At 50.5% G+C, this 116341-nt stretch overlaps 1 protein-coding gene, 1 non-coding gene and 1 pseudogene across 2 annotated transcripts; 2 read left to right on the plus strand and 1 right to left on the minus strand.

Annotated features, from left to right (window-relative positions):
- The first annotated feature begins 11635 nt into the window (after window positions 1–11635).
- On the plus strand, window positions 11636–11707 carry TRNAE-UUC (transfer RNA glutamic acid (anticodon UUC)). Its single transcript has one exon. It is a non-coding gene; the product is annotated as a tRNA-Glu (tRNA).
- A 2560-nt stretch (window positions 11708–14267) lies between these two features.
- SLC9A1 (solute carrier family 9 member A1) lies at window positions 14268–66555 on the plus strand. Its single transcript, XM_061391871.1, has 12 exons — window positions 14268–15441; window positions 52740–53200; window positions 56468–56718; window positions 57646–57863; window positions 59005–59207; window positions 61117–61206; window positions 61663–61733; window positions 61858–62031; window positions 62250–62364; window positions 62528–62629; window positions 64037–64109; window positions 64697–66555. Exons 1-12 carry the CDS (start codon window positions 15090–15092, stop codon window positions 65041–65043), a joined length of 2457 nt encoding a protein of 818 aa, XP_061247855.1. The 5' UTR covers window positions 14268–15089; the 3' UTR covers window positions 65044–66555.
- A 5196-nt stretch (window positions 66556–71751) lies between these two features.
- On the minus strand, window positions 71752–72227 carry LOC133232502 (small ribosomal subunit protein eS10-like; annotated as a pseudogene).
- Between the last annotated feature and the right edge of the window lie 44114 nt (window positions 72228–116341).

The following is a 116341-nucleotide window of genomic DNA, read 5'->3' on the forward strand; positions in this document are numbered from 1 at the left end:
GACTTTCTACTTTTGCATTCCAGTCCCCTATAATGAAAAGGACATCTTTTTTGGGTGTTAGTTCTAAAATGTCTTGTAGGTCTTCATAGAACCATTCAACTTCAGCTTCTTCAGCATTTCTGGTTGGGGCATAGACTTGGAATACTGTGATATCGAATGGTTTGCCTTGGAAATGAACAGAGATCATTCTGTCGTTTTTGAGATTGCATCCAAGTACTGCATTTCGGACTCTTTTGTTGACCATGATGGCTACTCCATTTCTTCTGAGGGATTCCTGACCACAGTAGTAGATATAATGGTCATCTGAGTTAAATTCACCCATTCCAGTCCATTTTAGTTTGCTGATTCCTAGAATGTCGACATTCACTCTTGCCATCTCTTGTTTGACCACTTCCAATTTGCCTTGATTCACAGACCTGACATTCCAGGTTCCTATGCAATATTGCTCTTTACAGCATCGGACCTTGCTTCTATCACCAGTCACATCCACAGCTGGGTATTCTTTTTGCTTTGGCTCCATCCCTTCATTCTTTCTGGAGTTATTTCTCCACTGATCTCCAGTAGCATGTTGGGCATCTACTGACCTGGGGAGTTCCTCTTTCAGTATCCTATCATTTTGCCTTTTCATACTGTTCATGGGGTTCTCAAGGCAAGAGTACTGAAGTGGTTTGCCATTCCCTTCTCCAGTGGACCACATTCTGTCAGATCTCTCCACCATGACCCACTCATCTTGGGTTGCCCCATGGGCATGGCTTAGTTTCATTGAGTTAGACAAGGCTGTGGTCCTAGTGTGATTAGATTGACTAGTTTTCTGTGAGTATGGTTTCAGTGTGTCTGCCCTCTGATGCCCTCTTGTAACACCTACCGTCTCACTTGGGTTTCTCTTACCTTGGGCGTGGGGTATCTCTTCATGGCTGCTCCAGCAAAGCGCAGCCACTGCTCCTTACCTTGGACGAGGGGTATCTCCTCACCGCCACCCTCCTGACCTTCAGTGTGGGATAGCTCCTCTAGGCCCTCCTGCGCCCGCGCAGCCACGGCTCCTTGGACATGACTAAAGTCACTTTAGTGATGTCCAACTCTGTGCAACCCTATGCACGCCAGGCTCCTCTGTCCATGGGATTCTTCAGACAAGAATACCAGAGATAGTCCTCCCACTCATTTGCATATGAAATTGCCCAGCCTATAAAAACTAACCACTCTACATTTCTAGGCGGCACTCACCCTCTGTGATGGCCCACATATTGTCTGTGAAGTGTGCTTCTCTCTGAATCTGAATAAATCCACTTCTTACCTATCACTCTGTCTCTCACTGAATTCTTTCTGTGATGAGACATCAAGAACCTGAGCCCTGAAACCAGGTACCGTGGGTTTGGGCTGGGTTCGAGTCCCAACCATGTGGGTTCAAGTCCCAGGTAGAGTTTTGGCTGGGTTTGAGTTCCAGTCACCTGGGTTTAAGTCCCAAGCAGGGTTTTGACTGGGTTCAAGTCCCAAGCTGGGTTTGGCTGGGTTCTAATCCCAGGTCATGGGTTCAAGTCCCAATCTGAGGTAAATGGTTTCACAACCAGAGATTGAGCCAGTGTTCCCTGCGTTGTCAGGCATTTTCTTAACCACTGGACCACCAGCGAAGTCCCAACAATGTGTTTTTAATACCATGAGCTGTCCACTTAAAGATGGCTAAGGTGGTAAATGTTGCATATATTTCAACACAATAAAAAAAAGAAAGGTGAACTACATGGGGTTCCACTCCTCATGTAATAATTTAGTGTGAGAGAAGACATACAATTAAGCAAAGAGCAATAAAACAATATAATTTGTATTTTATTTATTTACTTATTCATTTTTTATTTGGCTGCACCAACTCTTAGTTGCAGCGTGAGGGATCTTTAGTTACAGCACGTGACATCTAGTTTTCTGACTAGGGATCAAACCCCAGCCCTCTGCACCAAGAGCCTGGAGTCTTAGCCATTGGACCACGGGGGGACCCCCGAGATATGTACTTTAGTAAAGATATGGACACATTGTGAGAGGACTGTGGAGAGAGCAACTAATTCTACCTGGGGGAATTGGGAGGGGCTTCCCATAGAGGTTTTATTTGGTTTATGGCATTGAAGATAAGTAAGAGCTTGCTTGGCAGTAGGAAGGAGAAAGGACATTTGAGGCAAAGGGGCAACATCAATCAAATCAAGAAAAGCAAAGATTGCTAAGGGATTGGTGAGTCATGGATGGGTGTTCAAAGGTAGTTCAGAACATACGAAGAATAAAGGAAAGCATTTGCATATATGATTAAATTAAGATTAAAAACGTAAATGGCAAAAGACATTATGAACAAAGTTAAAATACTAAAGGACTCCCTGGGAGAAGATAATTGCAATTTATATATAAATAACACCTTAAAGTCAGTAAGAACCAGAAACAAGCAAACAAGTTGAAACATAAGCAAAGGACAAAGTGGCAATTCCCACAAGAACTCCTGATTGCAGAGGGAAGTGCAAATTAAAGTGAGTAGATACCATAGAGTATGGAAAGAGGGAAATAGTAACTTTACAGTGAAAGAAACATGGGAACACCACCTTAACCAAGTCAAGAAAGGTAATAACATCACCAGTAATCAGGCATGTGGGTAGCATGTGACCTCCAGTAGGGTGTGATGAGAAAGGTAGTTCATCTCTTCCCCCAAATCTATGACCTCTGGAAAGCCATGAATAAAACATCAGATTAGCTCCAATTGAAGGACATTCTGCAAAATGGATTAGGTTTGTGGTTTGTGCAGGTAAAGAATCTGCCTGCAATGCAGGAGACACGCGTTCAATCCCTGGGTTGGGAAGGTCCCCTGGAGAAGGGAAAGGCAACCCACTTCAGGATTCTTGCCTGGAGAATTCCACGGACAGAGGAGGTGGGCAAGCTATAGTCCATGGGATCCCTGAGAGTTGGACCTGGCTGAGCAAGTAACACTTGCACTTTCTTCTGCAAAATACCTGACCAGTATTCCTCAGGACTATCAAGGTTATAGGAATAAGGAAAGACTGAGAAATGGTCACAGACCAGAAGAAACTAAAGAAACAGGACAATGTAGTATTCTGGGTGGGATCCTGGAACAGAAAAAGGACATTACTGAAATCTGAATAAAGTCTGGATTTTAGTTAACAGTAATAAGCCAGTGTTGACTTCTTAGATTTGACAAATCTGCCATGGTAATGTAAAATGCTAATATTAGGGGAGATTGACTGAAGGGTATTTGGGAACTCTCTTGACTATCTTTGTAACTTTTCTATAGATCTAAAGATACTGGTGGCTCAGTGGTAAAGAATCCACCTGCAACGCAGGAGATGTTGTTTCGACCCCCGGGTTGGGAAGATTACCTGTAGAAAGAAATGGCAACTCACTCCAGTATTCTTGTGTGGGAAATCTCATGGTTAGAGGAGCCTGGCAGGCTAAGTCCATAGAGTTGCAAAAAAGTCCATGGGATTTTCCAGGCAAGAGTACTGGAGTGGGGTGCCATTGCCTTCTCCGTACCAGCAGACAGGACTTAGCGACTAAACGGCAACAACAAAGGTATTCCAAAGTAAAACGTTTATTTAAAAAAATGATGAGATACTGGGACTTCCTTGGTGGTCCAGTGGCTAAGACTCTGCTACCAATGCAGGGAGCCCACATTTGCTCCCTGGTCAGGGAACTAGATCCCACATGTCACAACTAAGAGTTCGTATTGTTGTTGCTGTTGTTTAGTTGCTAAGTTGTTGTTTAGTTGCTAAGTCGTGTTCAACTCTTTTGCAACCCCATGGACTGTAGCCCTGCAGGCTTCTCTGTCCATGGGATTTTCCAGGCAGGAATATTTGAGTGGGTTGTCATTTTTTTTCTCCAGGGGATCTTTCTGACCCAGGGGCCGAACTTATGTCTCCTGCATTGGAAAGGGGATTCTTTACCACTGAGCCACCAGGGAAACCCAGAGAGTTTGTATGCCACAACTAAAGCCCATGCAGGCTGTAACTAAAGACTGTGTATGTGGCAGGGAAGACTGAGGATGCTGTGTGCCACACCTAAGACCTGGCACAGTCAGATAAACATTTTTTTTTGAATGATGAGATATTATTCCTACTCATGAAATTAACAAAGAATAAAAAGTCTGACTCAAAGAAGTATTGAGGAGGATATGGGAAAAATAATTCTCTCATATTTGCAGGTGGAAGGGTCAAAGGTATTGTAGGAAGCAATGTAGTCTAGGAAAGCAGAAAATATACAAACCCTGGAATCCAGAATTCCATTTGGACACCAAGAGATATTTATAAAGGCTTTGATACAAATTGTCCACAATAACATAAAACTGAAACAACTTGAATGTCTATCAACAGGGGGACAGACATACAAATTATATACAGGTTACAAATATGGTGGAATATTTACTACATAGCAGCTAAAAGGAAAGAATGAAATTTCTATATATCAATATGGCTAGATGTTAAAAATGCAATACTGAATGAAAAAGTAAAGGTGAAGAGGGGTGTATGTGGTGTGTGTGTGTGTGTGTGTGCTCAGTTGTGTCCGGCTCTTTGCGACCCCATGGATTGTAGCGAGCTCCTCTGTCCATGGAATTTTCCAGGCAAGAATACTGGGTTGCCATTTTCTCCTCCAGGGAATCTTCCTGATCCAGGGATAGGACCTGTGTCTCTTACATCTACCTGCATTGGCAGACGTGTTCTTTACCATTAGCACCGCGTGGGAAGCCCAGCATTTACTATCCTATAAATGTTGTGACACAGGCTCTGTTATTAACCCCAACATACTGATGACGACACCAAGCGGCAATGGAGTTCAGTAACTTGTCTTGGGTACCACACTTGGACAGTGGTAGAGACAGCAACCACATCCTGGAAGCCTGGCTTCAAGTCTGTCCTACCAACCATTATACTCTCTGCCTCGAATTCCCCCTCCTCATGCAGCTCCATTCTAGGGAAGGTAAGTAAGTTAGACAGTGAACGAGCTGTGGAGAAAAACAAAGAAGGGAAGGGAAAAGGGAGTATTACCCTTCAAAGAGGGAGTGTGGGGGTCATGGATGGCCTCACTGAGAGATAACATCTGAGCAAAGACTCTAAGGAAGTGAAAGAGGAAACCATGCCTGTATCTGGGGGTACCCGCATTTCAGCCTTGACAACAAGATCACAGGCTCTGGGGAGTGGTAAACCTGGAGTGTTTGAAAAATAAATAGCAAGGAAGCCAGGGTCACTAAAGCAGAGGGAATAAAGAAATGAGAATAAAAGAAATGAGCCCAGAGAGAGATGGAGGCTAGATTGGGTGGGGCCTTATCCGTCATGAGGACCTTGGAGGGGTCTGAGCAGGGGGTGACAATATCTGACTTGGGCTTAAGAGGGATCCCTCTTTGTTGAGGTGAGATTGCTCAGAGGTTCGGGTGGTAGCTTGCATTGGAGTGGTAGCAGTAGGTGGTGGTAAGAAGTGATTGGATTTTGGATATATTTTGAAGATCAAGTTGACGGTATTTGATGAGGATTGACATGACAGAGGGAAAGGAGTCAAGGATGACTCAGGTTTTTGGCCTACGTAAATGGGAAGATAGAGCGATTGTTTCCTGAATGGAGAAGACAATAGGAGAAGCAGGTTTGAGGAGGGGGTGGGAAGGCCTGGAGTTTCGTTTTGGACATGCTGAGTTTGAGATTTCTACTGGACAACCACCTGGACACGTTGAGCGTTCAGTTGGACATAATAGTCTGGAGTTTTGAGCAGAGGAGATAAAAATCTATGCCTCATCTGCATATAGATTTTATTTGAAACCACAAGAAAGGATGAGATCATCCAAGAAATGAAAATAGATATAGAGCAGTGAAAATGTGAGAACTGAACCCTGGCGCCCCAGCACTCAGAGTTTGCAGCTGAGGAGGAGGAAAGGGAGAAAGGGGAGAATTCAGCAACAGGAAACTGAGAAGGAACAGCCAGAGAGGCGGGAGGAAAACCAGGAGAAAAGCCAGGAAAGGGAGCCAGCCAGTTGAGAAGAGAGAGCCAGCTAGTTGAAGAAAGCGTTCCAAGAAGGATCAAGTGATCAAATGTGTTGAAGGCTGCCGATAGGGAAAGAAAGATGAGCATTGAGAAATGACCATTTGATCAAGCATCATGGAGGTGCTGGGTGGCAGAATGTGCCATCCTCAAATATGCCACTTTGGCACAAGGATTGTTTTGAGCTAAAGGCAATTGAGAAGAAGCAGATAGAAGAAAGGCTCTCTGCCCTATACCCTCATTTGCATAAAAGCAGGACACACATTCATAAAGTTGTCCCAACTCCTGTCTCTACCAGGAGGGACAGAAAATCATCAGAAACAAGTTTTACTGACTATCCTTTATCTACCATCATTTTCTTTGATTTGCCTTTCCACAATTTGCTGCCCCTAGTGAAAGTGAAAGTCGCTCAGTTGTGTCCGACTCTTTGCGACCCCATGGACTATACAGTCCATGGAATTCTCCAGGCCAGAATACTGCAGTGGGTAGCCTTTCCCTTCTCCAGGGGATCTTACCAACCCAGAGATCGAACCCCAGTTTCCCTCATTGCAGGCAGATTCTTTACCTGCCCCTAGAGTCAGATCTTTTTCTTTCTCTTGTCATATCTCTAAAAATTTCATTCTTCTGCTAAGATGTTATATCAGCCCAAGCTCTAACTAAATCTTTGAGTTATTCATCTCTGGGTATATGCTGCACATGTTTATGAACTTCTATTTGCTTTTCTCTTGTTGGTCTGTCTTTGGACAGTCTAATTTATGCAGCCCCAGCTGCATGGGTATAGGAAGAGATCTGGGGGCAGAAGAAGAGATTTTTCTTGTCCTACAGTGGTCATTAGTGACACTGACAAGAGTGGCTTTAGGTAGAGTATGTAGAGGTTAAAATCTAATTGGATCAGATTTGAGAGTCAGAGAGAAGAGAAATGATACAGGCAGTACAGATAATTCTCTCAAGTGTTTGACCACAGCTGGAAGGAAGTGTGGGTGAACAGCAGTGTGTTAAAGTGTCAAAATAGTGCATCACATTCATGATAAAGTTTCCTGTCATTGGTAGAGGTTGATGTACATTAACTGTGTTTTATTTTTCCAAGTGTCCTGTGGGGTCTTAGTTCCCCTACCAGGGATCAAACCCATACCCTTTGCATTGGAAGCACTGAGATTTAATCACCAGGAAATCCTACATTACATTCTTTTTTTTTTTACTTATTCATTTATTTGGTTATGCCCGTTGTGGCATGTGGGGTCTTTTAATTGTGGCATGTGGGATCTAGTTTCCTGAGCAAGGATGGAACCTGGGCCCTGTGCACTGGGAGCATAGTTTTAGCCACTGGACCACCAGGGAAGTCCCCCATACTACATTCTTATAATATAACCTTGTCTATAACCTTGTCAGTGAAGGTTCAAAGAGACTTTAAAATCTGATGAAATAATACAGATATATCTTTTAAAAAATGAAGGCAAACAGAACAAACTGTAACACCCAATAATTCAGAAAGGTGAACATTTTGATGTTTGCTATATTATCTTTACACTTTCAAATTTCCAAGGAATCTTAACCACAGGACCGCCAGGAAAGTCCCCCTTAAAGATAATTAGAAGGGACTTCCCTGGTGGCTCAGATGGTAAAGAATCTGCCTGCCAATGCAGGAGACCCAGGTTTGATTCCTGAGTCAAGACGATCCCCTGGAGGAGGGCATGGCAACCCACTCCAGCATTCTTGCCTGGAGAATTGCACGGACAGAGGAGCCTGGCGGGCTACAGTACAGTCACTGGAGTTGCAAAGAATCGGACATGACTGAGCAACTAACACACACACACTCCTCGGTGCTCCAGTGGTTAAGAATCCACCTGCCAATGAGGGCACATGGCTTTGATCCCTGGTCTGGGAAGATTCCACATGCTGCAGAGCAACTAAGCCCGTGTGCCACAGCTACTGAAGCCCGCGTGCCTGGAGCCCATGCTTTGGCAACAAGAGAAGCCACCGCAATAGAAGCCCGTGCACTGCAAACAGAGAATAGCCCCCGGCTCACCACAACTAGACAAAGCCTACGTGCAGCCACAAAAACCCTCTGCAGTCCAACGTATAAATTAATTAACTACAATATATAAATAATTAGAGCAGGGAAAAATGTTTGTGGGCCTGAAGGTGTGAAGGCCTTTGAGTGCCATGTCAAGAATGCGGTGGGGGGAGGGGCATGGCTCAGAACGTTCTCCCTGAAAACTGTGGAGGGTGTGGGAACAATAAAAAATGTCCTTTAACCATTCAGGCTAGAGTTTTCTGAAGTGTGGACAGGACCACCTGCATCAAAATCTTCCAAGGGCTCATAAAATTCAAACCCTGTGCCTTTCTCCTCTGGCTTACTAAATCCTAACGTCTCCAGCAAGGCTAAGCAATCTGTACCTGAGAAGGTGGAGTGGTAGCAAGTTCAGGGAAAGGTTGGGGCTGTGATTAGTACCTGTGGAGATGGAAGTGCCCATAGGACTTCTGGTCTGTGAGTGGATATGAGAGTCTCAGGTTCACGGATGGGTGTTAACCAGATTCATTGTCCAGTCTCCCACAGCAGGAAGCACAAGGACTTGCACATAGTAGGTGCTAAAAGTTTATTGAGTGAATTAAGAATTTAGCTTAAGGGACTGCCCTGGTGGCCCAGTAGCTAAGACTTCGAGCTCCCAATGCAGGGAGCCTGGGTTTAATCCCTGGTCCAGGAACTAGATCCCACATGCTACAATTAAAGATCTCATGTCCCGCAACTAAGACCTGGAGTGGTCAAATAAATAAATAAATATCTGAAGAAAAGAATTTAGCTTCAAAGCCAATCACTCAGTCACAAATTCTACCTTCTTACCAGTAACTCTCTCCTGGTTGCCTAGCATGCAACGTATCTTCATGGTGGCCAACAGCCCAAAGAAGTTGGAAAAACTTGGACTTCAGAGTCAGACAGACCTGAATTCACACCTGGTTCCCCTTATTCCCAGCTCTGTGGCCACAAGTGAGTCTCCCCTTGGAACTTGGTTTTCTCAGGTGCAAATAATGTCATTCGCTCATTCATTCATTCAGCCTCTTTTGCCCTCCTGGAGTTTGCAACCTAAGGAGGTAATGGTAGTAAACAACAAATATAGTAAGTAGGTTTATTATACCATATGTGAGTGAAAATTGCTATGGAAAAAAAAAAAGCAGCAGAGTGAGGGCTGGGCCTGAGTGGGAGTGGCAGCAGTGATCAGGCTGGGGAAACGTCATTATTAGTTAGCATTATCATGTAGTAGGCCACATTGACTCAGACAGTAAAAAATCCACCTGCCATGGAGACCCAGGTTCGATCCCTGGGTTGGGAAGATTTCCTGGAGAAGAGGATGGCAACTCACTCCAGTATTTTTGCCTGGAGAATTCCAAGGACAGAGGAGCCTGGCGGGCTAAGTCCATGGGCTGGGAAGGAATCAGACATGACTGAGTGACTAACACATTTGCAGGCCACACTGAGGAGGATTTGCAGAAGTGATGGGATGTGGAGGGTTTTGTGGAGGGATGTGATGGAGTGGACCAAGTGGATAGCTAGAGAAGAGTATTCCAGGCAGAAGGGACAGCAAGCACTAAGGCACTGACAGAAGTGTGCTTGGCACTGTGTGAGAAATAGCAAGGAGGCCGCATGGTTGGAGTGGAGTCCGTGATGGAAGAAGAGGGCCTTGCAGGGCTGTGATGTCAAATAACAAAGCAAAGAAGGAGGTGAAATCAGTTACTGAGTACCAACAATATGCAATAAACTGAGCTTTGTGTAATAATATATCAGCTACTTAATATTTGCACTAACCTTCAAGGCATATATTCAGTCCTCACCCCCCTTTTATATACATGAATAAACTGAATGACAGAGACAAAACCTTACTTCCTCATGATGCACAGCTAGTAAGTGGCTCAGAGGATCTTTTCCAAGTATGACACGTTGTTTGCTACTTATCTGTCATAGCTATAGCAATTCCATAAAATCCCCACTACTCAAAATTTATTTGGCTTTGCTGGATCTTAATTTGGGCACGTGGGATCTTAGTTCCTGGATCAGGGATTGACCCTATGTCCCCTAGGGTCAAGGTAGACTGGACAACCAGAAGGGGGATTTGCATAAAGGCTTGAGGGATGTGATGGAGTAGGCCCAAGTTCCCATTACTTTTACCAAAATGATTGAAGGAGGAGCACAGAGGGACAGACATGGCCTAAACAAGGGGAGATGCTGCCCAGGGCCAGGCATCTAGAGATGGTTCTGGATCTGCAGGAGAGGAGTCTGCAGAGACACAGCCCCTGTGAGTCAAGAGAACGTGTAACAGTAACACAATAGGACTTGCCAAAATGGGGTTACAAGTATTGCAGCATATATTAACTGATGACCTTTAACAAGATAGACTTCCTTGGTGCTCAGACAGTAAGGAGTCTGTCTGCAATGCGGGAGACCTGAGTTTGATCCCTGGGTTGGGAAGATCCCCTGGAGAAAGAAATGGCAACGCGCTCCAGTGTTCTTGCCTGGAAAATCCCATGGACAGAGAAGCCTGGCAGGCTACAGTTCGTGGGGTCACAAAGGGTCAGGCACAACTGAGCAGCTTCACTTTCTTTCTTTCTTTTAACAAGATCATGCTTTTAACATGCAGAATACACAATATAATTTATCTAAAATTATTAAATTCAAAATATAATTTTAAGAAATTATTAAACTCATAGCATGCCACAGGGGTTGTGGTCTGATGATCAGTTTCTCAGATGTGAGGGATTTTTTTCTAGCCAGCATTTCTGTGTCTGAATGTGGCCCTAACACCAAAAGTCTACATTTGAGGCCCTCAGTGCATGTAAATGAAGATACAGACGGTAAATATAAGTGGTACTGTTGTGTGCTGCCCTGAGTTCCACATGTACATTGGCTAAGATCTTATAACAGCCCCATGAGACTGGCATTGTTGTTGCCCGCACGTGATGGAGGAAGAAACTGTGAAACAGGGAGGTCGACTGACTTACCCAAGGTCTTCTAACTACTGAGTGGTGATGTGGGGATCTGAACCTAGACTCTGGCTAGACTCTTTTTTTTTTTTTTATGATTTATGTATTTTATTTTTGCCCGTGCTGGGTCTTGGTTGCTGTTCTCCGGCTTTCTCTAGTTGTGGCGAGCAGGGGCTACTCGTCATTGCTGTGCATGGGCTCCTCACTGTGGTGGCTTCTCTTGTTGCAGAGCATAGAGTCTAGGCCTACGAGCTTCAGTAGCTGTGGCACAAGGGCTTAGTTGCCCCTCGGCATGTAGGATCTTTCCAGACCAGGCTTGGAACCGGTGTCCCCTGCACTGGCAGGCAGATTTTAACCACCAGAGCACCAGGGAAGCCCACAGTCTGGCTAGATTCGTAACCTTAACTTTTCTGTTCTACTGTGTGGTCCAGGCTGGGCCTTGGTTGTCCCAGGTGGTTTTTCCCAAGGGCTCTTTCTTGGCACTGCCATGTTGGTGCAACCTTCTCCAGGCTGCAGAGGATCTCAGGGCTGGTATTTCCTGGTCCTCACGGGATCTGCTACTTCCCAGGCTGGTACCCAAGGACTGACTGAAGACTGGAGTGATGAGTCAGAGAGTGAGGAGGGAATGTTGCCCTCAAGACTGGAAAGAACTGGGAGCTCCCTGATGGTCTAGTGGTTAGGATTCGGCACTTTCACTGTCGCAGCCCAGGTTCAAGCCCTGGTCAGGGAACTGAGATCCTGCAAGCTGTGTGGCATGGGGAAAAAAAAGCTGGAAAGGTCTCAGGGTTCCCTCTCCATGTCACCTGCATAAAGTCCCTCCACTAACCCCACATTTGCCCTTCTTTTTGCTGTATTGAACCTGTGGTGTTTTGCAAGAGCTCTGGATTAAGATGTAAGAAAACTAACTTAAATCCTGGATCTATTATCTAACAGCTGTGTTATCTTGGCCAAATGGCTTTATGTTTAAATCTTCACTTTTTCTCCATCTGTAAAATGGAAATGAGAGTAATGGCTACCGTTGAGCAACAGGACTCGGTACACTGATAAACCTGGAGAACTTGGGTGTAAACTGTTTAGGACTGAACCGCTGTGAGGCATAATGCCATCGTTCTCATTCTTGCCCCACACGCTTTTCTTCTCTTCGGTTATTTCCATTATAGCTGATGTTATCCTTTCATCTGCTGTCAGGTGACACAAGGCCCTTGGCTTTCTCTGAAGGCTCTTCTGGGCTCTTCTGTCATCTCGCAAGTAGCTGGACCTGTGCCAGGAGAATGTGAAGTGCAGAGAATCGGTTTAACGTTGGCACCTTCAGTCACAATCACATCACTCTCGTATCATTGGAATATACCTTCTTGTGAAAGGAGAGCATATCTTATGAAAAGTGCACAGATCATGAGCACTCGGTGGGTTATCACAGTATAACCTTTGTATCCACCACCCAAGAAAGAAAGGGAACAGTATCAGCCCCTAGAAGCCCTTGTTGTACCTACTTTGTGCCCCCTCCCAATCACTGCCGCCTCCTTCCTCCCCATTATGTCTGTGTTGCCAAAGCCTAACATGAAATCCTTGTCAAGAAGCCCATAAGCAGTTGCTAAACTGAACCGAGCCCCTTTGAAATCATTTTGTGATCTCAAGGTAATCACTTCAACTTCCTTGGCCTTGATTTACTCTTCTGAAAAACAGGGTTGGCATTTCAGTATTTTCAATAGTTTTCAATCCTAGCTGTACACTAGAATCACCTGGGGAATCTTTTGAAAAACTGTCCACCACTCTTGGGCTCTGGCTACGAACCTCTGAAGGTCCCAGGCAGTGGTAGTTTTTCATAGCTTTCCAAGGATTCCAGTGTACAACCATGATCACTTGAATCTTACCAATTCCAATCAATACACAATCACATATACATTCAAATCTCAGTTCCACCCCTGCCGTGGGTTGAATTGTGTCCTCTGCAAAGATGTTGTTTCTAACCCCGAGCACCTGCGAATATGGACTTATTTGAAAACAGGGTTATTGAAGATGAGCAAACTAAGATGAAGTCGTTAGTGTGTGTGTGTGTGTGTGTGTTAGTCACTCAATTGTGTTCGACTCTTTTGTAGCCCGCCAGGCTCCTCTGTCCATGGTATTCTCCAGGCAAGAATATTAGAGTGGGTAGCCATGCCCTTCTCCAGGGGGTTTTCCCAACCCAGGGATCGACCTGGGGGCTTCTACATTGCAGGCAGATTCTTTACCATCTGAGCCACCAGGGAAGCCCAATAGGTCTTTAGGGTGGGTCCCTAATCCAGTGTGACAGGAACCCTTGTAAAAAGAGGAAATCCTGGACCCAGAGACAGAGGCCCAGGGAGATCACCAAGTGAAGATTGGCGTTACCATGGAGCATCAAAGATTGCTGCAAACCACCAGAAGCTAGGAGAGAGACCTGGAAGAGATTCTTCCTCAGAACCCTCAGAAGTCCTCTGCTGACCCCTTGACTTCAGACTCTAAACTCCAGTATATGAGACAATAAGTTTCTATTCTTTAAGCCACTCAGTTTGTGGAACTTTGTTACAGCGGTCCTAGAAAATCAACATAACTATTTTCATACTAGCCAAGGAACTCTCTTGACCTGTTTCTTCATCTGCAAAGCTGGAGGCATAATCATGGTTTCACATCCTGGGCTCCATTCTAAACACTTCGCATAGATTATCTCATTTAGTCATCACATATACTTTACTACTGACTTCCCTGGTAGCTCAGTTGGTAGACTCTGTCTGTAGTGTGGGAGACCAGGGCTCGATCCCTGGGTTGGGAAGATCCTCTGGAGAAGGAAATGGCAACCGACTACAGTATCCTTGCCTGGAAAATCCCATGGACAGAGGAGCCTGGTGGGCTGCAGTCCATGGAGTTGTGAAGAGTCGGGCACGACTAAACCACTAACACAACATACTTGACTACAACAGGTATAGGTACTCCTGTTATCTTCACTTTTTCAGATGAGATAGCTGTGGAACAGAGGTTAAGTAATTTGCTCAAGGTCACATGGTAACTAAATGTCTAAGACAATAAAACATCATTCACGTTTCCTGGGAAGTCTCCATGAGACTGCGAAGGTGGATGTGAACAGCGCTTTGTAATTAGCAGAGCATTTTACCCTTTTTAAAGTTAGAATCTCTGTAGATGCTGGACTTTGGCTATCTCTGACTCTTCCCTTCTCTTTCGACGCGATACTTTCTTTCCTCGGCGACAGGGGTCGCTGCATCGCGCGGGCACTGACAGGTCCTTCTAGCCCGCAGCGCCGGCTGCTCGCTGGTGCCTATAAGTGGCAGTACAGCGCTCAGTAGACAGCAGTCAGCCGCCGCCGGTGCCAGGGCCGGGGCTGCAACTGGAAGCGGAGCTGGATGCGGAGAAACTGAAGCTGGGCCGGGGCGCAGCGCAGCACCGCGCCGGGGCCGCAAGGAGGGGCGTTTCGCTGCTGGCCCACCGCGAGCCGCCCCCAGCCCGCGCCAAGGCGCCCTTTCTCCAGGCCGCCTGCCTCCGCCTTCCGCCTCCCTCCATTTCCCCGGAATCTCAGCCCGGCGCGCCTGCACCCGGGTTCTTCTTTGGGTGGGGAAGCTCCCGGCCGCTCTCTGGTTTCACTCCTTCCTCGCAGCCTGGGCTCTCAGCTCCCTTTCTTCTTTTCCTGGACTGGGTCCCACCCCCTTCGATCCCCTTCTTTTAGCTCAGGCTCTCTGCTCCTTCCCTTAGCAAGAGTCCCAGCAGCTCAGCCACTTTTCTCAGCAGAGGGTCCCCGCCTTCCCTTTTCCTTGCCTGGGGTACCCCCCATTCTATTCCTTCCTCTGTCCCTAGGGTGCCGCCTCTCCCCTCCCCCACCCTCTTTCCCAGGCCTGGAGTTCCAAACCTTTTGGTCTCTTCTTATGGTCCTAAATAGGTCCTGGTCCCTCTTCCCCAGTTTGGCGTTCTAGATCAGGAACCCAGCCTTCTTTCCACCTCCAGAGGACTGCTTCCACAAAAACACATCTCTCAAACATGAACTTTGTCTAGAGTCTCTCCTGCCCCCTCCTGCTGACCCTTGCTACCTATGTCCCAGGTCTTACTCTCATTTTGCTAAGGGTCGGGGGGGGTGGGTAAGCAGCGGGATGCTTCTGTGGCCTGGCGCCAGTGGCCTCCCTCCGCCTCGAATCTTCTCTTCGTTGCTTGTGGTGGTAGCCTTGGTGGGGCTGCTACCCGTTCTCAGAAGCTATGGCCTCCAGATCAGCCCTACCGCCAGCACCATCAGAGGCTCAGAGCCGCCCCGGGAACGCTCAATTGGGGATGTCACCACCGCCCCACCGGAGCTCGCCCCCGAGAGCCGCCCTGTTAACCATTCCTTCGCTGAACATAGCCCAAAGGCTCGAAAGGCCTTTCCAGTCCTGGGCATCGACTACCAACACGTGCGCATACCCTTCGAAATCGCCCTCTGGATCCTACTGGCCTGCCTCATGAAGATAGGTAAGTCCACCTCGCCCCCGATGCTTCCGCTGTCACCTAACTGATGAGCCTGTTGCCCATCCTTACCACTTGAAGCTGCCCAGGAATGAGGGTCTGGACTGCTCCTGTATAGTAGGCAGCCTCCATCCGGCCATCCTGATGCTTCTCAAACTTGAGCTCTGCGGCCTCCTCACATGGGAGCAGGGTATTGTTCACGGGAGAGAGCAGGACTGGAGGATGCTTCTGGTCCTAGGTACTTTCAGCGAGGCTTCCAGGCCTGGCAGGTCTCCTCTGGAGCCAGGTGCCCAGCTGTGTGTGTGTGTGAGACAGGCGTGTCTTCAGCAAGTGACACAGTCTGCTCTGTCACCAGCCACCATTGTAATTACATGCTTCATGGAAGGCTGTTTCAGGACGGAGGATCTTTCTACTTGGTTTGCCTAAGGAGTTTGAGTAGAGTGGGCAACGTGTGTGCTGGAGACTTACAGGTGTGGTGGAAGATGAGGCATCACTGTATTCTCACCTTCCTTCCTTCATCCCGGGAGTGTTATCCGTCAGCTCTGCCTGCCCAGGCTGGTCAGGAGCCCCTGAGTCAGTTTCCTGCCCGGGAATGCCATTCTTTATACAGTTTATGGGACAGGGGGCCTTGGGAATTCCTGAAGTCTGGTTTGAGGCGGGGGAGGGGGAGTGGAGCACGGTCAGGCTCACCTCCAGGTTGCACCCTGCAGTGTCTCAAAGTGCTGTCCAGCCGGGCCAGTCATGGTGGCCTGCCTGCTACTCAGCCAAGTGGGAGAGGGACGGGTGGAGAAGCTCAGGATGTTCTGATATGAAGAGACTTTGAAATGTTCTTTTTGGAAGAAGGAAACAGAAAAGTGGTTCCCCTCCAGAGGCTGTCTCCCCGCTAGGTCTGGGCACTCTGTTCTGCTGGGTGATAGATGCTGGAGATGCTCCAGCTAATAGATGCTCCAGATGCTGCTGGAGCTCACCAGAGCCTGTCCAACCCAGAAGTCCCTGGAAGTGGTGTCCTGGGGGGCTTTGACATCCGCCTTTACCTTTTTAGCCCCCAGCCAGCTGTGGAAGGCACGAGGGCCTCGGACTCTGCTGGTTTGGGTTTGGAGAGTTTGTGATTCTTGGCAGGATCCTTGCAGCTCTCCCAAGGACACGCGGGAGCTGAGGGCGATGCCAGGCTGGTATGAGGCAGGCTCCGGAACATGCTGCAGGAGGGCTCGGGTGCTTCTGTCGTTACAGATCTAGGAGCTGGCTTCCTGATTCAGGGCTTTGGTGCTGTGACTGTGGCAGGCCTGTACATGGGGCTGGGCCACCAGCACCTATCCCCTGATGGCAGCCGGGAAAAAAAAATCAAGGCCGGGGCGAGGGGAGTCGTGTGTACTGATTCTGACAAACACATGACCTTGAACAAACTGAGCTTTTTTCTGCAAGTCTCGCCCACCTGTGAAACTGGCAAGAATCTCTAAATTTGACCATATCCATTGAATCCTGAAGCCCCTGTGTCCTATTTTGCTGTAAGAACCTGAAGTGACTGATGTGTCATTTGCCTGTGTGAGACCGGGAAGAGGCCTCACAGGCACTATTTATAAATTGCCCTCCTCCTCTCTCCAACCCCGTCACCTCCCAGCCGCACCTGGCATTGTGTTAGGGCATGGGGCGGGGGGCTGGGGGACTAGTGCATGCGCGGTGGGTCTCAGTGACTTCTGGTAGGTCGACAGCATGACCACTAAGCTCCTACTCTGGACAGTCAGGAGTTTGTCTGTGCAGGCCTAACTCCAGTCCCAATGGGACCAGGTTTGGCCTGATTTGTCCCCGCCAAAACTGTGCCGAGGCCCCGGGCAGTTGGCAGAGGCGGTGCCATGACACGGGTATCAGCCTAGAAGTTAGGAAACTTGGCCTTATGTCCCGTCTCCCTTGTGACCTTGGGCCAGTGACGCCTCTCCACTTGTCAGTTGATCTTTGTGGCTTCTTCCAGGTCTGACATTTCTGCCATTCCACTGACTTGGGTAACCCTGGCAAGTCATTCAGCCTTGGGCCATAGTTTTCCCATTGTAAAAGTGAGGATGCTGGATATGATCTCTGAGGGCCTTTGCAGTTGCGAGAGACTGTGTGTCTGCTTTGACAGGACGTTTTTCTGCCTCTGGAAACAGAGGTGCCCTCACACCTGGCCATCCTGGGGAAGAGAGTAGAGAGAAAGGTGATCTTAAGGGTCCCTGTTCAGGTGGCCAAAAGCGAAAGCCCATTTCCCCCTCTTTGTTTGGCTGTTTGTTTTTTGGCCACACAGCTTGAGGGATCTCAGTTCCCCACCCAGGGACTGAACCGAGGCTGCAGCAGTCAGCCTGGAGTCCTAACCCCTCGGCCACCAGGGAACTCCCCCGCCCCTTTGCAGTGTTGAACTGAGGTTGGCACCCCTCTGCCCCTTACCCTCTCTGACCCTCAGTTTTCTCAAGTATAAAAAGGGGGAAATACTAGTATCTAGTTATGGTGCTGCTGACGTGGTGAGGACAGAAATTAACACGCCTGAAGCTGCCTTTGTGCTCACAGGAAGCACTCAGTGAGGCGCAGCCACCCCTGTTTGTAGTTCAACCACCTCAGGTAAACGCCTCCCCACCTCAGCCTCCTAGAGCCTTCCTCGGAGGCTGGAGGATTACGGATCTCTCGGCCTAGGCTGCCGCCAGGAGCCCCTCCTTCAGGTTTCAGGAAGGACTGAAAGTCAGTCCCACCGACTTTATTCTTCCTTTCGCTTAAGCAGGTCCTGTGGGGAAGGAACATGGTGCCAGCTGACTCCGGGGGTGGGCTGGGCGGCCGAGGCCATGCTCCCTCTCTACTACGCTCTGGAGCCTTGGAGTTCATCTTGGGGTCTTGCCCCTTCTCTCAGCGCTCCAGCGTAGGTAGGCGCCCTGTTGGAGGCCTCATTCTGTCATCTGTGACAGCTGCTTCCCTTGCACGTCACCTCTCCTTTAAGAACAGAAGGTTCTGTGTGCAGTTCTACGCTTGTCCTGGTCGTGGAGCTGAGCCTCAGGTAGACACTGGCCGAGGGCGGATGGCGTTAGAGCCTAAGATTAAAAAACAATTCTTCACCTGTACACCCATGGCTGATTCGTGTCAATGTATGGCAAAAACCACTACAATATTGTAAAGTAATTAGCCTCCAATTAAAATAAATAAATAAATTTAAAAATAATAATAAAGTGATGCTATTAAAAAAGTTATTTTGGCCGCACAGGTGTGGCACGTGGAATCTTAGTTCCTAGCCAGGAATTGAACCGGTGCCCCCTGCAGTGGAAGCACAGAGTCAACCCCTGGACCTCCTGGGGAAGGCCCTAGAGCTGAAGTTCTAGAGGAGATGCTTCTGGGTTCTTTCTGAGTGACTCAGTGGGTGACATGGGGCAAGTCTCTTCCCTTCTTGGGCCTTTCCTGTCTCTCTGACAGTCTCCTTCTCCAGGGGATCTTCCCAATCCAGGGATTGAGCCCAGGTCTCCCGCATTGCAGGCGGATTCTTTACCAGCTGAGGCACAAGGGAAGCCCGACAGTCAGAGATTCTTGCCTTTTTCCTCGTGGGGAGCGCCTAGTGATGTGAGTGGGGGGTGAGCCCACTGGGAGAACTGTGAGAACGACTCCAAGCCCTGGGTAGGACCACTCCGCATCCCACCCCACCCCACACTGGGGTTTGGACCCTGCATGAATCCCGCTTTGTCTCTCTCTTTACCTGGCTCCCAGTCCTGTGTGTGTTTCAAGGGAGCGCCTCGCTGTAACCCAGCTCTCCACTGGCACCCCATACAGTTGTTCACCCACGTCCAGCTCCTGGCAGCCTGTGAAGCAGGGATTCAACTCGTCTCCTGACCGCAGACAAAAAAAAAAAAGCCTTCCTTTGTCCCTTCACAGCTTATAGCTTTTCTTGGTTTTGGTCTTTGCAAGGTGCGTCCTGACGTGTCCTCCTCAGAACAGGTCTGTGAGGAGGGGAGATGGGAGTCGTTGTTGCCCAGTTCACACATGTGGATATCAGACCCAACGGCTGGTTTCCTGTGTAAGACTAGAACTCGCTTCTCTCACTTCTCAGAAGGAGAGAGGAACAACTTAAAGGTCACCTTGAAACTGTCCCTAGAAGCCCAGGTGGAACTCTCCAAAAAGGAAAAGGTGACCTTTTTCTCTTTGGGAAGAAACAGCAGAATACCCGCGGGACAGTGTGGGGAGGTCAGCTGGGGCCTAGGAGGGAGTTCAGGTAGGAGCCCTGGGTCCCGGGGCTCCAGGACACTTGGAGGGCCTCTGCTGGTCGTGTGGCTTGGGCTTCACTCAGCTGAGCCCCCATGAGATGCCCCTCTCCTCTCTGTCCTGCCCCTTGCGGCCGCTCCCCCTCTAGTTCTGGTGGGAAGGACAGACAAGGTCACAAAGTCGAGGCTCTGTCCCTGGTACCTGCGTGACCAGGCACCTGGTGTCTCTGAACCTGACTTGCCTCATCCGGAGGGTGAGGATGCCTTCTCTTTCTTCCAGCATTGAGACAGAGGCCAAATGTGGGATGCCCAGCACAGAGTCCAGCGCTGTGGCGGCTTTTCAGGGCCTGTTCAGGTTCCTCCCCTTTGGGCGGTCTTCCCAGGCCACTCCAGCCCACAGCCATTGCTTTCATTTCTCCCCCAAAGCCGTATCCCGTATTGTTTATCCACAACTTTGGCGTCCGGCCTAGCCTGCCCTGTGACATCTCTTCTGCTGGGGGGGCTGTGTGTTTTAAAAAGAATTACCATTTATTGAGTATATGCAGAGTAGTGTCAGGCAGAAGTAATCTCGTTTAATTCTTACTAAAATTGGATGAGATAAAGGCTATCTCTGTTTCGCAGATGAGGAAACAGCTCAGAGGGCTTATCCTCTGTGATGTGGAGCTGCCGTTGTCTACTTGAGTCATGGTACAGCTTCCTCTCAGGGTACAGCTGCATCTCCCACCCTCACGTTCCCCTCAGCAGATGCCTGGCCTCTGCAGGGAGTAGCTGCCCAGCTCACCACACCTGCTAGCGGGGATTTTAGTACTCCCTGTCGGAGCTGGCGGCTTCCCAGGTGGCTCAATGGTAAAGAATCTGCCTGCCAGTGCAGGAGACGCGGGTTCGATCCTTGGGTCAGGAAGATCCCCTGGAGAAGGAAATGGCAACCTACTCCAGTATTCTTGCCTGGGAAATCCCAAGGACAGAGGAGCCTGGCGGGCTACAGTTCATGGGATTGCAAAGAGTCGGACATGACTTAGTGACTGAGCACTCACCCCTTAGGGGCTGGCACTTGTTGATGGCAGGAGCTCTCTCCCTCCACTCAGAGAGCCATCGGGGTTCTGTGCCGGCATCCTCTGTCCCCATGAGCCTGCATGTGTGCACCTGAATCCCGCAGGGCTGGGCCTATCCCTTGTCCTCTGCTAGCGACCCTGCCTGCCGTCTATTTGTTCTCTCAGTGGTCTGATCCAGAGTGCTTCTTCCCTGCTTGGACGGGGGAGGACCAATTAGAGGGTCATTTCCTTTTGCCAGCAGGGGTGGCTAACCTTGTGATTACCGTCTCCTGCCTCTGGGTGGGAAGGGTGCTGGGCTGCTTTGGGTTACCCTTGGGGCCCAGCAGGGTCCCCAGAGAGGCAGGCTCTGTGTTGAGAGCAGGTGGCACAATTGTCTTTAGCCCTTTAAGGCATGTGGAGTTTAGTACTGATTCTCATTAGTATTGTAACTTGTTTCCAAAGCACTTGCATATACACTGTTTAATTCTGATCTTCTCAGTGGTCCTGTGGGCTAGAATAGCAGGTGGTGCTTTTGTTTTCGTTAATATTTATTTATTTGGCTGCACTGGGTCTTAGTTGCAGCACACAGGGAGCTTCAGTTTTCGTTGTGGAATGAAAATTCTTACTTGCGACATGCGAGATCTCGTACCCTGACCAGGGATCGAACCCAGACCCCTTGCATTGGGAGCATGGAGTCCTAGCCACTGGATCACCAGGGAAGTCCCTCGCAAGTGGTATTGATGTACCACTAATGACATCTGATGTACCAGATGTCATTTTACATCTAAGGAAACCTCAAGCAGGTCACTTAACAAGTAAGGACTCAGTCCCCAGACTTATAACCCAAAACCCTGTCCTCTTTCCTGCCTGGTCAGGTCATTGTGAAGACAAAGGGAGACCGGAGGTCCCAAGAGGCTTTAGCTAGAGTAAATGACCAGACGCATCCCTGTTGGTAACCTGAACGGTTGACAGGAGGGACAGTTTCCTCTTGGAGGAAGGAAGGGCGAAAGGAGCATGGTGGTTTGGGTTGCTCTGGAGCCCAGGCCACCTCAACTCCAAGTCCTTGACCCCTCACACACGCCTAGTATTTGTATGAAGAAAGAGCGTGAGCGTGTGAAGGCTGACTCAGCTTTGGAGTCTGTCCTTCTCCTAGTCTGTGGAGCAGCAAGCTTTTGAAATGGAGAGCTTTCCCTTTCCCTTGATGTGTTGTAGGCCCTCTGGGAGGAGAAAGGAGAGGCAGAGGAGTGAATTATAGCAGAAAACACGTGGGATGGGGCAGAAGAGGGAAAGTCGAGAGACCTGAGATCTGGTTCCAGCTTTTTGCCGCTTGTGTGACCTTTTAGGCAAGGTGCTCTTCTCTGAGCCCTCATTGCCTCATTCGCAGTATTTATGTTAAATACTTGTTAATTATGTGAGCCGTCACATATCAAGCTCCTGTTGGAGACACTGTGTCAGATATTGCCCAGCTGGAAAGCACTGGGGTTGAAGCTCAGATCTGTGTAACTTTGGAGCTTGTGTTCTTTCCATCATCATGCCCTGATTCCCTTTCAGTTCAAAAGTTTTCTTTTTCCCATGATCATTTTAAAATAGGGAGGGAATGAAGGCATTGCAAGTCTTGGCTGCTCTCTGTGGATCATTTCTTGGGTTGAGGGGGTGGTAAAACTGTGCGCCCCCGTTCCCTGCAAAGCCTCGCTGTGAAGCAAAGAGGCCTTCTCGGAAGTGGTGGCATTCGGAAACACGGGAGGGACCTGGGCTCCCTTCGGAATGCCAGCCTGTGTGCAGCTGGCTGGCAGGCCTGCCTCTCTCCCTCCCTCCTCCTGTCTCCCTGCCCTCCCCCACCTCCCCCCTTTCCTTCCGTGGTGGGGAGAGAAGGCTCACTCAGCAAACCCAGGACCTGGGTTATCCCTGAGTCATCCATCGCCTGTGTGGGCCTCCTTCTGCAGCGCTCACTGCCCCTGCAAACGTCTGAGTCAGACACGTCTCCCCAAGGTTGTCTGCACACACCGCGCTGGGCCCGACCATCTCTTTAGATGCCGACAAACATCAACTGGTACTTTAAGGCAGCCCGTGATTACATGTGGGTATTTTTAATCTTATAGGCTAATCTAATTTTAACTGAACTAGGTTTTGAATTGGGCTCGGATCAGTGGGCTGCCCCCACCCCCTTCCCTGAGATCGTGCTGACTTCATTTCCTTACCCCCTAAAGTTCTATCAACATATGAGGCCAGTTTGGGGGTCTGTTAGGTCAGACATGACCCCTGAGTTCTGACACTGACTTGATGAGAGCCTGGAGTTTCCCCAAATTACCCAGTCAAGAGCTTTCCTGAAAAGATAGCATCCTTAAGCAGCTCTGAGCGAGATTCAGAAGAAGTCCTATTCCTTCCCTAGTCCCCTTCCCAGTCCCTTGTGGGGGACACTTGCCCCTAAGCCCAGACTGGCCCTTCCACAGCGCTGGGCCTATTTGAGACCAGGTCACAGAAGGCAAAGAGACAAACTCACAGAGGCTCTGGCTTTGGGCTGGCCAGCCAGGACTGAGGGCAGCTAATTAATTCGTCTGTTCCAGCTGAGGTCGTAGAGGGAAATGAGCCGAAACCCACCAGCAGGCTCTGAGCTTGGTGGCCCATCCGGAACCAGGAAGAGTGAGAGACCCAGGCCTGGCTCACCGGGACCTTCCAGTCTGCTTGGAGAAAATGGACTCTGTGTGCTGAGGGCTGGGTGGACTCCCGGCAGAGGCAAAGTTCAGAGGGAAGAGGCAGTCCCCCGAGGGCACAGATGGTTAGGGAAGGCATCTCAGAGGAGGGGAACTTGAGCCAGTCTTGAAGATGGAGAGGAATTCGGGAAGCAGGCAGGACAGAGATCTATTCTTAGTACGCGATTCCTACGAGAATGTCAGCCCATTGAGGGCAGAGCCTTCGTTTGCTTTCTCCTCTGTGCCTGGCATGGAAGAAGGGCTCTGAAAGATCTGAGGGGACAAGTGAGCGTATGACTGACTTCCATGCAGAGACAGTGTCCATGGGAAGCGTTTGAGGCAGCCAGGACACCCGCCTGACACAGGGATGTCGGGCGTCAGCCAGCCCACGTGTAAGTGCCTCCCGCCTCTGCCTCTCCCATCTCCCTCCACTTCGCGCTAATGGAGGGTCTGCAAGGGCATCCTCTCTGAGCTGGGTGGGGTCTCTTTGGGAGAGTCTGGATCCATTTGGTTTGCCCTCAATTTGTGTAAGTAAAAGCAAGATACCAGAGCTTCCTCAGGGAGCTGCCAAGAGCCCTAATTGAATTTAGCTTTTCCCAGTAAGATTCCTCAAGTCATCACCCGCACGATGACTGTGAATTAATGAGACCAGTGGCCATAAACTATGCAAAAAGGCAGTCTCGCTAATTTATAGTTTACCCGGACAGGAGGACTTAAGGCTTCTCTTTGTTTCTATTTATGTGTTGGGGGTGGGCTGGGGCCAGAATCTCCATTCGGTGGCAGATTTATTTTTATAATTTGAATACGTAAAACACATTCATGGTAAAACAAAACAAACAAAAATAAAATCCAGCAGTAGAGAAAGGTATTAAGGTAAATATTAGCCTCCTCACTTCTCTGACCACCTCCACTATCACACTCCCCAGAGGTTACCCCTGTTAACTTTCTTGTGCACCTTTTCAGAAACTCTCATGCATGTACGAGTGTGGGAGGACAAATTTAGCTTTTTTTTTAAGTGTATTTTTAAAATTTTGTTATTTATTTCTGGCTGTGCTGGGTCTTCATTGCTGTGCAGGCTTTTCGTTGCAGCCAGTGGGGCTACACTCCGGTTGCAGTGCACAGGCTTCTGATTGCTGTGGCTTTTCTTGTGCGGAGCACAGGCTCTTGAGCAGGCGGACTTCAGTGGTTGCATCATGTGGGCTCAGTAGTTGTGGTTCCTGGGCTCTAGAGACTAGGCTCATGGGCTTAGTTGCTCCATGGCATGTGGGATCTTCCCAGACCAGGGATCAAAGCCATGTCTCCTGCATTGGCAGGCGGATTCTTTACCACTGAGCCACCAGGGAAGCCCCCAGATTTAGTTTTTATCAAGCCACCTGTGTAAGGTAAAGAGCTCTAGGCTTGGACTCAGGGACTGGGTCTAGTCCTAGCTCCGCCTCTTTCTATGAATATTGATCTGTGGCACGTCATTTTGCTCCCCTGGGCCTTAGTTTCCCTGTCTGCCGGTTTCAGTTGCTGAAAGGCTCTCTGGGACATTCCAGTAGGAAAGGCAGTCATCCCAGGGGAGCTCCTGCTCTTGTGAGGCCTGCGCAGACAGGCTCTTGGAGGGAGATTTCCGCAGCCCCACTGTTCTGGGGAATGCGCCACTGCTGTCATGAACCTTGGCTTCAAAGCACAGAGTTCTCATGTTCATGACCATGGTCATCTCCGACTCTGGTTCAGGGTTATGGGGTTAAATAAGTGGGTCCACAGAGAGCCAGCTCTCTTGCTTGGGAACAAAATACAGGTGGGAACTTGTGTGGCTCTGACTGAGATGCTGAGGGGCTCAGAGAGGAGGAGAAGAGATGAGGGAAGGCTCCCTGGAGGAGGTGATCTTGAGCAGTGGGCCAGATGAAGAAGAGGAACATCACTTGATGGAGGTGGGAGGCTTGCTGTTCTGTCAAAAGAGCTGTTCCTGGCCAGGAAGCCATTTGGCTTTGTCCAGACAGGTCCATGCAGGAGAACCAAGTGCAAGCCTTGCAACCCAGAAGCTGCTGCTCTCACCCATCAGATTCTTCAGGCCTTTGACTCTTTTACAAACCAGCAAAGAGCCTGAGAGCTCTGCTTTTTATTGGATCTTTGCCATCAGTCCAGGGGATGAGATCTTATCTCCTGGGGCCAGGGCCCACAGGAATCAGGATGTCATACCATGTAGGCAGGATGCCAGCATGGAGGTAGGGCCAGCTCACCCCACTGAGCCCAGCCCAAGGCTCTGAGTACAGCTCAGGGCAGGAGAGGAGCCGGCACCCTACCACAACCCTCTGGGCCTGCCTGACTGGTGGAGCTAATAAAGACGCACAAGAGCTGCTTCTCTCAAGGAGCTTAAGGACTCGTCTGAGGAATTCAGTGTAGATGCAGAAGAGTCAGGCAGTAGAAACTGGGTGTGAGTCGAGGTGCAGATAGAATTCTTTGAGGGTAGAGAGGAGGCAGAAAGACCTTCCTGGGACTTGCCCAGTGGTCCAGTGGCCAGGACCCCATGCTCCCAACGCAGGGGGCCTGGTTTTGATCCCTGGTCAGGACTCTAGATCCCACAAGCCACAACTCAGACCCAGCACAACCAAAATTAAATAAGTAAATATTAGAAAAAGAAAAAAAGAAAGACCTTCCTACCTCGGAGGACCAAGGAGGCTTCGTGGAGATGACTGGTGAGCTAGGCCTTGAAGAACAGGTAGGATTTAGATGAGACGCTTGAGTGAAACGGGGCTTACTGGGCACAGCCCAAAGCTTTGACTCGGGGCAGGACTTTCGGACTGCAGAGAGTGGCCCAGAGCAGTTTCCTCAGGAAACATGGTAGTTAGGAACAGAGGCTTTGCAGCTTGACAGACCTGGGTTGAAATCTTAGTTCAAATCTTAGCTCAATTCTGTAGTGACTCAGGCAAGTCACTTTCCCTGTTTGAGTCTCAATCTGATGATTCCCGACATGGGGATCTTCCCAGGTGGCGTGAGTGATTAAAGAACCTGCCTATCAGTGCAGGAGATATAAGAGATGGAGGTTTGATCCCTAGGTCAGGTAGATGCCCTGGAGAAGAAAATGGTAACCCACTCCAGTATTCTTGCCTGGAGAATCCCATGGACAGAAGAGCCTGGCAGGCTACTGTCCATGGGGTCACCAAGAGTCAGACTCAACTTAGCATGCACGTGTGCAAGCATGGGGTAACGGGAGGATTCAGGGAGAGTGCCCTTGTAAGATGCGTGGCATAGAGTTTGACACATTCTGAACATAATGATCAGTGATGGCACTTAGGAGTCCTTCTAGGATCAGGAGGAGGAGAAATAGTGGCTTATTTTCTGTGACTCCTGAATCTCCAGCAACTGAAAAATCACTCAGCAAGACTTCCTGATCCCTGCTGGGCATCCAGTGCTGTGCTAAACGCAGGGGTGAGGTGGCTGCGGATAAATAAAATTTATTATTTCAGTGAAGTGGGTGGAGTGCTTTTGAGCATGCATCAGAAAACCTTTTGGAGAGATACTGTCATTCTCCTTTATACAAACGAGCAAAAGAAGGCCCAGAGCACTTGGGTGACTTGCCTAGGATCACATAGCCTGACTGTGGCACAGCTGAAGCCAGACCCAGGGCTTCCCATTCCAAGTGCTGCTGTATCTCCTACATAACAGTCCTTTCCCCACCTCGCTGGAGTAGCAAGACTTATCACTTGAAGCACTGAATAAGCAAAGCGAGATTTTGTATGACAATTTGATATGTAACTATAAAAGCACTGAATTTTGCAGAACAGAGGATGATTTTTAAAATAGACTCAGCCCTGATGAGGTGCCAGGTGGTCTGTGCCAGTGTTAAGGGCAGAAGATTCTGCCAGTTCATAACTGCATCACCTTGTCTGAGCCTCAGTCCCCACAAGCAAGTGGGATAATGTCTGTAAAGCCCCGAGCACGTCATGAGCTCAGAAACGGGAGTTACCACCATCCTGTGTCATTACAGGAAGAGGAGGGATTCCCTGGTAGTCCAGTGGCTAGGACTCCGTGCTCTCACGGCTGAGGGTGTGGCTTCAGTTCCTGGAAGGGAACTAAGATCCCACAAGCTACAAAGTGTGACCGGAAAAAAAAAAAGAAAAGAAATTGTTTTAAAAGAAGAGGAGAGGGTGCAGTCTAGCAGTGGAGGATGATTTTAGGTAAGGGGGCTGGAGGATGTTGGGGTAGGGCTGACTGTCATTGTGACTGGGATGAGCATAGAATGAGACCATGAGCTGAAATGTCTGAGTTTGATTGTCAGTTGGGAATCAGTCCACCCTAAAGGGAATCAGTCCTGAATGTTCATTGGAAGGACTGATGTTGAAGCTGAGACTCCAGTACTTTGGCCATGTGATGCAAAGAACTGACTCATTTGAAAAGACCCTGAGGCTGGGAAAGATTGAAGGCGGGAGGAGAAGGGGACGACAGAGGATGAGATGGTTGGATGGCATCACCAACTCGATTGACGTGAGTTGCGTAAACTGTGGGAGTTAGTGATGGACAGGGAAGCCTGGTGTGCTGCAGTCCATGGGGTCGCAAAGAGTCGGACACAACTGAGCATCTGAACTGAACTGAACTGGGAATGGGGAGAGACACACTCAGTTAACACTGATTCATGCCTGATAAATGCTGTGCTAAAGATGGAAAGATGAATAAATATAATCCTAGCCTCACGGGAGAGGCTGGTGTATAAACAGGCACTTGCCCTGTGCTGTGAAGTGCCGCAGCAGGGCCCCCAGAACTGTGGGCGCGTGGGGGGAGTTGGGCCGTGGGCGATGGATCAGGAAGGCTTCCCGGAGCTTGACGGTTAAGCAGGAGTTTGCTCATCTCGCATGGAGGGGGTGCTGGGGCAAGGTAAGATGTGGGTGATGCGGAGCATAGATGATGCAGAGTCACCGACTTGTGCTTTTGAAATGCACGGCGCATCCTTCATTCCCTCCATGTCACCCCCAAACGTGCTTCATCCCCCTGCCTGGCTGGGCAGAGAAGCCGAGCCTCCCTGCGGAGTAGTGAGCACCCGGGATGGGTGTCCTCAGACACAGGTGGTCAGGGAGGAGCTGCCCTTGAGTGAGACCTCCGGGTGCCTGGCCTTGTGCTGAGGGCTTCACGCAGCCTGTCATGGTCTGAGTGTCCCCACAACCCTGAAGGGTTCGAGTCTGGTGTCTGCCTTTATCCAGCTTACAGCTGCCTTGGGAAAGTGAAAAAAGGGAATAATGACATGCTCCCTGATAGCTGCTGTGGTGGTGGCGGTTTAGTCACTAAGTCGTGTCCCACTCTTGCAACCCCATGGACTGTATCCTGCCAGACTCCTCTGTCCATGTGATTTCCCAGGCAAGAATACTGGAGTGGGTTGCTGTTTCCTTCTCCAGGGCACCTTCCTGACCCAGGGATCGAACCCAGGTCTCCTGCATTGCAGGCAGATTCTTTACCAACTGAGCTGTGCCGCTGCCTGAAGCCCAGAAAGACTTCAGGGAGGGGAGAAATGAGGCTGAAATGAGCAGGGGTCTTTGTGCCGGTGTCTTAACCCTCACATGGTGGTGGTAGGGAGTGGCAGGTCAGGTGAGGGTCGCAGCATGTGCTGTGGGCATGGGTGGGCATGGGTGGGCAGCTGAGAGGAGGCCGAGTCAGCTAGGGGGAAAGCCTGGGCTAGGGGTCGCTGAGAAATAAGATTGGGTAGGTGGGCTGGGATGGATTGCGAGCATCTAGAACTCCAGCCAGGGGGCTGCTGACTCACAGGCCTCTCTGGCTGGTAGGACAGACGGCTCCATGGGTCGAATGGAGCCCCTTCCTTGTGTTTCCACCTCTGACTAAGCCACGACAAGCATCTCTAACCCGGTGACTCCAGCAGTCTCCTGGCCCACTCCCCTCCACAGAACAGCCAGTGCAGTTCATTTAGAAATGTAACCCGCAACATGGTGTTCCTGTGTTTGCTGACAAGTGCTCAGTCGTGTCCGACTCTTTGCGAGTCCATGGACTGTAGCCCGCCAGGCTCCTCTGTCCATGGGATTTTGCCAGGCAAGAATACTGGAGTGGGTTGCCATTTCCTTCTCCAGTTCCTATGTTTAAAATCTTTCAATTGCTTCCTGATGAACTTGGGATAAAATCCAGGAGAGGTGTAGCCCATCTACCCCTCTCTCCCTCACTCTCTGCTTTTCTTTCCCCTGCTTCACTCACACCAAGGAAGCTTCTTGGGTTCCTCAAACCAACCAAGCCTTCCTTACCAGACCTCCATGGGGCCACGGCTCTTGCTTTCCCTCTCCTGGAAGACTGATTGGAGACGGCCACAGGCTGGCTGCCTCATTCAGGCTCTAAATCAGATGTCACCTCTTCAGATAGGCCTTCCTGGCCACCTAGTCTAGCATGTAGCACCCCTCACCACCCCCCACCCCGGCCCACATGCTTCTGGGTGCTGAGGTCACAGCTGGGAGCAAACTGAGGAGGCTCCTGACATCAGGGGGCTCACAGGCCAGTGCGGGGCGTTGGACAGTGGACACAATGGCAGGTGGTGATAAATGGCCTGAAGGAAATAGATAGGAGAAAGATGTGCTGCTTTGGATGGTCAGCAAAGCCCTCTCTAGGGAGCTGGCTTTTGAGCTGACCACATGACAAGAAGGAGCCTGTCTTTCAAAGATCAGGGCCCCTGAAGAGAGCATGTTTGAGGAACCTGGGGTAGAGTAAGAGAGAGGGGGTGGTGTGAGGACAGAGAGGAAGGTGGGAGCCAGACAGAGGCTGCTCGGCCCGTGGGCCTTGCGTTAGGCATCGGACTGGGTTCTGGATGTGCTGCCGCTAAGCCGGGCCGGTGTGCAGATCACTGGTCTGACCCGGGGAGGGATAGGGCTAGCATCCTAGGGGTCAGAGATGGCTCCCAGAGCTGGCCGGGGCTCTGGGCTGGCCACAGCGAGCCGAGCAAAGCAGGACACTGGCCCAGGGCTATTCTGCCAGGTCTGCGAGAACAGGAGCAGAGCTTGGGAACAGTTACCTCTGGCCAAGCCAGAAGCAGGAAGGAGAGCCCTGTTCAGAGAGGAGTGGACCGGGAGTGGGAGGGGGGCGAGAGCTCTTGGGGTGGGGAGGGGCCAAGTGAGGTGCCAGGCTCTGCTGGACTCCTGGCCCAGCCCTGCACCCCCCCGCCCCGGGCAGGATGTCACCAGACCTGTCGTGTGGGAGGCGTGGCACTGCTGAGCCCCAGGACCCTGACATGCCTGTTCCCGGCTGAACCCTGGGCCCACGTGGCCTGGGGAGTTATCAGGCCCAGAAAGGGCCGGCCTGGAATCAGAGAATTAGCCTCGATTGTTGACAGGGATCCTAGAGACAGAGTCAGGAGTTCAGGGGGTGTAATGGAAAAAGATAAGGGCGGTGGGGTTTAAGAGGCCTGGACTCGAATCCTGGCTCCTGGTCACCCAGCTGTGCGGTGACTGATGGGCGGCGTTGGGAGGTTCGGTGACGGTGCTGTGGGGAGCACGCAGCAGCGAGGGCTCATCCGTGTCTGGCCCAGCCCCCTGTGTCACAGAGGAGGAAGCAGAAGGCCAGGGAGGAAATGGCTTGCCCACAGGCCACAGTGGGCGGTGGCAGAGCTGGGTTAGTTCAGGTCTCAAGCCCTGGTCTTGAGCTCTTCGGCGGTGGTAGGAGTGGGCCTTCGCTCCTGCTGGGTTCCAAGGGGTGAGCCCGCTGCCCCCGGCGCCCCACCTTCTCCCCGACTCGCCTCTGAGCACCTACTACGTACACATCTGCAGGGCTGTGTGGGAGGCGGCTGACAGTTCTGTGTGGGAGATAGACATGCAAACAGCTTAAATACAAGGCAGGCCGGAGGGACACCGGCAGGAGGCGCGATGCCGCGTGGGCCCTGGTGGCAGACGGGCTCCGTTCTGGCGCCGTCTCTTAGAACGGAGTGGTGCTGGGGCCCGGACCGGAGTCGGGCCCCCGTGGAAAGGCCTCTGGTCCGCGGCCGAGCAGTGAGGATAACAGTACAGTGGCAGCAATTGCGGAGGTTTGGGAGCGAGGCGTGACTCCCTTCAGGCCGTGGCTGAATGGCTTGTGTTTAGGGCGAAGGCCCTCCTGGCGGGTGGAGAATGAACTCGGTGACGTTTTCCCCCATGTTCTTGGCTCAGGGAATGTTCCGCCTCCTCCCTCCACGGATGATCATCCTTCCTAAGAAACTGATCAGATGGGAAGCTGCAGGAAGTGGTTTGGGACAAGGACTGTGTAGGAGTTGGGGGGAGAGCAGAAAGGATGTCGCAGAAGGGGGATCAGTGCCAAGCAGCAGGAGGTGACTGTCTTTGGAGGGGGTGGGGGAGCCTGGGCAGGCTGGAAATTTAAAGCACAGGGCGGTGGTTCTGGGGAATCCAGCTTCCTCAAAGCTCCTCTGCACCTGGTCCCTGGTGGGGAAGAAGGTGAGATCAACTGGCAGGGTCTGGCTTTTCTGAGTCAACGGGAGCTGGGGTCCTAATGGGCTTCCTGGGTGGCACTAGTGGTAAAGGACCCGCCTGTCAGTGCAGGAGACATAGGAGGCGCAGGTTCAATCCCTGGGTGGGGAAGATGCGCCGGAGAAGGAAATGGCAACCCACTCCAGTGTTCTTGCCTGGGAAATCCCATGGACAGAGGAGCCTGGCGGGCTACGTTCCATAGAGTTGCAGAGTTGGACATAACTGAAGCGACTTAGCACTGAGAACAGGGTCCTAATGGGAGAATGTGAGACAGCAAAGTCAGATGGCTGGAGCACTGGGCCAGGGGTTTGAGCTAATCCCAAGCCCACCTCTGCTGCTTAGCTGTCCGTCCACATTTGAAATTCCATCGTTGTGGCCCAGGGCCTATTATGGCAGGTGGGTGGGTGTGTGCAAGGCTTCCTCTCCCTGCACGGAGCACTCCAGCCATCCCAGCTCCCAGTAGGCTCAAGACTTTAGTTTTGGGCCTGGCCTCTGCTCCCTTTTGGCCTGGCGGGTTAAACTGCAGCCCTCAGTGTGCTGAGCCTTCCGGCTCCACCCACTTGATGTGAGCAGGTGACTGAACCACAGTGACTGGTGGTTAATATTGAGGAGCAAGCCAATCTTGAAGCCAGGGGCAAGGCTGCTTCTGCAGAGAGACACAGGTACTCTTTGGGGAGATTCGGGGCATCCTTTGGACAGTCAGGGTTCATTGTGGCCTGGCGGCTTAAGGTCTTCAGAATCTAACAGACCTGGTTTTGAACCTCAGCTCTGTTCCCTTCAAGCTGTATAGCCTTGGGCTAAGGACCTGTGTGACCTGTGAGCATTATTTTTTTCTGGAAATAATTCTCACCTGCATTTTTTGTCTTTTTTTTTTTTTCTTTTTTCTTTCTCTTTTTTTTTTGTTTTTTTTTTCTTTTCTTTACACCTGCATTTTTTAAAAAACCTTTCCCCCTCTGTTTATTTAATGGAGGAGTAATATACATCCATGGGGCTTCCCTGGTGGCTCAGGGGTAAAGAATCTGCCTGAGGTGCAGGAGATGCAGGAGACACTGGTTCGATCTCTGGGTTGCGAAAATCCCCTGGAGGAAGGCATGGCAACCCACTCCAGTATTCTTGCCTGGAGAATCCCCATGGACAGAGGAGCCTGGCAGGCTACAGCCCATGGGGTGCAAAGAGTCGGACACGACTGAAGCGACTGAGCACGCCTGCACCTACATACGTACATACAGTAGATTACACTGATCTTAACGTATACATACAGCTTGCTGATTATTTACAAATATTTGCACCCAGACGGAGATAGAGGACGTCTGTGTACCCCGCCAAGTCCCCTCTGCCTTCCCCAGTTTGTACCCCGACGTGCCGCCGAGAGAGCCACCGTTTTGACTTCCGTCATTGTCACTTGGTTGTACCTGTTCTTCGACTCTATATACCTACAGCCAGACACAGGGACTCTTTGTATCTGGCTTCTCTTGCTCAGTGTTTCCTGGAGGTTCCCCTTTATCCTCGCCTGTCCCAGCGGTTTGTTCTCTCTGTAGCTGTGTATGGTATCGCCTTGTGTGAGTAAGCCATAGTTGATTCATTGTGCTGTTAATGGGCATTTGGGTTGGTTCCCTTTTTTGACAATTATGAATAAAGCTGCTATGAATATTCTTATTCGCCATAGGGTCTTTGTGAAAATTGAGATAAACAATTACAGCAACATGTTTAATACTGAGATTTTTTTAAAAATCATTTATTTATTTAAAAAAAAATTTTTTTTTTTTTGGCTACACCATGCAGCATCCAGGGTCTAGTTCCCCAGCCGTGGATCAAACCCACACCCCCACTTTGGACCACCAGGAAAGTCCCCCTAATACTGAGTTTTGACCTAGATCTGGTGCTCAGAAAATTCTGCCCAGATTTTTGTTGTTGTTGTTTGTAAAAAGGAAAATAACAAAAACAAACCAACAAACACTACATGAGTATTTAAAGAAAAATATTCAGGTCATATCCTTTTCACTCCACCTCTCCTTACCCGCCCTGCTCCCCAGAGTCACCCCCCCAAAAACCCCCGCTTAGAACCGATCACTCTTCACAGTTCAGTGTGTCTGCCTGGACTTTTCCCTACAGTTGTGTGATGTTCTTTTTAATAAAAATAGTTTCACGATAATAATCATGCTGTCCATAATATTTTGTGACTTCACTTTCGTCATTAAATCTGCTCTTTTAAGAGTCCCCTTATCCGCCTCAGTGGAGCAGTTGCGAGAGAGACAGGCTAGGTGAACTCTTGAACTGGTCTCTCGGGCCTTCCACTCTAGCCTGGCCTGACTGCCCTCGACTTTCCTCTGTGTGGAGCCCAGGGTGCAAGGTCTGGCTCAGTTGTGCCCTATCTGAGTATGTTCTTGGGCACAAGTGCCTTGAGCTTTGTTTTTTTTTCTTTTTTTTCCTATCTTTGACTTGGGAGAATCCATACTTGCCTCAGAAGGACGCCGTGATGTTCACATGAGACCGAGTATGGGGAAAGGACAAAGCAAGATGGAAAGTGACGCATGTGTGCTGTTTATCATGTAAAATCAGGGGCTGTCAGAGGTAGAGGAGGCCTCTGAGAAGCTCACTCAGCCCATCATCCGGCACGCTGAGGAAACAGTGGCCTGGGGAAGGTCACAGAGCCAGCAAGTGATGGAGCCAGACCCGAACCGAGGGAGGTGTTGGAGCTACAGCGTCCCAGGGGACCTCCCCCAACCTCCGTTCCACTCTCTCTGGACCAGAGCTTGGTCCACTTCCTATCTGAGGGGACTCCCTGCTAGGGAAGAAGGGTGGTCTAGAAAATTTCCCAGGCTCAGTCTCTCCCCTGGTTCCTGGCTGAGGCCACTGGGTGCTAGAAATTCCAGGCAGTGGTCTGGTTCCCACCCTTCCCTGGTTCAAGAGTGCAGAGATGCAGGAGGGTGGGGGACAGAGGAGCCTTGGATGGGAAGGAGACGCAGCCCTGGTCTGGGACCTGAAGACCCGGGGGCTCTGTAGCTCCCAGGGCTCTCCATGGGGCTCTGCCCCATGGAGCTCACTTCTTCCCCCTTAGAAGCCAAGCTAGCACCCCTGCCCCTGTCCTCTCAGACAGACAAGGCCTGGATCTGAGTAGTCAGCTTGTAGCTCATTGTCCAGGTCTCCTGAACCTTCATCCTCACAGCTTCTACAGGAGAGTTGTAGGAGGTCTCCCAGGCTGGGGAGATTACAGCCTAGGCTGAGGTCAAGAATCTGGAAGCAAAGGCCTGACCAGCGTGGGCTGGGCCTCTGCCTCACCACCCGGCTCCTTCCCAGGAAGCATTTAGTGTGATAAGATACGGGCCCAGGTGGGCTGCACTTTGCTTGGTGTTACCGCCTGCAGTGCCAGGCACACAGTGGCGCAAGTGCCTCCTGTGCTCTGGCTCCTGCCTGTCTAGGAGGCACGGCTCATTGTGAAAGCACCCCGGGCGGTGATATCAGGGAGCCGGGCAGGCCCTTCCTTGGGAGTGCCCTGTTGGTCCAGGGTGGAGCCTGGGGACAGCCTCTGAGCCCTGGTATCTGCCTTCAGGGCGAGGTCGTGGAGTGCCACGTCTTCTAGTGGCAGTGACTGGTGGCGTCACAGGAGTCCGGCCCAAAGAGTAGGGGGCACCTCCACCTGGTGCCCGAGCCTTGCCCTCCAAGGCCCTCTCTGCCTTCCTCAACTCAGTGGGCCTCACCTGACCCTGTGAGGTGGTGGAGGTGTCCCCATTTGTAAAGGAGGACCCTGCGGTCTGGAGAGGTTAACTACTTACCCAGGGTCACACGCACCAGAAAGCGGAGGAACTGAGTTACTTTGAAGTGTAGGAAACCAGAGTGAAAGAGCCCCTGAAGTTCCCTGGTCCTTTTCCTCCACAGGGGAGCAAACCAAGGCCCTTAGTTCAGGCCGTGTGGGGCCTGGCATTCAGGGACAGTTTTCTGTCTTTTCCACTGGTAACAACAATAGTTATTCCATTCCAAGGCCCCCAGCCTGCTCCTTGGAACATTCTGAGATTGTTCCTGGAGAAGGAAATGGCAACCCACTCTAGTATTCTTGCCTGGAGAATCCCAGGGACAGAGGAGCCTGGTGGGCTGCCGTCTATGGGGTCGCACAGAATTGGACACGACTGAGGCGACTTAGCAGCAGCAGAGATGGTTCCAGTGAGGTCCATTCTTCAGAGAATTGAGAAAACAGTATCCAGATCATTTTCTCTGTGGCTCAGATGAGGAACCTGGCTAAGAGCCACCCTGGAGGATGAGCCGCCGTCAGCTCCGGAGTCAACCTCCTGGGCTGGAGTCCTGTTTGACCTTGCCACTCACCAGCGAGGAGGCCTTGGGCAAGTAACCTAGCCTGTCCGAGCCTCAGGTTCCACATCTGGGAATGGATATGACAGGGCCTCCCTCACAGGGTAGCTGTGAAGGCTAAGGAGCCCTCAGTGAGGCTGTCATCATGAGCATCCCCGTCTCCTGGGGAAGCTGGGCCGCTGAGCTCGTTAGAAAACCAGGGCTCCACCTGGAGTTCCAGGCCTTTTGTCGCCCAGGCATGCCCACTTACGTCCCGTGTGAAGGGTCATCTGATTGGCCCTGCCCACGGGGAGGCAGGTGCTATGGAGCCTTTCTCTGCGCCTTCCTGGGTGCGGTGGGCTGCCTTCTATGGGACGAGCCGGCGGCAATTAGACAGCTCGGCAGCCTCTCAGTCTGCCTGGGCCCTTGCCCCTCCATGCCTGGCTTCTCACCGAAGGACTCCCGGCCTCCAGCCAACCGCATCTGAGGATGTGCACAACCTGTGCCCTGAGGACCAGAATGACAGCAGGAAGCCGTTATGCGTCCTTTCCTATCCAGCAGCCTGGCTTGAGGGCAGAGCTCAGCTTCCAGGGTCCGGCAATCCTGGAATCAAACGCCAGTTGTCTTGCTGGCTGGCTGTGTGCCGCCTGGGCAAGTTCTTTAGGCGCTGAGCCTCAGTTTCTCCCCCTCAAAAATGGGAACAGTACCTGTCTCGGGTATTGCTGAGGTGAAATGAGAACGCACAGGGCTTGGTGTGAGTCTCCCTTCCTGTGCTGGTCGCAGCTGGAGGGCTGCAGCACACCCCTCCGAGGCAGTGCGCACAGGTCCACCCCAGGACTGAAGGTGCCTCTGCAAGGGTCCTATTCCTCTTCACCAGGGTACCAGACAGCTCCTGGTTCTCCCGCAAGCACAGCAGATGCAGAACAAGGGCATGTGAGTGCCGCCAGGGGTCCTGGAGGGAACCAGAGGTCTAGAGTGGGTGGGTGGCTCCCCCCCATAAGGAGTGACAGAGCTGGCTGTGAACTGAGGCTTCTGCTCCCAGCACAGGGGGACAGAAAGCCAGGGCTCGGAGATGGAGGCAGCCTGGTTGAGCCATGGCTCAGGAGTCAGAAAAGACTAGCTCTGGGGCCCTGGGTTAGGTCCCTTCACCTCTCTCTGCCTCCATTTCCTTTGCAGAAGGAGGATGGCAGTACCTGTGTAGAGAACTTTCAGGAGGATCAGGCAGTTAATGTGGACAAAGCATCACAACGGAGCACTAGGAAAGGGTAGTTAAAAGAAAAAAGGTGGGAGTCATGTGAGGGGTGGTACCATGTTCCGGTGAGGACTGGATTTGGGATGTTGAGTCCTGGGTGTGGAGTCTGGCACTGCCATCACGTTGCAGTATGACCTTGGCCAAGTCCCTGCCCGTCTCTGGGCTCTCTTCTTGGCATCTGTGAAGTGGAGGGGTCAGATTGAGATGGTCTGGGGAGATTCTGCCTCCTGTGACCTCCCTGGCTTTTTTGCTGCCCCTCTTCTTCCCCAGGAGAGGCCCGAGTCACTTTGCTGTTTCTGGAGCCCTGGGCCTTCCTGGCACCAGGACGGAGGCCTGCAGCCGGCCGTGTCCTCATCTCTGCAGTGTCCTCTAAAGGGCAGCCTCCTCTGAGCATGCTTGGCTCTGTGTGTCTCCGGGCTCCTGGAGGCCTGGGGCGGCACACTGTCCCCGGTGGAATGGGGAGGAGGCTGGGAGAGGCCCACCCGCACGCCCTCTGTGTCCCCCTCCTTGCTGACAGTCAGCCAGCTGGGATGTTTTCAGGAGAAGCGTGTGGACACTTTCAGGGCAGACCCTAGACCGGTCCTCGGGCATCTTAGGGGGGACCTCTGGCCTCCCCACCCCAGCAGCCTACCTCAGGGATACCGCTGCTGAGGGTCCAGGGAGCCCGGGTCTGCACGCCCCAGCCACATCCCCAGCGCCCCAGATCTGTGTTCAGGTAGCCTGGCAGGACATTCTGTGGATCTTATAGGGAATGAGAAGTAAACCCAGTGGGGGCTCTAGAGGGCCTCTCTTCAGCCTCCCCTCAGCACCTCCAGAAACTCCTGCCAGCCGGGCTCAGCCTGAAATTGATGCTGACAGGGACAGGGCACCCTGCTGTGCTTCGGAGGGGCTGCCCCAGGATGTGGCCCCGTCTCCTGGGCGGCTGTGCTCTGGTGCCAGCAGGCCCTCTCCAGCCTGGGACTGGGGCGCAGCGTGGGGACCGGGCCCTCCGCTGAGCTCTTTCTTTGGCAGTCCCTGGTTCAAGATGTATCATCGCCTCGGACCCTCAGAACAGCTCTTTGACATAGACATGATTGTGAACCTCGCTTTTCAGATGAGGAGATAGAGACTCAGAGGGGCGAGTGCCTGCAAGTAGGTGGCAAACCAGGAAACAGATTACTGGGTTCTCAGGACCAGGTGCCCCGCCTCCCTGATTTGTGTTGAAACTCGAGACAGAACCCGGGTGTGACACCCCTGTTTGTTTTTCCAGCGTCTCCCTCCCAGCCCACTAGCTCCCAGCCCACACCTGAACCACCTCCCCTGGCCCAGCCCTGCTTGGAGCCCAGGACCAATCCCTCTGCTTCAGTCTCCCAGGGAGCTGGCTGCTAGGGCCCCCGGGAGAAGCCGCCTCTGGCGCAGACCCGCTGCCCGACCAGGGTGGGTCCTGCTCCCACCAGGGCCTGACTATGAGGCTGGGCAGTGATGACCGCAGCTCCCTGGGAGTTTATTAATGCCTCTTTTACTTCCTTTTCTCACGGCCACCCTGTGCCACAGTGCTGTTGCTAGAGAGGCAGGAAGCGGGGTTCAGGGCAGTACCATGGTTTGCCAGAGATCACAGAGGAGTTCAGGTTTAGAGCTGGGACAGAAGCCAGCACCCTGGTTGGCAGCCAGGACTCTTCATGCTGCCCCGTGCCGCCTCGTGCAGTCTTGATCAGCATGAAGGCTGCTCTGGCCCAGACATCATGCTTGTTGGCATGGGCAGAGATGGTGAGCGTTGCAGAGCCCTGGCTTTGTCCATCAGCAGGGCTCACCGGTCAGACGTCAGAACTGGAAAGGCTCTAGTTATGCCTCTGAGGAAGGGGGAAACTGAGGCCAGAGAAAGGCCAGGGCTTGTTCAAAGCACCTAGTGAGGTGGTGGCAGGGTCTCGACTGGAGCCCAGGTCTGCTGATCCCCGGCCTGGCTTTGGCTCAGGTGCTTCTCCTCTCAGTGTAGCTTTCTGGTCTCTGCAGGCATTTGGAGATGAGATGGGGGCTAGGGCTCATCCATCTGTCGGAATCTTCCAGAAGTGGAGCCAGCTGCCCCCAGAGCCTAGACTTGCTTGCTAGGCAGTTGGAGAGCTCTGCTCCACCCCAGGGTGCTGAGCCTGGGGGCAGTACCATCTCCCGCCTCCCTCCCCGAGGGGCTTGTAGGCAGGACTGTCAAAGCCCTCCGGTAGCTCTGCCTGGTCCACCGGGTTGACCCAGAGTTCCCTCTCCAAGGTATTTAAGGCCTTTCACAGTCTGGCCCTGTGTGAGCACTGGACTGGGAGTCAGCGGTGTCAGCTTTGTGACCTGGCTTGGCTGCTACCCATGTGATCTTGGGTCAATGTCTGGACCTCTCTGAACTTGTTTCCTCATCTGTTGTCTGTGTGCCCTGGGTTTTAGCGAGGACCAGAGGAGAGGCTGCTTTATGACCACTTCTTCAGATGATTATTTCCTCCTCGGCCTTCACTCTCATTTGTGCCCAGTAGAAGCCCTCTACCCACACACTCGTTCCGTCTGTTCCGCCTTTCTGGACACTGGGGGCTTTGCCTGGAAGGCCTTCCCTGTGCCTCCCTAACCCCAGCCCTTCCTTCAGGCTCAGGCCAGTTCAGCTAGTGCTTAGTGCTCACGCGCTTAGAGCCAAAATTGAAGATTAGGTTCAATTAGGACAGGAATCGTGCCCTTGGATAGTCATGCAGACTCAACAAGGAAGTTTGATGCTTGCCCGGTGCCAGGCTCTGTACTGTGTGGGAGTCAGCAGTGAGTAGGACAGGGTCCCTGCCCTTGAAGAGCAATCTGGAGGAGAGACGGCCAACCAGCCCCATGGTGTGAGCAGACTCTCTCGGTCTGCTCCGGGCTCCTGTGTCTGGGTCTCATGCGGTCCTCGCATCAACCTTGTCAGGTCACGAGGCAGAAGACCATCATCCGTTGAGCAGATACTGATGGCGAGCCTATAGCCTGCCAGGCACAACTCTAGCCGCCAGGGACACAACAGAGATTGCGGCAGTCTGCCCTGACGGAGCTCACGTTCTGGGTCACGGGGACGTCAGTGAGTGCATACAGACGGTCAGGAAATGCCAAGTGCTCTAAGAACCATAAAGCAGGTTAAGCAGAGAGAAGGGAGGGTAGGGGACCTGGTAGAAAGGAGGACCTGCCATTCACCTATTCAGTTTCAGGCAGAGGAGCTAACAGGTGCAAAGGGCCTGGGGTGGAATCATGCTTGCACTCAAGAAAAAGCAAGGAGGCCAGTAGAGCCAGAAGGGAGTGAGGGTTTGCCACTGGATTGGATGTGGGTTGTGAGAGGAAGAAAGGAGTCAGGATGATTCTGACGGATTCTGATTCAGGGTCTGGGCCTGAGCAACTGAGTGATGCTGGGGAGGTGGGAACCACTGCAGGAACAGGTTTTGGGGTCAGTGCAGCTCCCGTGTCCTTGTCACCCTGCAGGTCCACCCCATGCACACCCAGGCACACTGGTCTCAGGGTTCCCCCATTCCCCCGCCACCCGCCTTCTGGACTCCTCCCCATCTTCTCAGGCCTGCTCCAAGCTCTGAGAGGTCACCAAAACACTCTAGTTGAGGGGTACCTGGTCTCCCTTCTTCATCACTACCCCAGACGCCATGAAGCACAAGTGGACTCTAGCCAATCGAGCTAGGAGGGGTGGAAGGGGCCCAGATGCCCCCCCCTCGCCAGCCTGCCCCACCGGAGTCCTGGTCTCCCTTTGCAGCTCCCCCTCTCCCCTGCGGCCGCTGAAAATGGGGCGCCCGGACTTGCTTTTGCACGGCTATTGTCCTGGAAATGGTAGAATTTCTCTTTGTGTTGCTGTCCTGCCACCATCTCTCTGTACTCCCCCTCTCTCTGAGTGTGGTGACATCGTGAGCAAGTTCAAGTTATATATAAAGGATTGAATTCATTATTAGGCTTCTAAGCGGAGTGACTTGCAACTGGGACTCTTAAGAACAACAGGTATTTGGTATCCTCAATTTCAGTTTTCTCTTAAGCTTGCATTTGGCAAACTACGCCCTACCTCCACCAAAAGGAACAGGAAAGAAAAATGCAGCTTTCTCAAGGCTCTAAGGTTTCTGGAAATAGAACTTCTCTCACCAAGCCTCCTGTTTTCTTCCCCACCCCAGGTGTGGGGCAGACTGGTGCTTGGAGCTCCTGCTGCTGTCTTGAAGTCCTGAGAGCATCTGGCAGGAGTCATGACAGGTCCCGGGCATGGGGATGGGTGGGAAGGGCAGAGCCCCAGCTGGGGAGCTGCATACCTGGGGCATCAGGAGACGAAGGGGATGGTAGCTTGAAACTAGACTAACCCCTGGTTCTTTTCGAGCTCGAGCATCCTGTGCTTTCCTCTCCTCCACACTCCTTAGTTGAAATCCGGGGAGCCCAGAAGGGTCTCCTTTGCCAGGGGTGTGACTCAGATTTTTCTGATGCCTGTGGTACCAGGGGGTCAGGAGAAAGCAGAAACTGAGGCCCTCTGGTCTCCTTGCCAGCACAGAGGCACGGCCTGCCTGGGGCTCTTGGTGAAGGATCTCGGAGTGTAAGAAAGCAGGCTTCAGCCCGATGCCGTTGGTGCGGTACATCCAGTACATGATGGCACAGGCAGGGCCATACTCACAGGGAGGTTGATCCACGGGCCGGGGGGCGGGGCGGCCAAGGGATGGGACCTGGAGGGTGGGGTCAACCTGGGTCTGAAACGCTGCTCTGTAGCCCTGGCTCTCTGACCTTGGGGCATATTAGTGGTCATCCCTCTGACCTTCTCTTTACTTACCTTGAAATGGGGACTGTAATAATGCCTGTTGCCGGAGGGTTGTTGAGAGAATTAAACAGGAAGCTGCAGCGTTTAGTGCAGTCTCTGCTCCATAGAAGCCAGTATAGCACTGTGTAGAATATACCATTTACACAAACATTTTTCTAAATGTTTATCTAGTCAGGCTGCCTTGGCCCTAGCTGCCGCACACGGGATCTTCGTTGAGTCATGTGAGACCTTTCGTTACCTCGTGCAGGCTCTCTAGTTGTGGCATGCGGGGTTAGTTGCCCTGTGGCGTGTGGGATCTTAGTTCCCCAGACGGGGATCAAACCTGTGTCCCCTGCATTGCAGAACAGATTGTTAACCACTGGACCGCCAGGGAAGTCTCTACACAAAAATTTAAAACTTAAGAAATACAGAAGAGTTTTGAAGTTTATGTCTCTGTTTCTGGGGTTAGGGGATTGTGGATTGGGTATTGAAAGAGGAGGATCAATGGCAGATAATTCCCCTTTGACTTAATGCACTTATATAGTTTTGGGGAAAAAAAAAGTTTTAAAGGACCATGGGTTTCATTTAAAATCACCAAAGTAATATATTTCTATTTTGAAAAAAATCAAAAGTAGCTGGTGTGTATCACATGGTCCCCCATCAGGGACCCAAACCAGCCTCTAGAGTCTTTGGAGCCTGAGGTCCTACCCCACCCCCTCCGACCGGCTGCCTGGAGGCCTCTCCTTCGCCAGGCCCTCCGGCTGCCCGCTGGAGCTCTGTGTCTTGTCAACACACGCAGGCTGTTTACTGCCAGTCCCCAGCCCGTGTCCCTACCTCCCCTGCCCCGTGTGAGTCATCATCCACCTCCCTGTGTGGGGACACTCCATCCAGCACCTTTCCTGTGGGGGTGGGGAAAAGCTGCCGGAGGGAAATTCGTTCAGCACATGTTTATGAGGGGCTTCGGTGACTGGGGAGACTGGACTAGGTCCCTGGAGGTGCTGCCCCAGTGCAGGGTGAGGGGGGTGGGGTGGAGGTGGGTCCCAAAATGGGTCTTGAGACCCGCAGAGAAGTCTGGTGGAGTAAAAGGCAGGGCACGAGTAGAACCTGGGTCAAGGCCAGGTCCAGGGCTGAGGGTTAGGGGTCCCTCTGAGCCCTGCGGTGTCAGCTCCAGTCCCTTGACTCAGGTCCTGGCACTCCTGCCTCCTCCAGCTGTGCCAGTGCCTCCCTCACTTCGAGTCTCATTTCCAGGCTGGTTGGAGGCTTCAGAGTCCTTGGAAGGCTTTGCAGATGCCGCCCTCTCTATTCCTTTGTTCACTGTTCCCCCATCAGCCTGCTGCCCTCCAGACCCAACTTCAATCCCACATCCTTTAGGAAGCTTCCATCATCCCCTTAACTCACTTATCCCAAGCATCACTTTTGTGGGGCCCAGGGCCTTGTGCTGGGCTGCCAGGGGGACGAGAACACCAGCTGCAGAGCTCCCACCCCTTAGCTTGCAGGAGCGCCTGACTCAGCCTGGGCTTTCAGGGAAGGCTTCCCGGAGGAGGTGACACCTGCACTAGGTTTGGAAAGGTGGGTAGGAGTTCAGAGTGAAGGATTGCCCTCTGTGTGTGCAGAGCTGGGATTTGGGCACTTCCAGCAACTGGAGTACAGGGGTTGATAGGTACGGGAGGTTAAGGGCTAAGGATTAACCGACCCAGAATCCTGATCACAGCCTCTCTTGTCAGGTCTCCAGGTGGGCCCGGCAGTCACAGCATCTCTCTGCTTATTGCTTTCAAGTCTCCTTGACCCCCCGCCCCCTCTGTCCCATTTCTGTCCTTCAGTTCAATTCAGTCGCTCAGTCGTGTCCGACTCTTTGCGACCCCATGAATAGCAGCACGCCAGGCCTCCCTGTCCATCACCATCTCCCGGAGTTCACTCAGACTGACAGCCATTGAGTCGGTAATGCCATCCAGCCATCTCATCCTCTGTCGTCCCCTTCTCCTCCTGCCCCCAATCCCTCCCAGCATCAGAGTCTTTTCCAATGAGTCAGTTCTTCGCATGAGGTAGCCAAAGTACTGGAGTTTCAGCTTTAGCATCATTCCTTCCAAAGAACACCCAGGGCTGATCTCCTTTAGAATGGACTGGTTGGATCTCCTTGCAGTCCAAGGGACTCTCAAGAGTCTTCTCCAACACCACAGTTCAAAAGCATCAATTCTTCGGTGCTCAGCTTTCTTCACAGTCCAACTCTCGCATCCATACATGACCACTGGAAAAACCATAGCCTTGACTAGACGGACCTTTGTTGGCAAAGTAATGTCTTTGCTTTTCAGTATGCTATCTAGGTTGGTCATAACTTTTCTTCCAAGGAGTAAGCGTCTTTTAATTTCATGACTGCAATCACCATCTGCAGTGACTTTGGAGCCCCCAAAAACTAAAGTCTGACACTGTTTCCACATCTATTTCCCATGAAGTGAGGGGACCAGATGCCATGATCTTCGTTTTCTGAATGTTGAGCTTTAAGCCAACTTTTTCACTCTCCTCTTTCACTTTCATCAAGAGGCTTTTTAGTTCCTCTTCACTTTCTGCCATAAGGGTGGTGTCATCTGCATATCTGAGGTTATTGATATTTCTCCCAGCAATCTTGATTCCAGCTTGTGCTTCTTCCAGCCCAGCGTTTCTCATAATGTGCTCTGCATATAAGTTAAATAAGCAGGGTGACAATATACAGCCTTGACGTACTCCTTTTCCTATGTGGAACCAGTCTGTTGTTCCATGTCCAGTTCTAACTGTTGCTTCCTGACCTGTATACAGGTTTCTCAAGAGGCAGGTCAGGTGGTCTGGTATTCCCATCTCTTTCAGAATTTCCCACAGTTTATTGTGATCCACACAGTCAAAGGCTTTGGCATAGTCAATAAAGCAGAAATAGATGTTTTTCTGGAACTCTCTTGCTTTTTTGATGATCCAGCGAATGTTGGCAAATTTGATCTCTGGTTCCTCTGCCTTTTCTAAAACCAGCTTGAACATCAGGAAGTTCACGGTTCACGTATTGCTGAAGCCTGGCTTGGAGAATTTTGAGCATTACTTTACTAGCATGTGAGATGAGTGCAATTGTGTGGTAGTTTGAGCATTCTTTGGCATTGCCTTTGAGCTATTTGAAATAGCTCAACTGGAATTCCATCATCTCCACTAGCTTTGTTCTTAGTGATGCTTTCTAAGGCCCATTTGACTTCACATTCCAGGATGTCTGGCTCTAGGTGAGTGATCATACCATCGTGATTATCTTGGTCGTGAAGATCTTTTTCAGTTCTGTGAAGACCTACAAGACCTTTTAGAACTAACACCCAAAAAAGATGTCCCTTTCGTTATAGGGGACTGGAATTCTGTCCTTACTTCTCATGTGTTGATCATCTCCGAAGTTTCTTTGCCACATCACAAGGTACAAGGTGCTTCTGTGTCCAGTCCCTTGATTCTCACTTGTCTGCACACGAGGAAACCGAGGCCCGTCTGTGATTTCATGATTTGTCCAAGCCTCCTGGTTACTAAAGGGCAGAGCCGGGCCTGAAACCCACGTTTTGATCTGACCAAGTCCTCTTTTCCCTATGCCTCAGGGAGCCCAGCATATGCTGCTGTATTCTCCGCTGATTTATTAGCTAATTTCCCACCCAGACTGGATGTTCCCAGAGGGTGGGACCCTGTCTCCCTGAGACGGGGACTGAAACAGGCCAGAGATAGAGGTGCCGTTTGGAAGAATGATGGGGGAAGGCACAGACAGAGACTGACTCCCCCGGTGTGGGGGACGATTCCTCTCCAGGTACTTGGAACACATTTATTTTTGGCTGTTTTGCAGGGGAGGCACATTGCAGACTTGACTTCTCTTTCCTCTGATGCTCACAGGCTTAGTTTTCATTGATGCAGCCTGCCACAAAGACTAGAGATGGGGAGACCTGGGTTCTGATTCTGACTCTGCCACTTCCCGGCTCTGCAGCCTTGGGGAAGTCACTTCACCTCTCTGAGCCTCGGTTTCTTCATCTATTAAATGGGGGTCAAGATATGAGATAAAATGAGAGGAGATGTGAAAGTCTTGCATCCAACCCTCTTAAGTGTCCAGTGTTTTTCTCCTTCTCTGTGCTAGAGATTATATCTTAAAGTGAATTATGATCTTACTGGGTGGGCATATTTTTAAAAAATTGTCTTCACAGTTACCCTGCTCACTGGGTTCTCAGGTTACTCATCATCACCCCAGTGACAGGAGGGACCAAGACTCAAAGACATGTGTAACAGGTACTGTGCCAAGTGATTTATATACACCATCTCATTTAATCTTGGCAACTCTCCTGTTTGGGTATTGGCAAAGGCTTGGTGAATTCAGCCTTGCTATTTGTCTTTTTCTTTCCTTATTTTTCATTCATCCCATTATCCATACATCCATTTGCGGAGTACTTGTAATACAGACCCTGCTGCTGCTGCTAAGTTGCTTCAGTCGTGTCCGACTCTGTGCGACCCCATAGACGGCAGCCCACCAGGCTCCCCCGTCCCTGGGATTCTCCAGGCAAGAACACTGGAGTGGGTTGCCTTTGCCTTCTCCAATGCATGAAAATGAAAAGTGAAGTCGCTCAGTCGTGTCCGACTCTTAGCGACCCCATGGACTGCAGCCTACCAGGCTCCTCCACCCATGGGATTTTCCAGGCGAGAGTACTGGAGTGGGGTGCCATTGCCTTCTCCAATACAGACCCTAGAATGGCTTTTTTCTTCCTTCTCTCTCTGGCAAACTTCTCTTGATCCTTCAAAGCCTAATTCAGATGATCCCTGCTCTGGGAGCATCACCTACTCTTGAAATCTCAGAGTCTCTTCCATCTCCTTCCTCTTTCCCACACTTCACATCTGAAAGTCAGTTTTGTCTCAGTTCATAAATAGTTAATGCCCACTCTATGCTGACAGCTGGAGACCCAGATGACTTAAAAAGTTCGCACCATTGCAGAGCTTAAAGTGATGTCCATCCTAAATGATGGACAAGTGTAACAGGTCGTAATAACATAGTGTGATTCACATTAAACCTGGTTTAAGCCTGGTTTTGAAGATTATAACAATAATAGAACCACTTTTTGCCAACATTGAAGGTAGCAGTGTTTGCCATTCTTTACCCTTATTAGGTCCTCTTAGGTTCCAGAAACCTTCTGAAACAGGCTTTTACATGGACGGGGAAACTGAGGGTAGGAGATGTAACTTGCCCAAAGTCACCAAACTAGTCAGTGACTACATCTGGCTTGTAACCCAGGGCAGAGTGGCGAGTGCCACACGTCTTTGTCTCTGCCGGTCTGGCTGCAAGCCTACTGAGGCAGCAGCTGCATCTGGACCTCAGAGCTGACTTGATGGTGGGAAGACTCAACACTGAGAAGAGTCAGAGCCCCTCTGATTCTCCTGCCCTAGGAGTTTAGGAGAAGACTGACCCCTTCCGGCTGAGAGGGGGCAGCCTTAAAAGATGGAAGGGTTCCCTAAGGTCTTTCCTTGAGCAGAACAGCTGCGGCAAGACTTCCCTGGAGAAGAGCTCATGGAAAGAAATACCACCTCCGGTCCCCTGGGAACTGCTTTGGGGCTCTTCAGTCCTGAGTTCTGAGGCGCCCCTTAGAAACAAAATAAGAATAAAACCAGGGATAATGTGGCAAGTGGCTGAGAACCCAGAGTGGCGCCAGACTGCCTGGATTTGAATTGGTTGCCAGCCACTGGACTTCGAGCAAGTTGCTTCGCCTTTCTGTGCCTCAGTTTCCTCACTGCGGGGCTGATGGCTGTGACGGCCAGAGCCTGGTGAGGTGCAGGTGAGTTAGACATAGGAGAGCAAGCTGCTGTGAACTGTCGAGCGCCAGGCTCTCCTTGGGAGGGATCAGCTTTCATTACTGTAGCGGAGCCTGGTTGCTGGGGCAGTTGAAAAGGGAGTTAAAGACATGGAGTCGTTGTGCAACCAGGAATCCCTTGGGACCTGGCCGAGTTGCAGCCCCAGAGCAGTCCTCAGGCCAGGAACTAGGGCAGTAGAGCCCCTCATGTGCCCCTGGGTCCCTGCTGACCCAGCTCTAGGGGGCCAAGGAGGCCCCTCTTCCTGGCACACCCCTCTGACTGCCAGGCCCGGGGAGAGATGCGGCCAGTGGGGTTGAGCTATCCCTTCACCCTGGCAACCAAGGGTGACGTGGGACAGTCTTGCCTGCTTGCTGCACGGCGCCCAGTCTCAGCAGGTGGGGACGGTCTGGGATGTAAATAAACCGTCCTCACAGTGAAGTACAGAGAGGCTGCTGGGGACCAAGAGCCCCTCATCAGTCTGCAGCTAAGTCGCATGCCGGTTCAGTTTACCTGTGTGTGTCAGAGAAAGAGTATGTGTGTGTGTCTGTAAGACAGAGAGGGCAGGTGAGCATGAATGTCTCAGAGAGTGCGTGTCAGAGACAGCAAGAATGTAGGTAATTGTGTGCATGGGTGTGTAAGAGAACGAGTGTGTTGTCAGAGTCTGTGTGTGAGAGCATGTCAGAGAGTGAAAGCCGGGGGAATGTGCGTGAGAGAGTGTGTGTGTCAGACAGTGGGCAGAGTGAGTGTGTGTCAGAGCTAGAGTGAGTGTGCATGTGTGTGTGCCCCCCATTGCCCAGCTGTCACCCACTCCGGGCAGAGTGAGAAACACCACTCCCCTGCCCCCACCTCTTCACCTAAAAAGGGAAGCCAGCCCCAAAGTCGGAGGTTTCGCCCCGTGGCCGGGAGATGTTGAATTCCGGACCTCCTCCTCCCGTCCTTGCTCTGGGAGGTCTCGGGGCTCCAGCAGGAGGCCGTGTGGCTCGAGCGATCCCTGGACTTTAGCTTCACGGGTCCTCATGGGGGGACCGGCCGTGACCTGACAGATCGCCACCCCTCTCTGCATCTCAGTTTCCCCAACCATGTGATGGAGGATCTAGGTGGCTTCTGAGGTCCGCGTTGGCTCTCACGGCTTGGGTCTGAGTCTTGTGGCCTCTGCCCCACCCCTGATTCCATCCTGGTGACATCACCACTGTCACAAGTTCAGGCCCAGAAGTTTTGCCTCATTTCGTGGCATCTTGAGGTCCTGTCTCAATGCTGGGTCTTGGTCAAGGGCCCAGAGGCCCAACTGTCCCCCTTTCACTTCACTCAGTTTCCGGGGTACAGGGTGGGGACAGCAGGTGGAGGCAGGGCCTCTGGAGAGGGACAAGTCAGAACAGGCCATCAGGCCCCCTTCCGCTTTGCCTGATGACAGAATCCGCCCCTCCCCCAGAAGCTATTTTCCAGTAATGTGCAGCCTACCCACAGGCCAGGAGCCAGGGTGGATCCCGGACTTTCCTCCCCTCCCATTCCCTTGCCCATCAGGGCTCGGGATTCTGCTCCCCGAAAGGCAGGGCTGACACAGGAAGACCTGGGTGTTTCTGCTCTGGGGACAGGGCACCAGCCCCAGGTACTGTGAGGACCGACTCACTTGAAGTGAGATGCTCTGAGCTAGAGTCGAACTCCTCCCCTGCACTCTGGGAAGGCTACTGAACCTTGCCAAACCTCAACTGTCTCTTCTTCAAAATGGGGACAATACCTATCCCACAGGGCTAGGTATTGTGAGGACTAAAGATGTGACATATGCCTGGCTCCTGGTGCACCTTTAGGAGTAATGAATGTTCTTCATGTTATTGCTCTTGGAGTGTTACGCACACACACAATCATCCCTCTGCTCCCCCAGTGGGCTGAGGCTTACTGGTCTCTGGTGCATTGCCTGGCACTTCCTGCAGCCAGGAAAGCTCTGTGGATTGGATGGATGGCATAGAGGGTGGTGAGGCAATTTCAAAGCCTAGCAGTCTGGGTGGAGGTGAACACTGTCCTCCACTTGCCCTGAGCTGCCTCTTTAGACTCTGTTTACTCCTGTGGCAGCTCTTGTTGCTCAGCTTCTGGGGTGGCAGTGGGGCGTTGAGGAAGTCAGCTGGCTGTCTGACTACTGATCAGCATGGGGGTTTCTACTGATCGGAAAATGCAAAGGGCTTGGCCAGGACCCACGTGAATCTCTATAACCTGTCTAGGGAGGGATGTTCCTCTTCCTTCCCAAGCTTCCCAAACCCCCATGCTGTCCGTCTTCCCTCAGGGCAGATACAGGTCCCAGGTGTGGTGCCATTGTCCTGTTTCACTGCGTCTGCCTGCGTTGTCTGACCTCATTGGGTGTTGGGGAGAAAGAGGAATCCAGGTCATGACTGTGGGTCAAAGGTTATGATGGGGGACATACCAGAGGACTCCTGCTCTAGCCCAGGCAGGCAGGGATGGTCAGGGAATGCTTCCTGGGAGAGGAGGAACCAGAAGGATATGGTGTCAGCCACATACAGTGTGGGTAGAGGAGCAGTGTTCTGGGCAGGCAGACTGGACTGGGCAAAGTTCTGCAGGCCAAAGAGGGTGTACCTCACTTGAGCGAATTGAAAGGAGTTTGTCAAGGTTGAAACATAAGAATACGCAGTCGGGGGAATTCCCCGGTGGACCAGTTGTTAGGATTCAGTGCTTTCACTGTGAGGGCCTGGGTTCGATCCCCGGTCAGGGAACTAAGATCCTACAAGATGCATGGCGAGGTCAAAAAAAAAAAAAAAAGAAAGTAGGGAGCATGAGACATGAGCAAGACCTGATGATGAAGGGCGTGCTGAAAGTTTGGACTTTAATCTTTAGAGCAAGGGAGACTTGGACTCAACCTGACTTAGCCCTTCGCAGTGTACCAGCCACACGAACCCTGAGGGTTACTGACAGACAAAGACGGATGGGTATGGCAGGGTAAGAGGAGTGGACTTTTCCACAAAAGTGGTGACTTTCTATTTTGGCCTTACTACCCGGCATGTGAAATCTTAGTTCACTGACCAGAGATTGAACCCACATCCCCTGGCACTGGAAGCCAGAGTCTTAACCACTGGACCACCAGGGAAGGCCTAAAAGCTGTGACTTTGGGTCAGGTCTGTTTTGAAGTGTCCTGGCCTAGAATGGGGATGTGTTTGTTTTTTTTTTCCAACATGATTCGATTGTATCTTCTGGGTGCTTGGCCCTGTCACATCCAGGCCCTGGGTGCTTGGCTCTGGGCCTGGATGGTATACTGAGTCCTGACTTGTAGCTGGCACCACCCCGATCAGTACCTGAGAGCAGGAGGGCTCTGGGCCTGGGGAGCGATGTTCCTCTTCCTTCCCAGGCTTCTCCAGGGGTAAAGAGAGAAGAGGCCTGGCCAGACAGGTTATAGAGATTCACGTGGGTCCTGGCCAAGCCCTTTGCATTTTCCGATCAGTAGATACTTGTTGAGCGCCTCCTGTATCCCCGACCCTGGGGACATAATCATAAACAGAGATGGAATCTGCCTGCAGAGAGTTTACAAGCTAAGGAGGGGAGGAGAGCGAGAGCTTCCACCTCGAGCAAAGTGGCAAGCGGACCATCCTAACCAGGCGGACCTTGGGGGTTATGTCCCAGGTCTTCTCCACCCACCTCCTCACCCAAAACAAACCAGAGACCCATGAGCAGCTTGGGGGCGGAGCTGGCATTGAGAGGGGCCCTCTCTGACAGGGATTTTTGCCACTTCCCTGCTTGGTGTTTGGAACCAAGGGGGCCGGCTGCAGAGGGTGGCCTACCGCTGCTGCTGGCCAGGACCTGGCTTGGGGAGACAGCTGGTGGGTCTCAGGCAGAGGGGCATTTTCACCTTAATGGGGAGAAAGGAGGGAGTGACTTAAAGAAGGGGGCATTTGATAGAAGCTGGTGGGGTTAGACCTGGGTTCTGTCCTGGTTCTACTATTGATGAGCTGTGTGACCTTGGGTGAGTCCCTTCCCCTCCCTGAGCTTCAGTTGCCCCTTCTTTAAAGTGGGTGGAATTGGGTGAGAAACAGGACGGCAAACAGGTTTTGTCTCACGCGCAGAACCCATTGATTGCTGTCGGCTTCCTGAGCATCTCTCTGGGCTCAGCGGGAAAGCACGCGAAGCTGGGATTGGAAGTCGCTGCGTGCGTGCTGCACGTTTGCAGGCCCCGGGCAGTATGATCCCCCGGTTCCTTCCTGCGCTGATAGTCTTTGATTCCTCTGTGCTCCTTCCTGTCTCCTGTGTCACTTCTCCACCGACCATTGTCTGCCTTTTGCTTCTACGCCTCCGTGATGGGGAACTTGATGTCCTCCCTTAAACAGAATTCTTCAATTGTTATGCCTGGTCTTGAGCTTACATCCATCTCCGTGAACTTGTGCCTGGACAGATGACTTGGGTTCAGGTGTTAGGTAATGCCCTCAGGATTGCAGATGGAAGTTGTGAGAGGGGAAGGCACCAGAGAAGGACCCCTACCCTAACCTGGGCAGACGGGGCAGTCAGGGAACTGGGTGGTACTTGGAGCCTTGGTAATCGGTGTATAATTTCTGCTTTCTGGAGGCATACAGACCTGCTTCTTTCTCCTACTTTATGACAGTGACAGGGAGCCTCTGTATGTCCTTTGAAAAAAGCACTTCAACAACATCATCATGTAGTTTACACATCAGTTACGTATAAACATAACCCATAACTGCATTATATTAGCCTGTGAGGCTGGTGTTATCAGCTCTAGGTGAGGAGGCTGAGGCTCAGAGAGTAACAGAGTGGCCCCCTGAGACCAAGCCTGAGCCCCTCTTGGTCCTACCCCTAGCCTTCAGCCCCAGCCGTATTCTGTTCTCCTGGCTCCCCTCAAGCCCACGGCCTTCCGTTATCTCACCCTCTGCAGGTTTCCACGTGATCCCCACCATCTCGAGCATCGTCCCGGAGAGCTGCCTGCTGATTGTGGTGGGGCTGCTGGTGGGGGGTCTGATCAAGGGCGTGGGCGAGACGCCCCCCATCCTGCAGTCGGAAGTCTTCTTCCTCTTCCTGCTGCCGCCCATCATCCTGGATGCCGGCTACTTCCTGCCGCTGCGGCAGTTCACGGAGAACCTGGGCACCATCCTGATCTTCGCCGTGGTGGGCACGCTGTGGAACGCCTTCTTCCTGGGTGGCCTCATGTACGCCGTGTGCCTGGTGGGTGGCGAGCAGATCAACAACATCGGCCTCCTGGAGAACCTGCTGTTCGGCAGCATCATCTCGGCCGTGGACCCCGTGGCCGTGCTGGCCGTCTTCGAGGAGATTCACATCAACGAGCTGCTCCACATCCTTGTGTTTGGGGAGTCCCTGCTCAACGACGCCGTCACTGTGGTGAGAGGCAGGGGCCACGCCCCGGGGCGTGCAAGACCCAGACCCAAGCCCAGGTCCAGAGTGAATCCCACATCCCCCGGCTCACGATAGTAAGACAGCAAGTGTCCAGCCCTGCCTGCTATGTGTGGCCATCGTGCTGGGCACCGGCAAGGATTATCTCAGTTATCCTCCTGACTACGTTAAGAGGTGCTTCTTAGTCTCACTTTGCAGAGAAGGAGTCAAGCTTAATGAGGTTAAATAACTCAGTAGAATAGATAGAACTGAAATTAGAAGCCAGGTCTATCTGACTGCAGGGCCTGAGCTCGGCCTGACCAGGTCGTATGCTCTGTCCCTGATGCACTCTGATATGATCTTGGTTAAATGACTGATCCTCTTTGTACCTCAGTTTACCCTTTATAGACCAGTTAGTCTCTGAGGGGCATTTTAGCTTTCTTGGTAGCTGTATCTTAAGCTAGGGCTTCCCAGGTGGCTCAGTGGTAAAGAACCCACCTGCCAATGCAGGAAATGCAGGTTCAATCCCTGGGTTGAGAAGATCCCCCAGAGGAGGAACCCACACCAGTATTCTTGCCTGGGAAATCCCATGGACAGAGAAGCCTGGTAGGCTGCAGCTAGAGTTGGACATGACTGAGCATGCATGCGTACACACACACATACACACACACACACACACACACACACACACACGTCTTAAGTTAGAATTTAATTTGTGCAGAGTTTGGGGGCAGCATTCATGGAAAGGAACCTTGTCTCTAAAACCTCCAGAAGGTGGCAAGTAAAGTGGGTCAGTCTGGGTTGGCCACTTGCTTACTGTGTGACCTTAGGCATGTGACTGTACCTCTCTGGGCTTCACCTTTGACAGCTGGGATGTGGCAGAGTAGTCAGTGCATTCCTGCCAGGTCTAGCGAGGACAGACACCCCCACCGCAGGGTCTGCACGTGGCAAGGCTGTGTATGTTTCCACATACCCTTCCTCCCAGCTGGCTTCCTCAGGAAGCAGGTACGTGTATGTGCACACCCGTGTTGTGTTGTGCAAACACCTACATCCCCCTCCTGGCTGGACCCCTCAGGGAGCAGCTGCCCGCACAGGAAAACTCACGGACCCATGTGCACGCCCTGTGCACGCTCACACACGCACTCCCGCCTCACTCCCAGCCGCTCAGGAAGCTGCACCTCAAAGAAGCCACCGACAGTAGTGGTCGCCTGCCAACAGCCTCGGCTTCCTCTCCCGCTTCTTCCCCTGGCGCCCCGTCAGCTCCTTGTGAAGCCAGGGGAGCCGCGGGCTGGCCCATCTGTCCTGTCTCCTCGGGCACCCACCCTTGCCCACAGCTGCCACGCAGGCCTGTTTCCTCCTCTGGAGCAGGGACCGTTGTCCTGAGCCTGCCGTCCTCCCGGGGCTCTGACGGGAGTCACACTCACTCATACCTGCAAAAGCAGTGGGTGCCAGAGATGAAGCCCTCCCCAGAAGATCTGGGTGTATGTTGGGGTTCAGGCTGGCACTCTTGGGGAACAGTGGGGCATGGCTGCAAGAGTGGATGCCCCCATCTGGCCACCGTGGGTCCATGGCCGTGCCTCCCCGAGACAGGGGCAGTGGTGGGAGTCATTGCTCGTGTTCTGTCTGATCATGTATTGTCTCAGCTAATCTACGCAGACTCCATGAAGTTAGCACGGTGATTTTTCCCAGTTTTTTGGGTGAGGGAACTGGGGCACTGGAAGATTAAGGAACTCGTCCAAGATCATAGTAGCTGATAAATGATATACCTGGGGTTCAGATGTACACAGTCTTGAGTCCAGAGTCCAGATGCTTAGCACTATGCTACTCTGTCTCTGTAGTCCCAATGACAGTGGTGCCGGGCCAGAAGTGAGGACCTTGCCCTCTGCACCTGCCCCATTGGCCCAGGCAGTGCACCTTAGGGACCTGAGCATTTCCTCAGGCCAGGAGTAGGTTTAGGTAGCCCAGGGCTGAGAACGCACTGCCAGAGCCCTGCCCCGTCTCCCAGACGGCTGTGTCCAGGCACACGGGGGACTGGCCAGTGCTTGGCATCTCCCTTCCCTGCCTGGCCCAAGTCGGGCCCTTTCTAGAGCTCTGGGCGTGGGTGTGAATGCCCCATTACCCAGATGGTAGGGCTGAAGGCTGCCCCAAGCTGTGTGGCCTCAGGCCTTGGCCCTGGAGCAAAGGTGCCCTGCTTCCACATGTGGCCCAGGTACTGGGGGCTTTGGAGGGTTTGTTTCGGGGATCCCCAGGTCTTCTTCCCCACTCCCTCTCCATTCCTTCAGCCTGGACACTCCCCGGCTGGTTTCTGGGCAGAGCTGTCTGGGAGAAGGCCAGGCAGACAGCACCTAAGAGGAGGTAGATAGAAACTCAAAGCTGGATCCCCAGGGAGGCCATCCACTGCTGGCAGGGACCAAGCTCTGGGCCCAGTTCTGTTGCTCCCAGGCGGGGGTTGGGGGGTCCTCTGGCACATCACTTCACCATTCTGAGCTTTAGTTTAGCAAGGGAACAAGCATCTTTAGCCTGCCTACCTCATGAGGCTGTTGTGTGGCAAACAGGATGACCATAATCAAAGGGCTTTACAGTGTATGAAGTGCCACTTAAAGTCTGATGGTGGTGTTACAATGACCATTTATTTCCCCAGCCCAGAGGTGGGGAAGCCGTGGAGAGCCTCTGGTTCCATAGTGCCTGAACTCGGTGGTTCATTGCAACCCCCTGGGGGCCTTGTTGAACAGAGATTTCTGGGTCCCACTTCCAGACAATCCAAGTAGAGTATGGGCTGGCCGAGTGTATTTTTAGAAAGCTTCAGCAGTTAAGAAGTCCTATTCTAGTTCATTATCTGAATTTCCCAGCTTTGTGCTAAAGGAAAGACCGAAATCCAGGCAGGGACGTGCACGATGAGCTTGGTGAATAGCAGCTAATGCTGTGATAGGCAATTTGCCCTCATTAACTAATTGAATCTCACAGTAGCCCTGTGAGGTTGGTACTATTGCCCCCATTTTCTGGACAGGAAAACTGAAGCGCAGGGAGATTGAGTCATTTGCCCCATGTGTACAGCTGGGGAGCAGCAGTCAGAATTTCAACCCAGGTGGTTTGGCTGCAGAGCCGGTTCTTTCTCTGCACAGCCCACTGCAGGCCCAAAGACCCTCTGGGCCCCAGACCCCTCTGCCACCTCTTGGCTGTGGTCAACAGAGGGGACAGAATCACCCTGGGTGACCCCCAGGAGCCATGGGGCAGGGTGCCCACCCCCCTGCCGACCAGCCTGCACACCCTTCCCAGGTCCTGTATCACCTCTTTGAGGAGTTTGCCAACTACGACCGTGTGGGCATCGTGGACATCATCCTCGGCTTCCTGAGCTTCTTCGTGGTGTCCCTGGGTGGGGTGTTCGTGGGCGTGGTCTACGGGGTCATTGCAGCCTTCACCTCCCGCTTCACCTCCCACATCCGCGTCATCGAGCCGCTCTTCGTCTTCCTCTACAGCTACATGGCCTACCTGTCGGCCGAGCTCTTCCACCTGTCAGGCATCATGGCGTGAGTCTGGGCGTGGCGTGGAGGCGGGGCCCCAACTCAGATCCCCCCGGGCTTGGAAGGTCAAAGGGAGCTCCCCAGGGCCCAGCCCCCCAGATCCAGGCTTCAGGTCTCAGGGCTGCCCGGAAGCACAGAGTGAGGCTTCTGGAAAGCCTCACCCCAGCCATTTCTTCTTTTCTTTTGTTACAAAGGGAGGCCCTTGGCAGTCTCCGGACGCAGGCACTCGCGCCCACTACTCCTCTCAGCAGCTCTAGTGAGGGGACGCGAGGCTTCCCTTGCTTTGGGGGTCCTGAGGCCCCAGCTGCATCTTGCAGTTGGGGTTGGGGGGGCGGCGGGGAAGTTGTGCTAAGGTGCTCCCGCTAGGAGAAGTCACTGGAAGTGTCAAGGCTGGATTGGGGGATGGGGATGGAGGGTGACAATGAGGAGGCTGGGCCAGCGGGAGTGAACCCCAAGTGTGGGTGCCAGGCTCAGAAGGGCTTGGGCTGCCGCCCGGAAGACAGCTCTCTGTGGGGACCCCCGGGTGTTAAGGGGACCCCACACTCTGGAGGATAAACCTGTGGCCAAAGACGTGACCCCTGTCAGGTGGAGAGGCTGTGTGGCCTCGGGGAAAAGGCCCAGGCTTAGGAGCCGGGCAGAACTTCTTTTGTTCGTGTCTTAGCTCTGCCACTCCCTGGCAGTGTGACCGTGGGCAGGTGACTTTATTTCTGCATGTCTCAGATCTCTCGTCTGGAAAATGCCAGAATATACCAGTGTCTGCAGGGTTGGCTGAGAGTATTGAGAACAGGGGTTGGAAGCCGGCAGAGGTGTCTGACCCATGAGAGGAGCTCAGGTGCCCGGCCCCTGCCTGCCTCTCTGGTGCTGGAGGCGCCCTGGGAGGGTGTGGCTCGACTTTGAACCCCGCTCCCCGCTCTTTCCTCCCCTGACCCCCAGACTCATTGCCTCGGGCGTGGTGATGCGCCCCTACGTGGAGGCCAACATCTCCCACAAGTCCCACACGACCATCAAGTATTTCCTCAAAATGTGGAGCAGCGTCAGTGAAACCCTCATCTTCATCTTCCTGGGCGTCTCCACTGTGGCTGGCTCCCACCACTGGAACTGGACGTTTGTCATCAGCACCCTGCTCTTCTGCCTCATCGCCCGAGTGCTGGGTGAGTGGCCGGGCCCGGGGAGGGGTGTGTGTGCACGTGACAGGGGGTGCGTGCACGTGGCAGCCGGGTGCATGCTATGTGTGGAGGTGGTGGGCTTGGCTCCAGGCTGCTCCTGGTGCCCCCGTGGGATGGGGGGCTTCCCCATTCCCGCTCCCTGCAGCACTGAGGCCCTTATGGGCCCTGGAGGGGACAGAGGGCCACGCTCCTGGGGTAACAGTCATGATGTGCGGGTGGAAGAGGCATCAGCGACCCTGGGACTCTGAGCCAGTCAGTATCTGAGGAGAGGACTGAGGCCCCCAGGGCCAGATCTGTGTTCAGGTCTGTGGTCTTTGCACCTCCTCTTCCCATGCGTGACTTTGGCACTTGCGGAGTCTTCTGCAGAGCCTCCCAACTGCTGCTGCCAGCCCCAGGGCACCCCTGGGCGCCAGGCCTCAGGCCCTTGGGCAGCTAGCTGCTTCACCTTCTGGATACATTGGATACCTCAGTGACCATGTGGCTTCTGCCCGTGGATCTCACCTCCTCTCTGAGGTTAGGTCTGGGCATGGCACTTAACTTGCTGTACTGTCTTAAAAACCCTTTCATCCTGGGCCTCATCCTCTGGAGATTCTGGGGCTATGGGGTTGAGATTGGACTCCATCCTCCCTCTGCAGTTTTTTTTTTCTGGCCATGCTGCACATGCGCTCTTAGTTCCTCAACCAAGAATCGAACCCGTGCTCCCTGCAGTGCAAGCATGAAGTCTTAACCACCGGACTGCCAGGGAAGCCCTAGCATTTTTAAACAACTTTTTATTACAGAAAATATCAAACACATAGAAAAGTAGGCCCCGTGTACCTATCATATTTAATAGGTATCAACTTGTAGCCAGTCTTGTCTCATCTCTTTTCCTGGTGCCCTTCTGCCCTCCAGCTCCTGGAGGCCTCTATAATGTCTCTAAAGTGTACACAGGTTGAGGGACCTCCCTTAAAGATCCACCCAACTCTTGGATTGAGGGATTAGGAGCACCTTGGACTGAGGGACCTGAGATATGAGTTAGCTGGGTGGGTTTACCAGTGGAGGCTTCCTCCAGACAGAGAAAATCTCCCAGCTGCAGAAGCCATGAGGGGCCGGGACAACCTGACCCCTCGCTTCCCCTCCCTGGCAGGCGTGCTGGGCCTGACCTGGTTCATCAACAAGTTCCGCATCGTGAAGTTGACCCCCAAGGACCAGTTCATCATTGCCTACGGGGGCCTGCGAGGGGCCATCGCCTTCTCCCTGGGCTACCTCCTGGACAAGAAGCACTTCCCTATGTGTGACCTGTTCCTCACGGCCATCATCACCGTCATCTTTTTCACCGTCTTTGTGCAGGTGCTGGACAGGGCGGAGCAGCCCTGCCCGGGGGCCCTGACTCTGCCAGGAAAGAGGAAGCACATGACCGAGCGGGGCGGGGGGGTGGGGGTGGCGGGGAACATGGGTTGTAGTTCCAGCTCCATCAATACCTCGTGTAGCCCTGGACAAGCCAGTCCACCTTTCTGGGCCTCAGTTTGCTCAATTGTAAAGGGAAAGTTTGGTCATGCGTCATTGTGGAGTGATCCTGCCCAGCTCAGTTAGGAGCCCAGGTAGCATTGAGAGGGATAGGTGCAGTCAGCAGGACCATGAAGTTCATGGTAGGGATTTAGGGAAGTGGTTTAATATCTTAGGGTCTCAGTTTCTACATCAATCAAATGGGGACAGTAGCACAACATGGCATTCCAGGACTCTTGCCTGGAAAATCCCATGGACGGAGGAGCCTGGTGGGCTGCAGTCCATGGGGTCGCTAAGAGTGAGTGACTTCACTTTCACTTTTCACTTTCATGCATTGGAGAAGGCAGTGGCACCCCACTCCAGTACTCTTGCCTGGAGAATCCCAGGGACGGAGGAGCCCGGTGGGCTGCAGTCCATGGGGTCGCTAAGAGTCAGACACGACTGAGTGACTTCACTTTCACTTTTCACTTTCATGCATTGGAGAAGGCAGTGGCACCCCACTCCAGTGTTCTTGCCTGGAGAATCCCAGGGACGGGGAGCCTGGTGGGCTGCCGTCTATGGGGTCGCACAGAGTCGGACACGACTGACGCGACTTAGCAGCAGCAGCAGCAGCCGCACAACATGAGGACTGGAAAGGTGAAACGACCCCCGAGCTGCGCCGTAGGAAGTCGTTAGCCAGAGCTCTGCTGCTGTCAGTGTGACCCTGGAAAGATGCTCCTCCCATCTCTGGGTCTCAGATCCCCATCTGTGAGGTGGGGGGACTGGACCAGATGATCCTGAAGAATCCTTGCAGCTGCTGGCCGTGATTTCCGTACATTTGAACAACCAGGCTTCGCTGAAACCTCACCCACCCCTTGAGTCCCTGAGGGAGCCCAGCCTGAGATGATGTAAATCATTTCTCGTTGTCTGACCCGTGACTTTGGGCAAGTGAGAAACACTTCATCTGTGTGCTTGTCCGTGTGTTTCTCTACCACCTGCTCCGTCTGTCCTGGATAATAACCCTGGACAAGCCCTCAATGGGAAACATCATTGCCTTCTCCAGAGAACACAGCGTAGAGCAAACTTCTGGGGCTGGACTTGTCTTCTGTCTTTTAAAAGGAGAAGAGGCTGCCTCTTTGATCATCTTGCCCTGCCTCCATCTTCAAAAATACTTTACCACCTTGATTTTGCAGTTGGTTTACTGAGCCAGTTTTTAATGAATGCAGCATTGAGGTAGGGACCTCCCTGCCTGAGTTTGAATCCAGTTTTACTACTTCTGTGAGACCTTAGGGAGTTACTTGACCTCTCTCGGTCTTAGTTTCCTCATCTGTACAATGGGGACAAGGAAGGGGTCATCGTAGGTATTGAAATGCTAATTCCAGTAAAAACACCACTGGCCCTGGCACTCGACAAGCGTGCAGTTAGATGAGCTACTGCTGTCCTTACTGGGTCCTTCTGGGTCAAAAATGTGCAAGGGGGCCAGAGCAGAGGTGGTCCTCCCTGTTAGGTGACAGAGCACATTTGTGGTGGAACTCACACTTGAACTCTGGCCCGGGCTAGCTGACCTGTGTGTGAGTCCCTTGGCTGGATATGAACCCCCTGGCTATGTCTTCAGGAATAAGTGGGCTTAATATAACCACAGCTTGGATGTTGGGAGATTGGGGACGTCAGAGCAAAGGGCATCCCAGGCTCAGGGACCTTAGGGTGGGGGACCTCTGTGGCCTCCCTGCCAGGGTGGCAGGACTGGAGTGCCTGACACCCACCCGCCCCCCAGGGCATGACCATTCGGCCCCTGGTAGACCTGCTGGCTGTGAAGAAAAAGCAAGAAACGAAGCGTTCTATCAACGAGGAGATCCACACGCAGGTACCGGCAGCTGGGCCTGGGCCCTGTGTTGCAGGAGGAGGCTTAGGGAGCTAGGGGTCGGCTAGGCCTTGCATCCACGTCCTCAGTCAGCCCTCCTCCCTCATCCAATGCCTCCTGAGGTCACCGGGTCACCCCATAGGGAGGGGTGGTGTGAGCAGCCAGGAACCTGAGGAGGGGGCGTCATGCCGCCTCTGCCTCTGCAGGAACCTGGCCCAGGTGCTGGGCACAAGTGAGTTCAGAGAAGAGGGTTCAGCTGGGCCCCACAGGCAGAGGGCTGGAGGGGTCCACAGAGATTCAGGATGAGTGGGGTGTGGGCGCCACCTCCTGGCTGCTTCTGGAACTACAGGGCTGGGTTGAGCAGAGCAGTGCTGGGGTGGAAGGTGGGGGCCCACTCAGGAGTCTTGGTCCGGGAGGAGCCCAGTAGTGAGGCTTGACCTGGCCCTGGGCACGTTTCAGTTCCTGGACCACCTTCTGACAGGCATCGAGGACATCTGTGGTCATTACGGCCACCACCACTGGAAAGACAAGTAGGTGGCAGGCCTGGTGGGCAGGAGGGCGGGGAGGGGCCGGTAAGGGTCTCCCCCGCCGGGGGCCTGGGCATCTTCCCATTGCAGGAGCCAGCTTCACCCATCTCCTCCTGCCTCCCACCAGGCTCAACCGGTTTAATAAGAAGTACGTGAAGAAGTGTCTGATAGCCGGTGAGCGCTCCAAGGAGCCCCAGCTCATCGCTTTCTACCACAAGATGGAGATGAAGCAAGCTATCGAGCTGGTGGAAAGTGGAGGCATGGGCAAGATCCCCTCGGCCGTCTCCACCGTCTCCATGCAGTGAGTGCTAATGGCCAACCCCGGCCGCGTCTGCAAGCCACACGCTGAGCCCTCAATACCCACCTGGAGCGGGTCCCTAGGTCACTCCACCGGGCGGGCGGATCATACTGAGGACCCAGGCTTGGTGCACCCAACCGGATCATCCCCAGGGGACCCTTCTGGCCCGGCCCAGCCCCCAGAGTCCCAGGAATTGTCTCATCTGTGCCCCGTTATCCCAGGAACATCCACCCCAAGTCCCTGCCGGCCGAGCGCATCCTGCCAGCACTGTCCAAAGACAAGGAAGAGGAGATCCGCAAAATCCTGAGGAACAACTTGCAGAAGACCAGGCAGCGGGTGAGGGGCTGCCCCTGCCGGCCCGCTTCACTTACCGCAGAGGAGGCCCCGCCCCCACCCCGCCCCGCCCGCCTCCGCTCCGCACGCCCGGAGCCACCCCAGCCCCTCCAGGCCCAGCTTCTGGGGCCTGGCCGGGCCTGCCTGACAGCTGTTCCTCCCACAGCTGCGGTCCTACAACAGACACACGCTGGTGGCCGACCCCTACGAGGAGGCCTGGAACCAGATGCTGCTCCGGAGACAGAAGGCCAGGCAACTGGAGCAGAAGGTGTGTCCGAAGCTGGAGCCGGCTCCTGCCTTTCTCTGGGAACCTGGGCTCTTCCTCTGCCTGCATCACCCCCAGCCAGCCCTCTGGGAGACAGAGCCACTCCCATCTGGTGTTTTGGCCTCCCCCAGTGTTCTCGCCTGGAAAATTCCATGGACTGCAGCCCTCCAGGCTCCCCAGTCCATGGGGTTGCAGAGTCAGACACAACTTGGCAACCGAACACACACACATACCCCCCATGTGTTTCAAAGGCTGAGCCCCAGGGAAAGTTCCAGAAAGCTGCTTTCTCCACCTCTTCTCCACTCAGAGCAGCAAAGAGGCCCCCCTTCCCCACTGTGTCCTTGGGTATCAGATCTAGAAGAGTCTGTCCATGTGCTCTAACCTCTCATTTTCTAGTGAGAAAACTAAGGCTCAGAATCAGAAGGCAAAGACACGCATGCCTCCATTCATTCGTTCAGGAGAATATTTGCGGAGCTTTCCCTAAGTGCCACGCGGCAGAACTGCCTCCGTGAATCGGGTGGTGAATCAGCCCAGTCCCTCCCTTATGTAGCACACAGTGGCCCCGGGCAGAACCGGAAGTGCAAGGGGCTCTGAGCACCTCAAACAAGGAAGTGGTCAGAGTGCGCTTAGGAATGAGAGTCACAGGCGAGGGAGTGTGGTCAGGGGAAGGGCCAGGCAGAAGGGAAGAAACTGCATAAGTTCCTGACCACACACAGGGGGCTCAGCTTTCAAGGAAGCTCGTTAATGGCGTTAAGGGTTTGGGCTTCCTTCCAAAGCATGGAGAAGTCATGAAGGGTTCTCAGCAAGGGAAGCACATGGGAAGGGGTGCGGGTGGATTAGTGGGGTGGCAGGGGGAGGGGAGGAGCAGGCAGAATTCAAGGGACATTTAGGAGGTTGGAGTGGCAAGACTTGGTTACCAGTTTGAGGTGGGACCGAGGGAAGGGGAAAAGGAGGCAGGGGTTACGTCTGGCCTTTGATTGGGGTAGGCGGGTGGGGTGGTTGACGGGACACGGAGGAAGGAGCAGGTTTTGAAAGAAAAGAAGTAGCTGAATTCAGTCATAGCATGTTGCACTGAGAATCCCGGGGGTCATCCAGGGCCCAGGTGACATTCCTGAGTTGACAGTGGGTCTGTCCTTAGGGGCAGATGAGGGCTGGAGCTAGAGGCTGGGCTGGTGTCCCCACGGGAGAGGTGGGACAGTGTGGGGGTGTCCAAGGTCATCCCAGAGCTCGACAAGAGGCTGGGCCAAGCTCTCAGGACCCAGCACTGGCCCAGGCTCCACGGGCATGGGCAGAGTAGGTGTGGGCACCCCGGGCACCCAAAGGAAGGGTGTGCGGCCACCGGCCTGGGGCGCCATCCAGAGGAGCCGCCTCTGCTCACCCCACTGCCCCCATCTGCTCTTCCTCTGTCAGATCAGCAACTACCTGACCGTGCCGGCCCACAAGCTGGACTCGCCCACCATGTCTCGGGCCCGCATCGGCTCAGGTGAGGCAGGCCGTGGGAGCCCGGGGAGGGGCCTCAAGGCTGGGCACGGGCCTCAGAGAGCCTGCAGGGAGGACGGGCTTCTCACGGGCCAAGCCGTGAGCTCCTCCTATGTCAGGTGGAGTTGGGGGTTCACCAGAGGGGGGCCCCCCAGAAGAGTAGCCCTGCCGTCCTCCCCAGGGAAAGAGTGCTCCACGAGGGGGCTCACGCTGAGGAGCTGGGTGCCCACGGGGAGGCCAGAGGGGGCTGCACTGTTGGGCTTTCTGACATGTGGGGGACCAAGGCAGGCCTTCCAGGACGGGGGACTCAGGAGGGAGCCTAAACTCTTTGTTGGAGCAGGGACTCCTATGGGAGCCCCAGGGCTGAGCAGGGGCGCACAGTCCTACCTTGGAGAGCAGTCCGAGGGGAGGAGGAACTATTGGCCAGGTGACAGGATTCATAAAAGGCCCATTTGGAGTGATTTGAAGCATACCAGGATGACTGCACTCACAGGCAGTCTCTTTGGGAGCCACTGGCGTGGGCAGAGGTGGGCCACACACTGGGAGGACCCAGGGCCGGAAGCCAGCATGCTCCTTGCTCTTGGTTTGCAGACCCGCTGGCCTATGAGCCCAAGGCCGACTTGCCTGTGATCACCATCGACCCGGCCTCCCCGCAGTCGCCTGAGTCTGTGGACCTGGTGAACGAGGAGCTGAAGGGCAAGGTCCTGGGGCTGAGCCGGGATCCGGGAAGGCTGGCTGAGGAGGAGGAGGACGACGAGGACCCCGATGGGGGCCTTACGATGCGGACCAAGGAGCCCTCATCCCCGGGCACCGACGATGTTTTCACCCCGGCACCGAGCGACAGCCCCAGCTCTCAGAGGATACAGCGCTGCCTCAGTGACCCAGGCCCCCACCCCGAGCCTGGGGAGGGAGAGCCTTTCATCCCCAAGGGCCAGTAGCACGGGGGGCCAGCGGGCGGTGCCCTCCCACCACGGACTCTCCCACCAGAGCTAGGGCTGCTGGCGGGGGGCGAGGGCGGGGTTCCCCTCCTCCTTCCCGACCTGAACTGGCCCCGGCCCTCCCCCACCGCATGGCAGCTGGGCCCACAGCCCCCACCGCAGCACGGCTTCCCCTTGCCTCCTGGGAAGCGCCCTCCCTCCCGCCAGAACTGCCTTCCAGATCCATCCATTGGAGGTGGACCTGCCTGGCTGTGAGGCAAACCCTGCCCCCTCCCAAGCCAAGCTCTCTCCCTACCTGGACCAGGGCCTCTGAGTCCCCTAGACCTCTGCGGGGCCCCTCCCATTCCGTCACCCTACTCATTCAAGTCAATCTTAGTTTCTAACCAAAGAGCCTCTGGCTCAGCCTTGGTCCCTCCTGGGAAGGGAAGGAGCCGGGGCCTCCATTAACAGGGAAGAGACTAGGGGACCAGGCGTTGGACTTGGGGAGAGGTTGGGGACTGTGGCCATGCTGTCCCCCTGCCGGCTCTCACTCTGGCCACCTCACCTGACCTGTCCTTACTCAGAGCTGCAGGCTGAGGGCACCTCTGAGCTCTGTCTGGAGCTGGGACTCAGCTTCTCCAAACTGGGCTCCAGCGGGGACCACTGGGCCCTTCAGGGGCTGCTGATCGGAGTTCCAGAGAGTGCTGCCTTTTTATCTGTTTTGTTTGTTCACACTTCCATGTACGATTCTATTTGCACAGAGGGCATTCCTGTTTTTAAAACATTTTGAAACCTCTGCCTGAACAGAACTCCTGCCATCCTAACTCCAGAGCACCACACATCCGCATACGTGCCTGTCTGCCCAACACTTCCCCAAATCAGTCCTTTGTACACAGGGCTCTGATTTCAGAAATGACCTCACCACCCCCCATGCCCAACACACACACACACACACACACACACACACACACGGACACCCCATCGTGACTTTCTCTAACTCATAGATGCTGGGCCTCTTGGGACCTTCTTCTGGGCCTGGTCCTCAGCTCCTGCTGGCCTGTTCTCTCTCCTCCCCCTCCCCGCCCCCATTGGCCCCTGGAACCTCTCTTGTAAGCACTGCTGTAGAGCCCTGTCCTCGGGGGGCGGGGGTGTCCCCTGAGCATCTCCCACTGGCCAGGGCTGGTGGGTGAGCGGAGCCCTGGCCCCAGAGGCCTTTGCTCTCAGAAATACATGCCTACTCCCATGGCCACCATGGGCCCGGCCCAGGCCTAGTGATCTCTCTTCTTCTCTCTAGGGTACTCCTTTCCCCAGGATCGTGCAATAGTCAGAGCATCCCCTCCCCAGTGGCCTGGGCAGAGGGTGCTCACCTCCCCCTCCTCTCCATGAAAGTGCTGTTTTGGGCAGGAGTCACCATGCAAGGGTGACGTTGACAACCATGTTCAAAGCCACCACAGCTGCTGCCGCTCTGCCGCCTGTACAGAAGAAACCGAATCTTTTTCATATTCTAATAAATCCGTGTGAGTTTTTGATAGAGTTGAGGGCTGCTTCCTGGGAACCAGGGACTTGGGGGAGGAAGGTGGCCCAAGCACCCGAAGGACTTGGCTCAGTGGCCGGCACAGAGAGACACTTAGTCCATGTCAGGCGCTGGTGTGCCGATTCCCGTGGCCCCAGCACCAGGGGCACAGGCGCGAGCAGAGCAGAGCAGGAGGCTCCCAGCCCTCGGCTCCTTCTGACGCAGAGCAGCGCTCACCAGTCCTGCCAGGAAAGCCATGTGTGCGTGTCTCTGTGCGTGTGTCTGTGTGTCACTCTATGTGTCTCTGGGTGTGTCTCTGTGTGTGTCTGTGTGTCTCTGTGCGTGTGTCTGTGTGTATCTATGTGTCTCTGTGTGTCTCTGTGTGTCTGTTTCTGTGTGTCTCTGTGTGTGTGTCTGTATGTCTCTGTGTGTCTGTCTCTGTATGTGTGTCTGTGTACCTGTCTGTGTGTGTCTGTGTGTGTGTGTGTGTATCTACGTGTCTGTGTGTCTCTGCATCTGTGTATCTGTGTGTCTGTCTGTGCGTCTGTGTGTGTGTGTCTCTGTGTCTCTGTCTGTGTGTGTGTCTGTGTGTCTCTGTGTGTGTGTCTCCGTGTGTCTCTCTCTGTGTGTATGTGTGCGTGTCTGTGTGTCTCTCTGGGTATGTGTTTATGTGTCTCTGTGTATCTCCATGTGTCTGTCTGTGTGTGTGTGTCTGTGTGTATTTATGTGCCTGTGTGTGTGTCTCTGTGTGTGTCTGTGTGTATCTATGTGTCTGTGTGTCTCTGCATCTATGTATCTGTGTGCTGTGTGTGCGTCTGTGTGTGTGTCTCTCTCTGTATGTGTCTCTGTGTGTGTCTCCGTGTGTCTGTGTGTATCTATGTGTCTGTGTCTCTGTGTGTGTGTGTGTGTATATGTCTCTGTGTGTGTCTCCGTGTGTCTGTCTCTGTGTGCGTGTCTGTGTGTATCTGTGTGCCTGTCTGTGTGTGTCTGTGTCTGTGTGTGTGTCTGTGTCTGTGTGTGTATCTATGTGCCTGTCTGTGTGTGTCTGTCTGTGTGTGTGTCTGTGTGTCTCTCTGTGTCTGTCTGTGTGTATCTATGTGCCTGTATGTGTGTGTCTGTGTGTGTGTGTCTGTGTGTATCTATGTCTGTCTGTGTGTGTGTGTGTCTCTGTCTCTCTCTCTGTGTGACAAGGGAAGGAGGGGTGTTGAGCAGGACTTTTCCTACGTGATACCCTAGGAGAGAACTATAGGATGAGCTGAGGTTAGCCCGGTGAAGAGCTTCAGTGAGTTCCCAAGTATTCTAACTGGGAGCTGCACATGGGAACACCCTAGGAGCTGAAGAAAGGCTGGTGTGGCTGGGTCAGAGAGTGACAGGCAGGGAGGTGAAGGTGGGACCTTGCAGCCCACGGTCAAGATTTTGGTTTATGCTACAGGCAAGGGAGAGGCTCTCCATTGTAAAGTGGGGACAATAACCCCTGGATGGAACATGCTCAGGAGTGTAATGGTCTCAGCACAGTGCCTGGTGGGCTTAGTTCAGCTGAAGTTGGGTCCATGAGGTGCACTTTCTGGAGCTGACCACCAGAGGGCAGTGAGGCCTTGGCACACACCCCAGGCACCCCTGGGACCTGCTTTATGGAGGATAGCATCTCCTTTGCCCAGACTTGGGACCTGTGAATGGAGCTGGTTTGATCCATAAAATCTGAAGTGATGGGTATCAAAAAGACCATAGGGAGGGACCACAGCATCCATTCCTGTAACAGTGTCCCAGCAAGAAATGGATGGAACACTCAAAGGGTTACTAAAGAACCTTCAACTAAGGAATTCTTTACAGAGGTGTGGGCAGGGTTAAGGGAACTTAGCAGGGATGGGGCTCAAGGGGATCACACTACAGGAAGCTGAAGGGCAAGAGGAAGAAGTTGTTACTTCGGTGGGGGGGGGTGGGGGGGGTGGGCTGCCTTGCTGGAGCTGCAGCTGCAGGGATCAGAACACAGCCCCTGCCAGGCAGGGAGCCAGAGGAGAAATGCTCTGACTTGGATCCTGCTGGCGCCTCCCCTTGGTCAGACCCATGGGGAAGGGAAGGGAGGCAGCGGCTTCACTGAGCACAGTTCACACGGGTGAGCCTTCAGTAGGGGGACAAGGGGAGAGTGGATTTAGAGGAGGCAGAGCCGTTCCCTTTCCTCCCCCTCACCGTTCACTGTCGTCCTTCGGATGAAAAATGGGTGTCCCTATTGCGTAACGGCTACAGAACTTCTGTTTAGAGTAATGAGAGAGCTTTGAAAATAGATCATGGTGATGGTTGCACAGATGCCACTGATTGTCCACTTTAAAATGGCTTGTTTTACGTTATGTGAATTTCACCTCAATTCTTAAAATTAAGGGTTTATTAAAGAAAGCTCATCCCTAACAGGAGAAAAAAAAAAACCAGACTCATCAGCTCACCATATCCTTGTCTTACCACAGCATTGTTATCCTTCAGTCACACTCACCGGGAACCTAACTCAGTCATCATCAAGGCTCTTTCAGCAAGACAGCAGAGGAGGGATAACAGCAGAAACCCGCTCCAGACCCCCTTTGGGAGCTGGTCACGAGACCTGTGTTAGCAGTCATGCCTTCCTCCTCCCGCCCCTCCCGTGGTCCTCTCACCAGCTGCCAGCACTTTGGCTGCTCTGGGCCTTTACTGTGTGTGTGTGTGTGTGTATCTGGGTCTTTACTGTGTGTGTGTGTGTGTGTGTGTGTGTGTGTGTGTACCTGGGTCTTTACAATGTGTGTGTGTGTGTGTATCTGGGTCTTTACAATGTGTGTGTGTGTGTGTATGAGTGTGTACCTGGGTCTTTACAATGTGTGTGTGTGTGTGTATGAGTGTGTACCTGGGTCTTTACAATGTGTGTGTGTGTGTGTGTGTGTGTGTGTATCTGGGTTTTTACAGTGTGTGTGTGTGTCTATATCTGGGTCTTTAGAATGTGTGTGTGTGTATATCTGGGTCTTTAGAATGTGTGTGTGTGTGTGTATCTGGGTCTTTACAGTGTGTGTGTATCTGGGTCTTTACAGAGTGTGTGTGTGTCCTAAGTCTTTATTCCTATGGAATTCAGGTTCGTATTGGTCTTCAGTTTGTTGCCATTTCTCACTGTCACTATTAGACGTGGGAGATCTGAGAGGCGCTCAATCAGCCCTCTGGATTCTAGGCATGGCCTTCTTGCCCACCCTCCCTTTTCTAGATTCATCACCCTACCTGGTACACTTGATCCCCTCTCTACATTTGAGTTAAGCAATACACGGAGCTCAAAATGACCAGAAGGAAGACTACTTGTGACTTCAAGGAACCACATCTGTGTTCCCTCCAGGCCCACTGAACACAAAGTCGAGAGAGGGAAAGCAAAAATTCCTCCAGGAGGTTATTTGGAATCACAGAAGAGCCACCCTCATTTCCACTGCTTGGTCCCCAGGCCTCTGCATCCAGGCTGTGAGAGAGGCGGAGCCACTGATTTTAAACTTACACTGCATCCCGCATGTCAGTAACCCAAGTCGCGGTCTCCCAGCTGGCACTGGAGGTCTCTATCGACTCATCTGCTTCTGAGCGATGGGACTCACTGTGTGTCCAGTGCTTCCATGGGCGAGACCACTGCTCTGCGCCTTTCACCAAAAAAGGAAAATAGGCTATGTGGGGGATAGCAGAGTGATGAACAAGCAAGTACAAAAATGACGAGGCTGGCAGAAGCACTACAGGCGGGGAAGGCAAGTCCATAGCAGGAATGCACATTTATTACCAAGAGGCAATAGATAACTGATCCTTTATGAAGCAAGGGGACAGGGCACTCAACCTGCCAATAGATAGCTAGCTGGCCCCTGAAGGGTGGTGGTTCTCAAATTTTTTGATGTCAGGATCTTTTTACACTCTAAGATTATTGAAAGGTTATACTCTTAAAAATTGTAAACGGTTTTTGTTGATGTGGGTTATATCTATTTTACTGGATTAGAAGTTAAAGCGCTAAACTATTTAAAACTAATAAACCCATTACATAGTAACATAACATTTTAATGAAAATAACTTTTTGAAAACAAAAGTTTTGAGAAGAGTGCCATGACTTGACATGTTTGCAAATCTCTCTCTTTTTTGACCATGATGTGAGGCACGTGGGATCTTAGTTCCTTGACCAGGGATTGAACCCGTGCCCCCTGCGGTGGAAGTGCAGAGTCCTAACCACTTGACATCCAGGGAAGTCCCTGCAGATCTCTTTAGAATCTGGCTTAATAAGAGACAGCTACATTGTCAGATCTGCTTCAGCATTCAATCTGTTGTATACATACTGTGTAGCCTCTGGAATATTCCACTATACACTCATGAAGGAAAAAGGCAAACACTGTCTTAGTATTAATAAAGTAGATCTGACCTCATAGAACCCATGGAAGAGTCTTCCTGGTCCACACTTTGAGAACCATTGCCCCAGCGAATAATTCCAAACAGGAAGCTCAGCTGGGTCTTCGCTGATGGCAGCTTGAGCACTCAGCAGTGCCCGCTGCTTGATCAGATGTGGTGAGGGAAATCTGTTGTGTCTATGTGTACTGATTTTATATGGCTGCTGGAATAAATTACCAAAACCCTAGTGGCTTAAAACAACACAAGTTTATTATCTTACAGTTTGGGAGGTCATAGGCCTAAAATGAGTCTAACTGGGCTAAAATCAAGGGCTTCCCAAGTGGCTCGAGTGGTAAAGAACCTGCCTGCCAAAGCAGGAGACAGAAGAGACCTGAGTCCGATCTCTGGGTAGGAAGGATCCCCTGGAGGAAGACATGGCAGTCCACTCCAGTACTCTTGCCTGGAGAATCCCATGGACAGAGGAGCCTGGTGGGCTACGGTCCATAGAGTCTCACAGAGTTGGACATGACCGAAGTGACTGAGCACGGGCTAAAATCAAGGTGTCTGCAAGGCTGCAGTCCTTTCTGGAGTCTCTAGAGGAGAATCTGTTTTCTTGCTTTTTCCAGCATCTAGAGGCTGCCTGCATTCCCTGGCTTGTTTCCTCCTTCCATCTTTAAAACCAGCCATGGCCAGGAGACTCTCACCTCACTCCACCCTGCCTCTGACTCTGTCTTCTGCTTCCACATTTAAGGACTCTTGGGATGACACTGGGTCCATCTAGATAATTCAGGAGAATCTCCCTATTTTTTTTTTTAATTTTTCTGGTTAGAGGCTAATTCAACCCCAAACAATCTCTTTCAACTTTATTGAGGTGGCTGACCGCGTCCACGACCAAATCCTCCTCTGACCTGGAATTCAGTCGCTGACCCAGCCTCGGTCGGCACCAGGGGGCACGGCACTTTGTCTGTAGGTGTCTCTGTCGGCTTCTCCTCATGTGAGTCTTGCAGGTCGCTCTCCCTCCAGACCTTTGGGCCGCGGCCAGCCAGTCTCAGGACGGCTGCGGCGCAGAGTTGGCAGGCACGATCTCAGGGGGCAGGTGGAGGTAATTGCGGAGATAGTGGATGCCCTCGTTGGTGAGATACCAGCAGAAGTGTCTCCAGGCAAACTGTTCTTCACATAGCCTCACGATTTGAGAGACAGCATGGCTTTCATGACATGAAGATCAGGCACGTTCTTGTCTCCCAGCTCTGGGTGCTTGGGCATCCTTCTTGGCCACCATCACCCCCTCCTTAAAAAGGAGTTCATAAATGGCAATCCGGTTCTTCTTGGGCATCAACATCACAACGGCTGCTGCGTCCAGGGGCTGAGCTGGAAAAGCGAGAATCTCCCTATTTTTAAGGTTGGCTGATTAGAGACTTCAATTCTTTCTGCCTACTTTAAACTCCAATACTTAAACTCCAATACTTTGGCCACCTGATGTGAAGAGCTGAGTCATTGGAAAAGACCGTGATGCTGGGAAAGATTGAAGGAAGGAGGAGAAGGGGACGACAGAGGATGCGATGGTTGGATGACATCACTGACACAATGGACATGAGTTTGAGTGAACTCCGGGAGTTGGTGATGGACAGGGAGGCCTGGCATGCTGCAGTCCATGGTGTCACAGAGTCGGATACGACTGAGCGACCAAACTGAACCTTAATTTACCCTTTGCCCTATAAAATATACCCCCAGATCCTAATCCTAATTAGGATCCTAATCCTCGGATCAGGATGTGGACATCTCTTTATTTTTGACTGTGCTGGGTCTTCATTGCTGCACATGGACTTTCTCGAGTTGCAGCAAGCGGGGCTACTCTTCGTTGAGGCGCTCGAGCTTCTCGTTGCCGTGGCTTCTCGTTGTGGAGCACAGGCTCTAGAGCGGGCGCTCAGTAGTTGCGGTACATGGGCTTAGTTGCCCTGTGGTGTGTGGAGCCTTCCAGAACCAAGGGTCAAACCCATGTCCCCTACACTGGCAGGCAGATTCTTAACCACTGGACCACCAGGGAAGCCCAGGACATGGACATCTCTGGCAGGTCATTATTTGTCTACCACGCTATGAATGGCCTCTATCCCTGCCACATGGCCACTCTGTGTGTGGGCCCATTGAACCGGAACCAGAGTAGCTGGGAAAGGAAGCTGACATCAACAGATTAGGTAATCTTGTCCACCTGGCCCCTGAGACCCTCCCTCACAATGGATGCCCTCTCAGGACACTTGTGTAAGTTAAAACAGCTTCACCACCTCTGCCCATTTCAAGCAGCTCATCCATAAATCTTTCCCTTAGACCTCTTACCTCTTCATCACCAATCTTCCAATCTTGTTTTCAAGTCCCTGAGCAGCCAGTCAACTTGTTAACCCACTGCTCATGAATCAGAGGAGATCTGTACCTCTAGTCATCTCTCCTTCCATGCAAAATGGACAATCAATGTGACCATAAGAGGATATCTCTTCATCACTGTCTTTTAGAGACACTCTGAGTGTGGCTTTAATGTGGCAGTTAATCCTTTTGTGGCTGGTGCTAACATACCATGCAGACTCATTTGGAAATCATGTCTGTGCTTTTTCCTCCCTGATAACCAGTCATAGCAACTTCCCCAACTGGGGGCTGAGAGAGAAGCAGTGAAGCAGTAAGAGAGCCTACCATGGGAATCTGAGCCACCTGTTCCTGCAATCTCCTTGTGCCTCCTGGACTTACTCAGACCTGATCTAAGATACAATACTGAATAATAGAATGTTGCCATGCATGTCCAGTTTGACAAAGAGATGGATCCGATGATGTCCAGTTCTGGTTGCATGGGTCACTTGGTGTCCTGAAGTTAGGCATTCAGTCTCCACCATGCTCGGGTATGAGCCAGGAGCTGTTTTTCAGTGGAGAATAGTTATTGGAGAATAGTTACTGGCAGAAGAGGGCACGAATTAATCCAGAACCCTAAGGGTCTATAACTGTGCTGCATCTCTCCTGCTGGAGCTTGTCGATACAGCGTGTTTTCCTGCCATAAACTTCTAAATTGTAAAGCTCGAGGGACGGGGCAGCTTGCTCTGCAGTCTGGACCTGCTACAGCGTCTTATCTTGCCGCAGGCCTCTCTCAAAACTTGCAATATTATGAGTTTTTCCAGTAAATTGGTAGAACAGCATGACCAAATGAAGTATATATTACCTCAAAAGTCCAGAGTCCCGTCAAACATTTTGCCCCTTTCTTTGTTGTAGGCAGTATCAGGTTCAGCAACTGGCATTCTGTAGAAGGTGTACTGACATGCCCCAGACCTCCAGGTACCCTAGAAACTTCCCTGACAAGGCATTCCTCTGAATACTTTGTGGGATTTATCACCCTTCCTTTGGCATACATATGTTCTGCTAAGAATCTAAAGTACTTGCAGTTTCCTGCTCACTAGGCCCAATTACCATAATGTCATCAATATAATGGACCAGCATGTTTGGAACTATATCAAGATGATGAGCATCTCTTTGGACTAGATTATGGCAGAAATCAGAATGAACAAAGCCTTGGGGATGTAGACTGAAGATATACTGCTATCTCTAATACACAAAGACAAACTAATTTTGATGATCTTTGCTTAGTGGGATAGAAAAGAATTGGGGGGGTCAAAGATGGGCCCCAGGGCAGAAGTTGTGTTGATTTGCTCCAGTGAAATTTTCGTGTCTGGATCGACAGTTACAGCTCCATCCCACCTAGTAGTTACAGTAATCTAGTCATTCCTCAAGACCCAACTGGCTTTTGCACCAGCCAAATAGGTAAGCTAAACTGGGTCTCAGTAGGAACGACCACTTCTGTGTATTTCAGATCATTGATGGTGGCACTAATTTCTGGAATTCCCTTAGGGATGTGAATATTGCCTTTGGTTTGCCCCCCTGCTTTTTTGGCCTCACCACAGGGCAAGTGGGATCTTAGTCCCCTAACCAAATATTGAACATGCATTCCCTGTATTGAATGGGAACCTACTTGGCTCAGAGGCTAAAGTGTCTGCCTGCAGTGCAGGAGACCTGGGTTTGTATTGAAAGCCCTGAGTCTTAACCTCTGGACCACCAGGGAGTCCCCAGTGGTGTGTCTGTCAGTTAATTGTCAGAATGGGTCCGTGGTCCCATTGAGCTCATTCAGGCTAAGAACAAACTGAAATCCTTGAACTCATGACTCAGTGCAAGGGTGGACATTCAGAAAGCCTCTAGAATGACTCTGAAGGAATCTTTGATCTCTGGGGGCCACAGGGCAGATGTAGCCGAGGACCAAGCCCAGGCCTTAAAGGTCACAGCACAGTCCATGGGGTCTCAGTCAGACACAACTGAGTGACTAACACACACACACACACCAGGGTGGCAGAGCCAATTAAATGTGCAACCCACCACATCTTTATGCTAACGGAGGGGCACTGGCTAAGAAAGGATGGGACATCCAGGCATGGGATGGGGACATTTGGATAGAACTTGGAACCCCAACACCTCCTGAATCTTCCTTGTTGGTGAAGGCAGCACCCCGGCTTCAGTCTGAAACCTTCACACCTTCCTGGCATGAACACCCTGCAGTGACGTCACCTGGGGCCTTTTCCTGATGCTGGTTTTCCTCAGGACACCTCCATCACCTCTCACTACTTCTAGGCCATAATGAGAATTATATCCCATCAAGCCCAGTTCAAGGCTTTCAATCTGTTTTGTTTCCTTAGTGTGTGTTCCCGAGGGCAATCAGATGTAGAGTCAGAAGGCCGTGCCAGTCTTCGTAATCACTACTGTCACCATAGTGACTAAACGTCCTAGCTACTTGGTCTCCCGACATCATACCAGTGCATCTCACACCACCACTGGTCATAAAGGCAGTCACTGTGATGTCGCAGATAACCATCGGCCCTCACGCTCGCCAAGGAGGATGTTCGCACACTAATCAGGATGTGTGAGCCACCCATCCCAGAACCCCAGAATCCCAGCCAAGAATCTATTTCCCAGGGCTATTCTGGTACCAATTACTGTAGCAGTCAGGACACTGGATGGAAACAGATGGCATATTTAAAGGGGTAACTGAAAAGAGCTTGATGAGGGGATGAGAGCAGAGCAGTGGGCACACTTGGAGGAACTAAGAAAGGCTGCTGCGGTACTCAGGGGCCGGCAGAGGCAGGAAGCTTTACCCCCCAGGGAGCAAGGGACGGTCCCTGAACCTGATGAGGGCTGCAGCCCTGGGAAAGGTCGGCCTCCACGGACCAGAGCAGAACGGAGTAAAGTGAAGGGTGAGCCAGTGCTGGTACCTGGAGAACGTCAGACACGAGGCCTCATTTTACAGATCAAGAGACTAAGGCTTAGCTGCCCCTGAGGGATTCATTCAGCAAATAGGCCCTGAGTGCCTGTGTGTGTGTGGTGGTGTAAGTGTGTGGTGGGGATGTGTGTGTGTGTGATGGGTTGTGTATATGTGGTGGGGTGTATGTGTATTTTTAGTGGGGTGTGTGTTTAGTGGGATGTGTATGTGTGTGTGATGGTGTGTGTGTGTGTGTGTGGTGGGGGTGTATGTGTGGTGTGTGTGTGTGGGTGGAGGTGTATGTGATGGTGGGGTGTGTGTGTGTGTGTGATGGTGTGTGTGTGTGTGGTGGGGTGTGTGTGTGTGGTGGTGTGTGTGTGGTGGGGTGTGTGTGTGTGTGGGGTGTGTGTGTGTGGTGGGGTGTGTGTGTACAGTGGTGTGTATGTGGTGTGGGGTGTGTGTGTGTGTGTGGGGTGTGTGTGTGTTGTGGGGGTGTGTGTGTGTGTATGTGGTGGAGTGTGTGTGTGTGGTGGGGTGTGTGTGTACGGAGGTGTGTGTGTGTGTGGTGGGGTGTGTGTGTGTGGTGGGGTATGTGTGTGGTGGTGTGTATGTGGTGGGGTGTGTGTTTGTGGTGGGTGTGTGTATGTGTGGTGGTGTGGTGGGGTGTGTGTGTGTGTGTATGTGTGGTGCTGTGTGTGTGTGTGTGTGGTGTGGTGTGTGTGTGTGTGTGGTGCGGTGTGTGTGTGTGTGTGGTGGGGTGTGGGGAGGTATGGTGGGGTGTGTGTGTGTGTGGTGGGGTGTGTGTGGGTGTGTGTGTGTGGTGGGGGCTGTGTGTGTGGGGGGGGGGTGTGGTGGGGTGTGTGTGATGGGATGTGTGTGTGGTGGGTGGGGTGTGTGTGTGTGTGGTGGGGTGTGTGTATGGTGCCGTGTGTGTGTGTTTGTGTGTGGTGGGGGTGTGTGGGGGGGGGTGGGGTGTGTGTGTGGTGGGGGGTGTGTGTGTGGTGCGGTGTGTGTATGTGTTTGGGGGGGTATGGTGGGGGGTGTGTGTGTGTGTGTGGTGGTGTGTGTGGGTGTGCGTGTGTGTGGTGGGGTGTGTGTGTATGTGTGGTGGGGTGTGGGTGTGGGTGTGGGTGTGTGTGGTGGGGGTGTGTGTGTGGTGGGGAGGGGGTTTGGTGTGAAGAGAGGGAGGTGCAGAGCCCTGTCCTGGAAGGACAGACAGTCTGGGAAGGCAGACATACTCAGCCTCATTTTCCCATCTGTAATAAAGAATTCCTAATTACTGCCCACATCATAAATTCAGTAAAAGGATCATGCCACTGAAAGCCAGGAAAGCAATTATCCATCAAGAAAATTTTTTTAATTTAATTTTTTTGGCTGCACCACATGGGTGCAGGATCTTAGTTCCCCAACCAGGGGAGCCTGCACCCCCTGCTTTGGAAACGCAGAGCCTTAACCATGGGATCACCAGGGAAGTCCCAAGAAAGTATTTTTTGAGGGTCCATTTTGTGCTATTTTCTGCACTCAGGGAAAGGACGGGGGATTGGAAGGACACTTGTAGAGAATTGAAGCCCACCTTCCTAGCGCCCAGGGTGTCCCAGAGAGGGATTGAGGAAAGAGGACAAAGAGAATTGCTGTACACCTGGAACTAACGAAACGTTGTGAATCAATTATCGTGCAACATAAAGCAAAGTCACATTTACACTGTACTGTAGTCTATTGTGTGCAACGGCATTATGTCTACAAAAACAATGTACATATCCTTCTTGCTAAGAATGAAAAAAAAAAAACTTTAGAAATGGGTCTCATTGGTTAAAAAAAATAGTGATGTCAAGGTACATGGATTGGCTGGAGTATTATAGAAACAGACCGCTGCTCTTTCCTGAACAGGGAATAAAAATCCAGTTACCTATAGTGATTACCTGTGGAGTTTTGAGTTTGATTGGAAAGGGGAAAGCAGGAATTTGGGGGGATTAGAGAAGTGTTTTACATCTTGATCAGGGTGTTACCAAAACTCATTGAATTGTACACTTAGGATGTGTGCATGTTACTATGGGTAAATTTAATATCCACTTTAAAAATTATATTAAGAAATCTAATGCTCAGCCCTCAGCTTACATCCTGGATAACAGACTCCTGCAGTGCTCACTGTTCTGCTGCTACTTGGGAGGCTTCTGGGAACCTGGCTGGTTAGACATCAGCCTGGTCCCACAGCTAGAATAGGGTCCCATTCTCCTCAAGTTTGTCAGAATCCCTGGTGACTCAGATGGTAAAGACTCTGCCTGTAATGCAGTAGACCCAGGTTCAATCCCTGGGTTGAGAAGATCCCCTGGAGAAGGGAATGGCAACCCACTCCAGCATTCTTGCCTAGAGAATCCCATGGACAGAGGAGCCTGGAGCCTGGAGCATGGCAGGCTGCAGTCCATGGGTGCAAAGAGTCGGACACGACTGAGCAACTAACACACACACGTCAGTAGTGTATATACGTCAATCCCAATCTCCCAAATCTTCCCATCCCTCCTTCCCCACCTTGATGTCCGTTTGTTTGTTTTCTATATCTGTGTCTCTATTTTCCATTTTGCAAATAAGATCATCCATGTGTGGTTGTGCTTATACGAAATAAAAAATCAATACAGATGCTTGTCTTGTTTCTTTGAGCGAGATGAGTGATATTGAGAGACATTCGTGAGCTATTGGGAAATGACCCAGGTGAGATGGAAACACTTTAAGAAAGTAAAGGGGTAGAGATTCAGAGTCAGACACCTTTGAGAGCAGCGGGGACAGATTCTCCAGGGCTTTCCCCAGGGCCGGGAGCAGGTGGGTTTGCAGATTTAGTGGCAGGAAGATAAAGTATGGCAGTGTGATTGAAGGCTTTAGTTCTCTTAGGAAAGAATGAGGGAAGTTCACCAAACAAGAATAAGCTTCGAAAAGGAGGTAGAAAATTTGAGGAACGAGGCAAAATCATGAAACAGTAATCTTGAGAGTGTAGCGAAGAAGGAAATTGTGCTTATTCAGAAAATAAAGTAGAATTTTCCATGTTGAGTCCATTTGATGTTTGAGAACAGGAAACCAGTCAGCCTAATTGTATGATGTTATCAGTGATCTTCAGATACTTGAGCACAGGCACCGGAAGGATGAATTTTGCCAAGTAAGAAAGATGAAATAAAAGGAAATGAAATGAAAGATGTGATTAGCATAAGAAACCATAGAATCGAGTAGAGATTCCAAGAGAACTAAAGATGGAAGAAGAACTGAGGTCAATGGACTGGATATCTTCATGAGAGGGAAGCATTATTAAGCAGGTGTGTATTAGGGGGAAAGGCAAAGGAGCTATATAACAAAGATATCCCACAATACAGCAACTCAACATTAGTTTTTTTTTTCCGCATATAACAATCTTGCTCCAGTATTCTTGCCTGGAGAATCTCATGGACAGAGAAGCCCGGTGGGCTACAGTCCATAGGGTCGCAAAGAGCAATTTAAACAACACAACTGAAGCAACTTAGCACGGACGCAACAATCCTGAGATAAGTGGTCCAGGCTGTCGGGGCCACTGCGCTCCCTGCAGTCATTCAGGGACAAGGCCCCTCCCATCCTGAGGCTCTGACAGCTCCTTAGCTGTTGTCTTCATCTTCATGGTCAAATTATGGCCCATGTTTAGCCCAATGGAAGAGAAAAGGGCATGAAGGGGAATGCACCTAAACTCGAAAGCAGAGGCTGGAAGGTGACCCCCATCACTTCTGCTCACATCCACTGGTAACAGCATGTTGTGTGGGTGCTCCTAGCTGCGAGGGAGGCTAGGAAACGTAGTTTCTAGCTGGGCAGCAAAGTAACTCTACTGCTTATACAAAAGAGGGAGACAACAGATTTTGATGGACATCTGACAGTCTTCGCCATGGGGGATGCTTGAGAAAATGGGCATTGTAGTTGTCATATTTGATAGCATAATTTAATACTTTCCCCTTTTTTGAACACTACCTAGCATACCTAATTTTTATGTCTTTGAACTAATTTGCCAGTTAACATCTTAGTACATCAGTCTTTGGGAGTAAAGTTTCTGGTAAGCATCTTCCTAAAAGCATCTTCCTGAAAAGAAGATATTTTAGGAAGATGCTTATAATGAATAAGCATCCTTGAATTCTGACAAGCTTATGATGAAAAACTAGGCAAAATCTAAGTGAAATGAGGGAGGTTAATCAAGGTCGGGAACTGTTTTTCTCTGAGGTCTTTTGCCATCTGTGGGTTTGGTATCTAATGAACTTTGGGTTTGATGCTACAAAACTTAGAACCCATCGAAGAAGGAGAAGCTGATAAGAGACCCCAAGGGACCATACTCTCAGTGTAAGAGTGAACCAACAGAAACCAATCCCACACTGCCCTTCACCCTGGGACTAAAAGGAAATACATCTTGGTTCCAAAAAGACCGGGAGGAAAGAAACCATATGCCTGAGAAGTTGCTTTCTGAACTGTCCCTTTTGCAGAATTTCACATCATCTATCATGGTCTCAAATATTCAGATTGTAAATTTATTTTAAAATGATCGTGGACTGGTAATACCCCTAGATTCTGATAGAAGCAAATGCCCTCCAAAGGAATGCACCATCATCCTGAGCTTCAAAATTTCAACAAATCGTGTTTTTAAAAATGTGAACTGTTAACCATGCAGACAAGGGAACAAATTACCATGAGTGACCACAGTGGAAAAAATAGATACAATTGATTTTATCACCATCCAGAAACTCCATCAAGAGAATGGAAAGACAAGTCATAAATGGGACAATATTTGAACACATTTAACTGATGGAGGAGTCCTATCTTGAATATAAAAAGAACTCAATAAGAAAAGACAAACCCACCAAATAGAAAATGGACAAATAAGTTCAAAACATACTTTACAAGAGAAGGAAACCCAAATAGCCAGTAAATACATGGAAAAGTGCTTAACTCCACAATAATCAAGACAGAACAAAAAGTATAAGAAATATTACTATACACACATACCAGTTGGGCAAAACTCAAAAGTGTGACTAAGTGGTAACAAGGATACGGTGCAACTGGAACTCTCACACACTGTTGGTGACTATTAGCCCAAGTACTCTGGAGGGATGCCGGGGGGGAAGTAAAGTGGTAGAAATACTCATATCCTGTGACCCTGCGACATCCCCACTGGAAAAAATGCTCTAAGAAGTACATGGATTCTTCATCAGGAGACATGCACCAAAACCTCCAAGGAGAATTATTTACGGAGCCTCAAACTGGAAACAATCAAAATGCCTATCAATAATAAAGTAGCAAAGTAAATTTTGTTTATAATCAAACCATGGAGTATTAAACAGCAATGACCATAAACTAGAACTTCACAATAACATGGATTAATGATATAAATCCCACGCTGAGTAAAAGAAGCAAACAAAACTCAAAAGATATACGAGGAATTGTTCCATTTGTTTAAAATTCCATAACAGAAAAGTCTAAACTGTATTATATAAGGATGGATAAGCTATATCGAACGATAAAACTATGACACTAGGCAGTGAGCGCATACTAAGTCACTTTAGTCGTGTCCGATTCTTTGTGACACCATGGACTGTAGCCCACTCTCCACGCAAGAATACTGGGGTGGCTTGCTGTTCCCTCCTCCAGGGGATCTTCCTGACCCAGGGGATGAACCAGTGTCTCTTCTGTCTCCTGCACTGGCAGGCAGGTTCTACCACTAGCACCACTTGGGAAGCCATAACACTAGGCAGAGAGAACCTTAAATACAAGAATGAGTATCCTTAAGAGGAAAGTGGGGCATGTGACTGAGGAGGGGCACGTGGGGATTCCTGTGGCCCTGGCAATATTCTATTTCTTGACTTGAGTGGTGATTATACAGAGGTTTGCTTTATGATTGTACTTTACACTATGCATTTATGTTTTACACACCTTTCTGTACATGAGGTTTATTCTACAATCAAGTTTTTAAACAGAACGGAGTTTTTAAACAGATGTGGAGACACGTGCACCCATGGCTGATTCATGTCACGGTATGGTGAAAACCTCTACAATATTGTAAAGTAATTATTCTCCAACTAAATTAATTAATTAAAAAAAAAAAAAAGAATCCGCCTCCCACTGAGGGGGACAGGGGTTTGCTCTGTGGTCCAGGAAGATTCCATATGCCTTGGGGCAACTAAGCCCGTGTTCACAGATGCGGAGTCTGAGCTCCAGAGCCCGTGCTCTGCAACAGAGAAGCCACCACGGCGAGAAGCCTGCACACCACAACTAGAGAGGAGCCCCGACTCATCGCCGCTAGAGAAAGCCCACAAAGACCCAGTGCAGCCAAAAATAAATAATAAACAAATAAATATTTTTTTTAGAAAAAAGAAGTTACAATCTTATATAACCAAATCATGGAAGTGACGTTCGTCCCCTTTGTCATATTCTGTCAGTTAAGAGCAAATCCCACACTCAAGGGCAGCAGATTACACAAAGGCTTGATACCAAGAGGCAGAGAATCTTGGGGGTCATCTTAGAGTCTGCTCACCACATGAGTAAAGGAATTGAATCAACAGTTAAATACCTTCCTGCAAAGAAAATTCCAGGAGCTTCCCTAGTGATCCAGAGCCTAAGATCACATACTCCCAGTGCAGCAGGCCCAGGTTTGATCCCTGGTCAGGGACCTAGTTGCCACATGCCACAACTATAACGATTCCTCATGTCACAACGAAGACCTGACAAAGACAAATAAATAAATAAACTTTTTTTAAAAAAAAAAAGACGAAAGAAAATTCCAGGCCTCCCTGCTAAATTCTGCTAAGAATTAAAGTAACAATTTCAATTTTACATACCAATTATTCCCTTAGAATAGGCAAATTAATGGGGCAAGTCTTTTGATAAATGCTGCTGATTTCTTTTTTTCCAGGAATGTTGTACTAATTTATATTCTTACTATTTTTCTACATACAGTTTTCCCCCATATTTATTATGAAAAATTTCAAACACACAGAAAAGTTGAAGAAACTGTGCAATGAATGCATATATACTCACCACCTGAATTCTACGATTGTTAACATGTTGCTATATTTTTATATCTATCCCATTATATATTCATCAATGCATCTTACTTTATCTAAATTGTGGTAAAATATGTATAATATAAAGTTTTCCATTTTAACCATTTTTAAGTGTACAGTTTTGTGGCATTAAGTACATTCACACTGTAACTGTCTCCACACTTTTTTCCTCTTGCAAAACTGAAACTCTATACCCATTAAGTAATAACTCCCATTCCTCTCCACTCCCAGCCCCTGGAAACTACCGTTATTTCTGTCCCTGTGATCGTGACTGCTCTACGAGCCTCACATGCATGGGATCATAGAGGTTTTTGTCCTTCTGTGACTGGCTTATTTCATCTGGCAAAATTTCTTCAAGGTTCATTCATGTTGTAGCACATGTTATAATTTCCTTCCCTTTTAAGGTTGAATAATAGTCCATTGTGTGTCTATATTACAGTTTATCCATTCATCTGTTAATGGACACTTGGATTGCTTCCACCTTTTGACTATTGTGAATAACAATACATCTTATGTTTAACGCATTTGAATAATTTGCAGGTATCAGTACACTTCATTCCTAAACACTTCAGCATGAATAGCATTGACGAGTTTAATACTTGTTTGCAGTTCTTTTTGCCTTTTTCTTATCGAAGTATAATTGAGGTACAATATTATATGTTACAGGTATACAATATAGTTATTCACAATTTTTAGGGGTTAAAGTACATTTATATTATAAATACTAGCTATATTCCCTGTGTTGTACAATATATCCTTGCACTTTATTTTATACACAATAGTTTGTACCTCTTAACCCCCTATTCTTATATTGCCCCTACCCTGATCTCTCTCCCCACTGGTAACCACTTAATTTGTTCTGTATATCTGTGAGACTGTTTCTTTTTTGTTATATTCATTGTTGGTTGTATTTTTTAGATTACACGTATAAGTGATATCCTACAGTATTTGTCTTTCTCTGATTTATTTCACATAGTATGATACCCTCCAAGTCCATCCATGATGTTGCAAATGACAAAATCGTCACTTTTTTATGGCTAATTAGGGCAATGGCACCCCACTCCAGTACTCTTGCCTGGAAACTCCCATGGACGGAGGAGCCTAGTGGGCTGTAGTCCATGCAGTCGCGAAGAGTCAGACGCGACTGAGCGACTTCACTTTCACTTTGCACTTTCATGCATTGGAGAAGGAAATGGCAACCCACTCCAGTGTTCTTGCCTGGAGAATCCCAGGGACGGGGGGGCCTGGTGGGCTGCCGTCTATGGGGTGGCACAGAGTCGGACACGACTGAAGCGACTTAGCAACAGCAACAGCAGTATTCCATTACACACACACACACACACACACACACACACACATATATATATCACATGTTCTTTATCCACTCATCTGTTGATGGACACTTAGTTTGCTTCTATATCCTAGCAGTTGTAAATAATGCTGCTATAAAGAACATTGGGATGCATGGATCTTTTCAAATTAGTGTTTTTGTTCCTTTCAGGTATATACCCAGGCGCAGAGTTGTTGGTTCATATAGTAGTTCTGTTTTTAGCTTTTTGAGAAACTTCTACATTGTCTTCCATAGCGGCTACACCAAGTTACATTCCCACCAACGGTGTGTGGGGTTCCCTTTTCTTCACACGTTGCCAACCTTTGTTATTTGTGCTCTTTTTGATGATTGCTGTTCTGACTGGTGTGAGGTGATATCTCATTGTGGTTTTGATTGGCGTTTGCCTGATGATTAGTGATGTTGAGCATCTTTTCATGTGCCGGTTGGCCATCTGCACGTACTTTTTGGAAAATCATCTATTCAGGTCTTCTGCCTCTTTTCTACTTTGGGGATAAAATTTAGACTCACTGAAATGCACTCACAACACATTGGCCACCTGATGCGAAGAGCTGACTCAGTGGAAAAGACCCTGATGCTGGGAAAGACTGAGGGCAGAAGGAGAAGTGGACGACAGAGGATGAGATGGTTGGATGGTATCACCAACTCGATGGACATGGCTTTGAGCAAGCTCTGGGAGTTGGTGATGGAGAGGGAAGCCCAGCGTGCTGCAGTCCACGGGGTCACAAAGAGTTGGACACAACTGAGTGACTGAACTGAAACGCACAAATGACAAGTGTGCCATTAAATGAATTTAGGCAAATGTGTATATCTATGTTACCCAGATCATCCCCATCAATATACAGAACATCTCCATCCCCCTAGAAATCCCCTCATGCTCCTTCCTGTGTTGGCAGGTGGGTTTCTTACCCCTACCACCACCTGGGAAACCCATTAATGCTCCTTCCTAGTCAATTCTCAACCACTCTTGCCCCCAGTCCCAAGGCAAACACTGTAATAATTTTGTTAAACCATAGGCTGGTTGTACCTGTTCTAGAACGTCATATAAATGGAATCATACACTACTGTGCTCTTCCATGTCTGTCTTCTTTCCCTCAGCCTGTTTCTAAGATTTGTCCATGTTTTTGCCATCTATCAATAGTCCCTTCTACTTTATTGGTTAGCTTTCTACCGCAAGTACACAGTCAAATCCATTGTGCTGCGGTGTCTCGTTGTGGCTTTAATTTACAATCCCTGGATGACTAACGATATTGAACATCTTGTCTTCTGCTTAGTGGCCATGTGCCTGTCTTTCTTTGTGAGTATATGTTCAAACTGCTTGCCCATTTTAAATTGGGTATTTGTCTTTTAATTATTGACTTTTCGAAATTCCATATTGTCTGGAAATAAGTCATTTGTCATGATTTGGGATTTTTGAATATTTTCTTCATCTCTGTGACGTGTCTGTTCATTTTCTTAAAGATGATTTTTGATGAGCAAAAGTTTTACATTGTGGTAAAGATTAATTTACTGTTTTTTTGATAGTTATTGCTTGCTGTGTCCAGTCTAATAAACCTTGGCTGACCTTCAGATTGTAAAATTTTCTCCTACGGTTTCTTCTAGAAATTTTATGGTTTCAGTTCTACATTTAATTTCAACAACAAGTCATAAGATTTAGGTACTTTTTGCCCTTTTATAGAGGAGGAAACTGTGGCCACAGAAAGACTAAGTAACTCACACATAGACACACACACATAGACACACCTTTAGTAAGTAATCATTGTGTTGGAACTGGAACCCAAGAGGTCAGACGCCAGACCCAAACTCTGACATCCCACCATGAACCACTTTTGAAAGGTGCTGTTGGAGAGAGAGGAGACCCAGCCAAGCTATTGTCTAAGGCCTGGGTAAGGGGCACAAGGAAAGACCAGTGCCCCATGGGCACATCTTTGGTCTTCACAGAAACATGAGCTTCTGGGTGAGGGGGGCAGGCTACGTGAGACAAGGCCCATCACTGCCGTTCAGTAAGTTTAAGAACGGAGGTGCAGGACTTCCCTGGTGGCTCCCTGGTAAAGAATCTGCCTGCTAATGCAAGGAGGATATGGGTTCAATCCCTGGTCCGGAAGATTCCACGTGCCAAGGAGCAACTCAGCCCATGAACCGCAGCTGCTGAGCCCACGCACCCTACGGCTAGAGCTCTGCAGCCAGAGAAGCCCAAGCAGCACAACTGTGTGTGTTAGTCACTCAGTTGCGTCCGACTCTTTGCGACCTGTGCATTCACTGTAGCCCGCCAGGCTCCTCTGTCCATGGGGTTCTCCAGGCAAGAATACTGGAGTGGGTTGCCATCCCTGCATCCCAGGGGATCTTCCTAACCCAGGGATCGAACCCAGGTCTCCTGCACTACAAGCAGATTCTTTATCATCTGAGCTACCAGGAAAGCCCACAACAAATAATAGCCCCCACTCAATGCAACCAGAGAAAGCCCGAGTGTAGTCATGAAAACTCAGCAACCAAAAAAAAGCTGTCAGTTGTTTTTAAAAAAAAAAAGAAGAAGAAGAAGAAAAAGAAAGAATGGCGGTGCAGGGGGTGTGGGTGGTGGGCGAAGTCAATCCAACTCTACAACAAGGTTCTATTGCAAGAGAACAAATTGCTACCCCTCCATGGATGAGATTCTTGACCAGTTGTGGCTTATGGCAGATTCTCAGAACCCAGGACATAACATGTAACAATTTGTCCTCCTCTTGGGAAGCAGATGGAATTAACAAACTATGACTATTAAGCAAGTTACACCAGAAGATAAATTATACATATTGCAACAAGGGGAAAGAGAACATGTAATGTTTGCAAAATTCTTAAGGGAATTTGTCCTTGTCCTGGGGAGGAAAAAAAAAAAGTGCTGGCTTGCAGTTTAACATTTCTATCAGAAAGCTGAAGCTCTCCGTGCCTCAAAGAAGGCAAGAAAGTCATGCTGAGATGTCACCTCTGAAGCTGCCTCAAGTGATTCAGAGTTCAGAGTCACAGTCTAGTTTTGACCAGTTCCGTCCCCAGGGAATAGATGCTGAATGTTGCTAGCATTATCTTAGGTCAGGATAACGAGACAGGGAAAAGCAGACAAATGGTCTGTATCTCTTGTCCTGAAGTTTAATTCTCACTGCAATTAGAAATATCAAAGGTAAGCCATAGTGGATATTGCAATATTTTCTCAAATTTTGGCTAGGTCCTAAAAACAGAGACCTGTAGCTCCCTGTAGATCAGTTGGTAAAGAATCTTTCTGCAGTGCAGGAGACCCGGGTTCGATTCCTGGGTTGAGAAGATTCCCCTGGAGAAGGAAATAGCTATCCACTCCGGTATTCTTGCCTGGAGAATTCCATGGACAGAGGAGCCTGGCAGGTTATAGTCAGTGGGGTCGCAAGAGTCGGACACAACTTTGCGACTAAACCACTGCCACCAAAAGCAGAGAAGGGACACCCACAAGTGTCCCCTGACTATTGAGCCTCCTTTCAGGTGGACAGCCACCTGGGACAATCATTCTTGCAGTCTGGGCCCATCCTGAGGGTCCAGCCACACAGCACCTCCTTGTCATCGATCCTCCCATCTCCCTCCTTCCAAGTCCCTGCCCACCTGGCAAGACCGCCAGCCACTGCCCAGAGCTGACATAGAGCCTGACCCCAGGCCGCCTCTCCTTCCATGCCAAACAGACACAAAAGGTACTGCTAGAAGCCCTGGAAACATTTCTCGTCACTGTCGCCGCCGGAAATCAGGCTGCAGCACCACAGCGATCGATTCCTGGCTGGGGCTGGCTGCTAGAGGAACCATCTGTTAGCAGGCTGTGGAGAGAGCTCAGGATTGTCTGCAAAATGACCTCGAAGTCTCATCCTGGGTTGCCTGGCAACTAGCAAGCTGGGACCAGTGGCTCCCAGTCCCCGAAGGAGGGGCTGTGCCTGAACCAGCCTGGCATGGGATCAGGGCGAGGTGGGGCACAGGCCTCCAAGCCAGCACTTCCCCGGAGAGCTGATGCTTCAGGTCAGACCGCTTGGCAGTCACTCATCACCCCATCACTCCAAGGTCATTCTCACACTCCCCTATGAAAGGGAGAACAAGGGTCCCTGTGCCCCATGGTACCTCCGGCCTCATCAGGGACCCGGTGCCTGTGGGTGCCCTGCCCGTGAGTTCTACCTTCACCAGTATTATGCCAAGTGTCCCCCAAGCTCTGCACATGGTGCGGGCTTGAGTTTTCGATCCTTGGGCAGCTGGGCCGGAGGGACCTGTGTCTGAGGTGTGGGTGGAGGGAAGGGCGGCAGGAAGCTGGAGAAAGCCCTCCGGGGAGTCAGCTGCCTGCTCAATAGCTCTCCTGGGTTTCAGTACGTGCCTGGGCCCAGTCCGCCTCCCTGCGTGCTCTCTCCCCTTGACAACAGATGCTGCTGGGCACACCTGACCTTGTGGCAAGGTCAGACAGCATGCGGCTCTAGTCACATGGTCCCCAGGTGCCTCGTGTCAGGCTTTGAGTTCCCCCTGGGGCCCACCAGCTTATGAAAGGCATGAGCTGTTTCTGAAAAGGAGAACAGTGGCTGGCAGAAGGGGAAACAGCTTTGCACTCAAACCCTGGCTCTGAAGCTGAGATTTGCCGCCTGGGGTTTGTCCTGGGCTCCAGAAGGGCATCTCAATATGCCAGAGACACTCGGGGCCTCAGACGAACCCAGCTTTGGAGCAACTGCCACATAAGAGAGCAGGGGTGTGGAGGTGGCTGATCCTCCACACCATCCAGCACCCCCTCACCATGGCCCAGACAGAGTTGTGTCCAAGGAGAGGGCGGCATGGCTCCAGCCTCAGGGATGGATGCAAATTATCTGAGGCTCCAGACTCTTGACCTCTGTCCATGAGCTCCCCTCCACCCCAGACTCCCCTGTTCCTTTAGGTCCCTGAGTTTCACCTGCCTTTAGTCCCACCGAGGGAACAGAATGGACTCCTGATTTTCTTAGAATCTACTGGAGGAGACAGAATGACACTTCATGTTCTCAGACTTGAGAGCATACATCAGAACTCCTCTGGGTGGGCACCTTGCTTAAAATAGAGCTGATGCAGGACTCAGGAATACACATTTTAACCAAACTTCCCATCTATGATTCTGATGCAGGAAGTCTGCAGATCTACATGGTGGAGTGCCTCAGGGGCAATCAAGCCTGGGTCGAAATCCAAGTTCTATACCTAGACTGGTTTAAATTCATTGCAGCCCTGAGGGACAGATACCCAAAATAACAGGAGCCTAAACAAGAGGGAAGTTAGAAGTTTCTGTCTCTCATATGAATGTTCAGGAATGTCCCAGATTCAGGCTGGTGTGGTAGTACCACAATCATTAGGAACCTAGACTTTTTCTATCTTGTTAGCCCCAGACCCTCCATATGCAGCTTTGCCTCATGGTCCAAAATGGCTGCTCCAGCTCCCGTCATCATGCCTTCATTTCATCTAGCAGGAAAAATAAAAGGGGAGAAGAAAGGCACAATCGTGTTTAAGGGCAAATCCTGGAAGCTAAACAACCACTCTACTTATATTCCATTGGCCAGAACTTAGTCATATGACTAGAGCTGCTGCAAGAGAGATTAGAAAACATAGATAGCTATTTAAGACTTTGTAAATAGTGGTTTAAGACACAGAAAGAGTATGTAAAGTAGCTGAAACAAAGAAGGAAAGGGTGATGGGAGAGAAAGATAAAATCAGTCAGCTAATACCAATCATATATGGTGAATACAACTGAATGCCAGTGACTGTTGTAAGCACTTCATGTGTAACCATGAATTCTATTCAAAATGTTTTGATGTATGTCCTGCTATCCTTGTTTGTCAAAATGGAGTCATACACTCACTCCAAACCGCACCAACTGAAAGACTAGTCTTGCCAGCTACTCCCTGAGTAACTCTGAACAAATTCGTTGCTGGCAAAACAGAATAGGTAAGCCATTCTCAGCTCAGACCAGACACAATTTCCCCCTGAGACCTGGATACATTGTGCTCCCCAAACTTTGACCAAGTCAAACTTCTGCCAGCCAGGAAGAAAGGACATTTGCTTCCCTAATGTTTATAAATCAGGTGTCAGCCAGGGCACCCCATGAGACTGAGGTAGGTTGCACTCAAACCCCATCCAGAGGGTTGCTGCCTCTGGCTTCTTGCTTCTGCTAGATTCCTAACATCTGTGGATGTTTGGAGCCTGGAGGTGCAATTCCTGGGCTCTGGGACCTCCATAAGGGTCTGCTGTTGGCATGGTGCTAGGCACAAAGTAGTTGCTCCCTAAAGGGTTGTTGAATAACAATGACAATAACCATCACTTAATGAGTGCTCATCACATGTCAGGCACTATGCTCAGAGCTTTGCATATGTTACGCCATTAGACCCTGACAGCTGCTAAGATCTTCATATTTTCAAGATTTACTTATTTTATAAATTTTTTTTTTTTTTGCAGGAGAAGGTATTTATTTATTTTTTCTTGGCCATGCCAAGTGGCATTTAGGATCTTAGTTCCCTGACTAGGGATCGAACCTATGCCCCTTGCAATGGAAGCATGGAATCTTATTAAACACTGGACCATCAGAGCAGTCCCAGCAAGATTTTCATTTTGCTGATGAAGAAACTGAGACTCACAAAGATAAGGTGTTTGCCAAAGGTCTCACGCCTGGTAAATAGTAGAGCTGGGATTTGAAGCCACACATTTTTTAACCACAAAGCTTGGATTGTCTGCAGCTGCTGCTGCTGCTAAGTCGCTTCAGTCGTGTCTGACTCTGTGTGACCCCATAGACAGCAGCCCACTAGGCTCCTCTGTCCCTGGGATTCTCCAGGCAAGAATACTGGAGTGGCTCCAATAGCCACCCCTCTCTACCCACATGTATCATGAGAGTCCCAAGAGCCTGGGATCTAGGCTGCTGGGTCTGTGCCCTGACAGGAGCAGAAGAATGAGTTTTGTCTGGGATTCCAAGGATTCAAACAACTGCGGGAACCTCCTGTCCACTCTCCTCGATTTCCCCCGCTCCCAGCCCCACCCTGAGTGAGCCTGCCGCCCAGAACGGAGGCCGTTTTCACTGCAGTAGGGGGACGGCAGGACGGGCCTTTCATCCACAAGGGACTTGGAAACCATTTTCAGAAAAGCAGCAGCGTACATGGTTGAGAGGCGGAACTCCAGCCTGCCACTCCTCAGCTTTGTGACCCGCTGAGGATTAAATGAGCTAACACACAGCACAGAAAGCCCTGAGGAAGGGACTGGCACGCGGTCTACCAGCAGTCTTCTAGAATTAGTCATCATTCTGCCTGTTTCAGGGAAAGCTGGAACCAGCAGAAGCCAACCACCCGGAGAGGGCTGAGTTCTGGCCTCTCTTCTTTCTTTTTCTACATAATAAATTGGCTTTCAAATAACAAGTGATACATGGTCAACTGATAGAAACTGTAAAATTTTGGATTAAAAAAAATCACCTATAATCCCACTCTCCAAAAATCATCTTTCTCTTCTCGTTGTGGAACTAATACCATAGTGATTTGGTGCTATTTATTTTTTCCCCAGAAAGTGACTGGGATTTGTGGTCTCCCACCCCCACCAGCATGAGTCACCCTAGTCCCACAGAGTCACCCAAGGCTCTGAGTTTGCTAAGGGGGTTGATGGCTCAGAGGCAAACAAAAGAGGCTGAAGAACAAGCCCTGCAAGTGTATTTTGCTTGGCCCCAGCCACCTGGAGAATTTTATGAGCAAAGAGCTTCAGAGACTTAAAGGGTGAATCAGAGCTGCCACCTGAGCTCACAACCTTTCAACAGCTTCCCATGGCTCTTTGGAGAAAGCCAAGGTCTTTCTCGTGGCCTTGGATGTCCACCCTCCCCGGCCTGAGTCTGAATCGTGGACTCCATCTATCAGTTGTGTGACTTTGGGCAAGTTATTTAAACCTCTCCATGCCTCAGTTTCCCCATCTATAAAATGGGAATAACAGAACCTACCTCTTAGAACTGCAGTGAGGGTGAAATATGGCTAGGTGAAGCACTTAGCACCTGGCACATGGAAAGCTCTTGATGAATGTTAGCAGTATAACTATTACTGTTTTACTCCATTCTTCCCTTTGCCCTCTACCCTGGGATGCACGCCCCAGCAATGTGACTGCAGAGCCCTCACGTTTAACCCCTCTGTACACAGCCTCTGACCATATCCGTTCAATGGTGCTAAGACAGGGCAGGCCTTCTCCTCAGATGACTTCCCTGTTTTCACAGGGGGTGAAGATGGGGGATCTTTCCAGAACCCCCTCTGTCTCATTAACCAGAACTGGGCCCCACACCTGCCCTTAATGAATAACTGGCAGAGAGGAATGCAAATGTCCTAGTTGTACAAGACCTGGACAAAATCAGGCTTCTGTTAGCTCTGATGGTGCTTCTCAAACTCCAGGTGCGTTGGAATCCCCTAGAGGGTTTCTTACAACACGGATTTCTGGGCCCCACCCTCCAGGCTTGCTCACCTCTCAGGTGAGGTCAAGAATTTGCATTTTCCTAGAGAACTTCCTGGAGAATGCAATGGCACCCCACTCCAGTACTCTTGCCTGGAAAATCCCATGGACGGAGGAGCCTGGTAGGCTGCAGTCCGTGAGGTCGCTAAGAGTCGGACACGACTGAGCAACTTCACTTTCACTTTTCACTTTCATGCATTGGAGAATACAATGGCAACCCACTCCAGTGTTCTTGCCTGGAGAATCCCAGGGACAGAGGAGCCTGGTAGGAGGTCGTCTATGGGGTCGCACAGAGTCGGACACAACTGAAGTGACTTAGCAGCAGCAGCAGCAGCAGAGAACTTCCTTCCAGGACTTTCCAACAGGACTTCCCCTGGTGGTCCGGTGGTTAAGAATCTGCCTGCCAATGCAAGGGACACAAGATCAGTCCCTGGTCCAGGAAGACTCCACATGCCATGGTACAACTAAGCCCACGAGCTACAACTACTGAGCCCGTGCTGTAGAGCCCACATGCCCGGGAACCTGTGCTCCCCAAGAGAAAGCACCGCAATGCGTAGCCTGTGCACCACAATGAAAGAGTAGCCCCCACTTGCCACAACTAGCGAAAATTCACATGCAGCAATGAAGACGCAGTGCAGCCCAAAATTAATGAATTTTTTAAAAGAATTTGCATTTTCCCAGATGCTTCTGCAGCTGCTGTTGATGATCCCGAGACCACACCTTGAGAATCCCAGGAGGGGAGGAGGAGGGGGAACAAATGTTTGCTCCTGAGATTAACCTGGCCTCTGACTGGGGCCTCTGGGTCTAGCTAGAGATGGCTGTGGGCAGCCCAGTCTCAACTCAGGCTGTGCAAAGACCTCCCCCAGATCTCATGGCCACTGTCTTGCTGCTGCTGATTTCTGGTCCGTGGCCTTTATTTCTGCCCTGGAACAGACCCAAGTGAGGGGCGGCGGGGGTGGAGGGCAGTTTCCCCAGCTCACAGAGCAACTCTGGGTACCAGCTATTGTGTGAGCAGGACTTGTACTAAAGACATGGCCCACGGAGGGAAAGAGCACAGGAACGCGTCCTGTTCTGAAAAGCCCTGGGGCCTCCCTGACACCGAGGTTCTCAGAGCTCTGCACCAGCCGCGGCAGGACCCAGCCAGTTCCTCTCCCTTCCTCCTCGACTTCACGCCTACGCGCACCTCCCTCTTCGCTGCCCCCAGGCCGTAGAACAACGTTCCCTCCACTCTCTCCTCCCCAGCTCAGGGCAGTCCTGCCAGTGGCCACGCCCTTCAACTGAGGGCCAAGGGCAGGAGAGTCGGAAAACGCACCTGCGTAGAGCCCGGGTTAAGGGCGATGAGTCTGAGCCCTCAGCTGGGAGAAGGGGGTGCTTCTGATCTGAGCAAGCCCTGAAGGCGGACAGGAGACAGTTCAGGCCTGGGGGGTGGGGGCGGGACTCTGCCTCCTGTGGGCTGAGCAAGGACTGGGGTTTGGTTCTGAGCTATCCTGCCCGAGAGGATCCTAGGAATACTGTGAGAGATGCTGGGCAGTTGATCCCTCCTGCTCCTTCAGCTCTCAGAATCACGACAGGCTCATACCTGGAACTGAAACGGAGCAGCACCTTACGGTCCTTGCCCCTCCCCCCAGCCCCCAACGCGTACTTTGCCTGCCTTCTGTCTGTGGAAAACTTTAGTCAAAGAGTAAGTTTAATCGGAGAAGTGAGAAATGCGGAAACAAAGGAAAACCGTCAAAGGAGACTAAATAATAATAATGTAGTCATTAAGCAGTCAAGGACCTTTAGTTCTTCCTCAAGGGCTGTAGATAATATTCTGAGCTACATCCGGTGAGCTGTCTTATAAATGAAACCCCAGGTGGAGAAGTTAACTCTATGATGACCAGACTTTACCCACAACATGAGCTGCTGCAATTCTGAGAACTGGCCGCAAAGAAATGGGAACACACAGACCCTGGAACTGAAGACTGCTGCTGCTGCTGCTAAGTCGCTTCAGTCGTGTCCGACTCTGTGGGACCCCATAGACGGCAGCCCACCAGGCTCCCCCGTCCCTGGGATTCTCCAGGCAAGAACACTGGAGTGGGTTGCCATTTCCTTCTCCAATGCATGAAAGTGAAAAGTGAAAGGGAAGTCGCTCAGTCGTGTCCGACTCTTCGCGACCCCGTGGACTGCAGCCCACCAGGCTCCTCCGTCCATGGGATTTTCCAGGCAAGAGTACTGGAGTGGGGTGCCATCGCCTTCTCCGGGAACTGAAGACTAACTGTACCTAAAAAAATCAAGATGACACTGGTCAGACCACTCATGACCAATCTGAAGATGACTGTCGGGGCTGACTGTGCTGTTTCTGCCTGTAGTCACCCCTACTTCTGTCTAGAAAAGCTCTCGCCCCACTGGTTGCCAGTGGCAGTGTTGTAGCCACACGTTGCGGGAAACAAACTCACTCAGAAGGACAATGCAGATAGTGGAGTGCAGTGTATTACACCGGCGGGCCCAAGGCAGAGTCTCCTCTTAGCCAAGGACCCCGACCAGTTTTTGTGAAAACCTTATAAACCCTAAGTGTACGCGCTCAAACCCGCCTCCCCAAATTCCCTGAAACTAGTCTGAACAAAAGAAAAGAAAGATACAATCAAAGTTAACCTGTGATTCGTAAGCCCTAAGCCTAGGTAGTTAATAGTGGACAATTATCAATAGGCCTATGGTCATACCACAATAAGCATAATAGAATTTATGATTCTATTCGGTTACACAGATAATTAGGGTATTCTTTTAGGCGGGGAGAGGCTAGGTACGAGCACTAGGGCTCTTCCATCCTGGGGTCTGGTTTTCCATTTGGTATGCTGTTTCCATAGATACTGGGCATATAGCTCAAAGTCCATAGTCCGGCCCAAGATGGAGTCCTGCTTTCAAGAAGGAGTCTGTTCTGTTTCCTCCTTCAGCGGGGAGTGGTGGGGGGAGTCAGGCTTTGGACAGATGTCCTCCCTGTCCTCCCCCTGCCCCCCGAAGTTTCCAGCATCTGAAATAAAGCAAACTTTCCACCAACCTGGCCTGTTGGCTTTTTGAGTGGCGAGCAGCACGACCCCACACTCTAGGTAACAGAATCCCTCAGGCTTTTGAGCCTCTGAAGAGAGAACCCACTGACCAGGGCAGGTTGCCCCTCGAGGCATCTAGAGGCACCATTTTGGGGACAGGGGCTTAGAAAACTCCAGGAGGACAGTATCACTCTTTTTTTTTTTTTTTAATTTGAAGGAAGGGCCTTTTAGGGGGCTGTGTGTCTCTTCAGTGCTGACTGCAAGCTTTCTGTAGTTGTGGTGAGCAGGAGGCGGGGGGTGGGGTGGGGCAGCTGCTCTTTCTTGCGGTGTGTAGGTGCTAGAGTGCGGGCTCAGCAGTCACCCCAAGGCATGTGGAATCTTCCCAGACCAGGGATCGAACCTGTGTCCGCTGCATTGGCAGGCAGATTCTTAACCACTGGGCCACCAGGGAAGTCCTTCTAATGCCATCTGATTTTACCTTCTCGGGTTCTGGAAAAACGAGTGGGTTCTTTATAGTGAACTTTGAGGATACTTAGGCCCAGACACGGGGGAGGACCCTCTTGGCTATCAGCTTATTGCAAAATTTTGATTTCACCCAGAGGAATCCAGATTGGGGACCGCTGTTATTTATAACCACAGCTTCCTTCTCAGGAGAGTAGATCGGGCTTCTTTAAATAAAAGACTCTTTTGTTTGTTCTGAGGCCCCTTATTGGGTTTAGCAAAGGTAGCCAGGTAGCCAAGTTTGAGAGGAGAAGCTGGGGAGGGCCAAATCCTTCAAACTGCTTGGCATCTCGAGTGAGCTGAGCCAGGGAAGCCCCCAGGGGCGGCGAGGTGGGAGGGCTGTGAAGGAAGGAGGGCAGGTGGAGATGGGAGCAGGCCGCCCAGCTCAGGAGGCAGGGGGCTGGGGAATGCGGGGGGCCACAGCTTTTAAGAACAGGGATGTCCCAGTGTCCCTTTCAGTTGGGTGCTGAGCAGTGCTGTGACTTCCAGAGACCTAAATATCTTCTGCTCACAAAGCATCCTGGTATTCATGCTTTCTTGGGAGAAGAAATGGGCTGCATCCTATGTTTGAGTCAATTCCAGGGCAGAAATAAAGGGAACAGCTGCTAGAATTCAGCAGAAGCAGGAAACCAGAGCCACACAATTGTAAGCCTGAGAAAGTGCAGAAGTCCTGGGGACAGGGTTTAAGCCAAACCTATTTTAATCCCAATGAGCTGGGAACCCCCAGCCAAGTCTGGGTTCTGCCATCCGGGAAGACTCCGCCCCCTGTTTCCTTACTGAAAAAGCCTGTTGTGTTCAAGGGAGAGGGCAGTGTACCCACCTGGGGTGGGGCAGGGGTGGGGAGGATGACAACTGGTCAGAGATAATTCTACATGTTCCCACTCCCCTCTGCTGTGATTGGGGTGCAGTAGGCATGTGACCCTGTTCTAGCCAGTGAGACAGAAGGGGAAGTGGGGCTGGGGGCTTCAGGAAGGATTTCTCTGCCTAATGAAAGGAGAGAGAGCCATTTTAGGGCAAGCCCTGCCCCTGCTTTCTTTCTGGAGATGCTATCTCTGGCTGAGCCGCTGAGCCATTGAAACCAGGGGTTCCAGAGTCAGGGTTAAAAGCACGGCTGGGCTCTGATTAGCTGGGCAGTCTTGAGAGTCACTCGACATTTCTGCCTCATCTGCAACGTGAAAATAATAATGGCACCTTCCTCATGGGGTTGTCGTCAAGATCAAATGAACGAATGCACGAGTGTCTAAAATGGTTCGACAGCTCCTGCACATGGTGAGCACTCGACACCTGACAGTTGCTACCATTCTTAAAAATATGTGTTTATTTTTGGCTGTGCCGGGTCTTGGTTGTGGGACTCTGCCACTTTGTGACATGTAGGCTCAGTACTTTCCCCAGAGTGTGTGGGATTTCAGTTCCCCAGCTAGGGATCAAACCTGGGTTCCCCTGCACTGCAAGGCAGTCTTAACCACTAGACCACCGGGGAAGTCCCTGTTATTTTTATCTGTGGATATGATGCTTGGAACCACTGTAAACTTCTTTTAGCCACAAACGAGGAAACCCTAACATAGAAGATGGGAAGGTAGAAAGAGGAAAGTATTGATTCCAAAACAAGACCTCTTAAGATAATAAAACTCCCAACTCTTTAGGCAACATTTGGTTGAATATTTGTTATTTGCAGCCTAAAGCATTCTAACCATTTGTACATAAAACTTGATTCCCTTGTTGATTTACAATAAGAATAAAACCACTTAGTCTATAGGACACTCACATTTATTGATGAAAATACTCACCCTGGAGGCAGACTACGGCAGTGATCGCCAGTTATTCTCAAATGCTTGGTTTCTCCTTTTTTCAAATTTATCTTGTGGAAGTATAGTTGATTTACAGCATTGTGTAGTTTCTCCTTTCTTTAATAAAAATAACTGCTGGACACATGTGCCTAGCTAGAAACTACATTTCCCAGTCTCCTCTGCAACTAGAAGCCATATGCCCAAGTTCTGGCCAAAGGCATGTGAATCGAGGGCCAGTCTTGGAGTTTGCCCTTGAAAGGGTTGGGCCTGCCCTCCCCTCACTCTTCTGTCTTCTTGCTGATGGGAAGATGATAAGAGCTGGAGCAGTTACCTTGGATCCAGAGACCAAAGAGCCATTTTTAGGGTAGACAGAATTGCCCCACCAGCCCTGAACCACCTACTTCTGACTTCTTACAAACAATAAAAAGAAAGTACCTTGTGTAAGCCACTGTATAGTTTTTTTATCACTTTACTACAGCAGATCTACGTGCGAAACAGAATATCAGGTAGAAATAGTGGTACAGAAGTACTCTTCTGTGATTATTACTATGACCCTGTGTATCAGTCAACTGCTGCTCCATAACAAAACATCCAAAATTTAGGACTTAATACAATAATGCTTTACTATTCCTCATGATTCTGTGGGTTGGCTACATTCTTCTGCTGGTTTTTCCAGGGCTTGCTTGTGCAACTGCATGCAGTTGGAGGAATGACTGAGGGCTGGGTTCTGCTGGGACAGAGAGCATGGCTGAGCCCCCCTCTCTACATGGTCTTTCATCCTCAAGGAAGATAGTCCAAGCTAGGTTTCCTCACATGGTGACTCTATAAGAGTTCCAAGAGAAAGCCCCGAAGCACCAACATTTTTCATGTTTGTGTCATGGTTGCTGGTACTCCACTTGGCAAAGCAAGTCACATGGCCAACTTCAGAGTCAATGCAGGAGGGTATAGATACCAGAGGCTTGATTCACTGGGTTATTTTGGTAACAACTCACCTTACCCTATTACGCCCCATGAATTTTGGAAGCTCATTAAGGATAATTAGAAATCCTAGTGCTGTGCACACTAGACTCACCTGCACAGAGACTAATAACCCCCTAGGATTAGGGACAATTAAAATTCATTCCCTCATTTGGCTATTCGTCATGTTCAGTCTGGAGAAGGCAATGGCACCCCACTCCAGTACTCTTGCCTGGAAAATCCCATGGACGGAGGAGCCTGGTGGGCTGCAGTCCATGGGGTCGCTAAGAGTCAGACACGACTGAGCGACTTAGCAGCAGAAGCAGCAGCAGCATGTTCAGTCACTCAGTCATATCCAGGCTCCTCTGTCCATGGAATTCTCCAGGCAAGAATACTGGAGTGAGTTGCCATTTCCTCCTCCAGGGAATCTTCCTCATCTAGGGATCAAACCCGCATCTCCTGCATTGCAGGTGGATCCTTTACCACTGAGCCATTGGGGAAGCCCAAAGGTCAAAAAAAAAAAAAAATAGTGTTTCAGGTTGCTTATATAAAAATTTTAAATGATAAAACTAAAAATTATTATTGGAAAGAATCAGAACAGGAGGAAAATGCGGGTAGGAAAAAATCAAAAGGTGATAGCAGAAGCAGGGTCAGAACAAAAGAAGTATGTCTCAGAGGTTCATGCTCCTACTAGGAGAAGGACATGAGGGTGTCTGGACAGTGCTGGGACAAGACGCAGGAGATGGTCATGGGTAGTGGAGGGGATGGGGGTGAGGAAGTGGCTTCTCACAGGGCTGTGCCACTCTGTGGGACTCAGGGGAGCTGGGATGAGGCAACATCTAAATTACTCCAAGATGGTGCTTCCCAACCTTACTGGGTTTTAGGATCACTTGGGGAGTAGGTTTAACACAGATTCATAGGCCCAATCCCTAGAGCCTGGACTCGTAGATGGTCTTTGAACCACATTGTGAAGTGACTTTGAAGCCCATTTCATAAGTGGATGCCAGGTTCCAGGTATGATATTCAGAGTGGAGGAATAACCAAGAAGAAAGTTTCTTGGGACTTCCCTGGTGGTCCGTGACTAAGACTCCATGCTCCCAACTCAGTTTGATCCCTGGTCAGGGAACTAGATCCCACGTGCCACAATTAAGAGTTCGCATGCCGAAACTAAGTCCTGGCACAGCCAAATTTGAAAAAAGAAAGAAAGCAAGCTTGTTAAATAAGTGAATGGCTCCAGAGTCCCAGGAATATTCTGGAAAGGGGAAGGGGATGCAATGTGGTCTTGGAGCTCCCTAATATTTCAGATACTTTATTTCTGTCCAGAATAAACCTCTTTCCTGAATAAATATCTCCCAATGAGATTCTCAGCCCTCAGTAATATTACCCGCTCTAGGGCCAGCCCCCATCCTACAGCGCTATTGCTGGATCCCGCCCCTGCCCCAGCTGTTGCTGATTGGACCAAGGTTGACCAAGGTTGGGCATCTGGCTTAAGCTTCACCACACAGGTTCTCTCTGCCAGGAAGGTGAAACAGAAACAGGGGTCTTTGGTACTGTGTCCACTGATGGCTGTGCTCCACAGGGACAGCCCATGAACCCCTGATGTTCAGGTCTGCAGGATTGCCTGGTTCCTGCCCTTCCTGGATCCTGGCTCTTCAGTGTCCCTCCAACTTGTGACACATTCTGGCATGCTTCCACTAAATTCTCCTTTGGCTGAGTCAGCTCTTATCCCTGGCCTCCAAAAGCACTTTAACTGCTGCATGCTGGCACAGTGACACAGGACCAGAGTTAGTGGGTCTGAGGTTTTCCCTGTGATCTCAAACTGGGCTGTCCCTAAGAAATGGGCCCATCTAGTCTTCTTCCTGGTGAAACCATGAGATGCCAAGGGCCAACCAACACTGTTTTGGGAAGAACTGGGGCAGTCCGGGAAAGGTATTTTGTGCTGCAGCTGGAGCTCACTGCCAAGATGCAGAAAGCAGGAGATCAATGAGGGGCAAAGGAGAAAGTGAGCTCATGGGAAATTAATGGGGCCTGCCCCGGCCACCATCTTCAGACAAAGCCCTCCAGGGGATGGAAGAGATGCTTTGTCTATTGTTGTTGTTTAGTCGCTAAGTTGTTTCTGACTCTTTGCAACCCCATGGACTGTAGCCCACCAGGCTCCTCTGTCCATGGGATTTCCCAGGCAAGAATACTGGAGCGGGTTGCCATTTCCTTCTCCAGGAGATTTTCCCAACCCAGGGATGGAATCCGTGTTTCCTCTGTTGCAGGTGGATTATTTACACACAGAAGAGATGCTTAAATAGTTCTTTGAGGAAAGAAATTATTAGTGTTTTAGGTTTATATTTCTGAAGATTCACCTGAAGGCTGTGGTAGCCAGCCTCCAAGATGGCCCCCAGCAAACCCCACCTCCTGGTGGCCGGTCCTTGTGTATAGTCCCCTCCCACATTAAATAGGCTGACCAATAGGATACAGCAGGGAGGATGACATGTGATTTAGGCTACTTCATGAACGACATCATGGCTTCAGCCTCACTCTCCTGCATGGATCACCTACTCTGGAAGAAGCCGGGCGCCATGCTGTGAGGACACACGAGCAACCCTATGGAGGAGCCCATGAGGGGAAGAACCGAGGCTGCCTGCCAGCCATCAACACCAGCTTGCCAACCGCATGGGTGAGCTACCACGGAGCAGGTCCTCCAGCCCCAGCCAAGCCTTCAAGTGACCGCATGCTGACTGACATCCTGCCCACAGCCTCATGAGAGACCCTGAGTCAGAGCCAGCACTATGTTGCTCCTGAACTCCTGCTCCACAAAGGCTGCCTGAGAAAATAAATGTTTATCATGGCTAAGCTTAGGGGTAAGTCTGTGTTCTGGAAATAAAGAATTAATACGACTAAGGATGAGCACGTGCTAGACTTGGCAAGCAGTCGCAAAGGGGATGACAGGAAAAGAGCGTGTGGCCCAGACTTGCATCAGTGGGGCCTCAGGCACCAGAGGCAGCCATGCAGACCCCCAGCTTCCCCTATGTCAGGGAGAAGTGGAAGGGAAGCGCCTCTGGCAATTGAGGGAAGGGACCCAAACCACTGGAAGCAGCTGCTAACTTCCTCATCTTTAAAGTATATCCTGCTTCATTATCACCAGAGACACAGCAAATTCACAATTCTTCTGATATTCAAAATACCAGGATTTCTGAGTGCCCATCCTAGCGATATTAAAAAGCAGAGACATTACTTTGCCAACAAAGGTCCGTCTAGTCAAAGTTTTGGTTTTTCTAGTAGTCATGTATGGATGTGAGAGTTGGACTATAAAGAAAGCTGAGCAGGGAAGAATTGATGCTTTTGAACTGTGGTGTTGGAGAAGACTCTTGAGAGTCCCTTGGACAGCAAGGAGATCCAATCAGTCCATCCTAAAGGAAATCAGTTCTGAATATTCATTGAAAGGACTGACGCTGCAGCTTAAACTCCAATATTTTGGCCACCTGATGCGAAGAACTGACTCATTGGAAAAGACCCTGATGCTGAGAAAGATTGAAGGCGGGAGGAGAAGGGGACGACAGAGGATGAGATGGTTGGATGGCATCACGGACTCAATGGACATGAGTTTGAGTAAACTCCAGGAGTTGGCGATGGACAGGGAGGCCTGGCATGCTGCAGTCCATGGGGTTGCAAAAGTTGGACATGACTGAGTGACTGAACTGAACTGAACTGATCCTAGCAATAGTGAGAGACATAGCTTTTCTTCTCTTGAGGTAAGTCCAAGGATCCTAGAGAATCTACCAGTCCAAAGGAGGCCACCCCAATTGGTTTCTCCTGGTAAAGAAAGAAACCATAAAATCTAGTCAAGACCACTGAGGGGACCCATTTCTCAGCTGCACAGACTTCACCCAACCAGAAGTTCTAGCAGTTTCTCAGAGCATATCTGAGAAAATGAAATATTACTTTTCCAAATGCCAGGGACCCTTCCTGGAGGAACAACTCAGGAATGTCCCAACTTGTTAGAGTGCAGAAGACTAGAACATTGTACAAGTTGTCCTGTGCCAGCCAGCTGAGTCAGGCTGCACGCTTCTTGGGAAAGAAGGGAGACTCAAGGTTGTACTAATAGTGAGGAGACTGTTCTTGGCCTGCCGGGGCTCGCCATTTCCAGGGAAAGGTAAGTCTCTGAGGCTTCATGATTCCTCTTCCCTTTCCCGCCTTCTACTTCTCCACATGCTTCACACCCGCCGCCTCTGCCTCGTTCCCACCATATCTGGCGGCCTGTAGGCCCAAGGGGCTCAGAGACCAGGCCTTTTCCCTCAGGATCCACTTCCCAAGTAGTCCCACTCTTTTCTTCAAAGATTCCTCTTTCAGGAAATTCCTGAGGGGCTTGACAACAGCATGGGGTGACCTGTCAGGCGGACGTTACAGTCACTCTGTGGGAGCGGGGACCCTCACCCTAACTCACTCCCTCCTGCCATGATGGGAGGAAGACTTTCTTCCACAGCGTTGGGCCCTGCGTACAGGGCAGGACCCTCCAGGAAATCACTTCCCAGTGCCCAGTGGGACAGACGCGCCTTCTGGTGGCCCCACACCATAGCTCCCACCACCACTCGTGGCCCAGAGCAGACTTGAATACCACAAAGGCCTTCAGGACCCCACCTGCCCACCTCCATCCCTGAGCTTGCTGCCTCTACCCCAGAGTGGAGGGGTCTCAGCTGAGGAGAGGAGTGAGGTCACTCCAGAGCTCCTTTCTGCTGAGTTGGGATGGACCATTCGATCCCCATTACATTTTGAAGAACTTTCATGGCCCTTTCATGGAAGGGCTGAGGGGTGACATTTATGCTGCAGGCCTCCGTGAGTGCGAGCTTCCAGGGAAATGGTGAGGTCTAGGGTGGAATCTCAGCCATTCTTGGGCCTCAGTGGTTGGGGGCACAGCCTTTCCGCACAGTCAGGATGGCCCCAGAATACAAGTCTGCTTTCTCACCTGAACGACGGGAGTGGTAAGGTCTTAAAAGGAGATTACGGAAATAAAGCTTTTATTCAGCCTCTGACGAGGTGAGTTTTCCAAGGGAAGTGGGCGCAGGGGTAGGCAGGGCTGGGGTACAGTAAAGAGATTCTGATTTTTTCAGAATGTCAGATGGCTCTGAATCCTGGCAGCAAAGCCAGGCAAGCAAAGACATGGACTGATTCTCTGGAGAATCTCAGGAACATGATTTGTGGGGCTGACCTCAGGTTTGTTGAATGAAAAACAATGACTGAATCAGTGAATGAATGACTTCACAGGAAGCAAACTCAGAACCGGCCCTGTGGAATTCTCAAGACCTGAAACCTGACCGCCCGAAGCCAGCAGAGGTTGAAAACCAGGAGGCCAGCCCCCAGCTCCCAGTCGCAGAATTCACTATGGTGTTGCTGATAATTTGCCTGAGCGCCACCTGCTGGCGGGCACGAACTGGCCAACTCCTGTTAGAGCTAGAAATCAGTCACCTGGATCCCCAGGGGGGTGGTGCAAGGCTGGGGACCAGGCTCTCTCCAGATGACCTGCTCCCTCAGGAACCTGATTATGCCTGACCCATCCAAGGATTAGTCAAGAAAACATACAAAGTTTGGAAAAGGCAAAAGAGATTCTTGGATGTCCTTTCAAAGGAAGACTGTCCTCTAATGATAAGCTCATCCTTAGGGGTGTATGCTCTTCATTGCCTTTGACTGACTTTATAACTCTGTAGGGACAGAAGTAATTTGTAGAAAACAGATAATAATGCAAATGATTCCTGCCCATGGCAAGCAAATGATTCCTATTTATAACCACGCAAAGGAATTCAGTCCAGTAGAGAACATTCTCATTTAAACTACTTTTAACACCTTGCTGGTTCCTTGTCAGTTACAGAGTTAAAGAAAATCTTTGACACACATTAATTTTTTTTTTTGTATGAGGTCATGATTTTACCTTTTTGGAAGTTATGCTTTATTAGCTCTTTGGTTCTCGAGGAATCTACAAAGCCTCTCAGACCTTCCTTCCCATCATGCCCCCAACCTATTCAGGTGGCACCAGCAACAGCATCCTCTGGGTCCCACTGCACCCGGCACTGACTTCAAGGACAAGCTGCCCTGTGCCTCCCTGCCAGTCTCTCCCTCAAGACTGCCGGTGCCCAGGGGCAGGAGCTGGGTGTGATTCTCACTGGATCCGGAGCTCCGTAGAGGCTGTTGAATGAGTTTATGAATATACTTAGTGTGGGCCACACCCCCTGTTGATGAGGGAGCCCGGGATACTGCAAGCCAGAAGGGCAATTTATGTACTTAGCCAAACACTTCTCAGCCTCAGTTTCCATATCAATGCAATGAGGATAAAATTTACCGCGTGCTGAAAATACAGATGGGAAGGAAGTCTTTAAGTAACTCCCGCATGTTTTCCTTTTGCCTCTCTTGGTTTCTGTTCGGACCTCCCACCCCACCCCCAGAATACTAAGAAAAGGAACAGGGTCATTTCCTCTGGCTTCCCACCCTGCAAGGCCTATGGGAAGTGTTCAGTTAAGTATGCCCCACCCCCCACAGCCCATTCTGAAGGAGATCAGCCCTGGGATTTCTTTGGAAGGAATGAAGCTAAAGCTGAAACTCCAGTACTTTGGCCACCTCATGCGAAGAGTTGACTCATTGGAAAAGACTCTGATGCTGGGAGGGATTGGGGGCAGGAGGAGAAGGGGACGACAGAGGATGAGATGGCTGGATGGCATCACTGACTCGATGGACATGAGTTTGGGTGACCTCCGGGAGTTGGTGATGGACAGGGAGGCCTGGCGAGCTGCGATTCATGGGGTCGCAAAGAGTCGGACACGACTGAGCAACTGAACTGAACCCCCGACAGCCCAGCCTGGTTAATGAATGAGAAAGGGAAGCGGAAATGGCTTGAGGGGCCAGGGTGCCCATCATCTGGCAGTCAAGGATCAGGGCCAACTTAGAAGCAGCTTGGGCTTGGGCTGGGAGGGGAGGGGAGGCGGGTAGTGAGGGGTGGGGTGGTGGACTGCTTACCTGAACAGAGAAACCCCAAGAGAAAATCCAAAGGGAGAGAGAGGCTGGAAGAGGCTCCATGTCCAGACCCCAGCCTCAACTCATCCTAAGCCACAAGAGCCCACCTGCCTCTCTGGCCAGCTACTTCCCTAAATAGCTACCTAAATAGCTACATCTGCTAAGGGCGGGCGGGGTGGGGGGGGCGGGGGGAATTTACTGACAACCAAATAACTGGGATTCGGGCGCCACCTCGTGGTCATTTGTGAAACTGCCTTCCCAGGTGATCCAAAGGCAGAGGGAGGCCGACCGGCATTCCTCTAACTTTCCTGCCCTCCACCCTCTTCTTCGTCTTCTCCCTCCTACTTATTGAGCACTAACTTCATGGGAAATGGATGGGGAAACAGTGGAAACAGTGTCAGACTTTATTTTTGGGGCTCCAAAATCACTGCAGATGGTGACTGCAGCCATGAAATGAAAAGAGGCTTATTCCTCGGAAGGAAAGTGATGTCCAACCTAGATAGCACATTAAAAAGCAGAGACATTACTTTGCCAACAAAGGTCCATCTAGTCAAGGCTATGGTTTTTCAGTGGTCATGTGTGGATGTGAGAGTTGGACTGTGAAGAAAGCTGAACGCCGAAGAATTGATGCTTTTGAACTGTGGTGTTGGAGAAGACTCTTGAGAGTCCCTTGGACTGCAAGGAGATCCAACCAGTCTATCCTAAAGGAAATCAGTTCTGAATATTCATTGGAAGGACTGATGCTGAGGCTGAAACTCCAATATTTTGGCCACCTCATGCGAAGAATTGACTCATTGGAAAAGATCCTGATGCTGGGAGGGATTGGGGGCAGGAGAAGAGGACGACAGAGGTTGAGATGGCTGGATGGCATCACCGACTTGATGCACGTGAGTTTGGGTGAACTCCGGGAGTTGGTGATGGACCGGGAAGCCTGGTGTGCTGTGATTCATGGGGTCACAAAGAGTCAGACATGACTGAGCGACTGAACTGAACTGGGGTGGTCAAAATCTCTCCCTTGGAGGGCTTGGAGGAGTTTGGAGGAGCTTGGAGGGCTACGGTCCATAGAGTCACAACTGAAGTGACTTAGCACGTACACACAGCACTGATACTGAGTCTCCAGAGCTCAAAACTGATTTCAGAACGCAGACTAGGTGCTCAATAAACATTTATGAATGAAGTCATAAATCAATGAATGAATACAAGATTTTTGAAAACCCGAAAATTTGTCCCTGCCCTCAAGGTGCTGGTAGCCTGGTGCGGAAAACAGATCAGTAAAGGGCAGAAGTGGTTCCTTCTGCCTCTACCCACCCCCCACCCCCCACCTCCCCTCACCCCTCAGAGCTTTGCCAGAAGGACACACAGACGCTTCAGGACCCAGAGGAGGCACCTAACGTCATCCTACCCTGAAGCGCTGAGAAGGATGACCAGCAGAGCTGAGACCCATAAAGGAGGGAGGCAGAGGCTCTCCCGGTAGAGGCCACAGCTTGCAAGAGGGCCTGCACAGTGTGCCGTTCAAACTCTAAGCCTTGAGGAGGAAATAAAGGGAGAAAGAGAGGTCTGCAGGGAATTCATCAAGATTTGCCGTTAAAACAAATCCCCCCCTTAACTATGCCTCAGATTTCTCATCCACAAAATGGGGATAAGATGAGGGGGGAGGAGAAGCAGAGCCTGGCGCACTGTAATCTTTGCTGTTGTTCAGTTGTGTCTGACGACCCCATGGCCTGCAGCACGCCAGGCCTGCCTGTCCATCACCAGCTCCCAGAGTCCACCCAAACTCATGTCCATCGAGTCGGTGACGCCATCCAGCCATCTCATCCTCTGTCGTCCCCTTCTCTTCCCGCCCTCAATCTTTCCCAGTGTCAGGGTGTTTTCCAATGGGTCCACTCTTCACATCAGGTAGCCAAAGTTTTGAAGCTTCAGCTTCAGCATCAGTCCTTCCAATGAATATGCATTCATTCCTTTGATTTCCTTTAGGATTGACTGGTTTGATCTCCTTACTGTCCAAAGGACTCTCAAGAGTCTTCTCCAACGCCACAGTTCAAAAGTATCAATTCCTCAGCCATTCAGCTTTCTTTAATGGTCCAACTCTCATATCCATACATGACTACTGGAAAAACCATAGCTTTGATAGACTCTTGGAGAGTACAAACAGAACCTTGTGTGCACCAGGCCCCAGGAGAAAGGAGCAGTGACCCCACAAGAGACTGACCCAGACTTGCCCGTGAGTGTCCAGGGGTCTCTGGCAGAGGCATGGGTCGGTGGTGGCCTGCTGCAGGTTTGGGGCACTGAGTGCAGCAGTGCGTGTGTGGGACCTTTTGAAGGAGGTCACCATTATCTTCATTACCTCCACCATAGTCTGGTCCCAGGTAAATAACAGGGAGGGAACACAGCTCCACCACCAACAGAAAATTGGATTAAAGATTTACTGAAGGTGGCCCCGCCCATCAGAACAAGACCAGTTTCCCCTTTAGTCAGTCTCTCCCATAAGGAAGCTTCCATAAACTTCTTAGCCTTCTCCATTAAAGGGCAGACAGACTGAAAACCACAGTCACAGAAAACTAACCAATCTGATCACATGGACCACAGCCTTGTCTAACTCAATGAAACTATGAGTCATGCTGTGTAGAGCCACCCAAGACAGGCAGGTCATGGTGGAGAGATCTGACAAAACATGGTCCCCTGGAGAAGGGAATGGCAAACACTTCAGTATTCTTGCCTTGAGAACCCCATGAACAGTATGAAAAGGCAAAAAGATAGGACACTGAAAGATGAACTCCCCAGGTCAGTAGGTGCCCAATATGCTACTGGAGATCAGTGGAAAAATAACTCCAGAAAGAATGAAGAAACGGAGTCAAAGCAAAAACAATGCTCAGTTGTGGATGTGACTGGTGATAGAAGCAAGGTCTGAAGCTGTAAAGAACAATATTGCATGGGAACCTGAAATGTTAGGTCCATGAATCAAGGCAAATTGGAAGTGGTCAAACAGGAGATGGCAAGAGTGAACATCGACATTTTAGGAATCAGCAAACTAAAATGGACTGGAATGGGTGAATTTAACTCATAAGACCATTATATCTACTACTGTGGGCAAGAATACCTTAGAAGAAATGGAGTAGCCATCATAGTCAATGAAAGAGTCCAAAATGCAGTACTTGGGTGCAATCTCAAGAATGACAGAATGATCTCTGTTCGTTTCCAAGGCAAACCATTCAATATTACAGTAATCCAAGTCTATGCCCTGACCAGTAATGCTGAAGAAGCTGAAGTTGAACAGTTCTATGAAGACTATAAGACCTTCTAGAACTAACACCCTAAAAAGATGTCCTTTTCATTATAGGGGACTGGAATGCAAAAGTAGGAAGTCAAGAAACACCTGGAGTAACAGGCAAATTTGGCCTTGGAGTACAGAATGAAGCAGGGCAAAGGCTAATAGCGTTTTGCTAAGACAATGCACTGGTCATAGCAAACACCCTCTTCCAACAACACAAGAGAAGACTCTACACGTGGACATCACCAGATGGTCAATACCAAAATCAGACTGATTATATTCTTTGCAGTCAATGATGGAGAAGCTCTATACAGGTAGCAAAAACAAGACTGAGAAGTGACTGTGGCTCAGATCATGAACTCCTTATTGCAAAATTCAGACTTAAACTGAAGAAAGTAGGGAAAACCACTCGACCATTAAGGTATGACCTAAATCAAATCCCTTATGATTATACAGTGGAAGTGACAAATAGATTCAAGGGATTAGATCTGATAGAGTGAAGAAACTGTGGATGGAGGTTCGTGACATTGTACAGGAGGCAGGGATCAAGACCATCCCCAAGAAAAAGAAATGCAAAAAGGCAAAAGGCTGTCTGAAGAGGCCTTACAAATAGCTGTGAAAAAAAGAGAAGTGAAAGGAAAAGGAGAAAAGAAAAGATAGACCCATTTGAATGCAGAGTTCCAAAAATAGCAAGGAGAGATAAGAAAGCCTTCCTCAGTGATCAATGCAAAGAAATAGAGGAAAACAATAGAATGGGAAAGACTAGAGATCTCTTAAAAAAATTAGAGACACAGGGAACATTTCATGCAAAGATGGCCACAATAAAGGACAGAAATGGTATGGACCTAACAGAAGCAGAAGATATTAAGAAGAGGTGGCAAGAATACAAAGAAGAACTGTACAAAAAAGATCTTCACAACTCAGATAATCACGATGGTGTGATCACTCGCCTAGAGCCAGACATCCTGGAATGTGAAGTCAAATGGGCCTTAGGAAGCATCATTATGAACAAAGCTAGTGGAGGTGATGGAATTCCAGTTGAGCTATTTCAAATCCTGAAAGATGATGCTGTGAAAGTGCTGCACTCAATATGCCAGCAAATTTGGAAAACTCAGCAGTGGCCACAGGACTGGAAAAGGTCAGTTTTCATTCCAATCCCAAAGAAAGGCAATGCCAAAGAATGCTCAAACTACCACACAGTTGCACTCATCTCACGATAGCAAAGTAATGCTCAAAATTCTCCAAGCCAGGCTTCAACAGTACATGAACTGAGAACTTCCAGATGTTCACCCTGGATTTAGAAAAGGCAAAAGAACCAGAGATCAAATTGCTAACATCTGCTGGATCATCAAAAAAGCGAGAGAGTTCCAGAAAAACATCTATTTCTGCTTTATTGATTATGCCAAAACCTTTGATTGTGTGGATCACAACAAAGTGGAAAATTCTTCAAGAGATGGGAATACCAGACCACTTTACCTGTCTCTTGAGAAATCTGTATGCAGGTCAGGAAGCAACAGTTAGAACTGGACATGGAAAACAGATTGGTTCCAAATAGGAAAAGGAGTACGTCAAGGCTGTATATTGTCACCCTGCTTATTTAACTTATATGCAGAGTACACCATGAGAAATGCTGGGCTGGATGAAGCACAAGCTGGAATCAAGATTGCCGGGAGAAATATCAATAACCTCAGATATGCAGATGACACCACCCTTATGGCAGAAAGTGAAGAAGAACTAAAGAGCCTCTTGATGAAAGTGAAAGAGGAAAGTGAAAAAGTTGGCTTAAAACTCAACATTCAGAAAACTAAGATCATGCATCTGGTCCCATCACTTCATGACAAATAGATGGGGAAACAGCAATAGACTTTATTTTTGGGGGGCTCCAAAATCACTGCAGATGGTGAATGCAGCTATGAAATTAAAAGATGCTTGCTCCTTGGAAGAAAAGCTATGACCAGCTTAGACAGCTTATTAAAAAAGCAGAGACATTACTTTGCCAACAAAGGTCTGTCTAGTCAAGGCTATGATTTTTCCAGTAGTCATGTATGGATGTGAGAGTTGGACTATCAAGAAAGCTGAGCGCCAAAGAATTGATGCTTTTGAACTGTGGTGTTGGAGAAGATTCTTGAGAGTCCCTTGGACTGCAAGGAGATCCAACCAGTCCCTCCTAAAGGAAATCAGTCCTGAATATTCATTGGAAGGACTGATGCTGAAGCTGAGACTCCAATACATTGGTCACCTGATGTGCATAACTGATTCATTTGAAAAGACCTTGATTCTGGGAAAGATTGAAGGCAGGAGGAGAAGGGGACGACAGAGGATGAGATGGTTGGATGGCATCACTGACTCAATGAACATGAGTTTGAGTAAACTCCAGGAGTTGGTGATGGACGGGGAGGCCTGGCGTTCTGCAGTCCATGGGGTCACAAAGAGTCGGACACAACTGAGCAACTGAACTGACGTTGACTAGACAGACCTTTGTCTGCAAAGTAACGTCTCTGTTTTTTAATATGCTAAGTTAGTAATAGGTTTTCTTCCAAGGAGCAAGTGTCTTTTAATTTTGTGGCTGCAGTCACAATCTGCAGTGATTTTGGAGCCCAAAGAAATAAAGTCTGTCACTGTTTTCATTGTTTCCCCATCTATTTGCCATGAAGTGATGGAACCAGATGCCATGATCTTAGTTTTTTCAATGTTGAGTTTTAAGCCAGCTTTTTTATTCTCTTTTCACCTTTATCAAGTGGCTCTTTAGTTCCTCTTCACTTTCTGTTTGGTGTCCGACTTGATGCAACCCAATGGACTATATAGTCCATGGAATTCTCCAGGTCAGAATACTGGAGTGGGTAGCTGTTTCCTTCTCCAGGGGATCTTCCCAACCCAGGGATCGAACCCGGGTCTCTCACACTGTAGGCAGATTCTTTACCATCTGAGCCACCAGGGAATCCCTTCTTCCATAAGGGTGGTGTCATCTGCATATCTGAGGTTATTGATATTTCTCCCGGCAATCTTGATTCCAGCTTGTGTTTCATCCAGCCCAGCATTTCGTATGCTGTACCCTGTATCTAAGTTAAATAAGCAGGGTGACAATATACAGCCTTGATGTACTCCTTTCCCAATTTGGAACCAGTGTGTTGTTCCATGTCCGGTTCTAACTGTTGCCGCTTGACCTGCATACAGGTTTCTCAGGAGGCAGGTTAAGGTGATCTGGTGTTCCCATTTCTTTAAGAATTTTCCAGTTTGGTGTGATCCACACAGTCAAAGACCTTAGTGTAGTCAATAAAGCAGAAGTAGATGTTTTATTGGAACTCACTTGCTTTTTCGATGATCCAACGGATGTTGGCAATTTGATCTCTGGTTCCTCTGCCTTTTCTAAATCCAGCTTGAACATCTGGAGGTTCTTGGTTCAGGTACTGTTGAAGCCTAGCTTGGAGAATTTTGAGCACTGTTTTGCTAGCCTGTGAAGTGAGTGCAATTGTGCGGTAGTTTGAACATTCTTTGGCATTGCCCTTCTTTGGGATTGGAATGAAAACACCTTTTCCAGTCCTGTGGCCACTGATGAATTTTCCATATTTGCTGACATAATGAGTGCAGCACTTTAACAGCACTATCTTTTAGGATTTGAAATAGCTCAGCTGGAATTCCATCACCTCCCTTAGCTTTGTTCATAGGAAACTTTAGGACCTTTCAGTTCAGTTCAGTTCAGTCAGTCGCTCAGTCATGTCCAACTCTTTGCAACCCCATGAATCGCAGCACGCTAGGCCTCCTTGTCCATCACCAACTCCCGGAGTTCACTCAAACTCACGTCCATCGAGTCGGTGATGCCATCCAGCCATCTCATCTTCTGTCGTCCCCTTTTCCTCCTGCCCCCAATCTCTACCAGCATCAGAGTCTTTTCCAATGAGTCAACTCTTCGCATGAGGTGGCCAAAGTACTGGAGTTTCAGCTTTAGCATCATTCCTTCCAAAGAACACCTAGGGCTGATCTCCTTCAGAATGGACTGGTTGGATCTCCTTGCAGTCCAAGGGACTCTCAAGAGTCTTCTCTAACATCACAGTTCAAAAGCATCAATTCTTCGGCACTCAGCCTTCTTCACAGTCCAACTCTCACATCCATACATGACTACTGGAAAAACCATAGCCTTGACTAGACGGACCTTTGTTGGCAAAGTAATGTCTCTGCTTTTCAATATGCTATCTAGGTTGGTCATAACTTTCCTTCCAAGGAGTAAGCGTCTTTTAATTTCATGCCTGCAGTCACCATCTGCAGTGATTTTGGAGCCCCAAAAAATAAAGTCTGACATTGTTTCCACTGTTTCCCCATCTATTTCCCATGAAGTGATGGGGCCAGATGCCATGATCTTAATTTTCTGAATGTTGAGCTTTAAGCCAACTTCTTCACTCTCTTCTTTCACTTTCATCAAGAGGCTTTTTAGTTCCTCTTCACTTTCTGTCATAAGGGTGGTGTCATCTGCATATCTGAGGTTATTGATATTTCTCCCGGCAATCTTGATTCCAGCTTGTGCTTCCTCCAGCCCAGCATTTCTCATGATGTACTCTGCATATAAGTTAAATAAGCAAGGTGACAATATACAGCCTTGATGTACTCCTTTTCCTATTTGGAACCAGTCTGTTGTTCCATGTCCAGTTCTAACTGTTGCTTCCTGACCTGCATACAGGTTTCTCAAGAGGCAGGTCAGGTGGTCTGGTATTCCCATCTCTTTCAGAATTTTCCACAGTTTATCGTGATCCACACAGTCAAAGGCTTTGGTATAGTCAATAAAGCAAAAATAGATGTTTTTCGATGATCCAGCGGATGTTGGCAATTTGATCTCTAGGACTCTCTGATTGGTTACCACACCAGATGCACTTTGGGGGTTTGGCCACCAGGGGGCAGTAAGTAGGTTCCCAAAGGCCTCTGGGGAATGACCTAAGACTGGAGCTGCAGGGGATAACATTCCCCATCTGGTTTAAATCAGTGTCTCTCAGATGTCAGCACTAAGAGTTCCCCTGGGGGCCAAATATCCAACTCCCATGAGATAGAAGAGATTCGTCCTCTAATTCATGGGTACTAGGTCAAGGAACTGGAGTGGGCCTCACAGTGCAGTTCAGTTCAGTTCAGTCGCTCAGTCGTGTCCGACTCTTTGCCTCACAGAGAGGACATCAAATAGAGTCCTTTGATGTAACCAGGAATTCATTCTTGTTTATTAAGTCCCTACTATGGTCCAGCCCTAGGGATGCTGCAGACAACAAACCAATATAGAGTGGGGGTGGGGGCAGGAGGTGATGAGATGTTGAACAACTCTTTTAGGGAGAAGAATAAAGATGAAATAGGGAATGTGGGGATGGTTTGCAGTTTTGAATAGGATGGTGCAGGAAGGCCTCCTGAGAAGGGCCCTTTGCATAGAGACCAGAAGATATGATGGAAAATCCATGGGAATTTCTGAGGAATGAGGGGAACAGGAAGGACAAATGCCCTGGGGGCAAGATTGCGCCTGCCTTGATTCAAGGAGCTCCTGAGAAGCCAGAAAGGGGCTGAGTGCAAGGAGGAGGGGCCCAGATGGAGCTGGGCCTTAGAGGCCGCTGAGATGCCCAAATGAGGATATAATATGCAGTGACAAAGGTACACGATGGGAAAGAAGCACAGCCCGCTCATCAGGCAAATCTAAACTTGTGTCTCATTAGCCAACCACACCTCCTGCAGTGCACTATGAATTAATATTTTCTATAAATCCTATAATTATCTTGTGAATAGCACAATTATATTGCATTGTATCCTCTATGTTGAAAGCATTCATTTGTTAAATGTAAACATTTAAAATAGACCATGTATTATGGAGCCCTTTTTACTTTTTTATTTAATAAACTGGAAGTCTTACAGTTAGAAGCAGAAGGGGCTTTTTTTGCCCTCCAAGAGTCCCACGGAAGCAGATCTACACTCACACGCACACTCTCACATACTCACACTCACTCACCCACAGTGCCCGGCCAGCACCCAGGGATGCTCACCTGTCACCTTGAGGTGGCCTCGGGCAGGTCACTGTTGTGTCTTCCACTACCTCAGCACCACTTCGCCCAGCCCTTGACTATGTACAGAGCATGTCCTCGTTCATGGGCCTTCAACTATGACGTGGGCAGGGATTAATATGTCCACTTTACAGATAGATACGCTGAAGCTCTGAAAGGTGCGTGGAGCACAGAGTCTGGAGAAGGATAAGGCAAGTTGGGACTGGCGAAGACTAAACGTGTAAGGCAAGGAGATCTAACCAGTCCATCCTAAAGGAGATCAGTCCTGGGTGTTCACTGGAAGGACTGATGCTAAAGCTGAAACTCCAATACTTTGGCCACCTGATGTGAAGAGCTGACTCATTTGAAAAGACCTTGATGCTGGGAAAGATTAAGGGCAGGAGGAGAAGGGGATGACAGAGGATGAGATGGCTGGATGGCATCACTGACTCGATGGACATGGGTTTGGGTGGACTCCGGGAGTTGATGTTGGACAGGGAGGCCTGGTGTGCTGCGGTTCATGGGGTCACAAAGAGCTGGACATGACTGAGCAACTGAACTGAACTGAAGGTTATGTACCCCAATATTCATAGCAGCACTATTTAAAATAGCCAAGACATGGAAGCAACCTAGATGTCCATTGACAGATCAATGGATAAAGAAGTTGTGCTACATATATGCAGTGGAATATTATTCAGCCATAAAAAATGAATGAACTTGAGTCAGTGGAAGTGAGGTGGATGAACCTAGAGCCTGTTATACAGAGTGAAGTAAGCCAGAAAGAGGAAAACAAACACTGTGCGTTTACTCA

Source organism: Bos javanicus, chromosome 2 (genome assembly GCF_032452875.1).
Source record: "Bos javanicus breed banteng chromosome 2, ARS-OSU_banteng_1.0, whole genome shotgun sequence".
In the NCBI taxonomy this organism is placed as follows: Eukaryota; Metazoa; Chordata; class Mammalia; order Artiodactyla; family Bovidae; genus Bos; species Bos javanicus.

What these genes read in the sequence shown, in the direction of transcription:
- SLC9A1 (XM_061391871.1), top strand. Translation starts at nt 15,090, where the DNA reads ATGCTTCTGTGGCCTGGCGCCAGTGGCCTCCCTCCGCCTCGAATCTTC. An exon ending in GGCCTGCCTCATGAAGATAG is followed by an intron (nt 15,442 to 52,739) that starts GTAAGTCCACCT and finishes CACCCTCTGCAG; the next exon opens with GTTTCCACGTGATCCCCACC. An exon ending in TGCAGAAGACCAGGCAGCGG is followed by an intron (nt 62,365 to 62,527) that starts GTGAGGGGCTGC and finishes TTCCTCCCACAG; the next exon opens with CTGCGGTCCTACAACAGACA.